Source organism: Macaca nemestrina, chromosome 6 (assembly GCF_043159975.1).
Source record: "Macaca nemestrina isolate mMacNem1 chromosome 6, mMacNem.hap1, whole genome shotgun sequence".
NCBI lineage: Eukaryota > Metazoa > Chordata > Mammalia > Primates > Cercopithecidae > Macaca > Macaca nemestrina.
The window spans coordinates 131,507,281-131,651,459 of record NC_092130.1 but is presented as its reverse complement, the minus strand read 5'-3'; positions in this window follow the sequence as shown (position 1 = coordinate 131,651,459).

The following is a 144,179-nucleotide window of genomic DNA, read 5'->3' as shown; positions in this document are numbered from 1 at the left end:
CTGGAAAGAAGCTTTCTGAGAAACTGCTTAGTGTTCTGTTAATTCATCTCACAGAGTTACCTCTGTATTTCGTGGATCACTTGGCTAGCCTTAGTTCTGTGGAATCTGAGAACAGATATTTCGGATCCCTTTGAAGACTATAGGGCGAAAGGAAATATCCTCCGATAACTAAGAGAAAGAAGCTTTCCGAGAAACTTCTTTGTGTTCTGTGAAATCAGCTCACAGAGTTACAGCTTTCCCTTCAAGAAGCCTTTCGCTAAGACCGTTCTTGTGGAATTGGCAAAGTGATATTTGGAAGCCCATAGAGGGCTATGGTGAAAAAGGAAATATCCTCCGATGAAATCTGGAAAGAAGCTTTCTGAGAAACTGCTTAGTGTTCTGTTATTTCATCTCACAGAGTTACATCTGTATTTCGTGGATCTCTTTGCTAGCCTTATTTCTGTGGAATCTGACAACAGATATTTCGGATCCCTTTGAAGACTATAGGGCCAAAGGAAATATCCTCCGATAACTAAGAGAAAGAAGCTTTCTGAGAAACTTCTTTGTGTTCTGTGAAATCATCTCACAGAGTTACAGCTTTCCCCTCAAGAAGCCTTTCGCTAAGACAGTTCTTGTGGAATTGGCAAAGTGATATTTGGAATCCCATAGAGGACTATGGTGGAAAAGGAAATATCCTCCGATGAAATCTGGAAAGAAGCTTTCTGAGAAACTGCTTAGTGTTCTCTTAATTCATCTCACAGAGTTACATCTGTGTTTCGTGGATCACTTGGCTAGCCTTATTTCTGAGGAATCTGAGAACAGATATTTCGGATCCCTTTGAAGACTATAGGGCCAAAGGAAATATCCTCCGATAACTAAGAGAAAGAAGCTTTCTGAGAAACTTCTTTGTGTTCTGTGAAATCATCTCACAGAGTTACAGCTTTCCCCTCCAGAAGCCTTTCGCTAAGACAGTTCTTGTGGAATTGGCAAAGTGATATTTGGAAGCCCATAGAGGGCTATGGTGAAAAAGGAAATATCCTCCGATGAAATCTGGAAAGAAGCTTTCTGAGAAACTGCTTAGTGTTCTGTTAATTCATCTCACAGAGTTACATCTGTATTTCGTGGATCTCTTTGCTAGCCTTATTTCTGTGGAATCTGAGAACAGATATTTCGGATCCCTTTGAAGACTATAGGGCCAAAGGAAATATCCGCCTATAACAAAGAGAAAGAAGCTTTGTGAGAAATTTCTTTGTGTTCTTTGTATCATCTCACAGAGTTACAGCTTTCCCCTCAAGAAGCCTTTCGCAAAGACAGTTCTTGTGGAATTGGCAAAGTGATATTTGGAAGCCCATAGAGGGCTATGGTGAAAAAGGAATTATCCTCCGATGAAATCTGGAAAGAAGCTTTCTGAGAAACTGCTCAGTGTTCTGTTAATTCATCTCACAGAGTTACATCTGAATTTCGTGGATCTCTTTGCTAGGCTTATTTCTGTGGAATCTGAGATCAGATATTTCGGATCCGTTTGAAGACTATAGGGCCAAAAGAAATATCCTCGGATAACAAAGAAAAAGAAGCTTTCTGAGAAACTTCTTTGTGTTCTGTGAAATCATCTCACAGAGTTACAGCTTTCCCCTCAAGAAGCCTTTCGCTAAGACAGTTCTTGTGGAATTGGCAAAGTGATATTTGGAAGCCCATAGAGGGCTATGGTCAAAAAGGAAATATCCTCCAATGAAATCTGGAAAGAAGCTTTCTGAGAAACTGCTTAGTGTTCTGTTAATTCATCTCACAGAGTTACGTCTATATTTCGTGGATCTCTTTGCAAGCCTTATTTCTGTGGAATCTGACAACAGATATTTCGGATCCCTTTGAAGACTATAGGGCCAAAGGAAATATCCTCCGATAACGAAGAGAAAGAAGCTTTCTGAGAAACTTCTTTGTGTTCTGTGAAATCAGCTCACAGAGTTACAGCTTTCCCCTCAAGAAGCCTTTCGCTAAGACAGTTCTTGTGGAATTGGCAAAGTGATATTTGGAAGCCCGTAGAGGGCTATGGTGAAAAAGGAAATATCCTCAGATGAAATCTGGAAAGAAGCTTTCTGAGAAACTGCTTAGTGTTCTGTTAATTCATCTCACAGAGTTACATCTGTATTTCGTGGATCTCTTTGCTAGCCTTATTTCTGTGGAATCTGACAACAGATATTTCGGATCCCTTTGAAGACTATAGGGCCAAAGGAAATATCCTCCGATAACTAAGAGAAAGAAGCTTTCTGAGAAACTTCTTTGTGTTCTGTGAAATCATCTCACAGAGTTACAGCTTTCCCCCAAAGAAGCCTTTCGCTAAGACAGTTCTTGTGGAATTGGCAATGTGATATTTGGAATCCCATAGAGGGCTACGGTGGAAAAGGAAATAACCTCCGATGAAATCTGGAAAGAAGCTTTCTGAGAAACTGCTTAGTGTTCTCTTAATTCATCTCACAGTGTTACATCTGTGTTTCGTGGATCACTTGGCTAGCCTTATTTCTGAGGAATCTGAGAACAGATATTTCGGATCCCTTTAAAGACTATAGGGCCAAGGAAATATCCTCCGATAACTAACAGAAAGAAGCTTTCCGAGAAACATCTTAGTGTTCTGTGAAATCAGCTCACAGAGTTACAGCTTTCCCTTCAAGAAGCCTTTCGCTAAGACAGTTTTGGTGGAATTGGCAAAGTGATATTTGGAAGCCAATAGAGGGCTATGGTGAAAAAGGAAATATCCTCAGATGAAATCTGGAAAGAAGCTTTCTGAGAAACTGCTTAGTGTTCTGTTAATTCATCTCACAGAGTTACGTCTGTATTTCGTAGATCTCTTTGCTAGCCTTATTTCAGTGGAATCTGACAACAGATATTTCGGATCCCTTTGAAGACTATAGGGCCAAAGGAAATATCCTCCAATAACTAAGAGAAAGAAGCTTTCTGAGAAACTTCTTTGTGTTCTGTGAAATCATCTCACAGAGTTACAGCTTTCCCCTCAAGAAGCCTATCGCTAAGACAGTTCTTGTGGAATTGGCAAAGTGATATTTGGAAGCCCATAGAGGGCTATGGTGAAAAAGGAAATATCCTCCGATGAAATCTGGAAAGAAGCTTTCTGAGAAACTGCTTAGTGTTCTGTTAATTCGTCTCACAGAGTTACATCTGTATTTCGTGGATCTCTTTGCTAGCCTTATTTCTGTGGAATCTGAGAACAGATATTTCGGATCCCTTTGAAGACTATAGGGCCAAAGGAAATATCCTCCGATAACAAAGAGAAAGAAGCTTTGTGAGAAATTTCTTTGTGTTCTTTGTATCATCTCACAGAGTTAGAGCTTTCCCCTCAAGAAGCCTTTCGCTAAGACAGTTCTTGTGGAATTGGCAAAGTGATATTTGGAAGCCCATAGAGGGCTATGGTGAAAAAGGAAATATCCTCCGATGAAATCTGGAAAGAAGCTTTCTGAGAAACTGCTTAGTGTTCTGTTAATTCATCTCACAGAGTTACATCTGTATTTCGTGCATCTCTTTGCTAGCCTTATTTCTGTGGAATCTGACAACAGATATTTCGGATCTCTTTGAAGACTATAGGGCCAAAGGAAATATCCTCCGATAACTAAGAGAAAGAAGCTTTCTGAGAAACTTCTTTGTGTTCTGTGAAATCATCTCACAGAGTTACAGCTTTCCCCTCAAGAAGCCTTTCGCTAAGACAGTTCTTGTGGAATTGGCAAAGTGATATTTGGAAGCCCATAGAGGGCTATGGTCAAAAAGGAAATATCCTCCGAAGAAATCTGGAAAGAAGCTTTCTGAGAAACTGCTTAGGGTTCTGTTAGTTCATCTCACAGAGTTACTTCTAAATTTCGTGGATCTCTTTGCTAGCCTTATTTCTGTGGAATCTGAGAACAGATATTTCGGATCCCTTTGAAGACTATAGGGCCAAAGGAAATATCCTCCGAAAACTAAGAGAAAGAAGCTTGCTGAGAAACTTCTTTGTGTTCTGTGAAATGAGCTCACAGAGTTACAGCTTTCCCCTCAAGAAGCCTTTCGCTAAGACAGTTCTTGTGGAATTGGCAAAGTGATATTTGGAAGGCCATAGAGGGCTATGGTGAAAAAGGAAATATCCTCAGATGAAATCTGGAAGGAAGCTTTCTGAGAAACTGCTTAGTGTTCTGTTAATTCATCTCACAGAGTTACGTCTGTATTTCGTGGATCTCTTTGCTAGGCTTTTTTCTGTGGAATCTGAGAACAGATATTTAGGATCCCTTTGAAGACTATAGGGCCAAAGGAAATATCCTCCGATAACAAAGAGAAAGAAGCTTTGTGAGAAATTTCTTTGTGTTCTATGTAATCATCTCACAGAGTTACAGCTTTCCCCTCAAGAAGCCTTTCGCTAAGACAGTTCTTGTGGAATTGGCAAAGTGATATTTGGAAGCCCATAGAGGGCTATGGTGAAAAAGGAAATATCCTCAGATGAAATCTGGAAAGAAGCTTTCTGAGAAACTGCTTAGTGTTCTGTTAATTCATCTCACAGAGTTACATCTGTATTTCGTGGATCTCTTTGCTAGCCTTATTTCTGTGGAATCTGACAACAGATATTTCGGATCCCTTTGAAGACTATAGGGCCAAAGGAAATATCCTCCGATAACTAAGAGAAAGAAGCTTTCTGAGAAACTTCTTTGTGTTCTGTGAAATCATCTCACAGAGTTACAGCTTTCCCCCAAAGAAGCCTTTCGCTAAGACAGTTCTTGTGGAATTGGCAATGTGATATTTGGAATCCCATAGAGGGCTACGGTGGAAAAGGAAATATCCTCCGATGAAATCTGGAAAGAAGCTTTCTGAGAAACTGCTTAGTGTTCTCTTAATTCATCTCACAGTGTTACATCTGTGTTTCGTGGATCACTTGGCTAGCCTTATTTCTGAGGAATCTGAGAACAGACATTTCGGATCCCTTTGAAGACTATAGGGCCAAGGAAATATCCTCCGATAACTAACAGAAAGAAGCTTTCCGAGAAACATCTTAGTGTTCTGTGAAATCATCTCACAGAGTTACAGCTTTCCCTTCAAGAAGCCTTTCGCTAAGACAGTTTTTGTGGAATTGGCAAAGTGATATTTGGAAGCCAATAGAGGGCTATGGTGAAAAAGGAAATATCCTCAGATGAAATCTGGAAAGAAGCTTTCTGAGAAACTGCTTAGTGTTCTGTTAATTCATCTCACAGAGTTACATCTGTATTTCGTAGATCTCTTTGCTAGCCTTATTTCAGTGGAATCTGACAACAGATATTTCGGATCCCTTTGAAGACTATAGGGCCAAAGGAAATATCCTCCGATAACTAAGAGAAAGAAGCTTTCTGAGAAACTTCTTTGTGTTCTGTGAAATCATCTCACAGAGTTACAGCTTTCCCCTCAAGAAGCCTTTCGCTAAGACAGTTCTTGTGGAATTGGCAAAGTGATATTTGGAAGCCCATAGAGGGCTATGGTGAAAAAGGAAATATCCTCCGATGAAATCTGGAAAGAAGCTTTCTGAGAAACTGCTTAGTGTTCTGTTAATTCGTCTCACAGAGTTACATCTGTATTTCGTGGATCTCTTTGCTAGCCTTATTTCTGTGGAATCTGAGAACAGATATTTCGGATCCCTTTGAAGACTATAGGGCCAAAGGAAATATCCTCCGATATCAAAGAGAAAGAAGCTTTGTGAGAAATTTCTTTGTGTTCTTTGTATCATCTCACAGAGTTAGAGCTTTCCCCTCAAGAAGCCTTTCGCTAAGACAGTTCTTGTGGAATTGGCAAAGTGATATTTGGAAGCCCATAGAGGGCTATGGTGAAAAAGGAAATATCCTCCGATGAAATCTGGAAAGAAGCTTTCTGAGAAACTGCTTAGTGTTCTGTTAATTCATCTCACAGAGTTACATCTGTATTTCGTGCATCTCTTTGCTAGCCTTATTTCTGTGGAATCTGACAACAGATATTTCGGATCTCTTTGAAGACTATAGGGCCAAAGGAAATATCCTCCGATAACTAAGAGAAAGAAGCTTTCTGAGAAACTTCTTTGTGTTCTGTGAAATGAGCTCACAGAGTTACAGCTTTCCCCTCAAGAAGCCTTTCGCTAAGACAGTTCTTGTGGAATTGGCAAAGTGATATTTGGAAGCCCATAGAGGGCTATGGTGAAAAAGGAAATATCCTCAGATGAAATCTGGAAAGAAGCTTTCTGAGAAACTGCTTAGTGTTATGTTAATTCATCTCACAGAGTTACATCTATATTTCGTGGATCTCTTTGCTAGCCTTATTTCTGTGGAATCTGAGAACAGATATTTCGGATCCCTTTGAAGACTATAGGGCCAAAGGAAATATCCTCTGAAAACTAAGAGAAAGAAGCTTTCTGAGAAACTTCTTTGTGTTCTGTGAAATGAGCTCACAGAGTTACAGCTATCCCCTCAAGAAGCCTTTCGCTAAGACAGTTCTTGTGGAATTGGCAAAGTGATATTTGGAAGGCCATAGAGGGCTATGGTGAAAAAGGAAATATCCTCAGATGAAATCTGGAAGGAAGCTTTCTGAGAAACTGCTTAGTGTTCTGTTAATTCATCTCACAGAGTTAGTCTGTATTTCGTGGATCTCTTTGCTAGGCTTTTTTCTGTGGAATCTGAGAACAGATATTTCGGATCCCTTTGAAGACTATAGGGCCAAAGGAAATATCCTCCGATAACAAAGAGAAAGAAGCTTTGTGAGAAATTTCTTTGTGTTCTATGTAATCATCTCACAGAGTTACAGCTTTCCCCTCAAGAAGCCTTTCGCTAAGACAGTTCTTGTGGAATTGGCAAAGTGATATTTGGAAGCCCATAGAGGGCTATGGTGAAAAAGGAAATATCCTCAGATGAAATCTGGAAAGAAGCTTTCTGAGAAACTGCTTAGTGTTCTGTTAATTCATCTCACAGAGTTACATCTGTATTTCGTGGATCTCTTTGCTAGCCTTATTTCTGTGGAATCTGACAACAGATATTTCGGATCCCTTTGAAGACTATAGGGCCAAAGGAAATATCCTCCGATAACTAAGAGAAAGAAGCTTTCTGAGAAACTTCTTTGTGTTCTGTGAAATCATCTCACAGAGTTACAGCTTTCCCCCAAAGAAGCCTTTCGCTAAGACAGTTCTTGTGGAATTGGCAATGTGATATTTGGAATCCCATAGAGGGCTACGGTGGAAAAGGAAATATCCTCCGATGAAATCTGGAAAGAAGCTTTCTGAGAAACTGCTTAGTGTTCTCTTAATTCATCTCACAGTGTTACATCTGTGTTTCGTGGATCACTTGGCTAGCCTTATTTCTGAGGAATCTGAGAACAGACATTTCGGATCCCTTTGAAGACTATAGGGCCAAGGAAATATCCTCCGATAACTAACAGAAAGAAGCTTTCCGAGAAACATCTTAGTGTTCTGTGAAATCAGCTCACAGAGTTACAGCTTTCCCTTCAAGAAGCCTTTCGCTAAGACAGTTTTGGTGGAATTGGCAAAGTGATATTTGGAAGCCAATAGAGGGCTATGGTGAAAAAGGAAATATCCTCAGATGAAATCTGGAAAGAAGCTTTCTGAGAAACTGCTTAGTGTTCTGTTAATTCATCTCACAGAGTTACATCTGTATTTCGTAGATCTCTTTGCTAGCCTTATTTCAGTGGAATCTGACAACAGATTTTTCGGATCCCTTTGAAGACTATAGGGCCAAAGGAAATATCCTCCGATAACTAAGAGAAAGAAGCTTTCTGAGAAACTTCTTTGTGTTCTGTGAAATCATCTCACAGAGTTACAGCTTTCCCCTCAAGAAGCCTTTCGCTAAGACAGTTCTTGTGGAATTGGCAAAGTGATATTTGGAAGCCCATAGAGGGCTATGGTGAAAAAGGAAATATCCTCCGATGAAATCTGGAAAGAAGCTTTCTGAGAAACTGCTTAGTGTTCTGTTAATTCATCTCACAGAGTTACATCTGTATTTCGTGGATCTCTTTGCTAGCCTTATTTCTGTGGAATCTGAGAACAGATATTTCGGATCCCTTTGAAGACTATAGGGCCAAAGGAAATATCCTCCGATAACAAAGAGAAAGAAGCTTTGTGAGAAATTTCTTTGTGTTCTTTGTATCATCTCACAGAGTTAGAGCTTTCCCCTCAAGAAGCCTTTCGCTAAGACAGTTCTTGTGGAATTGGCAAAGTGATATTTGGAAGCCCATAGAGGGCTATGGTGAAAAAGGAAATATCCTCCGATGAAATCTGGAAAGAAGCTTTCTGAGAAACTGCTTAGTGTTCTGTTAATTCATCTCACAGAGTTACATCTGTATTTCGTGCATCTCTTTGCTAGCCTTATTTCTGTGGAATCTGACAACAGATATTTCGGATCCCTTTGAAGACTATAGGGCCAAAGGAAATATCCTCCGATAACTAAGAGAAAGAAGCTTTCTGAGAAACTTCTTTGTGTTCTGTGAAATCATCTCACAGAGTTACAGCTTTCCCCTCAAGAAGCCTTTCGCTAAGACAGTTCTTGTGGAATTGGCAAAGTGATATTTGGAAGCCCATAGAGGGCTATGGTCAAAAAGGAAATATCCTCCGAAGAAATCTGGAAAGAAGCTTTCTGAGAAACTGCTTAGGGTTCTGTTAGTTCATCTCACAGAGTTACTTCTATATTTCGTGGATCTCTTTGCTAGCCTTATTTCTGTGGAATCTGAGAACAGATATTTCGGATCCCTTTGAAGACTATAGGGCCAAAGGAAATATCCTCCGAAAACTAAGAGAAAGAAGCTTGCTGAGAAACTTCTTTGTGTTCTGTGAAATCAGCTCACAGAGTTACAGCTTTCCCCTCAAGAAGCCTTTCGCTAAGACAGTTCTTGTGGAATTGGCAAAGTGATATTTGGAAGCCCATAGAGGGCTATGGTGAAAAAGGAAATATCCTCAGATGAAATCTGGAAAGAAGCTTTCTGAGAAACTGCTTAGTGTTCTGTTAATTCATCTCACAGAGTTACATCTATATTTCGTGGATCTCTTTGCTAGCCTTATTTCTGTGGAATCTGAGAACAGATATTTCGGATCCCTTTGAAGACTATAGGGCCAAAGGAAATATCCTCTGAAAACTAAGAGAAAGAAGCTTTCTGAGAAACTTCTTTGTGTTCTGTGAAATGAGCTCACAGAGTTACAGCTATCCCCTCAAGAAGCCTTTCGCTAAGACAGTTCTTGTGGAATTGGCAAAGTGATATTTGGAAGGCCATAGAGGGCTATGGTGAAAAAGGAAATATCCTCAGATGAAATCTGGAAGGAAGCTTTCTGAGAAACTGCTTAGTGTTCTGTTAATTCATCTCACAGAGTTACGTCTGTATTTCGTGGATCTCTTTGCTAGGCTTTTTTCTGTGGAATCTGAGAACAGATATTTCGGATCCCTTTGAAGACTATAGGGCCAAAGGAAATATCCTCCGATAACAAAGAGAAAGAAGCTTTATGAGAAATTTCTTTGTGTTCTATGTAATCATCTCACAGAGTTACAGCTTTCCCCTCAAGAAGCCTATCGCTAAGACAGTTCTTGTGGAATTGGCAAAGTGATATTTGGAAGCCCATAGAGGGCTATGGTGAAAAAGGAAATATCCTCCGATGAAATCTGGAAAGAAGCTTTCTGAGAAACTGCTTAGTGTTTTGTTAATTCGTCTCACAGAGTTACATCTGTATTTCGTGGATCTCTTTGCTAGCCTTATTTCTGTGGAATCTGAGAACAGATATTTCGGATCCCTTTGAAGACTATAGGGCCAAAGGAAATATCCTCCGATAACAAAGAGAAAGAAGCTTTGTGAGAAATTTCTTTGTGTTCTTTGTATCATCTCACAGAGTTAGAGCTTTCCCCTCAAGAAGCCTTTCGCTAAGACAGTTCTTGTGGAATTGGCAAAGTGATATTTGGAAGCCCATAGAGGGCTATGGTGAAAAAGGAAATATCCTCCGATGAAATCTGGAAAGAAGCTTTCTGAGAAACTGCTTAGTGTTCTGTTAATTCATCTCACAGAGTTACATCTGTATTTCGTGCATCTCTTTGCTAGCCTTATTTCTGTGGAATCTGACAACAGATATTTCGGATCTCTTTGAAGACTATAGGGCCAAAGGAAATATCCTCCGATAACTAAGAGAAAGAAGCTTTCTGAGAAACTTCTTTGTGTTCTGTGAAATGAGCTCACAGAGTTACAGCTTTCCCCTCAAGAAGCCTTTCGCTAAGACAGTTCTTGTGGAATTGGCAAAGTGATATTTGGAAGCCCATAGAGGGCTATGGTGAAAAAGGAAATATCCTCAGATGAAATCTGGAAAGAAGCTTTCTGAGAAACTGCTTAGTGTTATGTTAATTCATCTCACAGAGTTACATCTATATTTCGTGGATCTCTTTGCTAGCCTTATTTCTGTGGAATCTGAGAACAGATATTTCGGATCCCTTTGAAGACTATAGGGCCAAAGGAAATATCCTCTGAAAACTAAGAGAAAGAAGCTTTCTGAGAAACTTCTTTGTGTTCTGTGAAATGAGCTCACAGAGTTACAGCTATCCCCTCAAGAAGCCTTTCGCTAAGACAGTTCTTGTGGAATTGGCAAAGTGATATTTGGAAGGCCATAGAGGGCTATGGTGAAAAAGGAAATATCCTCAGATGAAATCTGGAAGGAAGCTTTCTGAGAAACTGCTTAGTGTTCTGTTAATTCATCTCACAGAGTTAGTCTGTATTTCGTGGATCTCTTTGCTAGGCTTTTTTCTGTGGAATCTGAGAACAGATATTTCGGATCCCTTTGAAGACTATAGGGCCAAAGGAAATATCCTCCGATAACAAAGAGAAAGAAGCTTTGTGAGAAATTTCTTTGTGTTCTATGTAATCATCTCACAGAGTTACAGCTTTCCCCTCAAGAAGCCTTTCGCTAAGACAGTTCTTGTGGAATTGGCAAAGTGATATTTGGAAGCCCATAGAGGGCTATGGTGAAAAAGGAAATATCCTCAGATGAAATCTGGAAAGAAGCTTTCTGAGAAACTGCTTAGTGTTCTGTTAATTCATCTCACAGAGTTACATCTGTATTTCGTGGATCTCTTTGCTAGCCTTATTTCTGTGGAATCTGACAACAGATATTTCGGATCCCTTTGAAGACTATAGGGCCAAAGGAAATATCCTCCGATAACTAAGAGAAAGAAGCTTTCTGAGAAACTTCTTTGTGTTCTGTGAAATCATCTCACAGAGTTACAGCTTTCCCCCAAAGAAGCCTTTCGCTAAGACAGTTCTTGTGGAATTGGCAATGTGATATTTGGAATCCCATAGAGGGCTACGGTGGAAAAGGAAATATCCTCCGATGAAATCTGGAAAGAAGCTTTCTGAGAAACTGCTTAGTGTTCTCTTAATTCATCTCACAGTGTTACATCTGTGTTTCGTGGATCACTTGGCTAGCCTTATTTCTGAGGAATCTGAGAACAGACATTTCGGATCCCTTTGAAGACTATAGGGCCAAGGAAATATCCTCCGATAACTAACAGAAAGAAGCTTTCCGAGAAACATCTTAGTGTTCTGTGAAATCAGCTCACAGAGTTACAGCTTTCCCTTCAAGAAGCCTTTCGCTAAGACAGTTTTGGTGGAATTGGCAAAGTGATATTTGGAAGCCAATAGAGGGCTATGGTGAAAAAGGAAATATCCTCAGATGAAATCTGGAAAGAAGCTTTCTGAGAAACTGCTTAGTGTTCTGTTAATTCATCTCACAGAGTTACATCTGTATTTCGTAGATCTCTTTGCTAGCCTTATTTCAGTGGAATCTGACAACAGATTTTTCGGATCCCTTTGAAGACTATAGGGCCAAAGGAAATATCCTCCGATAACTAAGAGAAAGAAGCTTTCTGAGAAACTTCTTTGTGTTCTGTGAAATCATCTCAGGGAGTTACAGCTTTCCCCTCAAGAAGCCTTTCGCTAAGACAGTTCTTGTGGAATTGGCAAAGTGATATTTGGAAGCCCATAGAGGGCTATGGTGAAAAAGGAAATATCCTCCGATGAAATCTGGAAAGAAGCTTTCTGAGAAACTGCTTAGTGTTCTGTTAATTCATCTCACAGAGTTACATCTGTATTTCGTGGATCTCTTTGCTAGCCTTATTTCTGTGGAATCTGAGAACAGATATTTCGGATCCCTTTGAAGACTATAGGGCCAAAGGAAATATCCTCCGATAACAAAGAGAAAGAAGCTTTGTGAGAAATTTCTTTGTGTTCTTTGTATCATCTCACAGAGTTAGAGCTTTCCCCTCAAGAAGCCTTTCGCTAAGACAGTTCTTGTGGAATTGGCAAAGTGATATTTGGAAGCCCATAGAGGGCTATGGTGAAAAAGGAAATATCCTCCGATGAAATCTGGAAAGAAGCTTTCTGAGAAACTGCTTAGTGTTCTGTTAATTCATCTCACAGAGTTACATCTGTATTTCGTGCATCTCTTTGCTAGCCTTATTTCTGTGGAATCTGACAACAGATATTTCGGATCCCTTTGAAGACTATAGGGCCAAAGGAAATATCCTCCGATAACTAAGAGAAAGAAGCTTTCTGAGAAACTTCTTTGTGTTCTGTGAAATCATCTCACAGAGTTACAGCTTTCCCCTCAAGAAGCCTTTCGCTAAGACAGTTCTTGTGGAATTGGCAAAGTGATATTTGGAAGCCCATAGAGGGCTATGGTCAAAAAGGAAATATCCTCCGAAGAAATCTGGAAAGAAGCTTTCTGAGAAACTGCTTAGGGTTCTGTTAGTTCATCTCACAGAGTTACTTCTATATTTCGTGGATCTCTTTGCTAGCCTTATTTCTGTGGAATCTGAGAACAGATATTTCGGATCCCTTTGAAGACTATAGGGCCAAAGGAAATATCCTCCGAAAACTAAGAGAAAGAAGCTTGCTGAGAAACTTCTTTGTGTTCTGTGAAATCAGCTCACAGAGTTACAGCTTTCCCCTCAAGAAGCCTTTCGCTAAGACAGTTCTTGTGGAATTGGCAAAGTGATATTTGGAAGCCCATAGAGGGCTATGGTGAAAAAGGAAATATCCTCAGATGAAATCTGGAAAGAAGCTTTCTGAGAAACTGCTTAGTGTTCTGTTAATTCATCTCACAGAGTTACATCTATATTTCGTGGATCTCTTTGCTAGCCTTATTTCTGTGGAATCTGAGAACAGATATTTCGGATCCCTTTGAAGACTATAGGGCCAAAGGAAATATCCTCTGAAAACTAAGAGAAAGAAGCTTTCTGAGAAACTTCTTTGTGTTCTGTGAAATGAGCTCACAGAGTTACAGCTATCCCCTCAAGAAGCCTTTCGCTAAGACAGTTCTTGTGGAATTGGCAAAGTGATATTTGGAAGGCCATAGAGGGCTATGGTGAAAAAGGAAATATCCTCAGATGAAATCTGGAAGGAAGCTTTCTGAGAAACTGCTTAGTGTTCTGTTAATTCATCTCACAGAGTTACGTCTGTATTTCGTGGATCTCTTTGCTAGGCTTTTTTCTGTGGAATCTGAGAACAGATATTTCGGATCCCTTTGAAGACTATAGGGCCAAAGGAAATATCCTCCGATAACAAAGAGAAAGAAGCTTTATGAGAAATTTCTTTGTGTTCTTTGTAATCATCTCACAGAGTTACAGCTTTCCCCTCAAGAAGCCTTTCGCTAAGACAGTTTTTGTGGAATTGGCAAAGTGATATTTGGAAGCCCATAGAGGGCTATGGTGAAAAAGGAAATATCCTCAGATGAAATCTGGAAAGAAGCTTTCTGAGAAACTGCTTAGTGTTCTGTTAATTCATCTCACAGAGTTACATCTGTATTTCGTGGATCTCTTTGCTAGCCTTATTTCTGTGGAATCTGACAACAGATATTTCGGATCCCTTTGAAGACTATAGGGCCAAAGGAAATATCCTCCGATAACAAACAGAAAGAAGCTTTGTGAGAAATTTCTTTGTGTTCTATGTAATCATCTCACAGAGTTACAGCTTTCCCCTCAAGAAGCCTTTCGCTAAGACAGTTCTTGTGGAATTGGCAAAGTGATATTTGGAAGCCCTTAGAGGGCTATGGTGAAAAAGGAAATATCCTCAGATGAAATCTGGAAAGAAGCTTTCTGAGAAACTGCTTAGTGTTCTGTTAATTCATCTCACAGAGTTACATCTGTATTTCGTGGATCACTTGGCTAGCCTTATTTCTGTGGAATCTGAGAACAGATATTTCGGATCCCTTTGAAGACTATAGGGCCAAAGGAAATATCCTCCGATAACTAAGAGAAAGAAGCTTTCTGAGAAACTTCTTTGTGTTCTGTGAAATCATCTCACAGAGTTACAGCTTTCCCCTCAAGAAGCCTTTCGCTAAGACAGTTCTTGTGGAATTGGCAAAGTGATATTTGGAAGCCCATAGACGGCTATGGTGAAAAAGGAAATATCCTCAGATGAAATCTGGAAAGAAGCTTTCTGAGAAACTGCTTAATGTTTTGTTAATTCATCTCACAGAGTTACATCTGTATTTCGGGGATCACTTGGCTAGCCTTATTTCTGTGGAATCTGAGAACAGATAGTTCGCATCCCTTTGAAGACTATAGGGCCAAAGGAACTATCCTCCGAAAACTAAGAGAAAGAAGCTTTCTGAGAAACTTCTTTGTGTTCTGTGAAATCATCTCACAGAGTTACAGCTTTCCCCTCAAGAAGCCTTTCGCTAAGACAGTTCTTGTGGAATTGGCAAAGTGATACTTGGAAGCCTTTCGCTATGACAGTTCTTGTGGAATTGGCAAAGTGATATTTGGAAGCCCTTAGAGGGCTATGGTGAAAAAAGAAATATCCTCAGATGAAATCTGGAAAGAAGCTTTCTGAGAAACTGCTTAGTGTTCTGTTAATTCATCTCACAGAGTTACATCTGTATTTCGTGGATCTCTTTGCTAGGCTTATTTCTGTGGAATCTGAGAACAGATATTTCGGATCCGTTTGAAGACTACAGGGCCAAAGGAAATATCCTCCGATAACTAAGAGAAAGAAGCTTTCTGAGAAACTTCTTTGTGTTCTGTGAAATCAGCTCACAGAGTTTCAGCTTTCCCCTCAAGAAGCCTTTCGCTAAGACAGTTCTTGTGGAATTGGCAAAGTGATATTTGGAAGCCCATAGAGGGCTATGGTGAAAAAGGAAATATCCTCAGATGAAATCTGGAAAGAAGCTTTCTGAGAAACTGCTTAGTGTTCTGTTAATTCATCTCACAGAGTTACATCTAATTTCGTGGATCTCTTTGCTAGCCTTATTTCTGTGGAATCTGAGAACAGATATTTCGGATCCCTTTGAAGACTATAGGGCCAAAGGAAATATCCTCCGATAATAATGAGAAAGAAGCTTTGTGAGAAATTTCTTTGTGTTCTATGTAATCATCTCACAGAGTTACAGCTTTCCCCTCAAGAAGCCTTTCGCTAAGACAGTTCTTGTGGAATTGGCAAAGTGATACTTGGAAGCCTTTCGCTAAGACAGTTCTTGTGGAATTGGCAAAGTGATATTTGGAAGCCCTTAGAGGGCTATGGTGAAAAAAGAAATATCCTCAGATGAAATCTGTAAAGAAGCTTTCTGAGAAACTGCTTAGTGTTCTGTTAATTCATCTCACAGAGTTACATCTGTATTTCGTGGATCTCTTTGCTAGGCTTATTTCTGTGGAATCTGAGAACAGATATTTCGGATCCGTTTGAAGACTACAGGGCCAAAGGAAATATCCTCCGATAACTAAGAGAAAGAAGCTTTCTGAGAAACTTCTTTGTGTTCTGTGAAATCAGCTCACAGAGTTTCAGCTTTCCCCTCAAGAAGCCTTTCGCTAAGACAGTTCTTCTGGAATTGGCAAAGTGATATTTGGAAGCCCATAGAGGGCTATGGTGAAAAAGGAAATATCCTCAGATGAAATCTGGAAAGAAGCTTTCTGAGAAACTGCTTAGTGTTCTGTTAATTCATCTCACAGAGTTACATCTGTATTTCGTGGATCTCTTTGCTAGCCTTATTTCTGTGGAATCTGACAACAGATATTTCGGATCCCTTTGAAGACTATAGGGCCAAAGGAAATATCCTCCGATAACTAAGAGAAAGAAGCTTTCTGAGAAACTTCTTTGTGTTCTGTGAAATCATCTCACAGAGTTACAGCTTTCCCCTCAAGAAGCCTTTCGCTAAGACAGTTCTTGTGGAATTGGCAAAGTGATATTTGGAAGCCCATAGAGGGCTATGGTCAAAAAGGAAATATCCTCCGAAGAAATCTGGAAAGAAGCTTTCTGAGAAACTGCTTAGGGTTCTGTTAGTTCATCTCACAGAGTTACTTCTATATTTCGTGGATCTCTTTGCTAGCCTTATTTCTGTGGAATCTGAGAACAGATATTTCGGATCCCTTTGAAGACTATAGGGCCAAAGGAAATATCCTCCGAAAACTAAGAGAAAGAAGCTTGCTGAGAAACTGCTTTGTGTTCTGTGAAATGAGCTCACAGAGTTACAGCTTTCCCCTCAAGAAGCCTTTCGCTAAGACAGTTCTTGTGGAATTGGCAAAGTGATATTTGGAAGCCCATAGAGGGCTATGGTGAAAAAGGAAATATCCTCAGATGAAATCTGGAAAGAAGCTTTCTGAGAAACTGCTTAGTGTTCTGTTAATTCATCTCACAGAGTTACATCTATATTTCGTGGATCTCTTTGCTAGCCTTATTAATGTGAAATCTGAGAACAGATATTTCGGATCCCTTTGAAGACTATAGGGCGAAAGGAAATATCCTCCGAAAACTAAGAGAAAGAAGCTTTCTGAGAAACTTCTTTGTGTTCTGTGAAATGAGCTCACAGAGTTACAGCTTTCCCCTCAAGAAGCCTTTCGCTAAGACAGTTCTTGTGGAATTGGCAAAGTGATATTTGGAAGCCCATAGAGGGCTATGGTGAAAAAGGAAATATCCTCAGATGAAATCTGGAAAGAAGCTTTCTGAGAAACTGCTTAGTGTTCTGTTAATTCATCTCACAGAGTTACATCTGTATTTCGTGGATCACTTGGCTAGCCTTATTTCCGTAAAAACTGAGAACAGATATTTCGGATCCCTTTGAAGACTATAGGGCCAAAGGAAATATCCTCCGATAACAAAGAGAAAGAAGCTTTTGAGAAACTTCTTTGTGTTCTGTGAAATCATCTCACAGAGTTACAGCTTTCCCCTCAAGAAGCCTTTCGCTAAGACAGTTCTTGTGGAATTGGCAAAGTGATATTTGGAAGCCCATAGAGGGCTATGGTGAAAAAGGAAATATCCTCCGATGAAATCTGGAAAGAAGCTTTCTGAGAAACTGCTTAGTGTTCTGTTAATTCATCTCACAGAGTTACATCTAATTTCGTGGATCTCTTTGCTAGCCTTATTTCTGTGGAATCTGAGAACAGATATTTCGGATCCCTTTGAAGACTATAGGGCCAAAGGAAATATCCTCCGAAAACTAAGAGAAAGAAGCTTTCTGAGAAACTTCTTTGTGTTCTGTGAAATGAGCTCACAGATTTACAGCTTTCCCCTCAAGAAGCCTTTCGCTAAGACAGTTCTTGTGGAATTGGCAAAGTGATATTTGGAAGCCCATAGAGGGCTATGGTGAAAAAGGAAATATCCTCAGATGAAATCTGGAAAGAAGCTTTCTGAGAAACTGCTCAGTGTTCTGTTAATTCATCTCACAGAGTTACATCTGTATTTCGTGGATCTCTTTGCTAGGCTTATTTCTGTGGAATCTGAGATCAGATATTTCGGATCCGTTTGAAGACTATAGGGCCAAAGGAAATATCCTCCGATAACTAAGAGAAAGAAGCTTTCTGAGAAACTTCTTTGTGTTCTGAGACATCAGCTCACAGAGTTACAGCTTTCCCCTCAAGAAGCCTTTCGCTAAGACAGTTCTTGTGGAATTGGCAAAGTGATATTTGGAAGCCCATAGAGGGCTATGGTGAAAAAGGAAATATCCTCAGATGAAATCTGGAAAGAAGCTTTCTGAGAAACTGCTTAGTGTTCTGTTAATTCATCTCACAGAGTTACATCTGTATTTCGTGGATCTCTTTGCTAGCCTTATTTCTGTGGAATCTGAGAACAGATATTTCGGATCCCTTTGAAGACTATAGGGCCAAAGGAAATATCCTCCGATAACTAACAGAAAGAAGCTTTCCGAGAAACTTCTTTGTGTTCTGTGAAATCAGCTCACAGATTTACAGCTTTCCCCTCAAGAATCCTTTCGCTAAGACAGTTCTTGTGGAATTGGCAAAGTGATATTGGGAAGCCCATAGAGGGCTATGGTGAAAAAGGAAATATCCTCCTATGAAATCTAGAAAGAAGCTTTCTGAGAAACTGCTTAGTGTTCTGTTAATTCATCTCACAGAGTTACATCTAATTTCGTGGATCTCTTTGCTAGCCTTATTTCTGTGGAATCTGAGAACAGATATTTCGGATCCCTTTGAAGACTATAGGGCCAAAGGAAATATCCTCCGATAATAATGAGAAAGAAGCTTAGTGAGAAATTTCTTTGTGTTCTATGTAATCATCTCACAGAGTTACAGCTTTCCCCTCAAGAAGCCTTTCGCTAAGACAGTTCTTGTGGAATTGGCAAAGTGATACTTGGAAGCCTTTCGCTATGACAGTTCTTGTGGAATTGGCAAAGTGATATTTGGAAGCCCTTAGAGGGCTATGGTGAAAAAAGAAATATCCTCAGATGAAATCTGTAAAGAAGCTTTCTGAGAAACTGCTTAGTGTTCTGTTAATTCATCTCACAGAGTTACATCTGTATTTCGTGGATCTCTTTGCTAGGCTTATTTCTGTGGAATCTGAGAACAGATATTTCGGATCCGTTTGAAGACTACAGGGCCAAAGGAAATATCCTCCGATAACTAAGAGAAAGAAGCTTTCTGAGAAACTTCTTTGTGTTCTGTGAAATCAGCTCACAGAGTTTCAGCTTTCCCCTCAAGAAGCCTTTCGCTAAGACAGTTCTTGTGGAATTGGCAAAGTGATATTTGGAAGCCCATAGAGGGCTATGGTGAAAAAGGAAATATCCTCAGATGAAATCTGGAAAGAAGCTTTCTGAGAAACTGCTTAGTGTTCTGTGAATTCATCTCACAGAGTTACATCTAATTTCGTGGATCTCTTTGCTAGCCTTATTTCTGTGGAATCTGAGAACAGATATTTCGGATCCCTTTGAAGACTATAGGGCCAAAGGAAATATCCTCCGATAATAATGAGAAAGAAGCTTTGTGAGAAATTTCTTTGTGTTCTATGTAATCATCTCACAGAGTTACAGCTTTCCCCTCAAGAAGCCTTTCGCTAAGACAGTTCTTGTGGAATTGGCAAAGTGATATTTGGAAGCCCACAGAGGGCTATGGTGAAAAAGGAAATATAATCAGATGAAATCTGGAAAGAAGCTTTCTGAGAAACTTCTCTGTGTTCTGTTAATTCATCTCACAGAGTTACATCTGTATTTCGTGAATCTCTTTGCTAGGCTTTTTTCTGTGGAATCTGAGAACAGATATTTCGGATCCCTTTGAAGACTATAGGGCCAAAGGAAATATCCTCCGAAAACTAAGAGAAAGAAGCTTTCTTAGAAACTTCTTTGTGTTCTGTGAAATGAGCTCACAGAGTTACAGCTTTCCCCTCAAGAAGCCTTTCGCTAAGACAGTTCTTGTGGAATTGGCAAAGTGATATTTGGAAGCCCACAGAGGGCTATGGTGAAAAAGGAAATATCCTCAGATGAAATCTGGAAAGAAGCTTTCTGAGAAACTGCTCAGTGTTCTGTTAATTCATCTCACAGAGTTACATCTCTATTTCGTGGATCTCTTTGCTAGGCTTATTTCTGTGGAATCTGAGAACAGATATTTCGGATCCCCTTGAAGACTATAGGGCCCAAGGAAATATCCTCGGATAACAAAGAAAAAGAAGCTTTCTGAGAAACTTCTTTGTGTTCTGTGAAATCATCTCACAGAGTTACAGCTTTCCCCTCAAGAAGCCTTTCGCTAAGACAGTTCTTGTGGAATTGGCAAAGTGATATTTGGAAGCCCATAGAGGGCTATGGTGAAAAAGGAAATATCCTCAGATGAAATCTTTAAAGAAGCTTTCTGAGAAACTGCTTAGTGTTCTGTTAATTCATCTCACAGAGTTACATCTGTATTTCGTGGATCTCTTTGCTAGCCTTATTTCTGTGGAATCTGAGAACAGATATTTCGGATCCGTTTGAAGACTACAGGGCCAAAGGAAATATCCTCCGACAACTAAGAGAAAGAAGCTTTCTGAGAAACTTCTTTGTGTTCTGTGAAATCATCTGACAGAGGTACAGCTTTCCCTTCAAGAAGCCTTTGTCTAAGACAGTTCTTGTGGATTTGGCAAACTGATATTTGGAAGCCCATAGAGGGCTATGGTCAAAAAGGAAATATCCTCCGATGAAATCTGGACAGAAGTTTTCTGAGAAACTGCTTAGTGTTCTGTTAATTCATCTCACAGAGTTACATCTGTATTTCGTGGATCTCTTTGCTAGGCTTATTTCTGTGGAATCTGAGAACAGATATTTCGGATCCCTTTGAAGACTATAGGGCCAAAGGAAATATCCTCCGAAAACTAAGAGAAAGAAGCTTTCTGAGAAACTTCTTTGTGTTCTGTTAAATCAGCTCACAGAGTTACAGCTTTCCCCTCAAGAAGCCTTTCGCTAAGACAGTTCTTGTGGAATTGGCAAAGTGATATTTGGAAGCCCATAGAGGGCTATGGTGAAAAAGGAAATATAATCAGATGAAATCTGGAAAGAAACTTTCTGTGAGACTTCTCAGTGTTCTGTTAATTCATCTCACAGAGTTACATCTGTATTTCGTGGATCTCTTTGCTAGACTTATTTCTGTGGAATCTGAGAACAGATATTTCGGATCCCTTTGAAGACTATAGGGCCAAAGGAAATATCCTCCGAAAATTAAGAGAAAGAAGCTTTCTGAGAAACTTCTTTGTGTTCTGTGAAATCATCTCACAGAAGCCCCATCTTCCCCTCAAGAAGCCTTTCGCTAAGACAGTTCTTGTGGAATTGGCAAAGTGATATTTGGAAGCCCTTAGAGGGCTATGGTGAAAAAGGAAATATCCTCAGATGAAATCTGGAAAGAAGCTCTCTGAGAAACTGCTCAGTGTTCTGTTAATTTATCTCACAGAGTTACATCTGTATTTCGTGGATCTCTTTGCTAGGCTTATTTCTGTGGAATCTGAGAACAGATATTTCGGATCCCTTTGAAGAATATAGGGCCAAAGGAAATATCCTCGGATAACAAAGAAAAAGAAGCTTTCTGAGAAACTTCTTTGTGTTCTCTGAAATCATTTCACAGAGTTACAGCTTTCCACTCAAGAAGCCTTTCGCTAAGACAGTTCTTGTGGAATTGGCAAAGTGATATTTGGAAGCCCATAGAGGGCTATGGTGAAAAAGGAAATATCCTCAGATGAAATCTGGAAAGAAGCTTTCTGAGAAACTGCTTAGTGTTCTGTTAATTCATCTCACAGAGTTACATCTGTATTTCGTGGATCTCTTTGCTAGCCTTATTTCTGTGGAATCTGAGAACAGATATTTCGGATCCCTTTGAAGACTATAGGGCCAAAGGAAATATCCTCTGATAACAAAGAGAAAGAAGCTTTGTGAGAAATTTCTTTGTGTTCTATGTAATCATCTCACAGAGTTACAGCTTTCCCCTCAAGAAGCCTTTCGCTAAGACAGTTCTTGTGGAATTGGCAAAGTGATATTTGGAAGCCCACAGAGGGCTATGGTGAAAAAGGAAATATAATCAGATGAAATCTGGAAAGAAGCTTTCTGAGAAACTTCTCTGTGTTCTGTTAATTCATCTCACAGAGTTACATCTGTATTTCGTGAATCTCTTTGCTAGGCTTTTTTCTGTGGAATCTGAGAACAGATATTTCGGATCCCTTTGAAGACTATAGGGCCAAAGGAAATATCCTCCGAAAACTAAGAGAAAGAAGCTTTCTTAGAAACTTCTTTGTGTTCTGTGAAATGAGCTCACAGAGTTACAGCTTTCCCCTCAAGAAGCCTTTCGCTAAGACAGTTCTTGTGGAATTGGCAAAGTGATATTTGGAAGCCCACAGAGGGCTATGGTGAAAAAGGAAATATCCTCAGATGAAATCTGGAAAGAAGCTTTCTGAGAAACTGCTCAGTGTTCTGTTAATTCATCTCACAGAGTTACATCTGTATTTCGTGGATCTCTTTGCTAGGCTTATTTCTGTGGAATCTGAGAACAGATATTTCGGATCCCTTTGAAGACTATAGGGCCCAAGGAAATATCCTCGGATTACAAAGAAAAAGAAGCTTTCTGAGAAACTTCTTTGTGTTCTGTGAAATCATCTCACAGAGTTACAGCTTTCCCCTCAAGAAGCCTTTCGCTAAGACAGTTCTTGTGGAATTGGCAAAGTGATATTTGGAAGCCCATAGAGGGCTATGGTGAAAAAGGAAATATCCTCAGATGAAATCTGGAAAGAAGCTTTCTGAGAAACTGCTTAGTGTTCTGTTAATTCATCTCACAGAGTTACATCTGTATTTCGTGGATCTCTTTGCTAGCCTTATTTCTGTGGAATCTGACAACAGATATTTCGGATCCCTTTGAAGACTATAGGGCCAAAGGAAATATCCTCCGATAACTAAGAGAAAGAAGCTTTCTGAGAAACTTCTTTGTGTTCTGTGAAATCATCTCACAGAGTTACAGCTTTCCCCTCAAGAAGCCTTTCGCTAAGACAGTTCTTGTGGAATTGGCAAAGTGATATTTGGAAGCCCATAGAGGGCTATGGTGAAAAAGGAAATATCCTCAGATGAAATCTGGAAAGAAGCTTTCTGAGAAACTGCTTAGTGTTCTGTTAGTTCATCTCACAGAGTTATATCTATATTTCGTGGATCTCTTTGCTAGCCTTATTTCTGTGGAATCTGAGAACAGATATTTCGGATCCCTTGAAGACAAGAGGCCAAAGGAAATATCCTCCGATAACAAAGAGAAAGAAGCTTTCTGAGAAACTTCTTTGTGTTCTGTGAAATCATCTCACAGAGTTACAGCTTTCCCCTCAAGATGCCTTTCGCTAAGACAGTTCTTGTGGAATTGGCAAAGTGATATTTGGAAGCCCATAGAGGGCTATGGTGAAAAAGGAAATATCCTCAGATGAAATCTGGATAGAAGCTTTCTGAGAAACTGCTTAGTGTTCTGTTAATTCATCTCACAGAGTTACACCTGTATTTCGTGGATCTCTTTGCTAGCCTTATTTCTGTGGAATCTGAGAACAGATATTTCGGATCCCTTTGAAGACTATAGGGCCAAAGGAAATATCCTCCGATAACAAAGAGAAAGAAGCTTTTGAGAAACTTCTTTGTGTTCTGTGAAATCATCTCACAGAGTTACAGATTTCCACTCAAGAAGCCTTTCGCTAAGACAGTTCTTGTGGAATTGGCAAAGTGATATTTGGAAGCCCATAGAGGGCTATGGTGAAAAAGGAAATATCCTCCGATGAAATCTGGAAAGAAGCTTTCTGAGAAACTGCTTAGTGTTCTGATAGTTCATCTCACAGAGTTACATCTATATTTCTGAATCTCTTTGCTAGCCTTATTTCTGTGGAATCTGAGAACAGATATTTCGGATCCCCTTGAAGACTATAGGGCCCAAAGAAATATCCTCCTATAACAAAGAGAAAGAAGCTTTCTGAGAAACTTCTTTGTGTTCTGTGAAATCATCTCACAGAGTTACAGCTTTCCCCTCAAGAAGTCTTTCGCTAAGACAGTTCTTGTGGAATTGGCCAAGTGATATTTGGAAGCCCATAGAGGGCTATGGTGAAAAAGGAAATATCCTCCGATGAAATCTGGAAAGAAGCTTTCTGAGAAACTGCTTAGTGTTCTGTTAATTCATCTCACAGAGTTACATCTGTATTTCGTGGATCTCTTTGCTAGCCTTATTTCTGTGGAATCTGAGAACAGATATTTCGGATCCCTTTGAAGACTACAGGGCCAAAGGAAATATCCTCCGATAACTAAGAGAAAGAAGCTTTCTGAGAAACTTCTTTGTGTTCTGTGAAATCATCTCACAGAGGTACAGCTTTCCCCTCAAGAAGCCTTTGTCTAAGACATTTCTTGTGGAATTGGCAAAGTGATATTTGGAAGCCCATAGAGGGCTATGGTGAAAAAGGAAATATCCTCAGATGAAATCTGGAAAGAAGCTTTCTGAGAAACTGCTTAGTGTTCTGTTAATTCATCTCACAGAGTTACATCTGTATTTCGTGGATCTCTTTGCTAGCCGTATTACTGTGGAATCTGAGAACAGATATTTCGGATCCCTTTGAAGACTATATGGCCAAAGGAAATATCCTCCGATAACAAAGAGAAAGAAGCTTTGTGAGAAATTTCTTTGTGTTCTATGTAATCATCTCACAGAGTTACAGCTTTCCCCTCAAGAAGCCTTTCGCTAAGACAGTTCTTGTGGAATTGGCAAAGTGATATTTGGAAGCCCACAGAGGGCTATGGTGAAAAAGGAAATAACCTCAGATGAAATCTGGAAAGAAGCTTTCTGAGAAACTGCTCAGTGTTCTGTTAATTCATCTCACAGAGTTACATCTGTATTTCGTGGATCTCTTTGCTAGGCTTATTTCTGTGGAATCTGAGAACAGATATTTCGGATCCCTTTGAAGACTATAGGGCCAAAGGAAATATCCTCGGAAAACAAATAAAAAGAAGCTTTCTGAGAAACTTCTTTGTGTTCTGTGAAATCATCTCACAGAGTTACAGCTTTCCCCTCAAGAAGCCTTTCGCTAAGACAGTTCTTGTGGAATTGGCAAAGTGATATTTGGAAGCCCATAGAGGGCTATGGTGAAAAAGGAAATATCCTCAGATGAAATCTGGAAAGAAGCTTTCTGAGAAACTGCTTAGTGTTCTGTTAATTCATCTCACAGAGTTATATCTGAATTTTGAATCTCTTTGCTAGCCTTATTTCTGTGGAATCTGAGAACAGATATTTCGGATCCCTTTGAAGGCTAAAGGGCCAAAGGAAATATCCTCCGATAACTAAGAGAAAGAAGCTTTCTGAGAAACTTCTTTGTGTTCTGTGAAATCATCTCACAGAGGTACAGCTTTCCCTTCAAGAAGCCTTTCGCTAAGACAGTTCTTGTGGAATTGGCAAAGTGATATTTGGAAGCCCATAGAGGGCTATGGTCAAAAAGGAAATATCCTCCGATGAAATCTGCAAAGAAGCTTTCTGAGAAACTGCTTAGTGTTCTGTTAATTCATCTCACAGAGTTACATCTATATTTCGAGGATCTCTTTGCTAGCCTTATTTCTGTGGAATCTGAGAACAGATATTTCGGATCCCTTTTAAGACTATAGGGCCAAAGGAAATATCCTCCGAAAACTAAGAGAAAGAAGCTTTCTGAGAAACTTCTTTGTGTTCTGTGAAATGAGCTCACAGAGTTACAGCTTTCCCCTCAAGAAGCCTTTCGCTAAGACAGTTCTTGTGGAATTGGCAAAGTGATATTTGGAAGCCCATAGAGGGCTATGGTGAAAAAGGAAATATCCTCCGATGAAATCTGGAAAGAAGCTTTCTGAGAAACTGCTTAGGGTTCTGTTAATTCATCTCACAGAGTTATATCTGTATTTCGTGGATCTCTTTGCTAGCCTTATTTCTGTGGAATCTGAGAACAGATATTTCGGATCCCTTTGAAGACTATAGGGCCAAAGGAAATATCTTCCGATACCAAAGAGAAAGAAGATTTGTGAGAAATTTCTTTGTGTTCTATGTAATCATCTCACAGAGTTACAGCTTTCCCCTCAAGAAGCCTTTTTCTAAGACAGTTCTTGTGGAATTGGCAAAGTGATATTTGGAAGCCCACAGAGGGCTATGGTGAAAAAGGAAATATAATCAGATGAAATTTGGAAAGAAGCTTTCTGAGAAACTGCTTAGTGTTCTGTTAATATATCTCACAGAGTTACATCTGTATTTCGTGGATCACTTGGCTAGCCTTATTTCTGTGGAATCTGAGAACAGATATTTCGGATCCCTTTGAAGACTATAGGGACAAAGGAAATATCCTCCGATAACTTAGAGAAAGAAGCTTTCCGAGAAACTTCTTTGTGTTCTGTGAAATCATCTCACAGAGTTACAGCTTTCCCCTCAATAAGCCTTTCGCTATGACAGTTCTAGTGGAATTGGCAAAGTGATATTTGGAAGCCCATAGAGGGCTATGGTGAAAAAGGAAATATCCTCCGATGAAATCTGGAAAGAAGCTTTCTGAGAAACTGCTTAGTGTTCTGATAGTTCATCTCACAGAGTTACATCTATATTTCGTGGATCTCTTTGCTAGCCTTATTTCTGTGGAATCTGAGAACAGATATTTCGGATCCCCTTGAAGACTATAGGGCCAAAGGAAATATCCTCCGATAACAAAGAGAAAGAAGCTTTCTGAGAAACTTCTTTGTGTTCTGTGAAATCATCTCACAGAGTTACAGCTTTTCCCTCAAGAAGCCTTTCGCTAAGACAGTTCTTGTGGAATTGGCAAAGTGATATTTGGAAGCCCATAGAGGGCTATGGTGAAAAAGGAAATATCCTCCGATGAAATCTGGAAAGAAGCTTTCTGAGAAACTGCTTAGTGTTCTGTTAATTCATCTCACAGAGTTACATCTGTATTTCGTGGATCTCTTTGCTAGCCTTATTTCTGTGGAATCTGAGAACAGATATTTCGGATCCCTTTGAAGACTACAGGGCCAAAGGAAATATCCTCCGATAACTAAGAGAAAGAAGCTTTCTGAGAAACTTCTTTGTGTTCTGTGAAATCATCTCACGGAGGTACAGCTTTCCCCTCAAGAAGCCTTTGTCTAAGACATTTCTTGTGGAATTGGCAAAGTGATATTTGGAAGCCCATAGAGGGCTATGGTGAAAAAGGAAATATCCTCAGATGAAATCTGGAAAGAAGCTTTCTGAGAAACTGCTTAGTGTTCTGTTAATTCATCTCACAGAGTTACATCTGTATTTCGTGGATCTCTTTGCTAGCCGTATTACTGTGGAATCTGAGAACAGATATTTCGGATCCCTTTGAAGACTATAGGGCCAAAGGAAATATCCTCCGATAACAAAGAGAAAGAAGCTTTGTGAGAAATTTCTTTGTGTTCTATGTAATCATCTCACAGAGTTACAGCTTTACCCTCAAGAAGCCTTTCGCTAAGACAGTTCTTGTGGAATTGGCAAAGTGATATTTGGAAGCCCATAGAGGGCTATGGTGAAAAAGGAAATAACCTCAGATGAAATCTGGAAAGAAGCTTTCTGAGAAACTGCTCAGTGTTCTGTTAATTCATCTCACAGAGTTACATCTGTATTTCGTGGATCTCTTTGCTAGGCTTATTTCTGTGGAATCTGAGAACAGATATTTCGGATCCCTTTGAAGACTATAGGGCCAAAGGAAATATCCTCGGATAACAAAGAAAAAGAAGCTTTCTGAGAAACTTCTTTGTGTTCTGTGAAATCATCTCACAGAGTTACAGCTTTCCCCTCAAGAAGCCTTTCGCTAAGACAGTTCTTGTGGAATTGGCAAAGTGATATTTGGAAGCCCATAGAGGGCTATGGTGAAAAAGGAAATATCCTCAGATGAAATCTGGAAAGAAGCTTTCTGAGAAACTGCTTAGTGTTCTGTTAATTCATCTCACAGAGTTACATCTGAATTTTGGATCTCTTTGCTAGCCTTATTTCTGTGGAATCTGAGAACAGATATTTCGGATCCCTTTGAAGACTACAGGGCCAAAGGAAATATCCTCCGATAACTAAGAGAAAGAAGCTTTCTGAGAAACTTCTTTGTGTTCTGTGAAATCATCTCACAGAGTTACAGCTTTCCCTTCAAGAAGCCTTTCGCTAAGACAGTTCTTGTGGAATTGGCAAAGTGATATTTGGAAGCCCATAGAGGGCTATGGTCAAAAAGGAAATATCCTCCGATGAAATCTGCAAAGAAGCTTTCTGAGAAACTTCTTAGGGTTCTGTTAATTCATCTCACAGAGTTACATCTATATTTCGAGGATCTCTTTGCTAGCCTTATTTCTGTGGAATCTGAGAACAGATATTTCGGATCCCTTTTAAGACTATAGGGCCAAAGGAAATATCCTCCGAAAACTAAGAGAAAGAAGCTTTCTGAGAAACTTCTTTGTGTTCTGTGAAATGAGCTCACAGAGTTACAGCTTTCCCCTCAAGAAGCCTTTCGCTAAGACAGTTCTTGTGGAATTGGCAAAGTGATATTTGGAAGCCCATAGAGGGCTATGGTGAAAAAGGAAATATCCTCCGATGAAATCTGGAAAGAAGCTTTCTGAGAAACTGCTTAGTGTTCTGTTAATTCATCTCACTGAGTTATATCTGTATTTCGTGGATCTCTTTGCTAGCCTTATTTCTGTGGAATCTGAGAACAGATATTTCGGATCCCTTTGAAGACTATAGGGCCAAAGGAAATATCTTCCGATACCAAAGAGAAAGAAGATTTGTGAGAAATTTCTTTGTGTTCTATGTAATCATCTCACAGAGTTACAGCTTTGCCCTCAAGAAGCCTTTTTCTAAGACAGTTCTTCTGGAATTGGCAAAGTGATATTTGTAAGCCCACAGAGGGCTATGGTGAAAAAGGAAATATAATCAGATGAAATCTGGAAAGAAGCTTTCTGAGAAACTGCTTAGTGTTCTGTTAATACATCTCACAGAGTTACATCTGTATTTCGTGGATCACTTGGCTAGCCTTATTTCTGTGGAATCTGAGAACAGATATTTCGGATCCCTTTGAAGACTATAGGGCCAAAGGAAATATCCTCCGATAACTTAGAGAAAGAAGCTTTCCGAGAAACTTCTTTGTGTTCTGTGAAATCATCTCACAGAGTTACAGCTTTCCCCTCAAGAAGCCTTTCGCTATGACAGTTCTAGTGGAATTGGCAAAGTGATATTTGGAAGCCCATAGAGGGCTATGGTGAAAAAGGAAATATCCTCAGATGAAATCTGGAAAGAAGCTTTCTGAGAAATTTCTCAGTGTTCTGTTAATTCATCTCACAGAGTTACATCTGTATTTCGTGGATCTCTTCGATAGGCTTATTTCTGTGGAATCTGAGAACAGATATTTCGGATCCCTTTGAAGACTATAGGGCCAAAGGAAATATCCTCGGATAACAAAGAGAAAGAAGCTTTCTGGGAAACTTCTTTGTGTTCTGTGCAATCATCTCACAGAGTTACAGCTGTCCCCTCAAGAAGCCTTTCGCTAAGACAGTTCTTGTGGAATTGGCAAAGTGATATTTGGAAGCCCATAGAGGGCTATGGTGAAAAAGGAAATATCCTCAGATGAAATCTGGAAAGAAGCTTTCTGAGAAACTGCTTAGTGTTCTGTTAATTCATCTCACAGAGTTACATCTGTATTTCGTGGATCTCTTTGCTAGCCGTATTACTGTGGAATCTGAGAACAGATATTTCGGATCCCTTTGAAGACTATATGGCCAAAGGAAATATCCTCCGATAACAAAGAGAAAGAAGCTTTGTGAGAAATTTCTTTGTGTTCTATGTAATCATCTCAGAGAGTTACAGCTTTCCCCTCAAGAAGCCTTTCGCTAAGACAGTTCTTGTGGAATTGGCAAAGTGATATTTGGAAGCCCACAGAGGGCTATGGTGAAAAAGGAAATAACCTCAGATGAAATCTGGAAAGAAGCTTTCTGAGAAACTGCTCAGTGTTCTGTTAATTCATCTCACAGAGTTACATCTGTATTTCGTGGATCTCTTTGCTAGGCTTATTTCTGTGGAATCTGAGAACAGATATTTCGGATCCCTTTGAAGACTATAGGGCCAAAGGAAATATCCTCGGATAACAAATAAAAAGAAGCTTTCTGAGAAACTTCTTTGTGTTCTGTGAAATCATCTCACAGAGTTACAGCTTTCCCCTCAAGAAGCCTTTCGCTAAGACAGTTCTTGTGGAATTGGCAAAGTGATATTTGGAAGCCCATAGAGGGCTATGGTGAAAAAGGAAATATCCTCAGATGAAATCTGGAAAGAAGCTTTCTGAGAAACTGCTTAGTGTTCTGTTAATTCATCTCACAGAGTTATATCTGAATTTTGAATCTCTTTGCTAGCCTTATTTCTGTGGAATCTGAGAACAGATATTTCGGATCCCTTTGAAGGCTAAAGGGCCAAAGGAAATATCCTCCGATAAATAAGAGAAAGAAGCTTTCTGAGAAACTTCTTTGTGTTCTGTGAAATCATCTCACAGAGGTACAGCTTTCCCTTCAAGAAGCCTTTCGCTAAGACAGTTCTTGTGGAATTGGCAAAGTGATATTTGGAAGCCCATAGAGGGCTATGGTCAAAAAGGAAATATCCTCCGATGAAATCTGCAAAGAAGCTTTCTGAGAAACTGCTTAGTGTTCTGTTAATTCATCTCACAGAGTTACATCTATATTTCGAGGATCTCTTTGCTAGCCTTATTTCTGTGGAATCTGAGAACAGATATTTCGGATCCCTTTTAAGACTATAGGGCCAAAGGAAATATCCTCCGAAAACTAAGAGAAAGAAGCTTTCTGAGAAACTTCTTTGTGTTCTGTGAAATGAGCTCACAGAGTTACAGCTTTCCCCTCAAGAAGCCTTTCGCTAAGACAGTTCTTGTGGAATTGGCAAAGTGATATTTGGAAGCCCATAGAGGGCTATGGTGAAAAAGGAAATATCCTCCGATGAAATCTGGAAAGAAGCTTTCTGAGAAACTGCTTAGGGTTCTGTTAATTCATCTCACAGAGTTATATCTGTATTTCGTGGATCTCTTTGCTAGCCTTATTTCTGTGGAATCTGAGAACAGATATTTCGGATCCCTTTGAAGACTATAGGGCCAAAGGAAATATCTTCCGATACCAAAGAGAAAGAAGATTTGTGAGAAATTTCTTTGTGTTCTATGTAATCATCTCACAGAGTTACAGCTTTCCCCTCAAGAAGCCTTTTTCTAAGACAGTTCTTGTGGAATTGGCAAAGTGATATTTGGAAGCCCACAGAGGGCTATGGTGAAAAAGGAAATATAATCAGATGAAATTTGGAAAGAAGCTTTCTGAGAAACGGCTCAGTGTTCTGTTAATTCATCTCACAGAGTTACATCTGTATTTCGTGGATCTCTTTGCTAGGCTTATTTCTGTGGAATCTGAGAACAGATATTTCGGATCCCTTTGAAGACTATAGGGCCAAAGGAAATATCCTCGGATAACAAAGAAAAAGAAGCTTTCTGAGAAACTTCTTTGTGTTCTGTGAAATCATCTCACAGAGTTACAGCTTTCCCCTCAAGAAGCCTTTCGCTAAGACAGTTCTTGTGGAATTGGCAAAGTGATATTTGGAAGCCCATAGAGGGCTATGGTGAAAAAGGAAATATCCTCAGATGAAATCTGGAAAGAAGCTTTCTGAGAAACTGCTTAGTGTTCTGTTAATTCATCTCACAGAGTTACATCTGAATTTTGGATCTCTTTGCTAGCCTTATTTCTGTGGAATCTGAGAACAGATATTTCGGATCCCTTTGAAGACTACAGGGCCAAAGGAAATATCCTCCGATAACTAAGAGAAAGAAGCTTTCTGAGAAACTTCTTTGTGTTCTGTGAAATCATCTCACAGAGTTACAGCTTTCCCTTCAAGAAGCCTTTCGCTAAGACAGTTCTTGTGGAATTGGCAAAGTGATATTTGGAAGCCCATAGAGGGCTATGGTCAAAAAGGAAATATCCTCCGATGAAATCTGCAAAGAAGCTTTCTGAGAAACTTCTTAGGGTTCTGTTAATTCATCTCACAGAGTTACATCTATATTTCGAGGATCTCTTTGCTAGCCTTATTTCTGTGGAATCTGAGAACAGATATTTCGGATCCCTTTTAAGACTATAGGGCCAAAGGAAATATCCTCCGAAAACTAAGAGAAAGAAGCTTTCTGAGAAACTTCTTTGTGTTCTGTGAAATGAGCTCACAGAGTTACAGCTTTCCCCTCAAGAAGCCTTTCGCTAAGACAGTTCTTGTGGAATTGGCAAAGTGATATTTGGAAGCCCATAGAGGGCTATGGTGAAAAAGGAAATATCCTCCGATGAAATCTGGAAAGAAGCTTTCTGAGAAACTGCTTAGTGTTCTGTTAATTCATCTCACTGAGTTATATCTGTATTTCGTGGATCTCTTTGCTAGCCTTATTTCTGTGGAATCTGAGAACAGATATTTCGGATCCCTTTGAAGACTATAGGGCCAAAGGAAATATCTTCCGATACCAAAGAGAAAGAAGATTTGTGAGAAATTTCTTTGTGTTCTATGTAATCATCTCACAGAGTTACAGCTTTGCCCTCAAGAAGCCTTTTTCTAAGACAGTTCTTCTGGAATTGGCAAAGTGATATTTGTAAGCCCACAGAGGGCTATGGTGAAAAAGGAAATATAATCAGATGAAATCTGGAAAGAAGCTTTCTGAGAAACTGCTTAGTGTTCTGTTAATACATCTCACAGAGTTACATCTGTATTTCGTGGATCACTTGGCTAGCCTTATTTCTGTGGAATCTGAGAACAGATATTTCGGATCCCTTTGAAGACTATAGGGCCAAAGGAAATATCCTCCGATAACTTAGAGAAAGAAGCTTTCCGAGAAACTTCTTTGTGTTCTGTGAAATGAGCTCACAGAGGTACAGCTTTCCCCTCAAGAAGCCTTTGTCTAAGACATTTCTTGTGGAATTGGCAAAGTGATATTTGGAAGCCCATAGAGGGCTATGGTGAAAAAGGAAATATCCTCAGATGAAATCTGGAAAGAAGCTTTCTGAGAAACTGCTTAGTGTTCTGTTAATTCATCTCACAGAGTTACATCTGTATTTCGTGGATCTCTTTGCTAGCCGTATTACTGTGGAATCTGAGAACAGATATTTCGGATCCCTTTGAAGACTATATGGCCAAAGGAAATATCCTCCGATAACAAAGAGAAAGAAGCTTTGTGAGAAATTTCTTTGTGTTCTATGTAATCATCTCACAGAGTTACAGCTTTCCCCTCAAGAAGCCTTTCGCTAAGACAGTTCTTGTGGAATTGGCAAAGTGATATTTGGAAGCCCACAGAGGGCTATGGTGAAAAAGGAAATAACCTCAGATGAAATCTGGAAAGAAGCTTTCTGAGAAACTGCTCAGTGTTCTGTTAATTCATCTCACAGAGTTACATCTGTATTTCGTGGATCTCTTTGCTAGGCTTATTTCTGTGGAATCTGAGAACAGATATTTCGGATCCCTTTGAAGACTATAGGGCCAAAGGAAATATCCTCGGATAACAAATAAAAAGAAGCTTTCTGAGAAACTTCTTTGTGTTCTGTGAAATCATCTCACAGAGTTACAGCTTTCCCCTCAAGAAGCCTTTCGCTAAGACAGTTCTTGTGGAATTGGCAAAGTGATATTTGGAAGCCCATAGAGGGCTATGGTGAAAAAGGAAATATCCTCAGATGAAATCTGGAAAGAAGCTTTCTGAGAAACTGCTTAGTGTTCTGTTAATTCATCTCACAGAGTTATATCTGAATTTTGAATCTCTTTGCTAGCCTTATTTCTGTGGAATCTGAGAACAGATATTTCGGATCCCTTTGAAGGCTAAAGGGCCAAAGGAAATATCCTCCGATAACTAAGAGAAAGAAGCTTTCTGAGAAACTTCTTTGTGTTCTGTGAAATCATCTCACAGAGGTACAGCTTTCCCTTCAAGAAGCCTTTCGCTAAGACAGTTCTTGTGGAATTGGCAAAGTGATATTTGGAAGCCCATAGAGGGCTATGGTCAAAAAGGAAATATCCTCCGATGAAATCTGCAAAGAAGCTTTCTGAGAAACTGCTTAGTGTTCTGTTAATTCATCTCACAGAGTTACATCTATATTTCGAGGATCTCTTTGCTAGCCTTATTTCTGTGGAATCTGAGAACAGATATTTCGGATCCCTTTTAAGACTATAGGGCCAAAGGAAATATCCTCCGAAAACTAAGAGAAAGAAGCTTTCTGAGAAACTTCTTTGTGTTCTGTGAAATGAACTCACAGAGTTACAGCTTTCCCCTCAAGAAGCCTTTCGCTAAGACAGTTCTTGTGGAATTGGCAAAGTGATATTTGGAAGCCCATAGAGGGCTATGGTGAAAAAGGAAATATCCTCCGATGAAATCTGGAAAGAAGCTTTCTGAGAAACTGCTTAGGGTTCTGTTAATTCATCTCACAGAGTTATATCTGTATTTCGTGGATCTCTTTGCTAGCCTTATTTCTGTGGAATCTGAGAACAGATATTTCGGATCCCTTTGAAGACTATAGGGCCAAAGGAAATATCTTCCGATACCAAAGAGAAAGAAGATTTGTGAGAAATTTCTTTGTGTTCTATGTAATCATCTCACAGAGTTACAGCTTTCCCCTCAAGAAGCCTTTTTCTAAGACAGTTCTTGTGGAATTGGCAAAGTGATATTTGGAAGCCCACAGAGGGCTATGGTGAAAAAGGAAATATAATCAGATGAAATTTGGAAAGAAGCTTTCTGAGAAACTGCTTAGTGTTCTGTTAATATATCTCACAGAGTTACATCTGTATTTCGTGGATCACTTGGCTAGCCTTATTTCTGTGGAATCTGAGAACAGATATTTCGGATCCCTTTGAAGACTATAGGGACAAAGGAAATATCCTCCGATAACTTAGAGAAAGAAGCTTTCCGAGAAACTTCTTTGTGTTCTGTGAAATCATCTCACAGAGTTACAGCTTTCCCCTCAATAAGCCTTTCGCTATGACAGTTCTAGTGGAATTGGCAAAGTGATATTTGGAAGCCCATAGAGGGCTATGGTGAAAAAGGAAATATCCTCCGATGAAATCTGGAAAGAAGCTTTCTGAGAAACTGCTTAGTGTTCTGATAGTTCATCTCACAGAGTTACATCTATATTTCGTGGATCTCTTTGCTAGCCTTATTTCTGTGGAATCTGAGAACAGATATTTCGGATCCCCTTGAAGACTATAGGGCCAAAGGAAATATCCTCCGATAACAAAGAGAAAGAAGCTTTCTGAGAAACTTCTTTGTGTTCTGTGAAATCATCTCACAGAGTTACAGCTTTTCCCTCAAGAAGCCTTTCGCTAAGACAGTTCTTGTGGAATTGGCAAAGTGATATTTGGAAGCCCATAGAGGGCTATGGTGAAAAAGGAAATATCCTCCGATGAAATCTGGAAAGAAGCTTTCTGAGAAACTGCTTAGTGTTCTGTTAATTCATCTCACAGAGTTACATCTGTATTTCGTGGATCTCTTTGCTAGCCTTATTTCTGTGGAATCTGAGAACAGATATTTCGGATCCCTTTGAAGACTACAGGGCCAAAGGAAATATCCTCCGATAACTAAGAGAAAGAAGCTTTCTGAGAAACTTCTTTGTGTTCTGTGAAATCATCTCACGGAGGTACAGCTTTCCCCTCAAGAAGCCTTTGTCTAAGACATTTCTTGTGGAATTGGCAAAGTGATATTTGGAAGCCCATAGAGGGCTATGGTGAAAAAGGAAATATCCTCAGATGAAATCTGGAAAGAAGCTTTCTGAGAAACTGCTTAGTGTTCTGTTAATTCATCTCACAGAGTTACATCTGTATTTCGTGGATCTCTTTGCTAGCCGTATTACTGTGGAATCTGAGAACAGATATTTCGGATCCCTTTGAAGACTATAGGGCCAAAGGAAATATCCTCCGATAACAAAGAGAAAGAAGCTTTGTGAGAAATTTCTTTGTGTTCTATGTAATCATCTCACAGAGTTACAGCTTTCCCCTCAAGAAGCCTTTCGCTAAGACAGTTCTTGTGGAATTGGCAAAGTGATATTTGGAAGCCCATAGAGGGCTATGGTGAAAAAGGAAATAACCTCAGATGAAATCTGGAAAGAAGCTTTCTGAGAAACTGCTCAGTGTTCTGTTAATTCATCTCACAGAGTTACATCTGTATTTCGTGGATCTCTTTGCTAGGCTTATTTCTGTGGAATCTGAGAACAGATATTTCGGATCCCTTTGAAGACTATAGGGCCAAAGGAAATATCCTCGGATAACAAAGAAAAAGAAGCTTTCTGAGAAACTTCTTTGTGTTCTGTGAAATCATCTCACAGAGTTACAGCTTTCCCCTCAAGAAGCCTTTCGCTAAGACAGTTCTTGTGGAATTGGCAAAGTGATATTTGGAAGCCCATAGAGGGCTATGGTGAAAAAGGAAATATCCTCAGATGAAATCTGGAAAGAAGCTTTCTGAGAAACTGCTTAGTGTTCTGTTAATTCATCTCACAGAGTTACATCTGAATTTTGGATCTCTTTGCTAGCCTTATTTCTGTGGAATCTGAGAACAGATATTTCGGATCCCTTTGAAGACTACAGGGCCAAAGGAAATATCCTCCGATAACTAAGAGAAAGAAGCTTTCTGAGAAACTTCTTTGTGTTCTGTGAAATCATCTCACAGAGTTACAGCTTTCCCTTCAAGAAGCCTTTCGCTAAGACAGTTCTTGTGGAATTGGCAAAGTGATATTTGGAAGCCCATAGAGGGCTATGGTCAAAAAGGAAATATCCTCCGATGAAATCTGCAAAGAAGCTTTCTGAGAAACTTCTTAGGGTTCTGTTAATTCATCTCACAGAGTTACATCTATATTTCGAGGATCTCTTTGCTAGCCTTATTTCTGTGGAATCTGAGAACAGATATTTCGGATCCCTTTGAAGACTATAGGGCCAAAGGAAATATCCTCCGAAAACTAAGAGAAAGAAGCTTTCTGAGAAACTTCTTTGTGTTCTGTGAAATGAGCTCACAGAGTTACAGCTTTCCCCTCAAGAAGCCTTTCGCTAAGACAGTTCTTGTGGAATTGGCAAAGTGATATTTGGAAGCCCATAGAGGGCTATGGTGAAAAAGGAAATATCCTCCGATGAAATCTGGAAAGAAGCTTTCTGAGAAACTGCTTAGTGTTCTGTTAATTCATCTCACTGAGTTATATCTGTATTTCGTGGATCTCTTTGCTAGCCTTATTTCTGTGGAATCTGAGAACAGATATTTCGGATCCCTTTGAAGACTATAGGGCCAAAGGAAATATCTTCCGATACCAAAGAGAAAGAAGATTTGTGAGAAATTTCTTTGTGTTCTATGTAATCATCTCACAGAGTTACAGCTTTCCCCTCAAGAAGCCTTTTTCTAAGACAGTTCTTCTGGAATTGGCAAAGTGATATTTGTAAGCCCACAGAGGGCTATGGTGAAAAAGGAAATATAATCAGATGAAATCTGGAAAGAAGCTTTCTGAGAAACTGCTTAGTGTTCTGTTAATACATCTCACAGAGTTACATCTGTATTTCGTGGATCACTTGGCTAGCCTTATTTCTGTGGAATCTGAGAACAGATATTTCGGATCCCTTTGAAGACTATAGGGCCAAAGGAAATATCCTCCGATAACTTAGAGAAAGAAGCTTTCCGAGAAACTTCTTTGTGTTCTGTGAAATCATCTCACAGAGTTACAGCTTTCCCCTCAAGAAGCCTTTCGCTATGACAGTTCTAGTGGAATTGGCAAAGTGATATTTGGAAGCCCATAGAGGGCTATGGTGAAAAAGGAAATATCCTCAGATGAAATCTGGAAAGAAGCTTTCTGAGAAATTTCTCAGTGTTCTGTTAATTCATCTCACAGAGTTACATCTGTATTTCGTGGATCTCTTCGATAGGCTTATTTCTGTGGAATCTGAGAACAGATATTTCGGATCCCTTTGAAGACTATAGGGCCAAAGGAAATATCCTCGGATAACAAAGAGAAAGAAGCTTTCTGGGAAACTTCTTTGTGTTCTGTGCAATCATCTCACAGAGTTACAGCTGTCCCCTCAAGAAGCCTTTCGCTAAGACAGTTCTTGTGGAATTCGCAAAGTGATAGTTGGAAGCCCATAGAGGGCTAGGGTGAAAAAGGAAATATCCTCCGATGAAATCTGGAAAGAAGCTTTCTGAGAAACTGCTTAGTGTTCTGTTAATTCATCTCACAGAGTTACATCTCTATATCGTGGATCTCTTTGCTAGCCTTATTTCTGTGGAATCTGAGAACAGATATTTCGGATCCCTTTGAAGACTATAGGGCCAAAGGAAATATCCTCCGAAAACTAAGAGAAAGAAGCTTTCTGAGAAACTTCTTTGTGTTCTGTGAAATGAGCTCACAGAGTTACAGCTTTCCCCTCAAGAAGCCTTTCGCTAAGACAGTTCTTGTGGAATTGGCAAAGTGATATTTGGAAGCCCACAGAGGGCTATGGTGAAAAAGGAAATATCCTCAGATGAAATCTGGAAAGAAGCTTTCTGAGAAACTGCTTAGTGTTCTGTTAATTCATCTCACAGAGTTACATCTGTATTTCGTGGATCTCTTTGCTAGCCGTATTTCTGTGGAAGATGAGAACAGATATATCGGATCCCTTTGAAGACTATAGGGCCAAAGGAAATATCCTCCGATAACAAAGAGAAAGAAGCTTTGTGAGAAATTTCTTTGTGTTCTATGTAATCATCTCACAGAGTTACAGCTTTCCGCTCAAGAAGCCTTTCGCTAAGACAGTTCTTGTGGAATTGGCAAAGTGATATTTGGAAGCCCACAGAGGGCTATGGTGAAAAAGGAAATATAATCAGATGAAATCTGGAAAGAAGCTTTCTGAGAAACTTCTCAGTGTTCTGTTAATTCATCTCACAGAGTTATATCTTTATTTCGTGGATTTCTTTGCTAGCCTTATTTCTGTGGAATCTGAGAACAGATATTTCGGATCCCTTTGAAGACTATACGGCCAAAGGAAATATCTTCCGATACCAAAGAGAAAGAAGACTCGTGAGAAATTTCTTTGTGTTCTATGTAATCAACTCACAGAGTTACAGCTTTCCCCTCAAGAAGCCTTTTTCTAAGACAGTTCTTGTGGAATTGGCAAAGTGATATTTGGAAGCCCATAGACGGCTATGGTGAAAAAGGAAATATAATCAGATGAAATCTGGAAAGAAGCTTTCTGAGAAACTGCTTAGTGTTCTGTTAATTCATCTCACAGAGTTACATCTGTATTTCGTGGATCACTTGGCTAGCCTTATTTCTGTGGAATCTGAGAACAGATATTTCGGATCCCTTTGAAGACTATAGGGCCAAAGGAAATATCCTCCGATAACAAAGAGAAAGAAGCTTTGTGAGAAATTTCTTTGTGTTCTATGTAATCATCTCACAGAGTTACAGCTTTCCCCTCAAGAAGCCTTTCGCTAAGACAGTTCTTGTGGAATTGGCAAAGTGATATTTGGAAGCCCATAGAGGGCTATGGTGAAAAAGGAAATATCCTCCGATGAAATCTGATAAGAAGCTTTCTGAGAAACTGCTTAGTGTTCTGTTAATTCATCTCACAGAGTTACATCTGTATTTCGTGGATCACTTGGCTAGCCTTATTTCTGTGGAATCTGAGAATAGATATTTCGGATCCCTTTGAAGACTATAGGGCCAAAGGAAATATCCTCCGATAACTAAGAGAAAGAAGCTTTCTGAGAAACTTCTTTGTGTTCTGTGAAATCATCTCACAGAGTTACAGCTTTCCCCTCAAGAAGCCTTTCGCTAAGACAGTTCTTGTGGAATTGGCAAAGTGATATTTGGAAGCCCATAGAGGGCTATGGTGAAAAAGGAATTATCCTCAGATGAAATCTGGAAAGAAGCTTTCTGAGAAACTGCTTAGTGTTCTGTTAATTCATCTCACAGAGTTACATCTGTATTTCGTGGATCTCTTTGCTAGCCTTATTTCTGTGGAATCTGAGAACAGATATTTCGGATCCCTTTGAACACTATAGGGCCAAAGGAAATATCCTCCGATAACAAAGAGAAAGAAGCTTTGTGAGAAATTTCTTTGTGTTCTATGTAATAATCTCACAGAGTTACAGCTTTCCCCTCAAGAAGCCTTTCGCTAAGACAGTTCTTGTGGAATTGGCAAAGTGATATTTGGAAGCCCACAGAGGGCTATGGTGAAAAAGGAAATATCCTCAGATGAAATCTGGAAAGAAGCTTTCTGAGAAACTGCTTAGTGTTCTGTTAATTCATCTCACAGATTTACATCTGTATTGCGTGGATCTCTTTGCTAGCCGTATTTCTGTGGAAGATGAGAACAGATATTTCGGATCCCTTTGAAGACTATAGGGCCAAAGGAAATATCCTCCGATAACAAAGAGAAAGAAGCTTTGTGAGAAATTTCTTTGTGTTCTATGTAATCATCTCACAGAATTACAGCTTTCCCCTCAAGAAGCCTTTCGCTAAGACAGTTCTTGTGGAATTGGCAAAGTGATACTTGGAAGCCTTTCGCTAAGACAGTTCTTGTGGAATTGGCAAAGTGATATTTGGAAGCCCATAGAGGGCTATGGTGAAAAAAGAAATATCCTCAGATGAAATCTGTAAAGAAGCTTTCTGAGAAACTGCTTAGTGTTCTGTTAATTCATCTCACAGAGTTACATCTGTATTTCGTGGATCTCTTTGCTAGGCTTATTTCTGTGGAATCTGAGAACAGATATTTCGGATCCGTTTGAAGACTACAGGGCCAAAGGAAATATCCTCCGATAACTAAGAGAAAGAAGCTTTCTGAGAAACTTCTTTGTGTTCTGTGAAATCAGCTCACAGAGTTTCAGCTTTCCCCTCAAGAAGCCTTTCGCTAAGACAGTTCTTGTGGAATTGGCAAAGTGATATTTGGAAGCCCATAGAGGGCTATGGTGAAAAAGGAAATATCCTCAGATGAAATCTGGAAAGAAGCTTTCTGAGAAACTGCTTAGTGTTCTGTTAATTCATCTCACAGAGTTACATCTGTATTTCGTGGATCTCTTTGCTAGCCTTATTTCTGTGGAATCTGACAACAGATATTTCGGATCCCTTTGAAGACTATAGGGCCAAAGGAAATATCCTCCGATAACTAAGTGAAAGAAGCTTTCTGAGAAACTTCTTTGTGTTCTGTGAAATCATCTCACAGAGTTACAGCTTTCCCCTCAAGAAGCCTTTCGCTAAGACAGTTCTTGTGGAATTGGCAAAGTGATATTTGGAAGCCCATAGAGGGCTATGGTCAAAAAGGAAATATCCTCCGAAGAAATCTGGAAAGAAGCTTTCTGAGAAACTGCTTAGGGTTCTGTTAGTTCATCTCACAGAGTTACTTCTATATTTCGTGGATCTCTTTGCTAGCCTTATTTCTGTGGAATCTGAGAACAGATATTTCGGATCCCTTTGAAGACTATAGGGCCAAAGGAAATATCCTCCGAAAACTAACAGAAAGAAGCTTGCTGAGAAACTTCTTTGTGTTCTGTAAAATGAGCTCACAGAGTTACAGCTTTCCCCTCAAGAAGCCTTTCGCTAAGACAGTTCTTGTGGAATTGGCAAAGTGATATTTGGAAGCCCATAGAGGGCTATGGTGAAAAAGGAAATATCCTCAGATGAAATCTTGAAAGAAGCTTTCTGAGAAACTGCTTAGTGTTCTGTTAATTCATCTCACAGAGTTACATCTATATTTCGTGGATCTCTTTGCTAGCCTTATTAATGTGAAATCTGAGAACAGATATTTCGGATCCCTTTGAAGACTATAGGGCGAAAGGAAATATCCTCCGAAAACTAAGAGAAAGAAGCTTTCTGAGAAACTTCTTTGTGTTCTGTGAAATGAGCTCACAGAGTTACAGCTTTCCCCTCAAGAAGCCTTTCGCTAAGACAGTTCTTGTGGAATTGGCAAAGTGATATTTGGAAGCCCATAGAGGGCTATGGTGAAAAAGGAAATATCCTCCGATGAAATCTGGAAAGAAGCTTTCTGAGAAACTGCTTAGTGTTCTGTTAATTCATCTCACAGAGTTACATCTGTATTTCGTGGATCACTTGGCTAGCCTTATTTCTGTAAAAACTGAGAACAGATATTTCGGATCCCTTTGAAGACTATAGGGCCAAAGGAAATATCCTCCGATAACAAAGAGAAGGAAGCTTTTGAGAAACTTCTTTGTGTTCTGTGAAATCATCTCACAGATTTACAGCTTTCCCCTCAAGAATCCTTTCGCTAAGACAGTTCTTGTGGAATTGGCAAAGTGATATTGGGAAGCCCATAGAGGGCTATGGTGAAAAAGGAAATATCCTCAGATGAAATCTGGAAAGAAGCTTTCTGAGAAACTGCTTAGTGTTCTGTTAATTCATCTCACAGAGTTACATCTGTATTTCGTGGATCTCTTTGCTTGGCTTATTTCTGTGGAATCTGAGAACAGATATTTCGGATCCCTTTGAAATCTATAGGGCCAAAGGAAATATCCTCGGATAACAAAGAAAAATAAGCTTTCTGAGAAACTTCTTTGTGTTCTGTGAAATCATCTCACAGAGTTACAGCTTTCCCCTCAAGAAGCCTTTCGATAAGACAGTTCTTGTGGAATTGGCAAAGTGATATTTGGAAGCCCTTAGAGGGCTATGGTGAAAAAAGAAATATCCTCAGATGAAATCTGTAAAGAAGCTTTCTGAGAAACTGCTTAGTGTTCTGTTAATTCATCTCACAGAGTTACATCTAATTTCGTGGATCTCTTTGCTAGCCTTATTTCTGTGGAATCTGAGAACAGATATTTCGGATCCCTTTGAAGACTATAGGGCCAAAGGAAATATCCTCCGATAACAAAGAGAAATAAGCTTTGAGAGAAATTTCTTTGTGTTCTATGTAATCATCTCACAGAGTTACAGCTTTCCCCTCAAGAAGCCTTTCGCTATGACAGTTCTAGTGGAATTGGCAAAGTGATATTTGGAAGCCCTTAGAGGGCTATGGTGAAAAAGGAAATATCCTCAGATGAAATCTGGAAAGAAGCTTTCTGAGAAATTTCTCAGTGTTCTGTTAATTCATCTCACAGAGTTACATCTGTATTTCGTGGATCTCTTCGCTAGGCTTATTTCTGTGGAATCTGAGAACAGATATTTCGGATCCCTTTGAAGACTATAGGGCCAAAGGAAATATCCTCGGATAACAAAGAGAAAGAAGCTTTCTGGGAAACTTCTTTGTGTTCTGTGCAATCATCTCACAGAGTTACAGCTGTCCCCTCAAGAAGCCTTTCGCTAAGACAGTTCTTGTGGAATTCGCAAAGTGATAGTTGGAAGCCCATAGAGGGCTATGTTGAAAAAGGAAATATCCTCCGATGAAATCTGGAAAGAAGCTTTCTGAGAAACTGCTTAGTGTTCTGTTAATTCATCTCACAGAGTTACATCTCTATATCGTGGATCTCTTTGCTAGCCTTATTTCTGTGGAATCTGAGAACAGATATTTCGGATCCCTTTGAAGACTATAGGGCCAAAGGAAATATCCTCCGAAAACTAACAGAAAGAAGCTTTCTGAGAAACTTCTTTGTGTTCTGTGAAATCATCTCACAGAGTTACAGTTTTCCCCTCAAGAAGCCTTTCGCTAAGACAGTTCTTGTGGAATTGGCAAAGTGATATTTGGAAGCCCATAGAGGGCTATGGTGAAAAAGGAAATATCCTCAGATGAAATCTGGAAAGAAGCTTTCTGAGAAACTGCTTAGTGTTCTGTTAATTCATCTCACAGAGTTACATCTGTATTTCGTGGATCTCTTTGCTAGCCTTATTTCTGTGGAATCTGAGAACAGATATTTCGGATCCCTTTGAACACTATAGGGCCAAAGGAAATATCCTCCGATAACAAAGAGAAAGAAGCTTTGTGAGAAATTTCTTTGTGTTCTATGTAATCATCTCACAGAGTTACAGCTTTCCCCTCAAGAAGCCTTTCGCTAAGACAGTTCTTGTGGAATTGGCAAAGTGATATTTGGAAGCCCACAGAGGGCTATGGTGAAAAAGGAAATATCCTCAGATGAAATCTGGAAAGAAGCTTTCTGAGAAACTGCTTAGTATTCTGTTAATTCATCTCACAGAGTTACATCTGTATTTCGTGGATCTCTTTGCTAGCCGTATTTCTGTGGAAGATGAGAACAGATATTTCGGATCCCTTTGAAGACTATAGGGCCAAAGGAAATATCCTCCGATAACAAAGAGAAAGAAGCTTTGTGAGAAATTTCTTTGTGTTCTATGTAATCATCTCACACAGTTACAGCTTTCCCCTCAAGAAGCCTTTCGCTAAGACAGTTCTTGTGGAATTGGCAAAGTGATATTTGGAAGCCCACAGAGGGCTATGGTGAAAAAGGAAATATAATCAGATGAAATCTGGAAAGAAGCTTTCTGAGAAACTTCTCAGTGTTCTGTTAATTCATCTCACAGAGTTACATCTGTATTTCGTGGATCTCTTTGCTAGGCTTATTTCTGGGGAATCTGAGAACAGATATTTCGGATCCCTTTGAAGACTATAGGGCCAAAGGAAATATCCTCCGAAAACTTAGAGAAAGAAGCTTTCTGAGAAACTTCTTTGTGTTCTGTGAAATCAGCTCACAGAGTTACAGCTTTCCTCTCAAGAAGCTTTTCGCTAAGACAGTTCTTGTGGAATTGGCAAAGTGATATTTGGAAGCCCATAGAGGGCTATGGTCAAAAAGGAAATATCCTCAGATGAAATCTGGAAAGAAGCTTTCTGAGAAACTGCTTAGTGTTCTGTTAATTCATCTCACAGAGTTACATCTATATTTCGAGGATCTCTTTGCTAGCCTTATTTCTGTGGAATCTGAGAACAGATATTTCGGATCCCTTTGAAGACTATAGGGCCAAAGGAAATATCCTCCGAAAACTAAGAGAAAGAAGCTTTCTGAGAAACTTCTTTGTGTTCTGTGAAATGAGCTCACAGAGTTACAGCTTTCCCCTCAAGAACCCTTTCGCTAAGACAGTTCTTGTGGAATTGGCAAAGTGATATTTGGAAGCCCATAGAGGGCTATGGTGAAAAAGGAAATATCCTCCGATGAAATCTGGAAAGAAGCTTTCTGAGAAACTGCTTAGTGTTCTGTTAATTCATCTCACAGAGTTATATCTGTATTTCGTGGATTTCTTTGCTAGCCTTATTTCTGTGGAATCTGAGAACAGATATTTCGGATCCCTTTGAAGACTATACGGCCAAAGGAAATATCTTCCGATACCAATGAGAAAGAAGACTTGTGAGAAATTTCTTTGTGTTCTATGTAATCAACTCACAGAGTTACAGCTTTCCCCTCAAGAAGCCTTTTTCTAAGACAGTTCTTGTGGAATTGGCAAAGTGATATTTGGAAGCCCATAGACGGCTATGGTGAAAAAGGAAATATAATCAGATGAAATCTGGAAAGAAGCTTTCTGAGAAACTGCTTAGTGTTCTGTTAATTCATCTCACAGAGTTACATCTGTATTTCGTGGATCACTTGGCTAGCCTTATTTCTGTGGAATCTGAGAACAGATATTTCGGATCCCTTTGAAGACTATAGGGCCAAAGGAAATATCCTCCGATAATTTAGAGAAAGAAGCTTTCCGAGAAACTTCTTTGTGTTCTGTGAAATCATCTCACAGAGTTACAGCTTTCTCCTCAAGAAGCCTTTCGCTATGACAGTTCTTGTGGAATTGGCAAAGTGATATTTGGAAGCCCATAGAGGGTTATGGTGAAAAAGGAAATATCCTCAGATGAAATCTGGAAAGAAGCTTTCTGAGAAACTGCTTAGTGTTCTGTTAATTCATCTCACAGAGTTACATCTGTATTTCGTGGATCTCTTTGCTAGCCTTATTTCTGTGGAATCTGAGAACAGATATTTCGGATCCCTTTGAAGACTATAGGGCCAAAGGAAATATCCTCCGATAACAAAGAGAAAGAAGCTTTGTGAGAAATTTCTTTGTGTTCTATGTAATCATCTCACAGAGTTACAGCTTTCCCCTCAAGAAGCCTTTCGCTAAGACAGTTCTTGTGGAATTGGCAAAGTGATATTTGGAAGCCAATAGAGGGCTATGGTGAAAAAGGAAATATCCTCCGATGAAATCTGAAAAGAAGCTTTCTGAGAAACTGCTTAGTGTTCTGTTAATTCATCTCACAGAGTTACATCTGTATTTCGTGGATCACTTGGCTAGCCTTATTTCTGTGGAATCTGAGAATAGATATTTCGGATCCCTTTGAAGACTATAGGGCCAAAGGAAATATCCTCCGATAACTAAGAGAAAGAAGCTTTCTGAGAAACTTCTTTGTGTTCTGTGAAATCATCTCACAGAGTTACAGCTTTCCCCTCAAGAAGCCTTTCGCTAAGACAGTTCTTGTGGAATTGGCAAAGTGATATTTGGAAGCCCATAGAGGGCTATGGTGAAAAAGGAAATATCCTCAGATGAAATCTGGAAAGAAGCTTTCTGAGAAACTGCTTAGTGTTCTGTTAATTCATCTCACAGAGTTACATCTGTATTTCGTGGATCTCTTTGCTAGCCTTATTTCTGTGGAATCTGAGAACAGATATTTCGGATCCCTTTGAACACTATAGGGCCAAAGGAAATATCCTCCGATAACAAAGAGAAAGAAGCTTTGTGAGAAATTTCTTTGTGTTCTATGTAATAATCTCACAGAGTTACAGCTTTCCCCTCAAGAAGCCTTTCGCTAAGACAGTTCTTGTGGAATTGGCAAAGTGATATTTGGAAGCCCACAGAGGGCTATGGTGAAAAAGGAAATATCCTCAGATGAAATCTGGAAAGAAGCTTTCTGAGAAACTGCTTAGTGTTCTGTTAATTCATCTCACAGATTTACATCTGTATTTCGTGGATCTCTTTGCTAGCCGTATTTCTGTGGAAGATGAGAACAGATATTTCGGATCCCTTTGAAGACTATAGGGCCAAAGGAAATATCCTCCGATAACAAAGAGAAAGAAGCTTTGTGAGAAATTTCTTTGTGTTCTATGTAATCATCTCACAGAGTTACAGCTTTCCCCTCAAGAAGCCTTTCGCTAAGACAGTTCTTGTGGAATTGGCAAAGTGATATTTGGAAGCCCATAGAGGGCTATGGTGAAAAAGGAAATATCCTCAGATGAAATCTGGAAAGAAGCTTTCTGAGAAACTGCTTAGTGTTCTGTTAATTCATCTCACAGAGTTACATCTGTATTTCGTGGATCTCTTTGCTAGCCTTATTTCTGTGGAATCTGAGAACAGATATTTCGGATCCCTTTGAAGACTATAGGGCCAAAGGAAATATCCTCCGAAAACTAAGAGAAAGAAGCTTCTGAGAAACTTCTTTGTGTTCTGTGAAATGAGCTCACAGAGTTACAGCTTTCCCCTCAAGAAGCCTTTCGCTAAGACAGTTCTTGTGGAATTGGCAAAGTGATATTTGGAAGCCCATAGAGGGCTATGGTGAAAAAGGAAATATCCTCAGATGAAATCTGGAAAGAAGCTTTCTGAGAAACTGCTTAGTGTTCTGTTAATTCATCTCACAGAGTTATATCTGTATTTCGTGGATCTCTTTGCTAGCCTTATTTCTGTGGAATCTGAGAACAGATATTTCGGATCCCTTTTAAGACTATAGGGCCAAAGGAAATATCTTCCGATACCAAAGAGAAAGAAGATTTGTGAGAAATTTCTTTGTGTTCTGTGTAATCATCTCACAGAGTTACAGCTTTCCCCTCAAGAAGCCTTTCGCTAAGACAGTTCTTGTGGAATTGGCAAAGTGATATTTGGAAGCCCATAGAGGGCTATGGTGAAAAAGGAAATATCCTCCGATGAAATCTGAAGAGAAGCTTTCTGAGAAACTGCTTAGTGTTCTGTTAATTCATCTCACAGAGTTACATCTGTATTTCGTGGATCACCTGGCTAGCCTTATTTCTGTGGAATCTGAGAATAGATATTTCGGATCCCTTTGAAGACTATAGGGCCAAAGGAAATATCCTCCGATAACTAAGAGAAAGAAGCTTTCTGAGAAACTTCTTTGTGTTCTGTGAAATCATCTCACAGAGTTACAGCTTTCCCCTCAAGAAGCCTTTCGCTAAGACAGTTCTTGTGGAATTGGCAAAGTGATATTTGGAAGCCCATAGAGGGCTATGGTGAAAAAGGAAATATCCTCAGATGAAATCTGGAAAGAAGCTTTCTGAGAAACTGCTTAGTGTTCTGCTAATTCATCTCACAGAGTTACATCTGTATTTCGTGGATCTCTTTGCTAGCCTTATTTCTGTGGAATCTGAGAACAGATATTTCGGATCCCTTTGAACACTATAGGGCCAAAGGAAATATCCTCCGATAACAAAGAGAAAGAAGCTTTGTGAGAAATTTCTTTGTGTTCTATGTAATCATCTCACAGAGTTACAGCTTTCCCCTCAAGAAGCCTTTCGCTAAGACAGTTCTTGTGGAATTGGCAAAGTGATATTTGGAAGCCCACAGAGGGCTATGGTGAAAAAGGAAATATCCTCAGATGAAATCTGGAAAGAAGCTTTCTGAGAAACTGCTTAGTGTTCTGTTAATTCATCTCACAGATTTACATCTGTATTTCATGGATCTCTTTGCTAGCCGTATTTCTGTGGAAGATGAGAACAGATATTTCGGATCCCTTTGAAGACTATAGGGCCAAAGGAAATATCCTCCGATAACAAAGAGAAAGAAGCTTTGTGAGAAATTTCTTTGTGTTCTATGTAATCATCTCACAGAGTTACAGCTTTCCCCTCAAGAAGCCTTTCGCTAAGACAGTTCTTGTGGAATTGGCAAAGTGATATTTGGAAGCCCACAGAGGGCTATGTTGAAAAAGGAAATATAATCAGATGAAATCTGGAAAGAAGCTTTCTGAGAAACTTCTCAGTGTTCTGTTAATTCATCTCACAGAGTTACATCTGTATTTTGTGGATCTCTTTGCTAGGCTTATTTCTGGGGAATCTGAGAACAGATATTTCGGATCCCTTTGAAGACTATAGGGCCAAAGGAAATATCCTCCGAAAACTAAGAGAAAGAAGCTTTCTGAGAAACTTCTTTGTGTTCTGTGAAATCAGCTCACAGAGTTACAGCTTTCCTCTCAAGAAGCCTTTCGCTAAGACAGTTCTTGTGGAATTGGCAAAGTGATATTTGGAAGCCCATTGAGGGCTACGGTCAAAAAGGAAATATCCTCAGATGAAATCTGGAAAGAAGCTTTCTGAGAAACTGCTTAGTGTTCTGTTAATTCATCTCACAGAGTTACATCTATATTTCGAGGATCTCTTTGCTAGCCTTATTTCTGTGGAATCTGAGAACAGATATTTCGGATCCCTTTGAAGACTATAGGGCCAAAGGAAATATCCTCCGAAAACTAAGAGAAAGAAGCTTTCTGAGAAACTTCTTTGTGTTCTGTGAAATGAGCTCACAGAGTTACAGCTTTCCCCTCAAGAAGCCTTTCGCTAAGACAGTTCTTGTGGAATTGGCAAAGTGATATTTGGAAGCCCATAGAGGGCTATGGTGAAAAAGGAAATATCCTCCGTTGAAATCTGGAAAGAAGCTTTCTGAGAAACTGCTTAGTGTTCTGTTAATTCATCTCACAGAGTTATATCTGTATTTCGTGGATCTCTTTGCTAGCCTTATTTCTGTGGAATCTGAGAACAGATATTTCGGATCCCTTTGAAGACTATAGGGCCAAAGGAAATATTTCCGATACCAAAGAGAAAGAAGATTTGTGAGAAATTTCTTTGTGTTCTATGTAATCATCTCACAGAGTTACAGCTTTCCCCTCAAGAAGCCTTTTTCTAAGACAGTTCTTGTGGAATTGGCAAAGTGATATTTGGAAGCCCATAGAGGGCTATGGTGAAAAAGGAAATATAATCAGATGAAATCTGGAAAGAAGCTTTCTGAGAAACTGCTTAGTGTTCTGTTAATTCATCTCACAGAGTTACATCTGTATTTCGTGGATCACTTGGCTAGCCTTATTTCTGTGGAATCTGGGAACAGATATTTCAGATCCCTTTGAAGACTATAGGGCCAAAGGAAATATCCTCCGATAACTTAGAGAAAGAAGCTTTCCGAGAAACTTCTTTGTGTTCTGTGAAATCATCTCACAGAGTTACAGCTTTCCCCTCAGGAAGCCTTTCGCTATGACAGTTCTTGTGGAATTGGCAAAGTGATATTTGGAAGCCCATAGAGGGCTATGGTGAAAAAGGAAATATCCTCAGATGAAATCTGGAAAGAAGCTTTCTGAGAAATTTCTCATTGTTCTGTTAATTCATCTCACAGAGTTACATCTCTATATCGTGGATCTCTTTGCTAGCCTTATTTCTGTGAAATCTGAGAACAGATATTTCGGATCCCTTTGAAGACTATAGGGCCAAAGGAAATATCCTCCGAAAACTAACAGAAAGAAGCTTTCTGAGAAACTTCTTTGCGTTCTGTGAAATCAGCTCACAGAGTTACAGCTTTCTCCTCAAGAAGCCTTTCGCTAAGACAGTTCTTGTGGAATTGGCAAAGTGATATTTGGAAGCCCATAGAGGGCTATGGTGAAAAAGGAAATATCCTCAGATGAAATCTGGAAAGAAGCTTTCTGAGAAACTGCTTAGTGTTCTGTTAATTCATCTCACAGAGTTACATCTGTATTTCGTGGATCTCTTTGCTAGCCTTATTTCTGTGGAATCTGAGAACAGATATTTCGGATCCCTTTGAAGACTATAGGGCCAAAGGAAATATCCTCCGATAACAAAGAGAAAGAAGCTTTGTGAGAAATTTCTTTGTGTTCTATGTAATCATCTAACAGAGTTACAGCTTTCCCCTCAAGAAGCCTTTTTCTAAGACAGTTCTTGTGGAATTGGCAAAGTGATATTTGGAAGCCCATAGAGGGCTATGGTGAAAAAGGAAATATAATCAGATGAAATCTGGAAAGAAGCTTTCTGAGAAACTGCTTAGTGTTCTGTTAATTCATCTCACAGAGTTACATATGTATTTCGTGGATCACTTGGCTAGCCTTATTTCTGTGGAATCTGAGAACAGATATTTCGGATCCCTTTGAAGACTATAGGGCCAAAGGAAATATCCTCTGAAAACTAAGAGAAAGAAGCTTTCTGAGAAACTTCTTTGTGTTCTGTGAAATCAGCTCACAGAGTTACAGCTTTCCCCTCAAGAAGCCTTTCGCTAAGACAGTTCTTGTGGAATTGGCAAAGTGATATTTGGAAGCCCATAGAGGGCTATGGTGAAAAAGGAAATATCCTCAGATGAAATCTGGAAAGAAGCTTTCTGAGAAACTGCTTAGTGTTCTGTTAATTCATCTCACAGAGTTACATCTATATTTCGAGGATCTCTTTGCTAGCCTTATTTCTGTGGAATCTGAGAACAGATATTTCGGATCCCTTTGAAGACTATAGGGCCAAAGGAAATATCCTCCGAAAACTAAGAGAAAGAAGCTTTCTGAGAAACTTCTTTGTGTTCTGTCAAATGAGCTCACAGAGTTACAGCTTTCCCCTCAAGAAGCCTTTCGCTAAGACAGTTCTTGTGGAATTGGCAAAGTGATATTTGGAAGCCCATAGAGGGCTATGGTGAAAAAGGAAATATCCTCCGATGAAATCTGGAAAGAAGCTTTCTGAGAAACTGCTTAGGGTTCTGTTAATTCATCTCACAGAGTTATATCTGTATTTCGTGGATCTCTTTGCTAGCCTTATTTCTGTGGAATCTGAGAACAGATATTTCGGATCCCTTTGAAGACTATAGGGCCAAAGGAAATATTTCCGATACCAAAGAGAAAGAAGATTTGTGAGAAATTTCTTTGTGTTCTATGTAATCATCTCACAGAGTTACAGCTTTCCCCTCAAGAAGCCTTTTTCTAAGACAGTTCTTGTGGAATTGGCAAAGTGATATTTAGAAGCCCATAGAGGGCTATGGTGAAAAAGGAAATATAATCAGATGAAATCTGGAAAGAAGCTTTCTGAGAAACTGCTTAGTGTTCTGTTAATTCATCTCACAGAGTTACATCTGTATTTCGTGCATCACTTGGCTAGCCTTATTTCTGTGGAATCTGAGAACAGATATTTCGGATCCCTTTGAAGACTATAGGGCCAAAGGAAATATCCTCCGATAACTTAGAGAAAGAAGCTTTCCGAGAAACTTCTTTGTGTTCTGTGAAATCATCTCACAGAGTTACAGCTTTCCCCTCAGGAAGCCTTTCGCTATGACAGTTCTTGTGGAATTGGCAAAGTGATATTTGGAAGCCCATAGAGGGCTATGGTGAAAAAGGAAATATCCTCAGATGAAATCTGGAAAGAAGCTTTCTGAGAAATTTCTCATTGTTCTGTTAATTCATCTCACAGAGTTACATCTCTATATCGTGGATCTCTTTGCTAGCCTTATTTCTGTGGAATCTGAGAACAGATATTTCGGATCCCTTTGAAGACTATAGGGCCAAAGGAAATATCCTCCGAAAACTAACAGAAAGAAGCTTTCTGAGAAACTTCTTTGTGTTCTGTGAAATCAGCTCACAGAGTTACAGCTTTCTCCTCAAGAAGCCTTTCGCTAAGACAGTTCTTGTGGAATTGGCAAAGTGATATTTGGAAGCCCATAGAGGGCTATGGTGAAAAAGGAAATATGCTCAGATGAAATCTGGAAAGAAGCTTTCTGAGAAACTGCTTAGTGTTCTGTTAATTCATCTCACAGAGTTACATCTGTATTTCGTGGATCTCTTTGCTAGCCTTATTTCTGTGGAATCTGAGAACAGATATTTCGGATCCCTTTGAAGACTATAGGGCCAAAGGAAATATCCTCCGATAACAAAGAGAAAGAAGCTTTGTGAGAAATTTCTTTGTGTTCTATGTAATCATCTCACAGAGTTACAGCTTTCCCCTCAAGAAGCCTTTTTCTAAGACAGTTCTTGTGGAATTGGCAAAGTGATATTTGGAAGCCCATAGAGGGCTATGGTGAAAAAGGAAATATAATCAGATGAAATCTGGAAAGAAGCTTTCTGAGAAACTGCTTAGTGTTCTGTTAATTCATCTCACAGAGTTACATCTGTATTTCGTGGATCACTTGGCTAGCCTTATTTCTGTGGAATCTGAGAACAGATATTTCGGATCCCTTTGAAGACTATAGGGCCAAAGGAAATATCCTCCGATAACTTAGAGAAAGAAGCTTTCCGAGGAACTTCTTTGTGTTCTGTGAAATCATCTCACAGAGTTACAGCTTTCCTCTCAGGAAGCCTTTCGCTATGACAGTTCTTGTGGAATTGGCAAAGTGATATTTGGAAGCCCATAGAGGGCTATGGTGAAAAAGGAAATATCCTCAGATGAAATCTGGAAAGAAGCTTTCTGAGAAATTTCTCAGTGTTCTGTTAATTCATCTCACAGAGTTACATCTGTATTTCGTGGATCACTTGGCTATCCTTATTTCTGTGGAATCTGAGAACAGATATTTCGGATCCCTTTGAAGACTATAGGGCCAAAGGAAATATCCTCAGAAAACTAATAGAAAGAAGCTTTCTGAGAAACTTCTTTGTGTTCTGTGAAATCAGCTCACAGAGTTCCAGTTTTCTCCTCAAGAAGCCTTTCGCTAAGACAGTTCTTGTGGAATTGGCAAAGTGATATTTGGAAGCCCATAGAGAGCTAAGGTGAATAAGGAAATATCCTCAGATGAAATCTGGAAAGAAGCTTTCTGAGAAACTGCTTAGTGTTCTGTTAATTCATCTCACAGAGTTACATCTGTATTTCGTGGATCTCTTTGCTAGCCTTATTTCTGTGGAATCTGAGAACAGATATTTCGGATCCCTTTGAAGACTATAGGGCCAAAGGAAATATCCTCCGATAACAAAGAGAAAGAAGCTTTGTGAGAAATTTCTTTGTGTTCTATGTAATCATCTCACAGAGTTACAGCTTTCCCCTCAAGAAGCCTTTCGCTAAGACAGTTCTTGTGGAATTGGCAAAGTGATATTTGGAAGCCCATAGAGGGCTATGGTGAAAAAGGAAATATCCTCAGATGAAATCTGGAAAGAAGCTTTCTGAGAAACTGCTTAGTGTTCTGTTAATTCATCTCACAGAGTTACATCTGTATTTCGTGGATCTCTTTGCTAGCCTTATTTCTGTGGAATCTGAGAACAGATATTTCGGATCCCTTTGAAGACTATAGGGCCAAAGGAAATATCCTCCGAAAACTAAGAGAAAGAAGCTTTCTGAGAAACTTCTTTGTGTTCTGTGAAATGAGCTCACAGAGTTACAGCTTTCCCCTCAAGAAGCCTTTCGCTAAGACAGTTCTTGTGGAATTGGCAAAGTGATATTTGGAAGCCCATAGAGGGCTATGGTGAAAAAGGAAATATCCTCCGATGAAATCTGGAAAGAAGCTTTCTGAGAAACTGCTTAGTGTTCTGTTAATTCATCTCACAGAGTTATATCTGTATTTCGTGGATCTCTTTGCTAGCCTTATTTCTGTGGAATCTGAGAACAGATATTTCGGATCCCTTTGAAGACTATAGGGCCAAAGGAAATATCTTCCGATACCAAAGAGAAAGAAGATTTGTGAGAAATTTCTTTGTGTTCTATGTAATCATCTCACAGAGTTACAGCTTTCCCCTCAAGAAGCCTTTCGCTAAGACAGTTCTTGTGGAATTGGCAAAGTGATATTTGGAAGCCCATAGAGGGCTATGGTGAAAAAGGAAATATCCTCAGATGAAATCTGGAAAGAAGCTTTCTGAGAAACTGCTTAGTGTTCTGTTAATTCATCTCACAGAGTTACATCTGTATTTCGTGGATCTCTTTGCTAGCCTTATTTCTGTGGAATCTGAGAACAGATATTTCGGATCCCTTTGAACACTATAGGACCAAAGGAAATACCTCCGATAACAAAGAGAAAGAAGCTTTGTGAGAAATTTCTTTGTGTTCTATGTAATCATCTCACAGAGTTACAGCTTTCCCCTCAAGAAGCCTTTCGCTAAGACAGTTCTTGTGGAATTGGCAAAGTGATATTTGGAAGCCCACAGAGGGCTATGGTGAAAAAGGAAATATCCTAAGATGAAATCTGGAAAGAAGCTTTCTGAGAAACTGCTTAGTGTTCTGTTAATTCATCTCACAGAGTTACATCTGTATTTCGTGGATCTCTTTGCTAGCCGTATTTCTGTGGAAGATGAGAACAGATATTTCGGATCCCTTTGAAGACTATAGGGCCAAAGGAAATATCCTCCGATATCAAAGAGAAAGAAGCTTTGTGAGAAATTTCTTTGTGTTCTATGTAATCATCTCACAGAGTTACAGTTTTCCCCTCAAGAAGCCTTTCGCTAAGACAGTTCTTGTGGAATTGGCAAAGTGATATTTGGAAGCCCACAGAGGGCTATGGTGAAAAAGGAAATATAATCAGATGAAATCTGGAAAGAAGCTTTCTGAGAAACTTCTCAGTGTTCTGTTAATTCATCTCACAGAGTTACATCTGTATTTCGTGGATCACTTTTCTAGCCTTATTTCTGGGGAATCTGAGAACAGATATTTCGGATCCCTTTGAAGACTATAGGGCCAAAGGAAATATCCTCCGAAAACTAAGAGAAAGAAGCTTTCTGAGAAACTTCTTTGTGTTCTGTGAAATCAGCTCACAGAGTTACAGCTTTCCTCTCAAGAAGCCTTTCGCTAAGACAGTTCTTGTGGAATTGGCAAAGTGATATTTGGAAGCCCATAGAGGGCTATGGTCAAAAAGGAAATATCCTCAGATGAAATCTGGAAAGAAGCTTTCTGAGAAACTGCTTAGTGTTCTGTTAGTTCATCTCACAGAGTTACATCTATATTTCGAGGATCTCTTTGCTAGCCTTATTTCTGTGGAATCTGAGAACAGATATTTCGGATCCCTCTGAAGACTATAGGGCCAAAGGAAATATCCTCCGAAAACTAAGAGAAAGAAGCTTTCTGAGAAACTTCTTTGTGTTCTGTGAAATGAGCTCACAGAGTTACAGCTTTCCCCCCAAGAAACCTTTCGCTAAGACAGTTCTTGTGGAATTGGCAAAGTGATATTTGGAAGCCCATAGAGGGCTATGGTGAAAAAGGAAATATCCTCCGATGAAATCTGCAAAGAAGCTTTCTGAGAAACTGCTTAGTGTTCTGTTAATTCATCTCACAGAGTTATATCTGTATTTCGTGGATCTCTTTGCTAGCCTTATTTCTGTGGAATCTGAGAACAGATATTTCGGATCCCTTTGAAGACTATAGGGCCAAAGGAAATATCTTCCGATACCAAAGAGAAAGAAGATTTGTGAGAAATTTCTTTGTGTTCTATGTAATCATCTCACAGAGTTACAGCTTTCCCCTCAAGAAACCTTTTTCTAAGACAGTTCTTGTGGAATTGGCAAAGTGATATTTGGAAGCCCATAGAGGGCTATGGTGAAAAAGGAAATATAATCAGATGAAATCTGGAAAGAAGCTTTCTGAGAAACTGCTTAGTGTTCTGTTAATTCATCTCACAGAGTTACATCTGTATTTCGTGGATCACTTGGCTAGCCTTATTTCTGTGGAATCTGAGAACAGATATTTCGGATCCCTTTGAAGACTATAGGGCCAAAGGAAATATCCTCCGATAACTTAGAGAAAGAAGCTTTCCGAGAAACTTCTTTGTGTTCTGTGATATCATCTCACAGAGTTACAGCTTTCCTCTCAGGAAGCCTTTCGCTATGACAGTTCTTGTGGAATTGGCAAAGTGATATTTGGAAGCCCATAGAGGGCTATGGTGAAAAAGGAAATATCCTCAGATGAAATCTGGAAAGAACCTTTCTGAGAAATTTCTCAGTGTTCTGTTAATTCATCTCACAGAGTTACATCTGTATTTCGTGGATCACTTGGCTAGCCTTATTTCTGTGGAATCTGAGAACAGATATTTCGGATCCCTTTGAAGACTATAGGGCCAAAGGAAATATCCTCCGAAAACTAACAGAAAGAAGCTTTCTGAGAAACTTCTTTGTGTTCTGTGAAATCAGCTCACAGAGTTCCAGTTTTCTCCTCAAGAAGCCTTTCGCTAAGACAGTTCTTGTGGAATTGGCAAAGTGATATTTGGAAGCCCATAGAGAGCTAAGGTGAATAAGGAAATATCCTCAGATGAAATCTGGAAAGAAGCTTTCTGAGAAACTGCTTAGTGTTCTGTTAATTCATCTCACAGAGTTACATCTGTATTTCGTGGATCTCTTTGCTAGCCTTATTTCTGTGGAATCTGAGAACAGATATTTCGGATCCCTTTGAAGACTATAGGGCCAAAGGAAATATCCTCCGATAACAAAGAGAAAGAAGCTTTGTGAGAAATTTCTTTGTGTTCTATGTAATCATCTCACAGAGTTACAGCTTTCCCCTCAAGAAGCCTTTCGCTAAGACAGTTCTTGTGGAATTGGCAAAGTGATATTTGGAAGCCCATAGAGGGCTATGGTGAAAAAGGAAATATCCTCAGATGAAATCTGGAAAGAAGCTTTCTGAGAAACTGCTTAGTGTTCTGTTAATTCATCTCACAGAGTTACATCTGTATTTCGTGGATCTCTTTGCTAGCCTTATTTCTGTGGAATCTGAGAACAGATATTTCGGATCCCTTTGAAGACTATAGGGCCAAAGGAAATATCCTCCGAAAACTAAGAGAAAGAAGCTTTCTGAGAAACTTCTTTGTGTTCTGTGAAATGAGCTCACAGAGTTACAGCTTTCCCCTCAAGAAGCCTTTCGCTAAGACAGTTCTTGTGGAATTGGCAAAGTGATATTTGGAAGCCCATAGAGGGCTATGGTGAAAAAGGAAATATCCTCCGATGAAATCTGGAAAGAAGCTTTCTGAGAAACTGCTTAGTGTTCTGTTAATTCATCTCACAGAGTTATATCTGTATTTCGTGGATCTCTTTGCTAGCCTTATTTCTGTGGAATCTGAGAACAGATATTTCGGATCCCTTTGAAGACTATAGGGCCAAAGGAAATATCTTCCGATACCAAAGAGAAAGAAGATTTGTGAGAAATTTCTTTGTGTTCTATGTAATCATCTCACAGAGTTACAGCTTTCCCCTCAAGAAGCCTTTCGCTAAGACAGTTCTTGTGGAATTGGCAAAGTGATATTTGGAAGCCCATAGAGGGCTATGGTGAAAAAGGAAATATCCTCAGATGAAATCTGGAAAGAAGCTTTCTGAGAAACTGCTTAGTGTTCTGTTAATTCATCTCACAGAGTTACATCTGTATTTCGTGGATCTCTTTGCTAGCCTTATTTCTGTGGAATCTGAGAACAGATATTTCGGATCCCTTTGAACACTATAGGGCCAAAGGAAATACCTCCGATAACAAAGAGAAAGAAGCTTTGTGAGAAATTTCTTTGTGTTCTATGTAATCATCTCACAGAGTTACAGCTTTCCCCTCAAGAAGCCTTTCGCTAAGACAGTTCTTGTGGAATTGGCAAAGTGATATTTGGAAGCCCACAGAGGGCTATGGTGAAAAAGGAAATATCCTAAGATGAAATCTGGAAAGAAGCTTTCTGAGAAACTGCTTAGTGTTCTGTTAATTCATCTCACAGAGTTACATCTGTATTTCGTGGATCTCTTTGCTAGCCGTATTTCTGTGGAAGATGAGAACAGATATTTCGGATCCCTTTGAAGACTATAGGGCCAAAGGAAATATCCTCCGATAACAAAGAGAAAGAAGCTTTGTGAGAAATTTCTTTGTGTTCTATGTAATCATCTCACAGAGTTACAGTTTTCCCCTCAAGAAGCCTTTCGCTAAGACAGTTCTTGTGGAATTGGCAAAGTGATATTTGGAAGCCCACAGAGGGCTATTGTGAAAAAGGAAATATAATCAGATGAAATCTGGAAAGAAGCTTTCTGAGAAACTTCTCAGTGTTCTGTTAATTCATCTCACAGAGTTACATCTGTATTTCGTGGATCACTTTTCTAGCCTTATTTCTGGGGAATCTGAGAACAGATATTTCGGATCCCTTTGAAGACTATAGGGCCAAAGGAAATATCCTCCGAAAACTAAGAGAAAGAAGCTTTCTGAGAAACTTCTTTGTGTTCTGTGAAATCAGCTCACAGAGTTACAGCTTTCCTCTCAAGAAGCCTTTCGCTAAGACAGTTCTTGTGGAATTGGCAAAGTGATATTTGGAAGCCCATAGAGGGCTATGGTCAAAAAGGAAATATCCTCAGATGAAATCTGGAAAGAAGCTTTCTGAGAAACTGCTTAGTGTTCTGTTAATTCATCTCACAGAGTTACATCTGTATTTCGTGGATCTCTTTGCTAGTCTTATTTCTGTGGAATCTGAGAACAGATATTTCGGATCCCTTTGAACACTATAGGTCCAAAGGAAATATCCTCCGATAACAAAGAGAAAGAAGCTTTGTGAGAAATTTCTTTGTGTTCTATGTAATCATCTCACAGAGTTACAGCTTTCCCCTCAAGAAGCCTTTCGCTAAGACAGTTGTTGTGGAATTGGCAAAGTGATATTTGGAAGCCCACAGAGGGCTATGGTGAAAAAGGAAATATAATCAGATGAAATCTGGAAAGAAGCTTTCTGAGAAACTGCTTAGTGTTCTGTTAATTCACCTCACAGAGTAACATCTGTATTTCGTGGATCTCTTTGCTAGCCGTATTTCTGTGGAAGATGAGAACAGATATTTCGGATCCCTTTGAAGACTATAGGGCCAAAGGAAATATCCTCCGATAACAAAGAGAAAGAAGCTTTGTGAGAAATTTCTTTGTGTTCTATGTAATCATCTCACAGAGTTACAGCTTTCCCCTCAAGAAGCCTTTCGCTATGACAGTTCTTGTGGAATTGGCAAAGTGATATTTGGAAGCCCACAGAGGGCTATGGTGAAAAAGGAAATATAATCAGATGAAATCTGGAAAGAAGCTTTCTGAGAAACTTCTCGGTGTTCTGTTAATTCATCTCACAGAGTTACATCTGTATTTCGTGGATCTCTTTGCTAGGCTAATTTCTGGGGAATCTGAGAACAGATATTTCGGATCCCTTTGAAGACTATAGGGCCAAAGGAAATATCCTCCGAAAACTAAGAGAAAGAAGCTTTCTGAGAAACTTCTTTGTGTTCTGTGAAATCAGCTCACAGAGTTACAGCTTTCCTCTCAAGAAGCCTTTCGCTAAGACAGTTCTTGTGGAATTGGCAAAGTGATATTTGGAAGCCCATAGAGGGCTATGGTCAAAAAGGAAATATCCTCAGATGAAATCTGGAAAGAAGCTTTCTGAGAAACTGCTTAGTGTTCTGTTAATTCATCTCACAGAGTTACATCTATATTTCGTGGATCTCTTTGCTAGCCTTATTTCTGTGGAATCTTAGAACAGATATTTCTTATCCCTTTGAAGACTATAGGGCCAAAGGAAATGTCCTCCGAAAACTAAGAGAAAGAAGCTTTCTGTGAAACTTCTTTGTGTTTTGTGAAATGAGCTCACAGAGTTACAGCTTTCCCCTCAAGAAGCGTTTCGCTAAGACAGTTCTTGTGGAATTGGCAAAGTGATATTTGGAAGCCCATAGAGGGCTATGGTGAAAAAGGAAATATCCTCCGATGAAATCTGGAAAGAAGCTTTCTGAGAAACTGCTTAGTGTTCTGTTAATTCATCTCACAGAGTTATATCTGTATTTCGTGGATCTCTTTGCTAGCCTTATTTCTGTGGAATCTGAGAACAGATATTTCGGATACCTTTGAAGACTATAGGGCCAAAGGAAATATCTTCCGATACCAAAGAGAAAGAAGATTTGTGAGAAATTTCTTTGTGTTCTTTGTAATCATCTCACAGAGTTACAGCTTTCCCCTCAAGAAGCCTTTTTCTAAGACAGTTCTTGTGGAATTGGCAAAGTGATATTTGGAAGCCCATAGAGGGCTATGGTGAAAAAGGAAATATAATCAGATGAAATCTGGAAAGAAGCATTCTGAGAAAATGCTTAGGGTTCTGTTAATTCATCTCACAGAGTTACATCTGTATTTCGTGGATCACTTGGCTAGCCTTATTTCTGTGGAATCTGAGAACAGATATTTCGGATCCCTTTGAAGACTATAGGGCCAAAGGAAATATCCTCGGATAACAAAGAAAAAAAAGCTTTCTGGGAAACTTCTTTGTGTTCTGTGAAATCATCTCACAGAGTTACAGCTTTCCCCTCAAGAAGTCTTTCGCTAAGACAGTTCTTGTGGAATTGGCAAAGTGATAGTTGGAAGCCCATAGAGGGCTATGGTGAAAAAGGAAATATCCTCCGATGAAATCTGGAAAGAAGCTTTCTGAGAAACTGCTTAGTGTTCTGTTAATTCATCTCACAGAGTTACATCTCTATATCGTGGATCTCTTTGCTAGCCTTATTTCTGTGGAATCTGAGAACAGATATTTCGGATCCCTTTGAAGACTATAGGGCCAAAGGAAATATCCTCCGAAAACTAACAGAAAGAAGCTTTCTGAGAAACTTCTTTGTGTTCTGTGAAATCAGCTCACAGAGTTACAGCTTTCTCCTCAAGAAGCCTTTCGCTAAGACAGTTCTTGTGGAATTGGCAAAGTGATATTTGGAAGCCCATAGAGGGCTATGGTGAAAAAGGAAATATCCTCAGATGAAATCTGGAAAGAAGCTTTCTGAGAAACTGCTTAGTGTTCTGTTAATTCATCTCACAGAGTTACATCTGTATTTCGTGGATCTCTTTGCTAGCCTTATTTCTGTGGAATCTGAGAACAGATATTTCGGATCCCTTTGAAGACTATAGGGCCAAAGGAAATATCCTCCGATAACAAAGAGAAAGAAGCTTTGTGAGAAATTTCTTTGTGTTCTATGTAATCATCTCACAGAGTTACAGCTTTCCCCTCAAGAAGCCTTTCGCTAAGACAGTTCTTGTGGAATTGGCAAAGTGATATTTGGAAGCCCATAGAGGGCTATGGTGAAAAAGGAAATATCCTCCGATGAAATCTGAAAAGAAGCTTTCTGAGAAACTGCTTAGTGATCTGTTAATTCATCTCACAGAGTTACATCTGTATTTCGTGGATCACTTGGCTAGCCTTATTTCTGTGGAATCTGAGAATAGATATTTCGGATCCCTTTGAAGACTATAGGGCCAAAGGAAATATCCTCCGATAACTAAGAGAAAGAAGCTTTCTGAGAAACTTCTTTGTGTTCTGTGAAATCAGCTCACAGAGTTACAGCTTTCCCCTCAAGAAGCCTTTCGCTAAGACAGTTCTTGTGGAATTGGCAAAGTGATATTTGGAAGCCCATAGAGGGCTATGGTGAAAAAGGAAATATAATCAGATGAAATCTGGAAAGAAACTTTCTGTGAGACTTCTCAGTGTTCTGTTAATTCATCTCACAGAGTTACATCTGTATTTCGTGGATCTCTTTGCTAGACTTATTTCTGTGGAATCTGAGAACAGATATTTCGGATCCCTTTGAAGACTATAGGGCCAAAGGAAATATCCTCCGAAAATTAAGAGAAAGAAGCTTTCTGAGAACCTTCTTTGTGTTCTGTGAAATCATCTCACAGAGTTACAGCTTTCCCCTCAAGAAGCCTTTCGCTAAGACAGTTCTTGTGGAATTGGCAAAGTGATATTTGGAAGCCCTTAGAGGGCTATGGTGAAAAAGGAAATATCCTCAGATGAAATCTGGAAAGAAGCTCTCTGAGAAACTGCTCAGTGTTCTGTTAATTAATCTCACAGAGTTACATCTGTATTTCGTGGATCTCTTTGCTAGGCTTATTTCTGTGGAATCTGAGAACAGATATTTCGGATCCCTTTGAAGAATATAGGGCCAAAGGAAATATCCTCGGATAACAAAGAAAAAGAAGCTTTCTGAGAAACTTCTTTGTGTTCTGTGAAATCATTTCACAGAGTTACAGCTTTCCACTCAAGAAGCCTTTCGCTAAGACAGTTCTTGTGGAATTGGCAAAGTGATATTTGGAAGCCCATAGAGGGCTATGGTGAAAAAGGAAATATCCTCAGATGAAATCTGGAAAGAAGCTTTCTGAGAAACTGCTTAGTGTTCTGTTAATTCATCTCACAGAGTTACATCTGTATTTCGTGGATCTCTTTGCTAGCCTTATTTCTGTGGAATCTGAGAACAGATATTTCGGATCCCTTTGAAGACTATAGGGCCAAAGGAAATATCCTCTGATAACAAAGAGAAAGAAGCTTTGTGAGAAATTTCTTTGTGTTCTATGTAATCATCTCACAGAGTTACAGCTTTCCCCTCAAGAAGCCTTTCGCTAAGACAGTTCTTGTGGAATTGGCAAAGTGATATTTGGAAGCCCACAGAGGGCTATGGTGAAAAAGGAAATATAATCAGATGAAATCTGGAAAGAAGCTTTCTGAGAAACTTCTCTGTGTTCTGTTAATTCATCTCACAGAGTTACATCTGTATTTCGTGAATCTCTTTGCTAGGCTTTTTTCTGTGGAATCTGAGAACAGATATTTCGGATCCCTTTGAAGACTATAGGGCCAAAGGAAATATCCTCCGAAAACTAAGAGAAAGAAGCTTTCTTAGAAACTTCTTTGTGTTCTGTGAAATGAGCTCACAGAGTTACAGCTTTCCCCTCAAGAAGCCTTTCGCTAAGACAGTTCTTGTGGAATTGGCAAAGTGATATTTGGAAGCCCACAGAGGGCTATGGTGAAAAAGGAAATATCCTCAGATGAAATCTGGAAAGAAGCTTTCTGAGAAACTGCTCAGTGTTCTGTTAATTCATCTCACAGAGTTACATCTGTATTTCGTGGATCTCTTTGCTAGGCTTATTTCTGTGGAATCTGAGAACAGATATTTCGGATCCCTTTGAAGACTATAGGGCCCAAGGAAATATCCTCGGATAACAAAGAAAAAGAAGCTTTCTGAGAAACTTCTTTGTGTTCTGTGAAATCATCTCACAGAGTTACAGCTTTCCCCTCAAGAAGCCTTTCGCTAAGACAGTTCTTGTGGAATTGGCAAAGTGATATTTGGAAGCCCATAGAGGGCTATGGTGAAAAAGGAAATATCCTCAGATGAAATCTGGAAAGAAGCTTTCTGAGAAACTGCTTAGTGTTCTGTTAATTCATCTCACAGAGTTACATCTGTATTTCGTGGATCTCTTTGCTAGCCTTATTTCTGTGGAAATTGACAACAGATATTTCGGATCCCTTTGAAGACTATAGGGCCAAAGGAAATATCCTCCGATAACTAAGAGAAAGAAGCTTTCTGAGAAACTTCTTTGTGTTCTCTGAAATCATCTCACAGAGTTACAGCTTTCCCCTCAAGAAGCCTTTCGCTAAGACAGTTCTTGTGGAATTGGCAAAGTGATATTTGGAAGCCCATAGAGGGCTATGGTGAAAAAGGAAATATCCTCACATGAAATCTGGAAAGAAGCTTTCTGAGAAACTGCTTAGTGTTCTGTTAGTTCATCTCACAGAGTTACATCTATATTTCGTGGATCTCTTTGCTAGCCTTATTTCTGTGGAATCTGAGAACAGATATTTCGGATCCCTTGAAGACAATAGGGCCAAAGGAAATATCCTCCGATAACAAAGAGAAAGAAGCTTTCTGAGAAACTTCTTTGTGTTCTGTGAAATCATCTCACAGAGTTACAGCTTTCCCCTCAAGAAGCCTTTCGCTAAGACAGTTCTTGTGGAATTGGCAAAGTGATATTTGGAAGCCCATAGAGGGCTATGGTGAGAAAGGAAATATCCTCAGATGAAATCTGGATAGAAGCTTTCTGAGAAACTGCTTAGTGTTCTGTTAATTCATCTCAGAGAGTTACATCTGTATTTCGTGGATCTCTTTGCTAGCCTTATTTCTGTGGAATCTGAGAACAGATATTTCGGATCCCTTTGAAGACTATAGGGCCAAAGGAAATATCCTCCGATAACTAAGAGAAAGAAGCTTTCTGAGAAACTTCTTTGTGTTCTGTGAAATCATCTCACAGAGTTACAGCTTTCCACTCAAGAAGCCTTTCGCTAAGACAGTTCTTGTGGAATTGGCAAAGTGATATTTGGAAGCCCATAGAGGGCTATGGTGAAAAAGGAAATATCCTCCGATGAAATCTGGAAAGAAGCTTTCTGAGAAACTGCTTAGTGTTCTGATAGTTCATCTCACAGAGTTACATCTATATTTCGTGAATCTCTTTGCTAGCCTTATTTCTGTGGAATCTGAGAACAGATATTTCGGATCCCCTTGAAGACTATAGGGCCCAAGGAAATATCCTCCGATAACAAAGAGAAAGAAGCTTTCTGAGAAACTTCTTTGTGTTCTGTGAAATCATCTCACTGAGTTACAGCTTTCCCCTCAAGAAGTCTTTCGCTAAGACAGTTCTTGTGGAATTGGCCAAGTGATATTTGGAAGCCCATAGAGGGCTATGGTGAAAAAGGAAATATCCTCCGATGAAATCTGGAAAGAAGCTTTCTGAGAAACTGCTTAGTGTTCTGTTAATTCATCTCACAGAGTTACATCTGTATTTCGTGGATCTCTTTGCTAGCCTTATTTCTGTGGAATCTGAGAACAGATATTTCGGATCCCTTTGAAGACTACAGGGCCAAAGGAAATATCCTCCGAAAACTAAGAGAAAGAAGCTTTCTGAGAAACTTCTTTGTGTTCTGTGAAATCATCTCACAGAGGTACAGCTTTCCCCTCAAGAAGCCTTTGTCTAAGACATTTCTTGTGGAATTGGCAAAGTGATATTTGGAAGCCCATAGAGGGCTATGGTGAAAAAGGAAATATCCTCAGATGAAATCTGTAAAGAAGCTTTCTGAGAAACTGCTTAGTGTTCTGTTAATTCATCTCACAGAGTTACATCTGTATTTCGTAGATCTCTTTGCTAGCCGTATTACTGTGGAATCTGAGAACAGATATTTCGGATCCCTTTGAAGACTATAGGGCCAAAGGAAATATCCTCCGATAACAAAGAGAAAGAAGCTTTGTGAGAAATTTCTTTGTGTTCTATGTAATCATCTCACAGAGTTACAGCTTTCCCCTCAAGAAGCCTTTCGCTAAGACAGTTCTTGTGGAATTGGCAAAGTGATATTTGGAAGCCCACAGAGGGCTATGGTGAAAAAGGAAATAACCTCAGATGAAATCTGGAAAGAAGCTTTCTGAGAAACTGCTCAGTGTTCTGTTAATTCATCTCACAGAGTTACATCTGTATTTCGTGGATCTCTTTGCTAGGCTTATTTCTGTGGAATCTGAGAACAGATATTTCGGATCCCTTTGAAGACTATAGGGCCAAAGGAAATATCCTCGGATAACAAAGAAAAAGAAGCTTTCTGAGAAACTTCTTTGTGTTCTGTGAAATCATCTCACAGAGTTACAGCTTTCCCCTCAAGAAGCCTTTCGCTAAGACAGTTCTTGTGGAATTGGCAAAGTGATATTTGGAAGCCCATAGAGGGCTATGGTGAAAAAGGAAATATCCTCAGATGAAATCTGGAAAGAACCTTTCTGAGAAACTGCTTAGTGTTCTGTTAATTCATCTCACAGAGTTATATCTGAATTTTGGATCTCTTTGCTAGCCTTATTTCTGTGGAATCTGAGAACAGATATTTCGGATCCCTTTGAAGACTAAAGGGCCAAAGGAAATATCCTCCGATAACTAAGAGAAAGAAGCTTTCTGAGAAACTTCTTTGTGTTCTGTGAAATCATCTCACAGAGGTACAGCTTTCCCTTCAAGAAGCCTTTCGCTAAGACAGTTCTTGTGGAATTGGCAAAGTGATATTTGGAAGCCCATAGAGGGCTATGGTCAAAAAGGAAATATCCTCCGATGAAATCTGCAAAGAAGCTTTCTGAGAAACTGCTTAGTGTTCTGTTAATTCATCTCACAGAGTTACATCTATATTTCGAGGATCTCTTTGCTAGCCTTATTTCTGTGGAATCTGAGAACAGATATTTCGGATCCCTTTTAAGACTATAGGGCCAAAGGAAATATCCTCCGAAAACTAAGAGAAAGAAGCTTTCTGAGAAACTTCTTTGTGTTCTGTGAAATGAGCTCACAGAGTTACAGCTTTCCCCTCAAGAAGCCTTTCGCTAAGACAGTTCTTGTGGAATTGGCAAAGTGATATTTGGAAGCCCATAGAGGGCTATGGTGAAAAAGGAAATATCCTCCGATGAAATCTGGAAAGAAGCTTTCTGAGAAACTGCTTAGTGTTCTGTTAATTCATCTCACAGAGTTACATCTGTATTTCGTAGATCTCTTTGCTAGCCGTATTACTGTGGAATCTGAGAACAGATATTTCGGATCCCTTTGAAGACTATAGGGCCAAAGGAAATATCCTCCGATAACAAAGAGAAAGAAGCTTTGTGAGAAATTTCTTTGTGTTCTATGTAATCATCTCACAGAGTTACAGCTTTCCCCTCAAGAAGCCTTTCGCTAAGACAGTTCTTGTGGAATTGGCAAAGTGATATTTGGAAGCCCACAGAGGGCTATGGTGAAAAAGGAAATAACCTCAGATGAAATCTGGAAAGAAGCTTTCTGAGAAACTGCTCAGTGTTCTGTTAATTCATCTCACAGAGTTACATCTGTATTTCGTGGATCTCTTTGCTAGGCTTATTTCTGTGGAATCTGAGAACAGATATTTCGGATCCCTTTGAAGACTATAGGGCCAAAGGAAATATCCTCGGATAACAAAGAAAAAGAAGCTTTCTGAGAAACTTCTTTGTGTTCTGTGAAATCATCTCACAGAGTTACAGCTTTCCCCTCAAGAAGCCTTTCGCTAAGACAGTTCTTGTGGAATTGGCAAAGTGATATTTGGAAGCCCATAGAGGGCTATGGTGAAAAAGGAAATATCCTCAGATGAAATCTGGAAAGAACCTTTCTGAGAAACTGCTTAGTGTTCTGTTAATTCATCTCACAGAGTTATATCTGAATTTTGGATCTCTTTGCTAGCCTTATTTCTGTGGAATCTGAGAACAGATATTTCGGATCCCTTTGAAGACTAAAGGGCCAAAGGAAATATCCTCCGATAACTAAGAGAAAGAAGCTTTCTGAGAAACTTCTTTGTGTTCTGTGAAATCATCTCACAGAGGTACAGCTTTCCCTTCAAGAAGCCTTTCGCTAAGACAGTTCTTGTGGAATTGGCAAAGTGATATTTGGAAGCCCATAGAGGGCTATGGTCAAAAAGGAAATATCCTCCGATGAAATCTGCAAAGAAGCTTTCTGAGAAACTGCTTAGTGTTCTGTTAATTCATCTCACAGAGTTACATCTATATTTCGAGGATCTCTTTGCTAGCCTTATTTCTGTGGAATCTGAGAACAGATATTTCGGATCCCTTTTAAGACTATAGGGCCAAAGGAAATATCCTCCGAAAACTAAGAGAAAGAAGCTTTCTGAGAAACTTCTTTGTGTTCTGTGAAATGAGCTCACAGAGTTACAGCTTTCCCCTCAAGAAGCCTTTCGCTAAGACAGTTCTTGTGGAATTGGCAAAGTGATATTTGGAAGCCCATAGAGGGCTATGGTGAAAAAGGAAATATCCTCCGATGAAATCTGGAAAGAAGCTTTCTGAGAAACTGCTTAGTGTTCTGTTAATTCATCTCACAGAGTTATATCTGTATTTCGTGGATCTCTTTGCTAGCCTTATTTCTGTGGAATCTGAGAACAGATATTTCGGATCCCTTTGAAGACTATAGGGCCAAAGGAAATATCTTCCGATACCAAAGAGAAAGAAGATTTGTGAGAAATTTCTTTGTGTTCTATGTAATCATCTCACAGAGTTACAGCTTTCCCCTCAAGAAGCCTTTTTCTAAGACAGTTCTTGTGGAATTGGCAAAGTGATATTTGGAAGCCCACAGAGGGCTATGGTGAAAAAGGAAATATAATCAGATGAAATCTGGAAAGAAGCTTTCTGAGAAACTGCTTAGTGTTCTGTTAATATATCTCACAGAGTTACATCTGTATTTCGTGGATCACTTGGCTAGCCTTATTTCTGTGGAATCTGAGAACAGATATTTCGGATCCCTTTGAAGACTATAGGGACAAAGGAAATATCCTCCGATAACGTAGAGAAAGAAGCTTTCCGAGAAACTTCTTTGTGTTCTGTGAAATCATCTCACAGAGTTACAGCTTTCCCCTCAAGAAGCCTTTCGCTATGACAGTTCTAGTGGAATTGGCAAAGTGATATTTGAAAGCCCATAGAGGGCTATGGTGAAAAAGGAAATATCCTCCGATGAAATCTGGAAAGAAGCTTTCTGAGAAACTGCTTAGTGTTCTGATAGTTCATCTCACAGAGTTACATCTATATTTCGTGGATCTCTTTGCTAGCCTTATTTCTGTGGAATCTGAGAACAGATATTTCGGATCCCTTTGAAGACTAAAGGGCCAAAGGAAATATCCTCCGATAACTAAGAGAAAGAAGCTTTCTGAGAAACTTCTTTGTGTTCTGTGAAATCATCTCACAGAGGTACAGCTTTCCCTTCAAGAAGCCTTTCGCTAAGACAGGTCTTGTGGAATTGGCAAAGTGATATTTGGAAGCCCATAGAGGGCTATGGTCAAAAAGGAAATATCCTCCGATGAAATCTGCAAAGAAGCTTTCTGAGAAACTGCTTAGTGTTCTGTTAATTCATCTCACAGAGTTACATCTATATTTCGAGGATCTCTTTGCTAGCCTTATTTCTGTGGAATCTGAGAACAGATATTTCGGATCCCTTTTAAGACTATAGGGCCAAAGGAAATATCCTCCGAAAACTAAGAGAAAGAAGCTTTCTGAGAAACTTCTTTGTGTTCTGTGAAATGAGCTCACAGAGTTACAGCTTTCCCCTCAAGAAGCCTTTCGCTAAGACAGTTCTTGTGGAATTGGCAAAGTGATATTTGGAAGCCCATAGAGGGCTATGGTGAAAAAGGAAATATCCTCCGATGAAATCTGGAAAGAAGCTTTCTGAGAAACTGCTTAGTGTTCTGTTAATTCATCTCACAGAGTTATATCTGTATTTCGTGGATCTCTTTGCTAGCCTTATTTCTGTGGAATCTGAGAACAGATATTTCGGATCCCTTTGAAGACTATAGGGCCAAAGGAAATATCTTCCGATACCAAAGAGAAAGAAGATTTGTGAGAAATTTCTTTGTGTTCTATGTAATCATCTCACAGAGTTACAGCTTTCCCCTCAAGAAGCCTTTTTCTAAGACAGTTCTTGTGGAATTGGCAAAGTGATATTTGGAAGCCCACAGAGGGCTATGGTGAAAAAGGAAATATAATCAGATGAAATCTGGAAAGAAGCTTTCTGAGAAACTGCTTAGTGTTCTGTTAATATATCTCACAGAGTTACATCTGTATTTCGTGGATCACTTGGCTAGCCTTATTTCTGTGGAATCTGAGAACAGATATTTCGGATCCCTTTGAAGACTATAGGGACAAAGGAAATATCCTCCGATAACGTAGAGAAAGAAGCTTTCCGAGAAACTTCTTTGTGTTCTGTGAAATCATCTCACAGAGTTACAGCTTTCCCCTCAAGAAGCCTTTCGCTATGACAGTTCTAGTGGAATTGGCAAAGTGATATTTGAAAGCCCATAGAGGGCTATGGTGAAAAAGGAAATATCCTCCGATGAAATCTGGAAAGAAGCTTTCTGAGAAACTGCTTAGTGTTCTGATAGTTCATCTCACAGAGTTACATCTATATTTCGTGGATCTCTTTGCTAGCCTTATTTCTGTGGAATCTGAGAACAAATATTTCGGATCCCCTTGAAGACTATAGGGCCAAAGGAAATATCCTCCGATAACAAAGAGAAAGAAGCTTTCTGAGAAACTTCTTTGTGTTCTGTGAAATCATCTCACAGAGTTACAGCTTTTCCCTCAAGAAGCCTTTCGCTAAGACAGTTCTTGTGGAATTGGCAAAGTGATATTTGGAAGCCCATAGAGGGCTATGGTGAAAAAGGAAATATCCTCAGATGAAATCTGGAAAGAAGCTTTCTGAGAAACTGCTTAGTGTTCTGTTAATTCATCTCACAGAGTTACATCTGTATTTCGTGGATCTCTTTGCTAGCCTTATTTCTGTGGAATCTGAGAACAGATATTTCGGATCCCTTTGAAGACTACAGGGCCAAAGGAAATAATCTCCGATAACTAAGAGAAAGAAGCTTTCTGAGAAACTTCTTTGTGTTCTGTGAAATCATCTCACGGAGGTACAGCTTTCCCCTCAAGAAGCCTTTGTCTAAGACATTTCTTGTGGAATTGGCAAAGTGATATTTGGAAGCCCATAGAGGGCTATGGTGAAAAAGGAAATATCCTCAGATGAAATCTGGAAAGAAGCTTTCTGAGAAACTGCTTAGTGTTCTGTTAATTCATCTCACAGAGTTACATCTGTATTTCGTGGATCTCTTTGCTAGCCATATTACTGTGGGATCTGAGAACAGATATTTCGGATCCCTTTGAAGACTATAGGGCCAAAGGAAATATCCTCCGATAACAAAGAGAAAGAAGCTTTGTGAGAAATTTCTTTGTGTTCTATGTAATCATCTCACAGAGTTACAGCTTTCCCCTCAAGAAGCCTTTCGCTAAGACAGTTCTTGTGGAATTGGCAAAGTGATATTTGGAAGCCCATAGAGGGCTATGGTGAAAAAGGAAATAACCTCAGATGAAATCTGGAAAGAAGCTTTCTGAGAAACTGCTCAGTGTTCTGTTAATTCATCTCACAGAGTTACATCTGTATTTCGTGGATCTCTTTGCTAGGCTTATTTCTGTGGAATCTGAGAACAGATATTTCGGATCCCTTTGAAGACTATAGGGCCAAAGGAAATATCCTCGGATAACAAAGAAAAAGAAGCTTTCTGAGAAACTTCTTTGTGTTCTGTGAAATCATCTCACAGAGTTACAGCTTTCCCCTCAAGAAGCCTTTCGCTAAGACAGTTCTTGTGGAATTGGCAAAGTGATATTTGGAAGCCCATAGAGGGCTATGGTGAAAAAGGAAATATCCTCAGATGAAATCTGGAAAGAAGCTTTCTGAGAAACTGCTTAGTGTTCTGTTAATTCATCTCACAGAGTTACATCTGAATTTTGGATCTCTTTGCTAGCCTTATTTCTGTGGAATCTGAGAACAGATATTTCGGATCCCTTTGAAGACTACAGGGCCAAAGGAAATATCCTCCGATAACTAAGAGAAAGAAGCTTTCTGAGAAACTTCTTTGTGTTCTGTGAAATCATCTCACAGAGGTACAGCTTTCCCTTCAAGAAGCCTTTCGCTAAGACAGTTCTTGTGGAATTGGCAAAGTGATATTTGGAAGCCCATAGAGGGCTATGGTCAAAAAGGAAATATCCTCCGATGAAATCTGCAAAGAAGATTTCTGAGAAACTTCTTAGGGTTCTGTTAATTCATCTCACAGAGTTACATCTATATTTCGAGGATCTCTTTGCTAGCCTTATTTCTGTGGAATCTGAGAACAGATATTTCGGATCCCTTTTAAGACTATAGGGCCAAAGGAAATATCCTCCGAAAACTAAGAGAAAGAAGCTTTCTGAGAAACTTCTTTGTGTTCTGTGAAATGAGCTCACAGAGTTACAGCTTTCCCCTCAAGAAGCCTTTCGCTAAGACAGTTCTTGTGGAATTGGCAAAGTGATATTTGGAAGCCCATAGAGGGCTATGGTGAAAAAGGAAATATCCTCCGATGAAATCTGGAAAGAAGCTTTCTGAGAAACTGCTTAGTGTTCTGTTAATACATCTCACAGAGTTACATCTGTATTTCGTGGATCACTTGGCTAGCCTTATTTCTGTGGAATCTGAGAACAGATATTTCGGATCCCTTTGAAGACTATAGGGCCAAAGGAAATATCCTCCGATAACTTAGAGAAAGAAGCTTTCCGAGAAACTTCTTTCTGTTCTGTGAAATCATCTCACAGAGTTACAGCTTTCCCCTCAAGAAGCCTTTCGCTATGACAGTTCTAGTGGAATTGGCAAAGTGATATTTGGAAGCCCATAGAGGGCTATGGTGAAAAAGGAAATATCCTCAGATGAAATCTGGAAAGAAGCTTTCTGAGAAATTTCTCAGTGTTCTGTTAATTCATCTCACAGAGTTACATGTGTATTTCGTGGATCTCTTCGCTAGGCTTATTTCTGTGGAATCTGAGAACAGATATTTCGGATCCCTTTGAAGACTATAGGGCCAAAGGAAATATCCTCGGATAACAAAGAGAAAGAAGCTTTCTGGGAAACTTCTTTGTGTTCTGTGCAATCATCTCACAGAGTTACAGCTGTCCCCTCAAGAAGCCTTTCGCTAAGACAGTTCTTGTGGAATTCGCAAAGTGATAGTTGGAAGCCCATAGAGGGCTAGGGTGAAAAAGGAAATATCCTCCGATGAAATCTGGAAAGAAGCTTTCTGAGAAACTGCTTAGTGTTCTGTTAATTCATCTCACAGAGTTACATCTCTATATCGTGGATCTCTTTGCTAGCCTTATTTCTGTGGAATCAGAGAACAGATATTTCGGATCCCTTTGAAGACTATAGGGCCAAAGGAAATATCCTCCGAAAACTAACAGAAAGAAGCTTTCTGAGAAACTTCTTTGTGTTCTGTGAAATCATCTCACAGAGTTACAGCTTTCCCCTCAAGAAGCCTTTCGCTAAGACAGTTCTTGTGGAATTGGCAAAGTGATATTTGGAAGCCCATAGAGGGCTATGGTGAAAAAGGAAATATCCTCAGATGAAATCTGGAAAGAAGCTTTCTGAGAAACTGCTTAGTGTTCTGTTAATTCATCTCACAGAGTTACATCTGTATTTCGTGGATCTCTTTGCTAGCCTTATTTCTGTGGAGTCTGAGAACAGATATTTCGGATCCCTTTGAACACTATAGGGCCAAAGGAAATATCCTCCGATAACAAAGAGAAAGAAGCTTTGTGAGAAATTTCTTTGTGTTCTATGTAATCATCTCACAGAGTTACAGCTTTCCCCTCAAGAAGCCTTTCGCTAAGACAGTTCTTGTGGAATTGGCAAAGTGATATTTGGAAGCCCACAGAGGGCTATGGTGAAAAAGGAAATATCCTCAGATGAAATCTGGAAAGAAGCTTTCTGAGAAACTGCTTAGTGTTCTGTTAATTCATCTCACAGAGTTACATCTGTATTTCGTGGATCTCTTTGCTAGCCGTATTTCTGTGGAAGATGAGAACAGATATTTCGGATCCCTTTGAAGACTATAGGGCCAAAGGAAATATCCTCCGATAACAAAGAGAAAGAAGCTTTGTGAGAAATTTCTTTGTGTTCTATGTAATCATCTCACAGAGTTACAGCTTTCCCCTCAAGAAGCCTTTCGCTAAGACAGTTCTTGTGGAATTGGCAAAGTGATATTTGGAAGCCCACAGAGGGCTATGGTGAAAAAGGAAATATAATCAGATGAAATCTGGAAAGAAGCTTTCTGAGAAACTTCTCAGTGTTCTGTTAATTCATCTCACAGAGTTATATCTGTATTTCGTGGATTTCTTTGCTAGCCTTATTTCTGTGGAATCTAAGAACAGATATTTCGGATCCCTTTGAAGACTATACGGCCAAAGGAAATATCTTCCGATACCAAAGAGAAAGAAGACTTGTGAGAAATTTCTTTGTGTTCTATGTAATCAACTCACAGAGTTACAGCTTTCCCCTCAAGAAGCCTTTCGCTAAGACAGTTCTTGTGGAATTGGCAAAGTGATATTTGGAAGCCCATAGAGGGCTATGGTGAAAAAGGAAATATCCTCCGATGAAATCTGAAAAGAAGCTTTCTGAGAAACTGCTTAGTGTTCTGTTAATTCATCTCACAGAGTTACATCTGTATTTCGTGGATCACTTGGCTAGCCTTAATTCTGTGGAATCTGAGAATAGATATTTCGGATCCCTTTGAAGACTATAGGGCCAAAGGAAATATCCTCCGATAACTAAGAGAAAGAAGCTTTCTGAGAAACTTCTTTGTGTTCTGTGAAATCATCTCACAGAGTTACAGCTTTCCCCTCAAGAAGCCTTTCGCTAAGACAGTTCTTGTGGAATTGGCAAAGTGATATTTGGAAGCCCATAGAGGGCTATGGTGAAAAAGGAATTATCCTCAGATGAAATCTGGAAAGAAGCTTTCTGAGAAACTGCTTAGTGTTCTGTTAATTCATCTCACAGAGTTACATCTGTATTTCGTGGATCTCTTTGCTAGCCTTATTTCTGTGGAATCTGAGAACAGATATTTCGGATCCCTTTGAACACTATAGGGCCAAAGGAAATATCCTCCGATAACAAAGAGAAAGAAGCTTTGTGAGAAATTTCTTTGTGTTCTATGTAATAATCTCACAGAGTTACAGCTTTCCCCTCAAGAAGCCTTTCGCTAAGACAGTTCTTGTGGAATTGGCAAAGTGATATTTGGAAGCCCTCAGAGGGCTATGGTGAAAAAGGAAATATCCTCAGATGAAATCTGGAAAGAAGCTTTCTGAGAAACTGCTTAGTGTTCTGTTAATTCATCTCACAGATTTACATCTGTATTTCGTGGATCTCTTTGCTAGCCGTTTTTCTGTGGAAGATGAGAACAGATATTTCGGATCCCTTTGAAGACTATAGGGCCAAAGGAAATACCCTCCGATAACAAAGAGAAAGAAGCTTTGTGAGAAATTTCTTTGTGTTCTATGTAATCATCTCACAGAGTTACAGCTTTCCCCTCAAGAAGCCTTTCGCTAAGACAGTTCTTGTGGAATTGGCAAAGTGATACTTGGAAGCCTTTCGCTAAGATAGTTCTTGTGGAATTGGCAAAGTGATATTTGGAAGCCCTTAGAGGGCTATGGTGAAAAAAGAAATATCCTCAGATGAAATCTGTAAAGAAGCTTTCTGAGAAACTGCTTAGTGTTCTGTTAATTCATCTCACAGAGTTACATCTGTATTTCGTGGATCTCTTTGCTAGGCTTATTTCTGTGGAATCTGAGAACAGATATTTCGGATCCGTTTGAAGACTACAGGGCCAAAGGAAATATCCTCCGATAACTAAGAGAAAGAAGCTTTCTGAGAAACTTCTTTGTGTTCTGTGAAATCAGCTCACAGAGTTTCAGCTTTCCCCTCAAGAAGCCTTTCGCTAAGACAGTTCTTGTGGAATTGGCAAAGTGATATTTGGAAGCCCATAGAGGGCTATGGTGAAAAAGGAAATATCCTCAGATGAAATCTGGAAAGAAGCTTTCTGAGAAACTGCTTAGTGTTCTGTTAATTCATCTCACAGAGTTACATCTGTATTTCGTGGATCTCTTTGCTAGCCTTATTTCTGTGGAATCTGAGAACAGATATTTCGGATCCCTTTGAACACTATAGGGCCAAAGGAAATATCCTCCGATAACAAAGAGAAAGAAGCTTTGTGAGAAATTTCTTTGTGTTCTATGTAATAATCTCACAGAGTTACAGCTTTCCCCTCAAGAAGCCTTTCGCTAAGACAGTTCTTGTGGAATTGGCAAAGTGATATTTGGAAGCCCTCAGAGGGCTATGGTGAAAAAGGAAATATCCTCAGATGAAATCTGGAAAGAAGCTTTCTGAGAAACTGCTTAGTGTTCTGTTAATTCATCTCACAGATTTACATCTGTATTTCGTGGATCTCTTTGCTAGCCGTTTTTCTGTGGAAGATGAGAACAGATATTTCGGATCCCTTTGAAGACTATAGGGCCAAAGGAAATACCCTCCGATAACAAAGAGAAAGAAGCTTTGTGAGAAATTTCTTTGTGTTCTATGTAATCATCTCACAGAGTTACAGCTTTCCCCTCAAGAAGCCTTTCGCTAAGACAGTTCTTGTGGAATTGGCAAAGTGATACTTGGAAGCCTTTCGCTAAGATAGTTCTTGTGGAATTGGCAAAGTGATATTTGGAAGCCCTTAGAGGGCTATGGTGAAAAAAGAAATATCCTCAGATGAAATCTGTAAAGAAGCTTTCTGAGAAACTGCTTAGTGTTCTGTTAATTCATCTCACAGAGTTACATCTGTATTTCGTGGATCTCTTTGCTAGGCTTATTTCTGTGGAATCTGAGAACAGATATTTCGGATCCGTTTGAAGACTACAGGGCCAAAGGAAATATCCTCCGATAACTAAGAGAAAGAAGCTTTCTGAGAAACTTCTTTGTGTTCTGTGAAATCAGCTCACAGAGTTTCAGCTTTCCCCTCAAGAAGCCTTTCGCTAAGACAGTTCTTGTGGAATTGGCAAAGTGATATTTGGAAGCCCATAGAGGGCTATGGTGAAAAAGGAAATATCCTCAGATGAAATCTGGAAAGAAGCTTTCTGAGAAACTGCTTAGTGTTCTGTTAATTCATCTCACAGAGTTACATCTGTATTTCGTGGATCTCTTTGCTAGCCTTATTTCTGTGGAATCTGACAACAGATATTTCGGATCCCTTTGAAGACTATAGGGCCAAAGGAAATATCCTCCGATAACTAAGAGAAAGAAGCTTTCTGAGAAACTTCTTTATGTTCTGTGAAATCATCTCACAGAGTTACAGCTTTCCCCTCAAGAAGCCTTTCGCTAAGACAGTTCTTGTGGAATTGGCAAAGTGATATTTGGAAGCCCGTAGAGGGCTATGGTCAAAAAGGAAATATCCTCCGAAGAAATCTGGAAAGAAGCTTTCTGAGAAACTGCTTAGGGTTCTGTTAGTTCATCTCACAGAGTTACTTCTATATTTCGTGGATCTCTTTGCTAGCCTTATTTCTGTGGAATCTGAGAACAGATATTTCGGATCCCTTTGAAGACTATAGGGCCAAAGGAAATATCCTCCGAAAACTAAGAGAAAGAAGCTTGCTGAGAAACTTCTTTGTGTTCTGTGAAATGAGCTCACAGAGTTACAGCTTTCCCCTCAAGAAGCCTTTCGCTAAGACAGTTCTTGTGGAATTGGCAAAGTGATATTTGGAAGCCCATAGAGGGCTATGGTGAAAAAGGAAATATCCTCAGATGAAATCTGGAAAGAAGCTTTCTGAGAAACTGCTTAGTGTTCTGTTAATTCATCTCACAGAGTTACATCTATATTTCGTGGATCTCTTTGCTAGCCTTGTTAATGTGAAATCTGAGAACAGATATTTCGGATCCCTTTGAAGACTATAGGGCGAAAGGAAATATCCTCCGAAAACTAAGAGAAAGAAGCTTTCTGAGAAACTTCTTTGTGTTCTGTGAAATGAGCTCACAGAGTTACAGCTTTCCCCTCAAGAAGCCTTTCGCTAAGACAGTTCTTGTGGAATTGGCAAAGTGATATTTGGAAGCCCATAGAGGGCTATGGTGAAAAAGGAAATATCCTCAGAAGAAATCTGGAAAGAAGCTTTCTGAGAAACTGCTTAGTGTTCTGTTAATTCATCTCACAGAGTTACATCTGTATTTCGTGGATCACTTGGCTAGCCTTATTTCTGTAAAAACTGAGAACAGATATTTCGGATCCCTTTGAAGACTATAGGGCCAAAGGAAATATCCTCCGATAACTTAGAGAAAGAAGCTTTTGAGAAACTTCTTTGTGTTCTGTGAAATCATCTCACAGATTTACAGCTTTCCCCTCAAGAATCCTTTCGCTAAGACAGTTCTTGTGGAATTGGCAAAGTGATATTGGGAAGCCCATAGAGGGCTATGGTGAAAAAGGAAATATCCTCAGATGAAATCTGGAAAGAAGCTTTCTGAGAAACTGCTTAGTGTTCTGTTAATTCATCTCACAGAGTTACATCTGTATTTCGTGGATCTCTTTGCTTGGCTTATTTCTGTGGAATCTGAGAACAGATATTTCGGATCCCTTTGAAATCTATAGGGCCAAAGGAAATATCCTCGGATAACAAAGAAAAATAAGCTTTCTGAGAAACTTCTTTGTGTTCTGTGAAATCATCTCACAGAGTTACAGCTTTCCCCTCAAGAAGCCTTTCGCTAAGACAGTTCTTGTGGAATTGGCAAAGTGATATTTGGAAGCCCATAGAGGGCTATGGTGAAAAAGGAAATATCCTCCGATGAAATCTGGAAAGAAGCTTTCTGAGAAACTGCTTAGTGTTCTGTTAATTCATCTCACAGAGTTACATCTAATTTCGTGGATCTCTTTGCTAGCCTTATTTCTGTGGAATCTGAGAACAGATATTTCGGATCCCTTTGAAGACTATTGGGCCAAAGGAAATATCCTCCGAAAACTAAGAGAAAGAAGCTTTCTGAGAAACTTCTTTGTGTTCTGTGAAATGAGCTCACAGAGTTACAGCTTTCCCCTCAAGAAGCCTTTCGCTAAGACAGTTCTTGTGGAATTGGCAAAGTGATATTTGGAAGCCCATAGAGGGCTATGGTGAAAAAGGAAATATCCTCAGATGAAATCTGGAAAGAAGCTTTCTGAGAAACTGCTCAGTGTTCTGTTAATTCATCTCACAGAGTTACATCTGTATTTCGTGGATCTCTTTGCTAGACTTATTTCTGTGGAATCTGAGATCAGATATTTCGGATCCGTTTGAAGACTATAGGGCCAAAGGAAATATCCTCCGATAACTAAGAGAAAGAAGCTTTCTGAGAAACTTCTTTGTGTTCTGAGACATCAGCTCACAGAGTTACAGCTTTCCCCTCAAGAATCCTTTCGCTAAGACAGTTCTTGTGGAATTGGCAAAGTGATATTTGGAAGCCCATAGAGGGCTATGGTGAAAAAGGAAATATCCTCAGATGAAATCTGGAAAGAAGCTTTCTGAGAAACTGCTTAGTGTTCTGTTAATTCATCTCACAGAGTTACATCTGTATTTCGTGGATCTCTTTGCTAGCCTTATTTCTGTGGAATCTGAGAACAGATATTTCGGATCCCTTTGAAGACTATAGGGCCAAAGGAAATATCCTCCGATAATAATGAGAAAGAAGCTTTGTGAGAAATTTCTTTGTGTTCTATGTAATCATCTCACAGAGTTACAGCTTTCCCCTCAAGAAGCCTTTCGATAAGACAGTTCTTGTGGAATTGGCAAAGTGATATTTGGAAGCCCTTAGAGGGCTATGGTGAAAAAAGAAATATCCTCAGATGAAATCTGTAAAGAAGCTTTCTGAGAAACTGCTTAGTGTTCTGTTAATTCATCTCACAGAGTTACATCTAATTTCGTGGATCTCTTTGCTAGCCTTATTTCTGTGGAATCTGAGAACAGATATTTCGGATCCCTTTGAAGACTATAGGGAAAAGGAAATATCCTCCGATAACAAAGAGAAAGAAGCTTTGTGAGAAATTTCTTTGTGTTCTATGTAATCATCTCACAGAGTTACAGCTTTCCCCTCAAGAAGCGTTTCGCTATGACAGTTCTAGTGGAATTGGCAAAGTGATATTTGGAAGCCCTTAGAGGGCTATGGTGAAAAAGGAAATATCCTCAGATGAAATCTGGAAAGAAGCTTTCTGAGAAATTTCTCAGTGTTCTGTTAATTCATCTCACAGAGTTACATCTGTATTTCGTGGATCTCTTCGCTAGGCTTATTTCTGTGGAATCTGAGAGCAGATATTTCGGATCCCTTTGAAGACTATAGGGCCAAAGGAAATATCCTCGGATAACAAAGAGAAAGAAGCTTTCTGGGAAACTTCTTTGTGTTCTGTGCAATCATCTCACAGAGTTACAGCTGTCCCCTCAAGAAGCCTTTCGCTAAGACAGTTCTTGTGGAATTCGCAAAGTGATAGTTGGAAGCCCATAGAGGGCTAGGGTGAAAAAGGAAATATCCTCCGATGAAATCTGGAAAGAAGCTTTCTGAGAAACTGCTTAGTGTTCTGTTAATTCATCTCACAGAGTTACATCTCTATATCGTGGATCTCTTTGCTAGCCTTATTTCTGTGGAATCTGAGAACAGATATTTCGGATCCCTTTGAAGACTATAGGGCCAAAGGAAATATCCTCCGAAAACTAACAGAAAGAAGCTTTCTGAGAAACTTCTTTGTGTTCTGTGAAATCATCTCACAGAGTTACAGCTTTCCCCTCAAGAAGCCTTTCGCTAAGACAGTTCTTGTGGAATTGGCAAAGTGATATTTGGAAGCCCATAGAGGGCTATGGTGAAAAAGGAAATATCCTCAGATGAAATGTGGAAAGAAGCTTTCTGAGAAACTGCTTAGTGTTCTGTTAATTCATCTCACAGAGTTACATCTGTATTTCGTGGATCTCTTTGCTAGCCTTATTTCTGTGGAATCTGAGAGCAGATATTTCGGATCCCTTTGAACACTATAGGGCCAAAGGAAATATCCTCCGATAACAAAGAGAAAGAAGCTTTGTGAGAAATTTCTTTGTGTTCTATGTAATCATCTCACAGAGTTACAGCTTTCCCCTCAAGAAGCCTTTCGCTAAGACAGTTCTTGTGGAATTGGCAAAGTGATATTTGGAAGCCCACAGAGGGCTATGGTGAAAAAGGAAATATCCTCAGATGAAATCTGGAAAGAAGCTTTCTGAGAAACTGCTTAGTGTTCTGTTAATTCATCTCACAGAGTTACATCTGTATTTCGTGGATCTCTTTGCTAGCCGTATTTCTGTGGAAGATGAGAACAGATATTTCGGATCCCTTTGAAGACTATAGGGCCAAAGGAAATATCCTCCGATAACAAAGAGAAAGAAGCTTTGTGAGAAATTTCTTTGTGTTCTATGTAATCATCTCACACAGTTACAGCTTTCCCCTCAAGAAGCCTTTCGCTAAGACAGTTCTTGTGGAATTGGCAAAGTGATATTTGGAAGCCCACAGAGGGCTATGGTGAAAAAGGAAATATAATCAGATGAAATCTGGAAAGAAGTTTTCTGAGAAACTTCTCAGTGTTCTGTTAATTCATCTCACAGAGTTACATCTGTATTTCGTGGATCTCTTTGCTAGGCTTATTTCTGGGGAATCTGAGAACAGATATTTCGGATCCCTTTGAGGACTATAGGGCCAAAGGAAATATCCTCCGAAAACTAAGAGAAAGAAGCTTTCTGAGAAACTTCTTTGTGTTCTGTGAAATCAGCTCACAGAGTTACAGCTTTCCTCTCAAGAAGCCTTTCGCTAAGACAGTTCTTGTGGAATTGGCAAAGTGATATTTGGAAGCCCATAGAGGGCTATGGTCAAAAAGGAAATATCCTCAGATGAAATCTGGAAAGAAGCTTTCTGAGAAACTGCTTTGTGTTCTGTTAATTCATCTCACAGAGTTACATCTATATTTCGAGGATCTCTTTGCTAGCCTTATTTCTGTGGAATCTGAGAACAGATATTTCGGATCCCTTTGAAGACTATAGGGCCAAAGGAAATATCCTCCGATAACAAAGAGAAAGAAGCTTTGTGAGAAATTTCTTTGTGTTCTATGTAATAATCTCACAGAGTTACAGCTTTCCCCTCAAGAAGCCTTTTTCTAAGACAGTTCTTGTGGAATTGGCAAAGTGATATTTGGAAGCCCATAGAGGGCTATGGTGAAAAAGGATATATAATCAGATGAAATCTGGAAAGAAGCTTTCTGAGAAACTGCTTAGTGTTCTGTTAATTCATCTCACAGAGTTACATCTGTATTTCGTGGATCACTTGGCTAGCCTTATTTCTGTGGAATCTGAGAACAGATATTTCGGATCCCTTTGAAGACTATAGGGCCAAAGGAAATATCCTCCGATAACTTAGAGAAAGAAGCTTTCCGAGAAACTTCTTTGTGTTCTGTGAAATCATCTCACAGAGTTACAGCTTTCCTCTCAGGAAGCCTTTCGCTATGACAGTTCTTGTGGAATTGGCAAAGTGATATTTGGAAGCCCATAGAGGGCTATGGTGAAAAAGGAAATATCCTCAGATGAAATCTGGAAAGAAGCTTTCTGAGAAATTTCTCAGTGTTCTGTTAATTCATCTCACAGAGTTACATCTCTATATCGTGGATCTCTTTGCTAGCCTTATTTCTGTGGAATCTGAGAACAGATATTTCGGATCCCTTTGAAGACTATAGGGCCAAAGGAAATATCCTCCGAAAACTAACAGAAAGAAGCTTTCTGAGAAACTTCTTTATGTTCTGTGAAATCAGCTCACAGAGTTCCAGTTTTCTCCTCAAGAAGCCTTTCGCTAAGACAGTTCTTGTGGAATTGGCAAAGTGATATTTGGAAGCCCATAGAGAGCTAAGGTGAATAAGGAAATATCCTCAGATGAAATCTGGAAAGAAGCTTTCTGAGAAACTGCTTAGTGTTCTGTTAATTCATCTCACAGAGTTACATCTGTATTTCGTGGATCTCTTTGCTAGCCTTATTTCTGTGGAATCTGAGAACAGATATTTCGGATCCCTTTGAAGACTATAGGGCCAAAGGAAATATCCTCCGATAACAAAGAGAAAGAAGCTTTGTGAGAAATTTCTTTGTGTTCTATGTAATCATCTCACAGAGTTACAGCTTTCCCCTCAAGAAGCCTTTCGCTAAGACAGTTCTTGTGGAATTGGCAAAGTGATATTTGGAAGCCCATAGAGGGCTATGGTGAAAAAGGAAATATCCTCAGATGAAATCTGGAAAGAAGCTTTCTGAGAAACTGCTTAGTGTTCTGTTAATTCATCTCACAGAGTTACATCTGTATTTCGTGGATCTCTTTGCTAGCCTTATTTCTGTGGAATCTGAGAACAGATATTTCGGATCCCTTTGAAGACTATAGGGCCAAAGGAAATATCCTCCGAAAACTTAGAGAAAGAAGCTTTCTGAGAAACTTCTTTGTGTTCTGTGAAATGAGCTCACAGAGTTACAGCTTTCCCCTCAAGAAGCCTTTCGCTAAGACAGTTCTTGTGGAATTGGCAAAGTGATATTTGGAAGCCCATAGAGGGCTATGGTGAAAAAGGAAATATCCTCCGATGAAATCTGGAAAGAAGCTTTCTGAGAAACTGCTTAGTGTTCTGTTAATTCATCTCACAGAGTTATATCTGTATTTCGTGGATCTCTTTGCTAGCCTTATTTCTGTGGAATCTGAGAACAGATATTTCGGATCCCTTTGAAGACTATAGGGCCAAAGGAAATATCTTCCGATACCAAAGAGAAAGAAGATTTGTGAGAAATTTCTTTGTGTTCTATGTAATCATCTCACAGAGTTACAGCTTTCCCCTCAAGAAGCCTTTCGCTAAGACAGTTCTTGTGGAATTGGCAAAGTGATATTTGGAAGCCCATAGAGGGCTATGGTGAAAAAGGAAATATCCTCCGATGAAATCTGAAAAGAAGCTTTCTGAGAAACTGCTTAGTGTTCTGTTAGTTCATCTCACAGAGTTACATCTATATTTCGAGGATCTCTTTGCTAGCCTTATTTCTGTGGAATCTGAGAACAGATATTTCGGATCCCTCTGAAGACTATAGGGCCAAAGGAAATATCCTCCGAAAACTAAGAGAAAGAAGCTTTCTGAGAAACTTCTTTGTGTTCTGTGAAATGAGCTCACAGAGTTACAGCTTTCCCCTCAAGAAGCCTTTCGCTAAGACAGTTCTTGTGGAATTGGCAAAGTGATATTTGGAAGCCCATAGAGGGCTATGGTGAAAAAGGAAATATCCTCCGATGAAATCTGGAAAGAAGCTTTCTGAGAAACTGCTTAGTGTTCTGTTAATTCATCTCACAGAGTTATATCTGTATTTCGTGGATCTCTTTGCTAGCCTTATTTCTGTGGAATCTGAGAACAGATATTTCGGATCCCTTTGAAGACTATAGGGCCAAAGGAAATATCTTCCGATACCAAAGAGAAAGAAGATTTGTGAGAAATTTCTTTGTGTTCTATGTAATCATCTCACAGAGTTACAGCTTTCCCCTCAAGAAACCTTTTTCTAAGACAGTTCTTGTGGAATTGGCAAAGTGATATTTGGAAGCCCATAGAGGGCTATGGTGAAAAAGGAAATATAATCAGATGAAATCTGGAAAGAAGCTTTCTGAGAAACTGCTTAGTGTTCTGTTAATTCATCTCACAGAGTTACATCTGTATTTCGTGGATCACTTGGCTAGCCTTATTTCTGTGGAATCTGAGAACAGATATTTCGGATCCCTTTGAAGACTATAGGGCCAAAGGAAATATCCTCCGATAACTTAGAGAAAGAAGCTTTCCGAGAAACTTCTTTGTGTTCTGTGAAATCATCTCACAGAGTTACAGCTTTCCCCTCAGGAAGCCTTTCGCTATGACAGTTCTTGTGGAATTGGCAAAGTGATATTTGGAAGCCCATAGAGGGCTATGGTGAAAAAGGAAATATCCTCAGATGAAATCTGGAAAGAAGCTTTCTGAGAAATTTCTCAGTGTTCTGTTAATTCATCTCACAGAGTTACATCTGTATTTCGTGGATCTCTTCGCTAGGCTTATTTCTGTGGAATCTGAGAACAGATATTTCGGATCCCTTTGAAGACTATAGGGCCAAAGGAAATATCCTCGGATAACAAAGAAAAAGAAGCTTTCTGGGAAACTTCTCTGTGTTCTGTGAAATCATCTCACAGAGTTACAGCTTTCCCCTCAAGAAGCCTTTCGCTAAGACAGTTCTTGTGGAATTGGCAAAGTGATAGTTGGAAGCCCATAGAGGGCTATGGTGAAAAAGGAAATATCCTCCGATGAAATCTGGAAAGAAGCTTTCTGAGAAACTGCTTAGTGTTCAGTTAATTCATCTCACAGAGTTACATCTCTATATCGTGGATCTCTTTGCTAGCCTTATTTCTGTGAAATCTGAGAACAGATATTTCGGATCCCTTTGAAAACTATAGGGCCAAAGGAAATATCTTCCGATACCAAAGAGAAAGAAGATTTGTGAGAAATTTCTTTGTGTTCTATGTAATCATCTCACAGAGTTACAGCTTTCCCCTCAAGAAGCCTTTCGCTAAGACAGTTGTTGTGGAATTGGCAAAGTGATATTTGGAAGCCCACAGAGGGCTATGGTGAAAAAGGAAATATAATCAGATGAAATCTGGAAAGAAGCTTTCTGAGAAACTGCTTCGTGTTCTGTTAATTCACCTCACAGAGTAACATCTGTATTTCGTGGATCTCTTTGCTAGCCGTATTTCTGGGGAATCTGAGAACAGATATTTCGGATCCCTTTGAAGACTATAGGGCCAAAGGAAATATCCTCCGATAACTTAGAGAAAGAAGCTTTCCGAGAAACTTCTTTGTGTTCTGTGAAATCATCTCACAGAGTTACAGCTTTCCCCTCAGGAAGCCTTTCGCTATGACAGTTCTTGTGGAATTGGCAAAGTGATATTTGGAAGCCCATAGAGGGCTATGGTGAAAAAGGAAATATCCTCAGATGAAATCTGGAAAGAAGCTTTCTGAGAAATTTCTCAGTGTTCTGTTAATTCATCTCACAGAGTTACATCTGTATTTCGTGGATCTCTTCGCTAGGCTTATTTCTGTGGAATCTGAGAACAGATATTTCGGATCCCTTTGAAGACTATAGGGCCAAAGGAAATATCCTCGGATAACAAAGAAAAAGAAGCTTTCTGGGAAACTTCTCTGTGTTCTGTGAAATCATCTCACAGAGTTACAGCTTTCCCCTCAAGAAGCCTTTCGCTAAGACAGTTCTTGTGGAATTGGCAAAGTGATAGTTGGAAGCCCATAGAGGGCTATGGTGAAAAAGGAAATATCCTCCGATGAAATCTGGAAAGAAGCTTTCTGAGAAACTGCTTAGTGTTCTGTTAATTCATCTCACAGAGTTACATCTCTATATCGTGGATCTCTTTGCTAGCCTTATTTCTGTGAAATCTGAGAACAGATATTTCGGATCCCTTTGAAAACTATAGGGCCAAAGGAAATATCTTCCGATACCAAAGAGAAAGAAGATTTGTGAGAAATTTCTTTGTGTTCTATGTAATCATCTCACAGAGTTACAGCTTTCCCCTCAAGAAGCCTTTCGCTAAGACAGTTGTTGTGGAATTGGCAAAGTGATATTTGGAAGCCCACAGAGGGCTATGGTGAAAAAGGAAATATAATCAGATGAAATCTGGAAAGAAGCTTTCTGAGAAACTGCTTAGTGTTCTGTTAATTCACCTCACAGAGTAACATCTGTATTTCGTGGATCTCTTTGCTAGCCGTATTTCTCTGGAAGATGAGAACAGATATTTCGGATCCCTTTGAAGACTATAGGGCCAAAGGAAATATCCTCCGATAACAAAGAGAAAGAAGCTTTGTGAGAAATTTCTTTGTGTTCTATGTAATCATCTCACAGAGTTACAGCTTTCCCCTCAAGAAGCCTTTCGCTATGACAGTTCTTGTGGAATTGGCAAAGTGATATTTGGAAGCCCACAGAGGGCTATGGTGAAAAAGGAAATATAATCAGATGAAATCTGGAAAGAAGCTTTCTGAGAAACTGCTTAGTGTTCTGTTAATTCATCTCAGAGAGTTACATCTATATTTCGAGGATCTCTTTGCTAGCCTTATTTCTGTGGAATCTTAGAACAGATATTTCGGATCCCTTTGAAGACTATAGGGCCAAAGGAAATGTCCTCCGAAAACTAAGAGAAAGAAGCTTTCTGAGAAACTTCTTTGTGTTCTGTGAAATGAGCTCACAGAGTTACAGCTTTCCCCTCAAGAAGCCTTTCGCTAAGACAGTTCTTGTGGAATTGGCCAAGTGATATTTGGAAGCCCATAGAGGGCTATGGTGAAAAAGGAAATATCCTCCGATGAAATCTGGAAAGAAGCTTTCTGAGAAACTGCTTAGTGTTCTGTTAATTCATCTCACAGAGTTATATCTGTATTTCGTGGATCTCTTTGCTAGCCTTATTTCTGTGGAATCTGAGAACAGATATTTCGGATACCTTTGAAGACTATAGGGCCAAAGGAAATATCTTCCGATACCAAAGAGAAAGAAGATCTGTGAGAAATTTCTTTGTGTTCTATGTAATCATCTCACAGAGTTACAGCTTTCCCCTCAAGAAGCCTTTTTCTAAGACAGTTCTTGTGGAATTGGCAAAGTGATATTTGGAAGCCCATAGAGGGCTATGGTGAAAAAGGAAATATAATCAGATGAAATCTGGAAAGAAGCATTCTGAGAAAATGCTTAGTGTTCTGTTAATTCATCTCACAGAGTTACATCTGTATTTCGTGGATCACTTGGCTAGCCTTATTTCTGTGGAATCTGAGAATAGATATTTCGGATCCCTTTGAAGACTATAGGGCCAAAGGAAATATCCTCCGATAACTAAGAGAAAGAAGCTTTCTGAGAAACTTCTTTGTGTTCTGTGAAATCATCTCACAGAGTTACAGCTTTCCCCTCAAGAAGCCTTTCGCTAAGACAGTTCTTGTGGAATTGGCAAAGTGATATTTGGAAGCCCATAGACGGCTATGGTGAAAAAGGAAATATCCTCAGATGAAATCTGGAAAGAAGCTTTCTGAGAAACTGCTTAGTGTTCTGTTAATTCATCTCACAGATTTACATCTGTATTTCGTGGATCTCTTTGCTAGCCGTATTTCTGTGGAAGATGAGAACAGATATTTCGGATCCCTTTGAAGACTATAGGGCCAAAGGAAATATCCTCCGATAACAAAGAGAGAGAAGCTTTGTGAGAAATTTCTTTGTGTTCTATGTAATCATCTCACAGAGTTACAGCTTTCCCCTCAAGAAGCCTTTCGCTAAGACAGTTCTTGTGGAATTGGCAAAGTGATATTTGGAAGCCCACAGAGGGCTATGGTGAAAAAGGAAATATCCTCCGATGAAATCTGGAAAGAAGCTTTCTGAGAAACTTCTCAGTGTTCTGTTAATTCATCTCACAGAGTTACATCTGTATTTCGTGGATCTCTTTGCTAGGCTTATTTCTGGGGAATCTGAGAACAGATATTTCGGATCCCTTCGAAGACTATAGGGCCAAAGGAAATATCCTCCGAAAACTAAGAGAAAGAAGCTTTCTGAGAAACTTCTTTGTGTTCTGTGAAATCAGCTCACAGAGTTACAGCTTTCCCCTCAAGAAGCCTTTCGCTAAGACAGTTCTTGTGGAATTGGCAAAGTGATATTTGGAAGCCCATAGAGGGCTATGGTCAAAAAGGAAATATCCTCCGATGAAATCTGGAAAGAAGCTTTCTGAGAAACTGCTTAGTGTTCTGTTAATTCATCTCACAGAGTTACATCTATATTTCGAGGATCTCTTTGCTAGCCTTATTTCTGTGGAATCTGAGAACAGATATTTCGGATCCCTTTGAAGACTATAGGGCCAAAGGAAATATCCTCCGAAAACTAAGAGAAAGAAGCTTTCTGAGAAACTTCTTTGTGTTCTGTGAAATGAGCTCACAGAGTTACAGCTTTCCCCTCAAGAAGCCTTTCGCTAAGACAGTTCTTGTGGAATTGGCAAAGTGATATTTGGAAGCCCATAGAGGGCTATGGTGAAAAAGGAAATATCCTCCGATGAAATCTGGAAAGAAGCTTTCTGAGAAACTGCTTAGTGTTCTGTTAATTCATCTCACAGAGTTATATCTGTATTTCGTGGATCTCTTTGCTAGCCTTATTTCTGTGGAATCTGAGAACAATTATTTCGGATCCCTTTGAAGACTATAGGGCCAAAGGAAATATCTTCCGATACCAAAGAGAAAGAAGATTTGTGAGAAATTTCTTTGTGTTCTATGTAATCATCTCACAGAGTTACAGCTTTCCCCTCAAGAAGCCTTTTTCTAAGACAGTTCTTGTGGAATTGGCAAAGTGATATTTGGAAGCCCATAGAGGGCTACGGTGAAAAAGGAAATATAATCAGATGAAATCTGGAAAGAAGCTTTCTGAGAAACTGCTTAGAGTTCTGTTAATTCATCTCACAGAGTTACATCTGTATTTCGTGGATCACTTGGCTAGCCTTATTTCTGTGGAATCTGAGAACAGATATTTCGGATCCCTTTGAAGACTATAGGGCCAAAGGAAATATCCTCCGATAACTTAGAGAAAGAAGATTTCCGAGAAACTTCTTTGTGTTCTGTGAAATCATCTCACAGAGTTACAGCTTTCCCCTCAGGAAGCCTTTCGCTATGACAGTTCTTGTGGAATTGGCAAAGTGATATTTGGAAGCCCATAGAGGGCTATGGTGAAAAAGGAAATATCCTCAGATGAAATCTGGAAAGAAGCTTTCTGAGAAATTTCTCAGTGTTCTGTTAATTCATCTCACAGAGTTACATCTCTATATCGTGGATCTCTTTGCTAGCCTTATTTCTGTGGAATCTGAGAACAGATATTTCGGATCCCTTTGAAGACTATAGGGCCAAAGGAAATATCCTCCGAAAACTAACAGAAAGAAGCTTTCTGAGAAACTTCTTTGTGTTCTGTGAAATCAGCTCACAGAGTTACAGCTTTCTCCTCAAGAAGCCTTTCGCTAAGACAGTTGTTGTGGAATTGGCAAAGTGATATTTGGAAGCCCTTAGAGGGCTATGGTGAAAAAGGAAATATCCTCAGATGAAATCTGGAAAGAAGCTTTCTGAGAAACTGCTTAGTGTTCTGTTAATTCATCTCACAGATTTACATCTGTATTTCGTGGATCTCTTTGCTAGCCTTATTTCTGTGGAATCTGAGAGCAGATATTTCGGATCCCTTTGAAGACTATAGGGCCAAAGGAAATATCCTCCGATAACAAAGAGAAAGAAGCTTTGTGAGAAATTTCTTTGTGTTCTATGTAATCATCTCACAGAGTTACAGCTTTCCCCTCAAGAAGCCTTTTTCTAAGACAGTTCTTGTGGAATTGGCAAAGTGATATTTGGAAGCCCATAGAGGGCTATGGTGAAAAAGGAAATATAATCAGATGAAATCTGGAAAGAAGCTTTCTGAGAAACTGCTTAATGTTCTGTTAATTCATCTCACAGAGTTACATCTGTATTTCGTGGATCACTTGGCTAGCCTTATTTCTGTGGAATCTGAGAACAGATATTTCCGATCCCTTTGAAGACTATAGGGCCAAAGGAAATATCCTCCGATAACTTAGAGAAAGAAGCTTTCCGAGAAACTTCTTTGTGTTCTGTGAAATCATCTCACAGAGTTACAGCTTTCCTCTCAGGAAGCCTTTCGCTATGACAGTTCTTGTGGAATTGGCAAAGTGATATTTGGAAGCCCATAGAGGGCTATGGTGAAAAAGGAAATATCCTCAGATGAAATCTGGAAAGAAGCTTTCTGAGAAATTTCTCAGTGTTCTGTTAATTCATCTCACAGAGTTACATCTCTATATCGTGGATCTCTTAGCTAGCCTTATTTCTGTGGAATCTGAGAACAGATATTTCGGATCCCTTTGAAGACTATAGGGCCAAAGGAAATATCCTCCGAAAACTAACAGAAAGAAGCTTTCTGAGAAACTTCTTTGTGTTCTGTGAAATCAGCTCACAGAGTTCCAGCTTTCTCCTCAAGAAGCCTTTCGCTAAGACAGTTCTTGTGGAATTGGCAAAGTGATATTTGGAAGCCCATAGAGGGCTAAGGTGAATAAGGAATATCCTCAGATGAAATCTGGAAAGAAGCTTTCTGAGAAACTGCTTAGTGTTCTGTTCATTCATCTCACAGAGTTACATCTGTATTTCGTGGATCTCTTTGCTAGCCTTATTTCTGTGGAATCTGAGAACAGATATTTCGGATCCCTTTGAAGACTATAGGGCCAAAGGAAATATCCTCCGATAACAAAGAGAAAGAAGCTTTGTGAAAAATTTCTTTGTGTTCTATGTAATCATCTCACAGAGTTACAGCTTTCCCCTCAAGAAGCCTTTCGCTAAGACAGTTCTTGTGGAATTGGCAAAGTGATATTTGGAAGCCCATAGAGGGCTATGGTGAAAAAGGAAATATCCTCCGATGAAATCTGGAAAGAAGCTTTCTGAGAAACTGCTTAGTGTTCTGTTAATTCATCTCACAGAGTTACATCTGTGTTTCGTGGATCTCTTTGCTAGCCTTATTTCTGTGGAATCTGAGAACAGATATTTCGGATCCCTTTGAAGACTATAGGGCCAAAGGAAATATCCTCCGAAAACTAAGAGAAAGAAGCTTTCTGAGAAACTTCTTTGTGTTCTGTGAAATGAGCTCACAGAGTTACAGCTTTCCCCTCAAGAAGCCTTTCGCTAAGACAGTTCTTGTGGAATTGGCAAAGTGATATTTGGAAGCCCATAGAGGGCTATGGTGAAAAAGGAAATATCCTCCGATGAAATCTGGAAAGAAGCTTTCTGAGAAACTGCTTAGTGTTCTGTTAATTCATCTCACAGAGTTATATCTGTATTTCGTGGATCTCTTTGCTAGCCTTATTTCTGTGGAATCTGAGAACAGATATTTCGGATCCCTTTGAAGACTATAGGGCCAAAGGAAATATCTTCCGATACCAAAGAGAAAGAAGATTTGTGAGAAATTTCTTTGTGTTCTATGTAATCATCTCACAGAGTTACAGCTTTCCCCTCAAGAAGCCTTTCGCTAAGACAGTTCTTGTGGAATTGGCAAAGTGATATTTGGAAGCCCATAGAGGGCTATGGTGAAAAAGGAAATATCCTCCGATGAAATCTGAAAAGAAGCTTTCTGAGAAACTGCTTAGTGTTCTGTTAATTCATCTCACAGAGTTACATCTGTATTTCGTGGATCACTTGGCTAGCCTTATTTCTGTTGAATCTGAGAATAGATATTTCGGATCCCTTTGAAGACTATAGGGCCAAAGGAAATATCCTCCGATAACTTAGAGAAAGAAGCTTTCCGAGAAACTTCTTTGTGTTCTGTGAAATCATCTCACAGAGTTACAGCTTTCCCCTCAAGAAGCCTTTCGCTATGACAGTTCTTGTGGAATTGGCAAAGTGATATTTGGAAGCCCATAGAGGGCTATGGTGAAAAAGGAAATATCCTCAGATGAAATCTGGAAAGAAGCTTTCTGAGAAACTGCTTAGTGTTCTGTTAATTCATCTCACAGAGTTACATCTATATTTCGAGGATCTCTTTGCTAGCCTTATTTCTGTGGAATCTGAGAACAGATATTTCGGATCCCTTTGAAGACTATAGGGCCAAAGGAAATATCCTCCGAAAACTAAGAGAAAGAAGTTTTCTGAGAAACTTCTTTGTGTTCTGTGAAATGAGCTCACAGAGTTACAGCTTTCCCCTCAAGAAGCCTTTCGCTAAGACAGTTCTTGTGGAATTGGCAAAGTGATATTTGTAAGCCCATAGAGGGCTATGGTGAAAAAGGAAATATCCTCAGATGAAATCTGGAAAGAAGCTTTCTGAGAAACTGCTTAGTGTTCTGTTAATTCATCTCACAGTGTTATATTTGTATTTCGTGGATCTCTTTGCTAGCCTTATTTCTGTGGAATCTGAGAACAGATATTTCTGATCCCTTTGAAGACTATAGGTCCAAAGGAAATATCTTCCGATACCAAAGAGAAAGAAGATTTGTGAGAAATTTCTTTGTGTTCTATGTAATCATCTCACAGAGTTACAGCTTTCCCCTCAAGAAGCCTTTTTCTAAGACAGTTCTTGTGGAATTGGCAAAGTGATATTTGGAAGCCCATAGAGGGCTATGGTGAAAAAGGAAATATCCTCAGATGAAATCTGGAAAGAAGCTTTCTGAGAAATTACTCAGTGTTCTGTTAATTCATCTCACAGAGTTACATCTGTATTTCGTGGATCTCTTCGCTAGGCTTATTTCTGTGGAATCTGAGAACAGATATTTCGGATCCCTTTGAAGACTATAGGGCCAAAGGAAATATCCTCGGATAACAAAGAAAAAGAAGCTTTCTGGGAAACTTCTTTGTGTTCTGTGAAATCATCTCACAGAGTTACAGCTTTCCCCTCAAGAAGCCTTTCGCTAAGACAGTTCTTGTGGAATTGGCAAAGTGATAGTTGGAAGTCCATAGAGGGCTATGGTGAAAAAGGAAATATCCTCCGATGAAATCTGGAAAGAAGCTTTCTGAGAAACTGCTTAGTGTTCTGTTAATTCATCTCACAGAGTTACATCTCTATATCGTGGATCTCTTTGCTAGCCTTATTTCTGTGAAATCTGAGAACAGATATTTCGGATCCCTTTGAAAACTATAGGGCCAAAGGAAATATCTTCCGATACCAAAGAGAAAGAAGATTTGTGAGAAATTTCTTTGTGTTCTATGTAATCATCTCACAGAGTTACAGCTTTCCCCTCAAGAAGCCTTTCGCTAAGACAGTTCTTGTGGAATTGGCAAAGTGATATTTGGAAGCCCATAGAGGGCTATGGTGAAAAAGGAAATATCCTCCGATGAAATCTGAAAAGAAGCTTTCTGAGAAACTGCTTAGTGTTCTGTTAATTCATCTCACAGAGTTACATCTGTATTTCGTGGATCACTTGGCTAGCCTTATTTCTGTGGAATCTGAGAATAGATATTTCGGATCCCTTTGAAGACTATAGGGCCAAAGGAAATATCCTCCGATAACTAAGAGAAAGAAGCTTTCTGAGAAACTTCTTTGTTTTCTGTGAAATCATCTCACAGAGTTACAGCTTTCCCCTCAAGAAGCCTTTCGCTAAGACAGTTCTTGTGGAATTGGCAAAGTGATATTTGGAAGCCCATAGAGGGCTATGGTGAAAAAGGAAATATCCTCAGATGAAATCTGGAAAGAAGCTTTCTGAGAAACTGCTTAGTGTTCTGTTAATTCATCTCACAGAGTTACATCTGTATTTCGTGGATCTCTTTGCTAGCCTTATTTCTGTGGAATCTGAGAACAGATATTTCGGATCCCTTTGAAGACTATAGGGCCAAAGGAAATATCCTCCGATAACAAAGAAAAAGAAGCTTTGTGAGAAATTTCTTTGTGTTCTATGTAATCATCTCACAGAGTTACAGCTTTCCCCTCAAGAAGCCTTTCGCTAAGACAGTTCTTGTGGAATTGGCAAAGTGATATTTGGAAGCCCACAGAGGGCTATGGTGAAAAAGGAAATATAATCAGATGAAATCTGGAAAGAAGCTTTCTGAGAAACTTCTCGGTGTTCTGTTAATTCATCTCACAGAGTTACATCTGTATTTCGTGGATCTCTTTGCTAGGCTTATTTCTGGGGAATCTGAGAACAGATATTTCGGATCCCTTTGAAAACTATAGGGCCAAAGGAAATATCCTCCGAAAACTAAGAGAAAGAAGCTTTCTGAGAAACTTCTTTGTGTTCTGTGAAATCAGCTCACAGAGTTACAGCTTTCCTCTCAAGAAGCCTTTCGCTAAGACAGTTCTTGTGGAATTGGCAAAGTGATATTTGGAAGCCCATAGAGGGCTATGGTCAAAAAGGAAATATCCTCAGATGAAATCTGGAAAGAAGCTTTCTGAGAAACTGCTTAGTGTTCTGTTAATTCATCTCACAGAGTTACATCTATATTTCGAGGATCTCTTTGCTAGCCTTATTTCTGTGGAATCTGAGAACAGATATTTCGGATCCCTTTGAAGACTATAGGGCCAAAGGAAATATCCTCGGATAACAAAGAAAAAGAAGCTTTCTGGGAAACTTCTTTGTGTTCTGTGAAATCATCTCACAGAGTTACAGCTTTCCCCTCAAGAAGCCTTTCGCTAAGACAGTTCTTGTGGAATTGGCAAAGTGATAGTTGGAAGTCCATAGAGGGCTATGGTGAAAAAGGAAATATCCTCCGATGAAATCTGGAAAGAAGCTTTCTGAGAAACTGCTTAGTGTTCTGTTAATTCATCTCACAGAGTTACATCTCTATATCGTGGATCTCTTTGCTAGCCTTATTTCTGTGAAATCTGAGAACAGATATTTCGGATCCCTTTGAAAACTATAGGGCCAAAGGAAATATCTTCCGATACCAAAGAGAAAGAAGATTTGTGAGAAATTTCTTTGTGTTCTATGTAATCATCTCACAGAGTTACAGCTTTCCCCTCAAGAAGCCTTTCGCTAAGACAGTTCTTGTGGAATTGGCAAAGTGATATTTGGAAGCCCATAGAGGGCTATGGTGAAAAAGGAAATATCCTCCGATGAAATCTGAAAAGAAGCTTTCTGAGAAACTGCTTAGTGTTCTGTTAATTCATCTCACAGAGTTACATCTGTATTTCGTGGATCACTTGGCTAGCCTTATTTCTGTGGAATCTGAGAATAGATATTTCGGATCCCTTTGAAGACTATAGGGCCAAAGGAAATATCCTCCGATAACTAAGAGAAAGAAGCTTTCTGAGAAACTTCTTTGTGTTCTGTGAAATCATCTCACAGAGTTACAGCTTTCCCCTCAAGAAGCCTTTCGCTAAGACAGTTCTTGTGGAATTGGCAAAGTGATATTTGGAAGCCCATAGAGGGCTATGGTGAAAAAGGAAATATCCTCAGATGAAATCTGGAAAGAAGCTTTCTGAGAAACTGCTTAGTGTTCTGTTAATTCATCTCACAGAGTTACATCTGTATTTCGTGGATCTCTTTGCTAGCCTTATTTCTGTGGAATCTGAGAACAGATATTTCGGATCCCTTTGAAGACTATAGGGCCAAAGGAAATATCCTCCGATAACAAAGAAAAAGAAGCTTTGTGAGAAATTTCTTTGTGTTCTATGTAATCATCTCACAGAGTTACAGCTTTCCCCTCAAGAAGCCTTTCGCTAAGACAGTTCTTGTGGAATTGGCAAAGTGATATTTGGAAGCCCACAGAGGGCTATGGTGAAAAAGGAAATATAATCAGATGAAATCTGGAAAGAAGCTTTCTGAGAAACTTCTCGGTGTTCTGTTAATTCATCTCACAGAGTTACATCTGTATTTCGTGGATCTCTTTGCTAGGCTTATTTCTGGGGAATCTGAGAACAGATATTTCGGATCCCTTTGAAAACTATAGGGCCAAAGGAAATATCCTCCGAAAACTAAGAGAAAGAAGCTTTCTGAGAAACTTCTTTGTGTTCTGTGAAATCAGCTCACAGAGTTACAGCTTTCCTCTCAAGAAGCCTTTCGCTAAGACAGTTCTTGTGGAATTGGCAAAGTGATATTTGGAAGCCCATAGAGGGCTATGGTCAAAAAGGAAATATCCTCAGATGAAATCTGGAAAGAAGCTTTCTGAGAAACTGCTTAGTGTTCTGTTAATTCATCTCACAGAGTTACATCTATATTTCGAGGATCTCTTTGCTAGCCTTATTTCTGTGGAATCTGAGAACAGATATTTCGGATCCCTTTGAAGACTATAGGGCCAAAGGAAATATCCTCGGATAACAAAGAAAAAGAAGTTTTCTGGGAAACTTCTTTGTGTTCTGTGAAATCATCTCACAGAGTTACAGCTTTCCCCTCAAGAAGCCTTTCGCTAAGACAGTTCTTGTGGAATTGGCAAAGTGATAGTTGGAAGTCCATAGAGGGCTATGGTGAAAAAGGAAATATCCTCCGATGAAATCTGGAAAGAAGCTTTCTGAGAAACTGCTTAGTGTTCTGTTAATTCATCTCACAGAGTTACATCTCTATATCGTGGATCTCTTTGCTAGCCTTATTTCTGTGAAATCTGAGAACAGATATTTCGGATCCCTTTGAAAACTATAGGGCCAAAGGAAATATCTTCCGATACCAAAGAGAAAGAAGATTTGTGAGAAATTTCTTTGTGTTCTATGTAATCATCTCACAGAGTTACAGCTTTCCCCTCAAGAAGCCTTTCGCTAAGACAGTTCTTGTGGAATTGGCAAAGTGATATTTGGAAGCCCATAGAGGGCTATGGTGAAAAAGGAAATATCCTCCGATGAAATCTGAAAAGAAGCTTTCTGAGAAACTGCTTAGTGTTCTGTTAATTCATCTCACAGAGTTACATCTGTATTTCGTGGATCACTTGGCTAGCCTTATTTCTGTGGAATCTGAGAATAGATATTTCGGATCCCTTTGAAGACTATAGGGCCAAAGGAAATATCCTCCGATAACTAAGAGAAAGAAGCTTTCTGAGAAACTTCTTTGTGTTCTGTGAAATCATCTCACAGAGTTACAGCTTTCCCCTCAAGAAGCCTTTCGCTAAGACAGTTCTTGTGGAATTGGCAAAGTGATATTTGGAAGCCCATAGAGGGCTATGGTGAAAAAGGAAATATCCTCAGATGAAATCTGGAAAGAAGCTTTCTGAGAAACTGCTTAGTGTTCTGTTAATTCATCTCACAGAGTTACATCTGTATTTCGTGGATCTCTTTGCTAGCCTTATTTCTGTGGAATCTGAGAACAGATATTTCGGATCCCTTTGAAGACTATAGGGCCAAAGGAAATATCCTCCGATAACAAAGAAAAAGAAGCTTTGTGAGAAATTTCTTTGTGTTCTATGTAATCATCTCACAGAGTTACAGCTTTCCCCTCAAGAAGCCTTTCGCTAAGACAGTTCTTGTGGAATTGGCAAAGTGATATTTGGAAGCCCACAGAGGGCTATGGTGAAAAAGGAAATATAATCAGATGAAATCTGGAAAGAAGCTTTCTGAGAAACTTCTCGGTGTTCTGTTAATTCATCTCACAGAGTTACATCTGTATTTCGTGGATCTCTTTGCTAGGCTTATTTCTGGGGAATCTGAGAACAGATATTTCGGATCCCTTTGAAAACTATAGGGCCAAAGGAAATATCCTCCGAAAACTAAGAGAAAGAAGCTTTCTGAAAAACTTCTTTGTGTTCTGTGAAATCAGCTCACAGAGTTACAGCTTTCCTCTCAAGAAGCCTTTCGCTAAGACAGTTCTTGTGGAATTGGCAAAGTGATATTTGGAAGCCCATAGAGGGCTATGGTCAAAAAGGAAATATCCTCAGATGAAATCTGGAAAGAAGCTTTCTGAGAAACTGCTTAGTGTTCTGTTAATTCATCTCACAGAGTTACATCTATATTTCGAGGATCTCTTTGCTAGCCTTATTTCTGTGGAATCTGAGGACAGATATTTCGGATCCCTTTGAAGACTATAGGGCCAAAGGAAATATCCTCCGAAAACTAAGAGAAAGAAGCTTTCTGAGAAACTTCTTTGTGTTCTGTGAAATGAGCTCACAGAGTTTCAGCTTTCCCCTCAAGAAGCCTTTCGCTAAGACAGTTCTTGTGGAATTGGCAAAGTGATATTTGGAAGCCCATAGAGGGCTATGGTGAAAAGGGAAATATCCTCCGATGAAATCTGGAAAGAAGCTTTCTGAGAAACTGCTTAGTGTTCTGTTAATTCATCTCACAGAGTTATATCTGTATTTCGTGGATCTCTTTGCTAGCCTTATTTCTGTGGAATCTGAGAACAGATATTTCGGATCCCTTTGAAGACTATAGGGCCAAAGGAAATATCTTCCGATACCAAAGAGAAAGAAGATTTGTGAGAAATTTCTTTGTGTTCTATGTAATCATCTCACAGAGTTACAGCTTTCCCCTCAAGAAGCCTTTTTCTAAGACAGTTCTTGTGGAATTGGCAAAGTGATATTTGGAAGCCCACAGAGGGCTATGGTGAAAAAGGAAATATAATCAAATGAAATCTGGAAAGAAGCTTTCTGAGAAACTGCTTAGTGTTCTGTTAATTCATCTCACAGAGTTACATCTGTATTTCGTGGATCACTTGGCTAGCCTTATTTCTGTGGAATCTGAGAACAGATATTTCGTATCCCTTTGAAGACTATAGGGCCAAAGGAAATATCCTCCGATAACTTAGAGAAAGAAGCTTTCCGAGAAACTTCTTTGTGTTCTGTGAAATCATCTCACAGAGTTACAGCTTTCCCCTCAAGAAGCCTTTCGCTATGACAGTTCTTGTGGAATTGGCAAAGTGATATTTGGAAGCCCATAGAGGGCTATGGTGAAAAAGGAAATATCCTCAGATGAAATCTGGAAAGAAGCTTTCTGAGAAACTGCTTAGTGTTCTGTTAATTCATCTCACAGAGTTACATCTATATTTCGAGGATCTCTTTGCTAGCCTTATTTCTGTGGAATCTGAGAACAGATATTTCGGATCCCTTTGAAGACTATACGGCCAAAGGAAATATCCTCCGAAAACTAAGAGAAAGAAGCTTTCTGAGAAACTTCTTTGTGTTCTGTGAAATGAGCTCACAGAGTTACAGCTTTCCCCTCAAGAAGCCTTTCGCTAAGACAGTTCTTGTGGAATTGGCAAAGTGATATTTGTAAGCCCATAGAGGGCTATGGTGAAAAAGGAAATATCCTCAGATGAAATCTGGAAAGAAGCTTTCTGAGAAACTGCTTAGTGTTCTGTTAATTCATCTCACAGTGTTATATCTGTATTTCGTGGATCTCTTTGCTAGCCTTATTTCTGTGGAATCTGAGAACAGATATTTCTGATCCCTTTGAAGACTATAGGTCCAAAGGAAATATCTTCCGATACCAAAGAGAAAGAAGATTTGTGAGAAATTTCTTTGTGTTCTATGTAATCATCTCACAGAGTTACAGCTTTCCCCTCAAGAAGCCTTTTTCTAAGACAGTTCTTGTGGAATTGGCAAAGTGATATTTGGAAGCCCACAGAGGGCTATGGTGAAAAAGGAAATATAATCAGATGAAATCTGGAAAGAAGCTTTCTGAGAAACTGCTTAGTGTTCTGTTAATTCACCTCACAGAGTAACATCTGTATTTCGTGGATCTCTTTGCTAGCCGTATTTCTGTGGAAGATGAGAACAGATATTTCGGATCCCTTTGAAGACTATAGGGCCAAAGGAAATATCCTCCGATAACAAAGAGAAAGAAGCTTTGTGAGAAATTTCTTTGTGTTCTATGTAATCATCTCACAGAGTTACAGCTTTCCCCTCAAGAAGCCTTTCGCTATGACAGTTCTTGTGGAATTGGCAAAGTGATATTTGGAAGCCCATAGAGGGCTATGGTGAAAAAGGAAATATAATCAGATGAAATCTGGAAAGAAGCTTTCTGAGAAACTGCTTAGTGTTCTGTTAATTCATCTCACAGAGTTACATCTGTATTTCGTGGATCTCTTTGCTAGGCTTATTTCTGGGGAATCTGAGAACAGATATTTCGGATCCCTTTGAAGACTATAGGGCCAAAGGAAATATCCTCCGAAAACTAAGAGAAAGAAGCTTTCTGAGAAACTTCTTTGTGTTCTGTGAAATCAGCTCACAGAGTTACAGCTTTCCTCTCCAGAAGCCTTTCGCTAAGACAGTTCTTGTGGAATTGGCAAAGTGATATTTGGAAGCCCATAGAGGGCTATGGTCAAAAAGGAAATATCCTCAGATGAAATCTGGAAAGAAGCTTTCTGAGAAACTGCTTAGTGTTCTGTTAATTCATCTCAGAGAGTTACATCTATATTTCGAGGATCTCTTTGCTAGCCTTATTTCTGTGGAATCTTAGAACAGATATTTCGGATCCCTTTGAAGACTATAGGGCCAAAGGAAATGTCCTCCGAAAACTAAGAGAAAGAAGCTTTCTGAGAAACTTCTTTGTGTTCTGTGAAATGAGCTCACAGAGTTACAGCTTTCCTCTCAAGAAGCCTTTCGCTAAGACAGTTCTTGTGGAATTGGCCAAGTGATATTTGGAAGCCCATAGAGGGCTATGGTGAAAAAGGAAATATCCTCCGATGAAATCTGGAAAGAAGCTTTCTGAGAAACTGCTTAGTGTTCTGTTAATTCATCTCACAGAGTTATATCTGTATTTCGTGGATCTCTTTGCTAGCCTTATTTCTGTGGAATCTGAGAACAGATATTTCGGATACCTTTGAAGACTATAGGGCCAAAGGAAATATCTTCCGATACCAAAGAGAAAGAAGATTTGTGAGAAATTTCTTTGTGTTCTATGTAATCATCTCACAGAGTTACATCTTTCCACTCAAGAAGCCTTTTTCTAAGACAGTTCTTGTGGAATTGGCAAAGTGATATTTGGAAGCCCATAGAGGGCTATGGTGAAAAAGGAAATATAATCAGATGAAATCTGGAAAGAAGCATTCTTAGAAAATGCTTAGTGTTCTGTTAATTCATCTCACAGAGTTACATCTGTATTTCGTGGATCACTTGGCTAGCCTTATTTCTGTGGAATCTGAGAACAGATATTTCGGATCCCTTTGAAGACTATAGGGCCAAAGGAAATATCCTCCGATAACTTAGAGAAAGAAGCTTTCCGAGAAACTTCTTTGTGTTCTGTGAAATCATCTCACAGAGTTACAGCTTTCCCCTCAAGAAGCCTTTCGCTATGACAGTTCTTGTGGAATTGGCAAAGTGATATTTGGAAGCCCATAGAGGGCTATGGTGAAAAAGGAAATATCCTCAGATGAAATCTGGAAAGAAGCTTTCTGAGAAATTTCTCAGTGTTCTGTTAATTCATCTCACAGAGTTACATCTGTATTTCGTGGATCTCTTCGCTAGGCTTATTTCTGTGGAATCTGAGAACAGATATTTCGGATCCCTTTGAAGACTATAGGGCCAAAGGAAATATCCTCGGATAACAAAGAAAACGAAGCTTTCTGGGAAACTTCTTTGTGTTCTGTGAAATCATCTCACAGAGTTACAGCTTTCCCCTCAAGAAGTCTTTCGCTAAGACAGTTCTTGTGGAATTGGCAAAGTGATAGTTGGAAGCCCATAGAGGGCTATGGTGAAAAAGGAAATATCCTCCGATGAAATCTGGAAAGAAGCTTTCTGAGAAACTGCTTAGTGTTCTGTTAATTCATCTCACAGAGTTATATCTCTATATCGTGGATCTCTTTGCTAGCCTTATTTCTGTGGAATCTGAGAACAGATATTTCGGATCCCTTTGAAGACTATAGGGCCAAAGGAAATATCCCCCGAAAACTAACAGAAAGAAGCTTTCTGAGAAACTTCTTTGTGTTCTGTGAAATCAGCTCACAGAGTTACAGCTTTCTCCTCAAGAAGCCTTTCGCTAAGACAGTTCTTGTGGAATTGGCAAAGTGATATTTGGAAGCCCAAAGAGGGCTATGGTGAAAAAGGAAATATCCTCAGATGAAATCTGGAAAGAAGCTTTCTGAGAAACTGCTTAGTGTTCTGTTAATTCATCTCACAGAGTTACATCTGTATTTCGTGTATCTCTTTGCTAGCCTTATTTCTGTGGAATCTGAGAACAGATATTTCGGATCCCTTTGAAGACTATAGGGCCAAAGGAAATATCCTCCGATAACAAAGAAAAAGAAGCTTTGTGAGAAATTTCTTTGTGTTCTATGTAATCATCTCACAGAGTTACAGCTTTCCCCTCAAGAAGCCTTTCGCTAAGACAGTTCTTGTGGAATTGGCAAAGTGATATTTGGAAGCCCACAGAGGGCTATGGTGAAAAAGGAAATATAATCAGATGAAATCTGGAAAGAAGCTTTCTGAGAAACTTCTCGGTGTTCTGTTAATTCATCTCACAGAGTTACATCTGTATTTCGTGGATCTCTTTGCTAGGCTTATTTCTGGGGAATCTGAGAACAGATATTTCGGATCCCTTTGAAAACTATAGGGCCAAAGGAAATATCCTCCGAAAACTAAGAGAAAGAAGCTTTCTGAAAAACTTCTTTGTGTTCTGTGAAATCAGCTCACAGAGTTACAGCTTTCCTCTCAAGAAGCCTTTCGCTAAGACAGTTCTTGTGGAATTGGCAAAGTGATATTTGGAAGCCCATAGAGGGCTATGGTCAAAAAGGAAATATCCTCAGATGAAATCTGGAAAGAAGCTTTCTGAGAAACTGCTTAGTGTTCTGTTAATTCATCTCACAGAGTTACATCTATATTTCGAGGATCTCTTTGCTAGCCTTATTTCTGTGGAATCTGAGGACAGATATTTCGGATCCCTTTGAAGACTATAGGGCCAAAGGAAATATCCTCCGAAAACTAAGAGAAAGAAGCTTTCTGAGAAACTTCTTTGTGTTCTGTGAAATGAGCTCACAGAGTTTCAGCTTTCCCCTCAAGAAGCCTTTCGCTAAGACAGTTCTTGTGGAATTGGCAAAGTGATATTTGGAAGCCCATAGAGGGCTATGGTGAAAAGGGAAATATCCTCCGATGAAATCTGGAAAGAAGCTTTCTGAGAAACTGCTTAGTGTTCTGTTAATTCATCTCACAGAGTTATATCTGTATTTCGTGGATCTCTTTGCTAGCCTTATTTCTGTGGAATCTGAGAACAGATATTTCGGATCCCTTTGAAGACTATAGGGCCAAAGGAAATATCTTCCGATACCAAAGAGAAAGAAGATTTGTGAGAAATTTCTTTGTGTTCTATGTAATCATCTCACAGAGTTACAGCTTTCCCCTCAAGAAGCCTTTTTCTAAGACAGTTCTTGTGGAATTGGCAAAGTGATATTTGGAAGCCCACAGAGGGCTATGGTGAAAAAGGAAATATAATCAGATGAAATCTGGAAAGAAGCTTTCTGAGAAACTGCTTAGTGTTCTGTTAATTCATCTCACAGAGTTACATCTGTATTTCGTGGATCACTTGGCTAGCCTTATTTCTGTGGAATCTGAGAACAGATATTTCGTATCCCTTTGAAGACTATAGGGCCAAAGGAAATATCCTCCGATAACTTAGAGAAAGAAGCTTTCCGAGAAACTTCTTTGTGTTCTGTGAAATCATCTCACAGAGTTACAGCTTTCCCCTCAAGAAGCCTTTCGCTATGACAGTTCTTGTGGAATTGGCAAAGTGATATTTGGAAGCCCATAGAGGGCTATGGTGAAAAAGGAAATATCCTCAGATGAAATCTGGAAAGAAGCTTTCTGAGAAACTGCTTAGTGTTCTGTTAATTCATCTCACAGAGTTACATCTATATTTCGAGGATCTCTTTGCTAGCCTTATTTCTGTGGAATCTGAGAACAGATATTTCGGATCCCTTTGAAGACTATACGGCCAAAGGAAATATCCTCCGAAAACTAAGAGAAAGAAGCTTTCTGAGAAACTTCTTTGTGTTCTGTGAAATGAGCTCACAGAGTTACAGCTTTCCCCTCAAGAAGCCTTTCGCTAAGACAGTTCTTGTGGAATTGGCAAAGTGATATTTGTAAGCCCATAGAGGGCTATGGTGAAAAAGGAAATATCCTCAGATGAAATCTGGAAAGAAGCTTTCTGAGAAACTGCTTAGTGTTCTGTTAATTCATCTCACAGTGTTATATCTGTATTTCGTGGATCTCTTTGCTAGCCTTATTTCTGTGGAATCTGAGAACAGATATTTCTGATCCCTTTGAAGACTATAGGTCCAAAGGAAATATCTTCCGATACCAAAGAGAAAGAAGATTTGTGAGAAATTTCTTTGTGTTCTATGTAATCATCTCACAGAGTTACAGCTTTCCCCTCAAGAAGCCTTTTTCTAAGACAGTTCTTGTGGAATTGGCAAAGTGATATTTGGAAGCCCACAGAGGGCTATGGTGAAAAAGGAAATATAATCAGATGAAATCTGGAAAGAAGCTTTCTGAGAAACTGCTTAGTGTTCTGTTAATTCACCTCACAGAGTAACATCTGTATTTCGTGGATCTCTTTGCTAGCCGTATTTCTGTGGAAGATGAGAACAGATATTTCGGATCCCTTTGAAGACTATAGGGCCAAAGGAAATATCCTCCGATAACAAAGAGAAAGAAGCTTTGTGAGAAATTTCTTTGTGTTCTATGTAATCATCTCACAGAGTTACAGCTTTCCCCTCAAGAAGCCTTTCGCTATGACAGTTCTTGTGGAATTGGCAAAGTGATATTTGGAAGCCCATAGAGGGCTATGGTGAAAAAGGAAATATAATCAGATGAAATCTGGAAAGAAGCTTTCTGAGAAACTGCTTAGTGTTCTGTTAATTCATCTCACAGAGTTACATCTGTATTTCGTGGATCTCTTTGCTAGGCTTATTTCTGTGGAATCTGAGAACAGATATTTCGGATCCCTTTGAAGACTATAGGGCCAAAGGAAATATCCTCCGAAAACTAAGAGAAAGAAGCTTTCTGAGAAACTTCTTTGTGTTCTGTGAAATCAGCTCACAGAGTTACAGCTTTCCTCTCCAGAAGCCTTTCGCTAAGACAGTTCTTGTGGAATTGGCAAAGTGATATTTGGAAGCCCATAGAGGGCTATGGTCAAAAAGGAAATATCCTCAGATGAAATCTGGAAAGAAGCTTTCTGAGAAACTGCTTAGTGTTCTGTTAATTCATCTCAGAGAGTTACATCTATATTTCGAGGATCTCTTTGCTAGCCTTATTTCTGTGGAATCTTAGAACAGATATTTCGGATCCCTTTGAAGACTATAGGGCCAAAGGAAATGTCCTCCGAAAACTAAGAGAAAGAAGCTTTCTGAGAAACTTCTTTGTGTTCTGTGAAATGAGCTCACAGAGTTACAGCTTTCCTCTCAAGAAGCCTTTCGCTAAGACAGTTCTTGTGGAATTGGCCAAGTGATATTTGGAAGCCCATAGAGGGCTATGGTGAAAAAGGAAATATCCTCCGATGAAATCTGGAAAGAAGCTTTCTGAGAAACTGCTTAGTGTTCTGTTAATTCATCTCACAGAGTTATATCTGTATTTCGTGGATCTCTTTGCTAGCCTTATTTCTGTGGAATCTGAGAACAGATATTTCGGATACCTTTGAAGACTATAGGGCCAAAGGAAATATCTTCCGATACCAAAGAGAAAGAAGATTTGTGAGAAATTTCTTTGTGTTCTATGTAATCATCTCACAGAGTTACATCTTTCCACTCAAGAAGCCTTTTTCTAAGACAGTTCTTGTGGAATTGGCAAAGTGATATTTGGAAGCCCATAGAGGGCTATGGTGAAAAAGGAAATATAATCAGATGAAATCTGGAAAGAAGCATTCTTAGAAAATGCTTAGTGTTCTGTTAATTCATCTCACAGAGTTACATCTGTATTTCGTGGATCACTTGGCTAGCCTTATTTCTGTGGAATCTGAGAACAGATATTTCGGATCCCTTTGAAGACTATAGGGCCAAAGGAAATATCCTCCGATAACTTAGAGAAAGAAGCTTTCCGAGAAACTTCTTTGTGTTCTGTGAAATCATCTCACAGAGTTACAGCTTTCCCCTCAAGAAGCCTTTCGCTATGACAGTTCTTGTGGAATTGGCAAAGTGATATTTGGAAGCCCATAGAGGGCTATGGTGAAAAAGGAAATATCCTCAGATGAAATCTGGAAAGAAGCTTTCTGAGAAATTTCTCAGTGTTCTGTTAATTCATCTCACAGAGTTACATCTGTATTTCGTGGATCTCTTCGCTAGGCTTATTTCTGTGGAATCTGAGAACAGATATTTCGGATCCCTTTGAAGACTATAGGGCCAAAGGAAATATCCTCGGATAACAAAGAAAACGAAGCTTTCTGGGAAACTTCTTTGTGTTCTGTGAAATCATCTCACAGAGTTACAGCTTTCCCCTCAAGAAGTCTTTCGCTAAGACAGTTCTTGTGGAATTGGCAAAGTGATAGTTGGAAGCCCATAGAGGGCTATGGTGAAAAAGGAAATATCCTCCGATGAAATCTGGAAAGAAGCTTTCTGAGAAACTGCTTAGTGTTCTGTTAATTCATCTCACAGAGTTATATCTCTATATCGTGGATCTCTTTGCTAGCCTTATTTCTGTGGAATCTGAGAACAGATATTTCGGATCCCTTTGAAGACTATAGGGCCAAAGGAAATATCCCCCGAAAACTAACAGAAAGAAGCTTTCTGAGAAACTTCTTTGTGTTCTGTGAAATCAGCTCACAGAGTTACAGCTTTCTCCTCAAGAAGCCTTTCGCTAAGACAGTTCTTGTGGAATTGGCAAAGTGATATTTGGAAGCCCAAAGAGGGCTATGGTGAAAAAGGAAATATCCTCAGATGAAATCTGGAAAGAAGCTTTCTGAGAAACTGCTTAGTGTTCTGTTAATTCATCTCACAGAGTTACATCTGTATTTCGTGTATCTCTTTGCTAGCCTTATTTCTGTGGAATCTGAGAACAGATATTTCGGATCCCTTTGAAGACTATAGGGCCAAAGGAAATATCCTCCGATAACAAAGAAAAAGAAGCTTTGTGAGAAATTTCTTTGTGTTCTATGTAATCATCTCACAGAGTTACAGCTTTCCCCTCAAGAAGCCTTTCGCTAAGACAGTTCTTGTGGAATTGGCAAAGTGATATTTGGAAGCCCACAGAGGGCTATGGTGAAAAAGGAAATATAATCAGATGAAATCTGGAAAGAAGCTTTCTGAGAAACTTCTCGGTGTTCTGTTAATTCATCTCACAGAGTTACATCTGTATTTCGTGGATCTCTTTGCTAGGCTTATTTCTGGGGAATCTGAGAACAGATATTTCGGATCCCTTTGAAAACTATAGGGCCAAAGGAAATATCCTCCGAAAACTAAGAGAAAGAAGCTTTCTGAAAAACTTCTTTGTGTTCTGTGAAATCAGCTCACAGAGTTACAGCTTTCCTCTCAAGAAGCCTTTCGCTAAGACAGTTCTTGTGGAATTGGCAAAGTGATATTTGGAAGCCCATAGAGGGCTATGGTCAAAAAGGAAATATCCTCAGATGAAATCTGGAAAGAAGCTTTCTGAGAAACTGCTTAGTGTTCTGTTAATTCATCTCACAGAGTTACATCTATATTTCGAGGATCTCTTTGCTAGCCTTATTTCTGTGGAATCTGAGGACAGATATTTCGGATCCCTTTGAAGACTATAGGGCCAAAGGAAATATCCTCCGAAAACTAAGAGAAAGAAGCTTTCTGAGAAACTTCTTTGTGTTCTGTGAAATGAGCTCACAGAGTTTCAGCTTTCCCCTCAAGAAGCCTTTCGCTAAGACAGTTCTTGTGGAATTGGCAAAGTGATATTTGGAAGCCCATAGAGGGCTATGGTGAAAAGGGAAATATCCTCCGATGAAATCTGGAAAGAAGCTTTCTGAGAAACTGCTTAGTGTTCTGTTAATTCATCTCACAGAGTTATATCTGTATTTCGTGGATCTCTTTGCTAGCCTTATTTCTGTGGAATCTGAGAACAGATATTTCGGATCCCTTTGAAGACTATAGGGCCAAAGGAAATATCTTCCGATACCAAAGAGAAAGAAGATTTGTGAGAAATTTCTTTGTGTTCTATGTAATCATCTCACAGAGTTACAGCTTTCCCCTCAAGAAGCCTTTTTCTAAGACAGTTCTTGTGGAATTGGCAAAGTGATATTTGGAAGCCCACAGAGGGCTATGGTGAAAAAGGAAATATAATCAGATGAAATCTGGAAAGAAGCTTTCTGAGAAACTGCTTAGTGTTCTGTTAATTCATCTCACAGAGTTACATCTGTATTTCGTGGATCACTTGGCTAGCCTTATTTCTGTGGAATCTGAGAACAGATATTTCGTATCCCTTTGAAGACTATAGGGCCAAAGGAAATATCCTCCGATAACTTAGAGAAAGAAGCTTTCCGAGAAACTTCTTTGTGTTCTGTGAAATCATCTCACAGAGTTACAGCTTTCCCCTCAAGAAGCCTTTCGCTATGACAGTTCTTGTGGAATTGGCAAAGTGATATTTGGAAGCCCATAGAGGGCTATGGTGAAAAAGGAAATATCCTCAGATGAAATCTGGAAAGAAGCTTTCTGAGAAACTGCTTAGTGTTCTGTTAATTCATCTCACAGAGTTACATCTATATTTCGAGGATCTCTTTGCTAGCCTTATTTCTGTGGAATCTGAGAACAGATATTTCGGATCCCTTTGAAGACTATACGGCCAAAGGAAATATCCTCCGAAAACTAAGAGAAAGAAGCTTTCTGAGAAACTTCTTTGTGTTCTGTGAAATGAGCTCACAGAGTTACAGCTTTCCCCTCAAGAAGCCTTTCGCTAAGACAGTTCTTGTGGAATTGGCAAAGTGATATTTGTAAGCCCATAGAGGGCTATGGTGAAAAAGGAAATATCCTCAGATGAAATCTGGAAAGAAGCTTTCTGAGAAACTGCTTAGTGTTCTGTTAATTCATCTCACAGTGTTATATCTGTATTTCGTGGATCTCTTTGCTAGCCTTATTTCTGTGGAATCTGAGAACAGATATTTCTGATCCCTTTGAAGACTATAGGTCCAAAGGAAATATCTTCCGATACCAAAGAGAAAGAAGATTTGTGAGAAATTTCTTTGTGTTCTATGTAATCATCTCACAGAGTTACAGCTTTCCCCTCAAGAAGCCTTTTTCTAAGACAGTTCTTGTGGAATTGGCAAAGTGATATTTGGAAGCCCACAGAGGGCTATGGTGAAAAAGGAAATATAATCAGATGAAATCTGGAAAGAAGCTTTCTGAGAAACTGCTTAGTGTTCTGTTAATTCACCTCACAGAGTAACATCTGTATTTCGTGGATCTCTTTGCTAGCCGTATTTCTGTGGAAGATGAGAACAGATATTTCGGATCCCTTTGAAGACTATAGGGCCAAAGGAAATATCCTCCGATAACAAAGAGAAAGAAGCTTTGTGAGAAATTTCTTTGTGTTCTATGTAATCATCTCACAGAGTTACAGCTTTCCCCTCAAGAAGCCTTTCGCTATGACAGTTCTTGTGGAATTGGCAAAGTGATATTTGGAAGCCCATAGAGGGCTATGGTGAAAAAGGAAATATAATCAGATGAAATCTGGAAAGAAGCTTTCTGAGAAACTGCTTAGTGTTCTGTTAATTCATCTCACAGAGTTACATCTGTATTTCGTGGATCTCTTTGCTAGGCTTATTTCTGGGGAATCTGAGAACAGATATTTCGGATCCCTTTGAAGACTATAGGGCCAAAGGAAATATCCTCCGAAAACTAAGAGAAAGAAGCTTTCTGAGAAACTTCTTTGTGTTCTGTGAAATCAGCTCACAGAGTTACAGCTTTCCTCTCCAGAAGCCTTTCGCTAAGACAGTTCTTGTGGAATTGGCAAAGTGATATTTGGAAGCCCATAGAGGGCTATGGTCAAAAAGGAAATATCCTCAGATGAAATCTGGAAAGAAGCTTTCTGAGAAACTGCTTAGTGTTCTGTTAATTCATCTCAGAGAGTTACATCTATATTTCGAGGATCTCTTTGCTAGCCTTATTTCTGTGGAATCTTAGAACAGATATTTCGGATCCCTTTGAAGACTATAGGGCCAAAGGAAATGTCCTCCGAAAACTAAGAGAAAGAAGCTTTCTGAGAAACTTCTTTGTGTTCTGTGAAATGAGCTCACAGAGTTACAGCTTTCCTCTCAAGAAGCCTTTCGCTAAGACAGTTCTTGTGGAATTGGCCAAGTGATATTTGGAAGCCCATAGAGGGCTATGGTGAAAAAGGAAATATCCTCCGATGAAATCTGGAAAGAAGCTTTCTGAGAAACTGCTTAGTGTTCTGTTAATTCATCTCACAGAGTTATATCTGTATTTCGTGGATCTCTTTGCTAGCCTTATTTCTGTGGAATCTGAGAACAGATATTTCGGATACCTTTGAAGACTATAGGGCCAAAGGAAATATCTTCCGATACCAAAGAGAAAGAAGATTTGTGAGAAATTTCTTTGTGTTCTATGTAATCATCTCACAGAGTTACATCTTTCCACTCAAGAAGCCTTTTTCTAAGACAGTTCTTGTGGAATTGGCAAAGTGATATTTGGAAGCCCATAGAGGGCTATGGTGAAAAAGGAAATATAATCAGATGAAATCTGGAAAGAAGCATTCTTAGAAAATGCTTAGTGTTCTGTTAATTCATCTCACAGAGTTACATCTGTATTTCGTGGATCACTTGGCTAGCCTTATTTCTGTGGAATCTGAGAACAGATATTTCGGATCCCTTTGAAGACTATAGGGCCAAAGGAAATATCCTCCGATAACTTAGAGAAAGAAGCTTTCCGAGAAACTTCTTTGTGTTCTGTGAAATCATCTCACAGAGTTACAGCTTTCCCCTCAAGAAGCCTTTCGCTATGACAGTTCTTGTGGAATTGGCAAAGTGATATTTGGAAGCCCATAGAGGGCTATGGTGAAAAAGGAAATATCCTCAGATGAAATCTGGAAAGAAGCTTTCTGAGAAATTTCTCAGTGTTCTGTTAATTCATCTCACAGAGTTACATCTGTATTTCGTGGATCTCTTCGCTAGGCTTATTTCTGTGGAATCTGAGAACAGATATTTCGGATCCCTTTGAAGACTATAGGGCCAAAGGAAATATCCTCGGATAACAAAGAAAACGAAGCTTTCTGGGAAACTTCTTTGTGTTCTGTGAAATCATCTCACAGAGTTACAGCTTTCCCCTCAAGAAGTCTTTCGCTAAGACAGTTCTTGTGGAATTGGCAAAGTGATAGTTGGAAGCCCATAGAGGGCTATGGTGAAAAAGGAAATATCCTCCGATGAAATCTGGAAAGAAGCTTTCTGAGAAACTGCTTAGTGTTCTGTTAATTCATCTCACAGAGTTATATCTCTATATCGTGGATCTCTTTGCTAGCCTTATTTCTGTGGAATCTGAGAACAGATATTTCGGATCCCTTTGAAGACTATAGGGCCAAAGGAAATATCCCCCGAAAACTAACAGAAAGAAGCTTTCTGAGAAACTTCTTTGTGTTCTGTGAAATCAGCTCACAGAGTTACAGCTTTCTCCTCAAGAAGCCTTTCGCTAAGACAGTTCTTGTGGAATTGGCAAAGTGATATTTGGAAGCCCAAAGAGGGCTATGGTGAAAAAGGAAATATCCTCAGATGAAATCTGGAAAGAAGCTTTCTGAGAAACTGCTTAGTGTTCTGTTAATTCATCTCACAGAGTTACATCTGTATTTCGTGTATCTCTTTGCTAGCCTTATTTCTGTGGAATCTGAGAACAGATATTTCGGATCCCTTTGAAGACTATAGGGCCAAAGGAAATATCCTCCGATAACAAAGAAAAAGAAGCTTTGTGAGAAATTTCTTTGTGTTCTATGTAATCATCTCACAGAGTTACAGCTTTCCCCTCAAGAAGCCTTTCGCTAAGACAGTTCTTGTGGAATTGGCAAAGTGATATTTGGAAGCCCACAGAGGGCTATGGTGAAAAAGGAAATATAATCAGATGAAATCTGGAAAGAAGCTTTCTGAGAAACTTCTCGGTGTTCTGTTAATTCATCTCACAGAGTTACATCTGTATTTCGTGGATCTCTTTGCTAGGCTTATTTCTGGGGAATCTGAGAACAGATATTTCGGATCCCTTTGAAAACTATAGGGCCAAAGGAAATATCCTCCGAAAACTAAGAGAAAGAAGCTTTCTGAAAAACTTCTTTGTGTTCTGTGAAATCAGCTCACAGAGTTACAGCTTTCCTCTCAAGAAGCCTTTCGCTAAGACAGTTCTTGTGGAATTGGCAAAGTGATATTTGGAAGCCCATAGAGGGCTATGGTCAAAAAGGAAATATCCTCAGATGAAATCTGGAAAGAAGCTTTCTGAGAAACTGCTTAGTGTTCTGTTAATTCATCTCACAGAGTTACATCTATATTTCGAGGATCTCTTTGCTAGCCTTATTTCTGTGGAATCTGAGGACAGATATTTCGGATCCCTTTGAAGACTATAGGGCCAAAGGAAATATCCTCCGAAAACTAAGAGAAAGAAGCTTTCTGAGAAACTTCTTTGTGTTCTGTGAAATGAGCTCACAGAGTTTCAGCTTTCCCCTCAAGAAGCCTTTCGCTAAGACAGTTCTTGTGGAATTGGCAAAGTGATATTTGGAAGCCCATAGAGGGCTATGGTGAAAAGGGAAATATCCTCCGATGAAATCTGGAAAGAAGCTTTCTGAGAAACTGCTTAGTGTTCTGTTAATTCATCTCACAGAGTTATATCTGTATTTCGTGGATCTCTTTGCTAGCCTTATTTCTGTGGAATCTGAGAACAGATATTTCGGATCCCTTTGAAGACTATAGGGCCAAAGGAAATATCTTCCGATACCAAAGAGAAAGAAGATTTGTGAGAAATTTCTTTGTGTTCTATGTAATCATCTCACAGAGTTACAGCTTTCCCCTCAAGAAGCCTTTTTCTAAGACAGTTCTTGTGGAATTGGCAAAGTGATATTTGGAAGCCCACAGAGGGCTATGGTGAAAAAGGAAATATAATCAGATGAAATCTGGAAAGAAGCTTTCTGAGAAACTGCTTAGTGTTCTGTTAATTCATCTCACAGAGTTACATCTGTATTTCGTGGATCACTTGGCTAGCCTTATTTCTGTGGAATCTGAGAACAGATATTTCGTATCCCTTTGAAGACTATAGGGCCAAAGGAAATATCCTCCGATAACTTAGAGAAAGAAGCTTTCCGAGAAACTTCTTTGTGTTCTGTGAAATCATCTCACAGAGTTACAGCTTTCCCCTCAAGAAGCCTTTCGCTATGACAGTTCTTGTGGAATTGGCAAAGTGATATTTGGAAGCCCATAGAGGGCTATGGTGAAAAAGGAAATATCCTCAGATGAAATCTGGAAAGAAGCTTTCTGAGAAACTGCTTAGTGTTCTGTTAATTCATCTCACAGAGTTACATCTATATTTCGAGGATCTCTTTGCTAGCCTTATTTCTGTGGAATCTGAGAACAGATATTTCGGATCCCTTTGAAGACTATACGGCCAAAGGAAATATCCTCCGAAAACTAAGAGAAAGAAGCTTTCTGAGAAACTTCTTTGTGTTCTGTGAAATGAGCTCACAGAGTTACAGCTTTCCCCTCAAGAAGCCTTTCGCTAAGACAGTTCTTGTGGAATTGGCAAAGTGATATTTGTAAGCCCATAGAGGGCTATGGTGAAAAAGGAAATATCCTCAGATGAAATCTGGAAAGAAGCTTTCTGAGAAACTGCTTAGTGTTCTGTTAATTCATCTCACAGTGTTATATCTGTATTTCGTGGATCTCTTTGCTAGCCTTATTTCTGTGGAATCTGAGAACAGATATTTCTGATCCCTTTGAAGACTATAGGTCCAAAGGAAATATCTTCCGATACCAAAGAGAAAGAAGATTTGTGAGAAATTTCTTTGTGTTCTATGTAATCATCTCACAGAGTTACAGCTTTCCCCTCAAGAAGCCTTTTTCTAAGACAGTTCTTGTGGAATTGGCAAAGTGATATTTGGAAGCCCACAGAGGGCTATGGTGAAAAAGGAAATATAATCAGATGAAATCTGGAAAGAAGCTTTCTGAGAAACTGCTTAGTGTTCTGTTAATTCACCTCACAGAGTAACATCTGTATTTCGTGGATCTCTTTGCTAGCCGTATTTCTGTGGAAGATGAGAACAGATATTTCGGATCCCTTTGAAGACTATAGGGCCAAAGGAAATATCCTCCGATAACAAAGAGAAAGAAGCTTTGTGAGAAATTTCTTTGTGTTCTATGTAATCATCTCACAGAGTTACAGCTTTCCCCTCAAGAAGCCTTTCGCTATGACAGTTCTTGTGGAATTGGCAAAGTGATATTTGGAAGCCCATAGAGGGCTATGGTGAAAAAGGAAATATAATCAGATGAAATCTGGAAAGAAGCTTTCTGAGAAACTGCTTAGTGTTCTGTTAATTCATCTCACAGAGTTACATCTGTATTTCGTGGATCTCTTTGCTAGGCTTATTTCTGGGGAATCTGAGAACAGATATTTCGGATCCCTTTGAAGACTATAGGGCCAAAGGAAATATCCTCCGAAAACTAAGAGAAAGAAGCTTTCTGAGAAACTTCTTTGTGTTCTGTGAAATCAGCTCACAGAGTTACAGCTTTCCTCTCCAGAAGCCTTTCGCTAAGACAGTTCTTGTGGAATTGGCAAAGTGATATTTGGAAGCCCATAGAGGGCTATGGTCAAAAAGGAAATATCCTCAGATGAAATCTGGAAAGAAGCTTTCTGAGAAACTGCTTAGTGTTCTGTTAATTCATCTCAGAGAGTTACATCTATATTTCGAGGATCTCTTTGCTAGCCTTATTTCTGTGGAATCTTAGAACAGATATTTCGGATCCCTTTGAAGACTATAGGGCCAAAGGAAATGTCCTCCGAAAACTAAGAGAAAGAAGCTTTCTGAGAAACTTCTTTGTGTTCTGTGAAATGAGCTCACAGAGTTACAGCTTTCCTCTCAAGAAGCCTTTCGCTAAGACAGTTCTTGTGGAATTGGCCAAGTGATATTTGGAAGCCCATAGAGGGCTATGGTGAAAAAGGAAATATCCTCCGATGAAATCTGGAAAGAAGCTTTCTGAGAAACTGCTTAGTGTTCTGTTAATTCATCTCACAGAGTTATATCTGTATTTCGTGGATCTCTTTGCTAGCCTTATTTCTGTGGAATCTGAGAACAGATATTTCGGATACCTTTGAAGACTATAGGGCCAAAGGAAATATCTTCCGATACCAAAGAGAAAGAAGATTTGTGAGAAATTTCTTTGTGTTCTATGTAATCATCTCACAGAGTTACATCTTTCCACTCAAGAAGCCTTTTTCTAAGACAGTTCTTGTGGAATTGGCAAAGTGATATTTGGAAGCCCATAGAGGGCTATGGTGAAAAAGGAAATATAATCAGATGAAATCTGGAAAGAAGCATTCTTAGAAAATGCTTAGTGTTCTGTTAATTCATCTCACAGAGTTACATCTGTATTTCGTGGATCACTTGGCTAGCCTTATTTCTGTGGAATCTGAGAACAGATATTTCGGATCCCTTTGAAGACTATAGGGCCAAAGGAAATATCCTCCGATAACTTAGAGAAAGAAGCTTTCCGAGAAACTTCTTTGTGTTCTGTGAAATCATCTCACAGAGTTACAGCTTTCCCCTCAAGAAGCCTTTCGCTATGACAGTTCTTGTGGAATTGGCAAAGTGATATTTGGAAGCCCATAGAGGGCTATGGTGAAAAAGGAAATATCCTCAGATGAAATCTGGAAAGAAGCTTTCTGAGAAATTTCTCAGTGTTCTGTTAATTCATCTCACAGAGTTACATCTGTATTTCGTGGATCTCTTCGCTAGGCTTATTTCTGTGGAATCTGAGAACAGATATTTCGGATCCCTTTGAAGACTATAGGGCCAAAGGAAATATCCTCGGATAACAAAGAAAACGAAGCTTTCTGGGAAACTTCTTTGTGTTCTGTGAAATCATCTCACAGAGTTACAGCTTTCCCCTCAAGAAGTCTTTCGCTAAGACAGTTCTTGTGGAATTGGCAAAGTGATAGTTGGAAGCCCATAGAGGGCTATGGTGAAAAAGGAAATATCCTCCGATGAAATCTGGAAAGAAGCTTTCTGAGAAACTGCTTAGTGTTCTGTTAATTCATCTCACAGAGTTATATCTCTATATCGTGGATCTCTTTGCTAGCCTTATTTCTGTGGAATCTGAGAACAGATATTTCGGATCCCTTTGAAGACTATAGGGCCAAAGGAAATATCCCCCGAAAACTAACAGAAAGAAGCTTTCTGAGAAACTTCTTTGTGTTCTGTGAAATCAGCTCACAGAGTTACAGCTTTCTCCTCAAGAAGCCTTTCGCTAAGACAGTTCTTGTGGAATTGGCAAAGTGATATTTGGAAGCCCAAAGAGGGCTATGGTGAAAAAGGAAATATCCTCAGATGAAATCTGGAAAGAAGCTTTCTGAGAAACTGCTTAGTGTTCTGTTAATTCATCTCACAGAGTTACATCTGTATTTCGTGTATCTCTTTGCTAGCCTTATTTCTGTGGAATCTGAGAACAGATATTTCGGATCCCTTTGAAGACTATAGGGCCAAAGGAAATATCCTCCGATAACAAAGAAAAAGAAGCTTTGTGAGAAATTTCTTTGTGTTCTATGTAATCATCTCACAGAGTTACAGCTTTCCCCTCAAGAAGCCTTTCGCTAAGACAGTTCTTGTGGAATTGGCAAAGTGATATTTGGAAGCCCACAGAGGGCTATGGTGAAAAAGGAAATATAATCAGATGAAATCTGGAAAGAAGCTTTCTGAGAAACTTCTCGGTGTTCTGTTAATTCATCTCACAGAGTTACATCTGTATTTCGTGGATCTCTTTGCTAGGCTTATTTCTGGGGAATCTGAGAACAGATATTTCGGATCCCTTTGAAAACTATAGGGCCAAAGGAAATATCCTCCGAAAACTAAGAGAAAGAAGCTTTCTGAAAAACTTCTTTGTGTTCTGTGAAATCAGCTCACAGAGTTACAGCTTTCCTCTCAAGAAGCCTTTCGCTAAGACAGTTCTTGTGGAATTGGCAAAGTGATATTTGGAAGCCCATAGAGGGCTATGGTCAAAAAGGAAATATCCTCAGATGAAATCTGGAAAGAAGCTTTCTGAGAAACTGCTTAGTGTTCTGTTAATTCATCTCACAGAGTTACATCTATATTTCGAGGATCTCTTTGCTAGCCTTATTTCTGTGGAATCTGAGGACAGATATTTCGGATCCCTTTGAAGACTATAGAGCCAAAGGAAATATCCTCCGAAAACTAAGAGAAAGAAGCTTTCTGAGAAACTTCTTTGTGTTCTGTGAAATGAGCTCACAGAGTTTCAGCTTTCCCCTCAAGAAGCCTTTCGCTAAGACAGTTCTTGTGGAATTGGCAAAGTGATATTTGGAAGCCCATAGAGGGCTATGGTGAAAAGGGAAATATCCTCCGATGAAATCTGGAAAGAAGCTTTCTGAGAAACTGCTTAGTGTTCTGTTAATTCATCTCACAGAGTTATATCTGTATTTCGTGGATCTCTTTGCTAGCCTTATTTCTGTGGAATCTGAGAACAGATATTTCGGATCCCTTTGAAGACTATAGGGCCAAAGGAAATATCTTCCGATACCAAAGAGAAAGAAGATTTGTGAGAAATTTCTTTGTGTTCTATGTAATCATCTCACAGAGTTACAGCTTTCCCCTCAAGAAGCCTTTTTCTAAGACAGTTCTTGTGGAATTGGCAAAGTGATATTTGGAAGCCCACAGAGGGCTATGGTGAAAAAGGAAATATAATCAGATGAAATCTGGAAAGAAGCTTTCTGAGAAACTGCTTAGTGTTCTGTTAATTCATCTCACAGAGTTACATCTGTATTTCGTGGATCACTTGGCTAGCCTTATTTCTGTGGAATCTGAGAACAGATATTTCGTATCCCTTTGAAGACTATAGGGCCAAAGGAAATATCCTCCGATAACTTAGAGAAAGAAGCTTTCCGAGAAACTTCTTTGTGTTCTGTGAAATCATCTCACAGAGTTACAGCTTTCCCCTCAAGAAGCCTTTCGCTATGACAGTTCTTGTGGAATTGGCAAAGTGATATTTGGAAGCCCATAGAGGGCTATGGTGAAAAAGGAAATATCCTCAGATGAAATCTGGAAAGAAGCTTTCTGAGAAACTGCTTAGTGTTCTGTTAATTCATCTCACAGAGTTACATCTATATTTCGAGGATCTCTTTGCTAGCCTTATTTCTGTGGAATCTGAGAACAGATATTTCGGATCCCTTTGAAGACTATACGGCCAAAGGAAATATCCTCCGAAAACTAAGAGAAAGAAGCTTTCTGAGAAACTTCTTTGTGTTCTGTGAAATGAGCTCACAGAGTTACAGCTTTCCCCTCAAGAAGCCTTTCGCTAAGACAGTTCTTGTGGAATTGGCAAAGTGATATTTGTAAGCCCATAGAGGGCTATGGTGAAAAAGGAAATATCCTCAGATGAAATCTGGAAAGAAGCTTTCTGAGAAACTGCTTAGTGTTCTGTTAATTCATCTCACAGTGTTATATCTGTATTTCGTGGATCTCTTTGCTAGCCTTATTTCTGTGGAATCTGAGAACAGATATTTCTGATCCCTTTGAAGACTATAGGTCCAAAGGAAATATCTTCCGATACCAAAGAGAAAGAAGATTTGTGAGAAATTTCTTTGTGTTCTATGTAATCATCTCACAGAGTTACAGCTTTCCCCTCAAGAAGCCTTTTTCTAAGACAGTTCTTGTGGAATTGGCAAAGTGATATTTGGAAGCCCACAGAGGGCTATGGTGAAAAAGGAAATATAATCAGATGAAATCTGGAAAGAAGCTTTCTGAGAAACTGCTTAGTGTTCTGTTAATTCACCTCACAGAGTAACATCTGTATTTCGTGGATCTCTTTGCTAGCCGTATTTCTGTGGAAGATGAGAACAGATATTTCGGATCCCTTTGAAGACTATAGGGCCAAAGGAAATATCCTCCGATAACAAAGAGAAAGAAGCTTTGTGAGAAATTTCTTTGTGTTCTATGTAATCATCTCACAGAGTTACAGCTTTCCCCTCAAGAAGCCTTTCGCTATGACAGTTCTTGTGGAATTGGCAAAGTGATATTTGGAAGCCCATAGAGGGCTATGGTGAAAAAGGAAATATAATCAGATGAAATCTGGAAAGAAGCTTTCTGAGAAACTGCTTAGTGTTCTGTTAATTCATCTCACAGAGTTACATCTGTATTTCGTGGATCTCTTTGCTAGGCTTATTTCTGGGGAATCTGAGAACAGATATTTCGGATCCCTTTGAAGACTATAGGGCCAAAGGAAATATCCTCCGAAAACTAAGAGAAAGAAGCTTTCTGAGAAACTTCTTTGTGTTCTGTGAAATCAGCTCACAGAGTTACAGCTTTCCTCTCCAGAAGCCTTTCGCTAAGACAGTTCTTGTGGAATTGGCAAAGTGATATTTGGAAGCCCATAGAGGGCTATGGTCAAAAAGGAAATATCCTCAGATGAAATCTGGAAAGAAGCTTTCTGAGAAACTGCTTAGTGTTCTGTTAATTCATCTCAGAGAGTTACATCTATATTTCGAGGATCTCTTTGCTAGCCTTATTTCTGTGGAATCTTAGAACAGATATTTCGGATCCCTTTGAAGACTATAGGGCCAAAGGAAATGTCCTCCGAAAACTAAGAGAAAGAAGCTTTCTGAGAAACTTCTTTGTGTTCTGTGAAATGAGCTCACAGAGTTACAGCTTTCCTCTCAAGAAGCCTTTCGCTAAGACAGTTCTTGTGGAATTGGCCAAGTGATATTTGGAAGCCCATAGAGGGCTATGGTGAAAAAGGAAATATCCTCCGATGAAATCTGGAAAGAAGCTTTCTGAGAAACTGCTTAGTGTTCTGTTAATTCATCTCACAGAGTTATATCTGTATTTCGTGGATCTCTTTGCTAGCCTTATTTCTGTGGAATCTGAGAACAGATATTTCGGATACCTTTGAAGACTATAGGGCCAAAGGAAATATCTTCCGATACCAAAGAGAAAGAAGATTTGTGAGAAATTTCTTTGTGTTCTATGTAATCATCTCACAGAGTTACATCTTTCCACTCAAGAAGCCTTTTTCTAAGACAGTTCTTGTGGAATTGGCAAAGTGATATTTGGAAGCCCATAGAGGGCTATGGTGAAAAAGGAAATATAATCAGATGAAATCTGGAAAGAAGCATTCTTAGAAAATGCTTAGTGTTCTGTTAATTCATCTCACAGAGTTACATCTGTATTTCGTGGATCACTTGGCTAGCCTTATTTCTGTGGAATCTGAGAACAGATATTTCGGATCCCTTTGAAGACTATAGGGCCAAAGGAAATATCCTCCGATAACTTAGAGAAAGAAGCTTTCCGAGAAACTTCTTTGTGTTCTGTGAAATCATCTCACAGAGTTACAGCTTTCCCCTCAAGAAGCCTTTCGCTATGACAGTTCTTGTGGAATTGGCAAAGTGATATTTGGAAGCCCATAGAGGGCTATGGTGAAAAAGGAAATATCCTCAGATGAAATCTGGAAAGAAGCTTTCTGAGAAATTTCTCAGTGTTCTGTTAATTCATCTCACAGAGTTACATCTGTATTTCGTGGATCTCTTCGCTAGGCTTATTTCTGTGGAATCTGAGAACAGATATTTCGGATCCCTTTGAAGACTATAGGGCCAAAGGAAATATCCTCGGATAACAAAGAAAACGAAGCTTTCTGGGAAACTTCTTTGTGTTCTGTGAAATCATCTCACAGAGTTACAGCTTTCCCCTCAAGAAGTCTTTCGCTAAGACAGTTCTTGTGGAATTGGCAAAGTGATAGTTGGAAGCCCATAGAGGGCTATGGTGAAAAAGGAAATATCCTCCGATGAAATCTGGAAAGAAGCTTTCTGAGAAACTGCTTAGTGTTCTGTTAATTCATCTCACAGAGTTATATCTCTATATCGTGGATCTCTTTGCTAGCCTTATTTCTGTGGAATCTGAGAACAGATATTTCGGATCCCTTTGAAGACTATAGGGCCAAAGGAAATATCCCCCGAAAACTAACAGAAAGAAGCTTTCTGAGAAACTTCTTTGTGTTCTGTGAAATCAGCTCACAGAGTTACAGCTTTCTCCTCAAGAAGCCTTTCGCTAAGACAGTTCTTGTGGAATTGGCAAAGTGATATTTGGAAGCCCAAAGAGGGCTATGGTGAAAAAGGAAATATCCTCAGATGAAATCTGGAAAGAAGCTTTCTGAGAAACTGCTTAGTGTTCTGTTAATTCATCTCACAGAGTTACATCTGTATTTCGTGTATCTCTTTGCTAGCCTTATTTCTGTGGAATCTGAGAACAGATATTTCGGATCCCTTTGAAGACTATAGGGCCAAAGGAAATATCCTCCGATAACAAAGAAAAAGAAGCTTTGTGAGAAATTTCTTTGTGTTCTATGTAATCATCTCACAGAGTTACAGCTTTCCCCTCAAGAAGCCTTTCGCTAAGACAGTTCTTGTGGAATTGGCAAAGTGATATTTGGAAGCCCACAGAGGGCTATGGTGAAAAAGGAAATATAATCAGATGAAATCTGGAAAGAAGCTTTCTGAGAAACTTCTCGGTGTTCTGTTAATTCATCTCACAGAGTTACATCTGTATTTCGTGGATCTCTTTGCTAGGCTTATTTCTGGGGAATCTGAGAACAGATATTTCGGATCCCTTTGAAAACTATAGGGCCAAAGGAAATATCCTCCGAAAACTAAGAGAAAGAAGCTTTCTGAAAAACTTCTTTGTGTTCTGTGAAATCAGCTCACAGAGTTACAGCTTTCCTCTCAAGAAGCCTTTCGCTAAGACAGTTCTTGTGGAATTGGCAAAGTGATATTTGGAAGCCCATAGAGGGCTATGGTCAAAAAGGAAATATCCTCAGATGAAATCTGGAAAGAAGCTTTCTGAGAAACTGCTTAGTGTTCTGTTAATTCATCTCACAGAGTTACATCTATATTTCGAGGATCTCTTTGCTAGCCTTATTTCTGTGGAATCTGAGAACAGATATTTCGGATCCCTTTGAAGACTATAGGGCCAAAGGAAATATCCTCCGATAACAAAGAGACAGAAGCTTTGTGAGAAATTTCTTTGTGTTCTGTGAAATCATCTCACAGAGTTACAGCTTTCCCCTCAAGAAGCCTTTCGCTAAGACAGTTCTTGTGGAATTGGCAAAGTGATATTTGGAAGCCCATAGAGGGCTATGGTGAAAAAGGAAATATCCTCCGATGAAATCCGGAAAGAAGCTTTCTGAGAAACTGCTTAGTGTTCTGTTAATTCATCTCACAGAGTTATATCTGTATTTCGTGGATCTCTTTGCTAGCCTTATTTCTGTGGAATCTGAGAACAGATATTTCGGATCCCTTTGAAGACTATAGGGCCAAAGGAAATATCTTCCGATACCAAAGAGAAAGAAGATTTGTGAGAAATTTCTTTGTGTTCTATGTAATCATCTCACAGAGTTACAGCTTTCCCCTCAAGAAGCCTTTCGCTAAGACAGTTCTTGTGGAATTGGCAAAGTGATATTTGGAAGCCCATAGAGGGCTATGGTGAAAAAGGAAATATCCTCCGATGAAATCTGAAAAGAAGCTTTCTGAGAAACTGCTTAGTGTTCTGTTAATTCATCTCACAGAGTTACATCTGTATTTCGTGGATCACTTGGCTAGCCTTATTTCTGTTGAATCTGAGAATAGATATTTCGGATCCCTTTGAAGACTATAGGGCCAAAGGAAATATCCTCCGATAACTAAGAGAAAGAAGCTTTCTGAGAAACTTCTTTGTGTTCTGTGAAATCATCTCACAGAGTTACAGCTTTCCCCTCAAGAAGCCTTTCGCTAAGACAGTTCTTGTGGAATTGGCAAAGTGATATTTGGAAGCCCATAGAGGGCTATGGTGAAAAAGGAAATATCCTCAGATGAAATCTGGAAAGAAGCTTTCTGAGAAACTGCTTAGTGTTCTGTTAGTTCATCTCACAGAGTTACATCTATATTTCGAGGATCTCTTTGCTAGCCTTATTTCTGTGGAATCTGAGAACAGTTATTTCGGATCCCTCTGAAGACTATAGGGCCAAAGGAAATATCCTCCGAAAATTAATAGAAAGAATCTTTCTGAGAAACTTCTTTGTGTTCTGTGAAATCAGCTCACAGAGTTACAGCTTTCCCCTCAAGAAGCCTTTCGCTAAGACAGTTCTTGTGGAATTGGCAAAGTGATATTTGGAAGCCCATAGAGAGCTATGGTGAAAAAGGAAATATCCTCCGATGAAATCTGGAAAGAAGCTTTCTGAGAAACTGCTTAGTGTTCTGTTAATTCATCTCACAGAGTTATATCTGTATTTCGTGGATCTCTTTGCTAGCCTTATTTCTGTGGAATCTGAGAACAGATATTTCGGATCCCTTTGAAGACTATAGGGCCAAAGGAAATATCTTCCGATACCAAAGAGAAAGAAGATTTGTGAGAAATTTCTTTGTGTTCTATGTAATCATCTCACAGAGTTACAGCTTTCCCCTCAAGAAGCCTTTCGCTAAGACAGTTCTTGTGGAATTGGCAAAGTGATATTTGGAAGCCCATAGAGGGCTATGGTGAAAAAGGAAATATCCTCCGATGAAATCTGAAAAGAAGCTTTCTGAGAAACTGCTTAGTGTTCTGTTAATTCATCTCACAGAGTTACATCTGTATTTCGTGGATTACTTGGCTAGCCTTATTTCTGTGGAATCTGAGAATAGATATTTCGGATCCCTTTGAAGACTATAGGGCCAAAGGAAATATCCTCCGATAACTAAGAGAAAGAAGCTTTCTGAGAAACTTCTTTGTGTTCTGTGAAATCATCTCACAGAGTTACAGCTTTCCCCTCAAGAAGCCTTTCGCTAAGACAGTTCTTGTGGAATTGGCAAAGTGATATTTGGAAGCCCATAGAGGGCTATGGTGAAAAAGGAAATATCCTCAGATGAAATCTGGAAAGAAGCTTTCTGAGAAACTGCTTAGTGTTCTGTTAATTCATCTCACAGAGTTACATCTGTATTTCGTGGATCTCTTTGCTAGCCTTATTTCTGTGGAATCTGAGAACAGATATTTCGGATCCCTTTGAACACTATAGGGCCAAAGGAAATATCCTCCGATAACAAAGAGAAAGAAGCTTTGTGAGAAATTTCTTTGTGTTCTATGTAATCATCTCACAGAGTTACAGCTTTCCCCTCAAGAAGCCTTTCGCTAAGACAGTTCTTGTGGAATTGGCAAAGTGATATTTGGAAGACCACAGAGGGCTATGGTGAAAAAGGAAATATCCTCAGATGAAATCTGGAAAGAAGCTTTCTGAGAAACTGCTTAGTGTTCTGTTAATTCATCTCACAGATTTACATCTGTATTTCGTGGATCTCTTTGCTAGCCGTATTTCTGTGGAAGATGAGAACAGATATTTCGGATCCCTTTGAAGACTATAGGGCCAAAGGAAATATCCTCCGATAACAAAGAGAAAGAAGCTTTGTGAGAAATTTCTTTGTGTTCTATGTAATCATCTCACAGAGTTACAGCTTTCCCCTCAAGAAGCCTTTCGCTAAGACAGTTCTTGTGGAATTGGCAAAGTGATATTTGGAAGCCCTCAGAGGGCTATGGTGAAAAAGGAAATATCCTCCGATGAAATCTGGAAAGAAGCTTTCTGAGAAACTTCTCAGTGTTCTGTTAATTCATCTCACAGAGTTACATCTGTATTTCGTGGATCTCTTTGCTAGGCTTATTTCTGGGGAATCTGAGAACAGATATTTCGGATCCCTTTGAAGACTATAGGGCCAAAGGAAATATCCTCCGAAAACTAAGAGAAAGAAGCTTTCTGAGAAACTTCTTTGTGTTCTGTGAAATCAGCTCACAGAGTTACAGCTTTCCTCTCAAGAAGCCTTTCGCTAAGACAGTTCTTGTGGAATTGGCAAAGTGATATTTGGAAGCCCATAGAGGGCTATGGTCAAAAAGGAAATATCCTCCGATGAAATCTGGAAAGAAGCTTTCTGAGAAACTGCTTAGTGTTCTGTTAATTCATCTCATAGAGTTACATCTATATTTCGAGGATCTCTTTGCTAGCCTTATTTCTGTGGAATCTGAGAACAGATATTTCGGATCCCTTTGAAGACTATAGGGCCAAAGGAAATATCCTCCGAAAACTAAGAGAAAGAAGCTTTCTGAGAAACTTCTTTGTGTTCTGTGAAATGAGCTCACAGAGTTACAGCTTTCCCCTCAAGAAGCCTTTCGCTAAGACAGTTCTTGTGGAATTGGCAAAGTGATATTTGTAAGCCCATAGAGGGCTATGGTGAAAAAGGAAATATCCTCAGATGAAATCTGCAAAGAAGCTTTCTGAGAAACTGCTTAGTGTTCTGTTAATTCATCTCACAGTGTTATATCTGTATTTCGTGGATCTCTTTGCTAGCCTTATTTCTGTGGAATCTGAGAACAGATATTTCTGATCCCTTTGAAGACTATAGGTCCAAAGGAAATATCTTCCGATACCAAAGAGAAAGAAGGTTTGTGAGAAATTTCTTTGTGTTCTATGTAATCATCTCACAGAGTTACAGCTTTCCCCTCAAGAAGCCTTTTTCTAAGACAGTTCTTGTGGAATTGGCAAAGTGATATTTGGAAGCCCACAGAGGGCTATGGTGAAAAAGGAAATATAATCAGATGAAATCTGGAAAGAAGCTTTCTGAGAAACTGCTTAGTGTTCTGTTAATTCACCTCACAGAGTAACATGTGTATTTCGTGGATCTCTTTGCTAGCCGTATTTCTGTGGAAGATGAGAACAGATATTTCGGATCCCTTTGAAGACTATAGGGCCAAAGGAAATATCCTCCGATAACAAAGAGAAAGAAGCTTTGTGAGAAATTTCTTTGTGTTCTATGTAATCATCTCACAGAGTTACAGCTTTCCCCTCAAGAAGCCTTTCGCTATGACAGTTCTTGTGGAATTGGCAAAGTGATATTTGGAAGCCCACAGAGGGCTATGGTGAAAAAGGAAATATAATCAGATGAAATCTGGAAAGAAGCTTTCTGAGAAACTTCTCGGTGTTCTGTTAATTCATCTCACAGAGTTACATCTGTATTTCGTGGATCTCTTTGCTAGGCTTATTTCTGGGGAATCTGAGAACAGATATTTCGGATCCCTTTGAAGACTATAGGGCCAAAGGAAATATCCTCCGAAAACTAAGAGAAAGAAGCTTTCTGAGAAACTTCTTTGTGTTCTGTGAAATCAGCTCACAGAGTTACAGCTTTCCTCTCAAGAAGCCTTTCGCTAAGACAGTTCTTGTTGAATTGGCAAAGTGATATTTGGAAGCCCATAGAGGGCTATGGTCAAAAAGGAAATATCCTCAGATGAAATCTGGAAAGAAGCTTTCTGAGAAACTGCTTAGTGTTCTGTTAATTCATCTCAGAGAGTTACATCTATATTTCGAGGATCTCTTTGCTAGCCTTATTTCTGTGGAATCTGAGAACAGATATTTCAGATACCTTTGAAGACTATAGGGCCAAAGGAAATATCTTCCGATACCAAAGAGAAAGAAGATTTGTGAGAAATTTCTTTGTGTTCTATGTAATCATCTCACAGAGTTACAGCTTTCCCCTCAAGAAGCCTTTTTCTAAGACAGTTCTTGTGGAATTGGCAAAGTGATATTTGGAAGCCCATAGAGGGCTATGGTGAAAAAGGAAATATAATCAGATGAAATCTGGAAAGAAGCATTCTGAGAAAATGCTTAAGGTTCTGTTAATTCATCTCACAGAGTTACATCTGTATTTCGTGGATCACTTGGCTAGCCTTATTTCTGTGGAATCTGAGAACAGATATTTCGGATCCCTTTGAAGACTATAGGGCCAAAGGAAATATCCTCCGATAACTTAGAGAAAGAAGCTTTCCGAGAAACTTCTTTGTGTTCTGTGAAATCATCTCACAGAGTTACAGCTTTCCCCTCAAGAAGCCTTTCGCTATGACAGTTCTTGTGGAATTGGCAAAGTGATATTTGGAAGCCCATAGAGGGCTATGGTGAAAAAGGAAATATCCTCAGATGAAATCTGGAAAGAAGCTTTCTGAGAAATTTCTCAGTGTTCTGTTAATTCATCTCACAGAGTTACATCTGTATTTCGTGGATCTCTTCGCTAGGCTTATTTCTGTGGAATCTGAGAACAGATATTTCGGATCCCTTTGAAGACTATAGGGCCAAAGGAAATATCCTCGGATAACAAAGAAAACGAAGCTTTCTGGGAAACTTCTTTGTGTTCTGTGAAATCATCTCACAGAGTTACAGCTTTCCCCTCAAGAAGTCTTTCGCTAAGACAGTTCTTGTGGAATTGGCAAAGTGATAGTTGGAAGCCCATAGAGGGCTATGGTGAAAAAGGAAATATCCTCCAATGAAATCTGGAAAGAAGCTTTCTGAGAAACTGCTTAGTGTTCTGTTAATTCATCTCACAGAGTTACATCTGTATTTCGTGGATCTCTTTGCTAGCCTTATTTCTGTGGAATCTGAGAACAGATATTTCGGATCCCTTTGAAGACTATACGGCCAAAGGAAATATCCTCCGAAAACTAACAGAAAGAAGCTTTCTGAGAAACTTCTTTGTGTTCTGTGAAATCAGCTCACAGAGTTACAGCTTTCTCCTCAAGAAGCCTTTCGCTAAGACAGTTCTTGTGGAATTGGCAAAGTGATATTTGGAAGCCCATAGAGGGCTATGGTGAAAAAGGAAATATCCTCAGATGAAATCTGGAAAGAAGCTTTCTGAGAAACTGCTTAGTGTTCTGTTAATTCATCTCACAGAGTTACATCTGTATTTCGTGTATCTCTTTGCTAGCCTTATTTCTGTGAATCTGAGAACAGATATTTCGGATCCCTTTGAAGACTATAGGGCCAAAGGAAATATCCTCCGATAACAAAGAGAAAGAAGCTTTGTGAGAAATTTCTTTGTGTTCTATGTAATCATCTCACAGAGTTACAGCTTTCCCCTCAAGAAGCCTTTCGCTAAGACAGTTCTTGTGGAATTGGCAAAGTGATATTTGGAAGCCCATAGAGGGCTATGGTGAAAAAGGAAATATAATCAGATGAAATCTGGAAAGAAGCTTTCTGAGAAACTGCTTAATGTTCTGTTAATTCATCTCACAGAGTTACATCTGTATTTCGTGGATCACTTGGCTAGCCTTATTTCTGTGGAATCTGAGAACAGATATTTCGGATCCCTTTGAAGACTATAGGGCCAAAGGAAATATCCTCCGATAACTTAGAGAAAGAAGCTTTCCGAGAAACTTCTTTGTGTTCTGTGAAATCATCTCACAGAGTTACAGCTTTCCTCTCAGGAAGCCTTTCGCTATGACAGTTCTTGTGGAATTGGCAAAGTGATATTTGGAAGCCCATAGAGGGCTATGGTGAAAAAGGAAATATCCTCAGATGAAATCTGGAAAGAAGCTTTCTGAGAAATTTCTCAGTGTTCTGTTAATTCATCTCACAGAGTTACATCTCTATATCGTGGATCTCTTTGCTAGCCTTATTTCTGTGGAATCTGAGAACAGATATTTCGGATCCCTTTGAAGACTATAGGGCCAAAGGAAATATCCTCCGAAAACTAACAGAAAGAAGCTTTCTGAGAAACTTCTTTGTGTTCTGTGAAATCAGCTCACAGAGTTCCAGCTTTCTCCTCAAGAAGCCTTTCGCTAAGACAGTTCTTGTGGAATTGGCAAAGTGATATTTGGAAGCCCATAGAGGGCTAAGGTGAATAAGGAAATATCCTCAGATGAAATCTGGAAAGAAGCTTTCTGAGAAACTGCTTAGTGTTCTGTTAATTCATCTCACAGAGTTACATCTGTATTTCGTGGATCTCTTTGCTAGCCTTATTTCTGTGGAATCTGAGAACAGATATTTCGGATCCCTTTGAAGACTATAGGGCCAAAGGAAATATCCTCCGATAACAAAGAGACAGAAGCTTTGTGAGAAATTTCTTTGTGTTCTGTGAAATCATCTCACAGAGTTACAGCTTTCCCCTCAAGAAGCCTTTCGCTAAGACAGTTCTTGTGGAATTGGCAAAGTGATATTTGGAAGCCCATAGAGGGCTATGGTGAAAAAGGAAATATCCTCCGATGAAATCCGGAAAGAAGCTTTCTGAGAAACTGCTTAGTGTTCTGTTAATTCATCTCACAGAGTTATATCTGTATTTCGTGGATCTCTTTGCTAGCCTTATTTCTGTGGAATCTGAGAACAGATATTTCGGATCCCTTTGAAGACTATAGGGCCAAAGGAAATATCTTCCGATACCAAAGAGAAAGAAGATTTGTGAGAAATTTCTTTGTGTTCTATGTAATCATCTCACAGAGTTACAGCTTTCCCCTCAAGAAGCCTTTCGCTAAGACAGTTCTTGTGGAATTGGCAAAGTGATATTTGGAAGCCCATAGAGGGCTATGGTGAAAAAGGAAATATCCTCCGATGAAATCTGAAAAGAAGCTTTCTGAGAAACTGCTTAGTGTTCTGTTAATTCATCTCACAGAGTTACATCTGTATTTCGTGGATCACTTGGCTAGCCTTATTTCTGTTGAATCTGAGAATAGATATTTCGGATCCCTTTGAAGACTATAGGGCCAAAGGAAATATCCTCCGATAACTAAGAGAAAGAAGCTTTCTGAGAAACTTCTTTGTGTTCTGTGAAATCATCTCACAGAGTTACAGCTTTCCCCTCAAGAAGCCTTTCGCTAAGACAGTTCTTGTGGAATTGGCAAAGTGATATTTGGAAGCCCATAGAGGGCTATGGTGAAAAAGGAAATATCCTCAGATGAAATCTGGAAAGAAGCTTTCTGAGAAACTGCTTAGTGTTCTGTTAGTTCATCTCACAGAGTTACATCTATATTTCGAGGATCTCTTTGCTAGCCTTATTTCTGTGGAATCTGAGAACAGTTATTTCGGATCCCTCTGAAGACTATAGGGCCAAAGGAAATATCCTCCGAAAATTAATAGAAAGAATCTTTCTGAGAAACTTCTTTGTGTTCTGTGAAATCAGCTCACAGAGTTACAGCTTTCCCCTCAAGAAGCCTTTCGCTAAGACAGTTCTTGTGGAATTGGCAAAGTGATATTTGGAAGCCCATAGAGAGCTATGGTGAAAAAGGAAATATCCTCCGATGAAATCTGGAAAGAAGCTTTCTGAGAAACTGCTTAGTGTTCTGTTAATTCATCTCACAGAGTTATATCTGTATTTCGTGGATCTCTTTGCTAGCCTTATTTCTGTGGAATCTGAGAACAGATATTTCGGATCCCTTTGAAGACTATAGGGCCAAAGGAAATATCTTCCGATACCAAAGAGAAAGAAGATTTGTGAGAAATTTCTTTGTGTTCTATGTAATCATCTCACAGAGTTACAGCTTTCCCCTCAAGAAACCTTTTTCTAAGACAGTTCTTGTGGAATTGGCAAAGTGATATTTGGAAGCCCATAGAGGGCTATGGTGAAAAAGGAAATATAATCAGATGAAATCTGGAAAGAAGCTTTCTGAGAAACTGCTTAGTGTTCTGTTAATTCATCTCACAGAGTTACATCTGTATTTCGTGGATCACTTGGCTAGCCTTATTTCTGTGGAATCTGAGAACAGATATTTCGGATCCCTTTGAAGACTATAGGGCCAAAGGAAATATCCTCCGATAACTTAGAGAAAGAAGCTTTCCGAGAAACTTCTTTGTGTTCTGTGAAATCATCTCACAGAGTTACAGCTTTCCCCTCAGGAAGCCTTTCGCTATGACAGTTCTTGTGGAATTGGCAAAGTGATATTTGGAAGCCCATAGAGGGCTATGGTGAAAAAGGAAATATCCTCAGATGAAATCTGGAAAGAAGCTTTCTGAGAAATTTCTCAGTGTTCTGTTAATTCATCTCACAGAGTTACATCTGTATTTCGTGGATCTCTTCGCTAGGCTTATTTCTGTGGAATCTGAGAACAGATATTTCGGATCCCTTTGAAGACTATAGGGCCAAAGGAAATATCCTCGGATAACAAAGAAAAAGAAGCTTTCTGGGAAACTTCTTTGTGTTCTGTGAAATCATCTCACAGAGTTACAGCTTTCCCCTCAAGAAGCCTTTCGCTAAGACAGTTCTTGTGGAATTGGCAAAGTGATAGTTGGAAGCCCATAGAGGGCTATGGTGAAAAAGGAAATATCCTCCGATTAAATCTGGAAAGAAGCTTTCTGAGAAACTGCTTAGTGTTCTGTTAATTCATCTCACAGAGTTACATCTCTATATCGTGGATCTCTTTGCTAGCCTTATTTCTGTGAAATCTGAGAACAGATATTTCGGATCCCTTTGAAAACTATAGGGCCAAAGGAAATATCTTCCGATACCAAAGAGAAAGAAGATTTGTGAGAAATTTCTTGGTGTTCTATGTAATCATCTCACAGAGTTACAGCTTTCCCCTCAAGAAGCCTTTCGCTAAGACAGTTCTTGTGGAATTGGCAAAGTGATATTTGGAAGCCCATAGAGGGCTATGGTGAAAAAGGAAATATCCTCCGATGAAATCTGAAAAGAAGCTTTCTGAGAAACTGCTTAGTGTTCTGTTAATTCATCTCACAGAGTTACATCTGTATTTCGTGGATCACTTGGCTAGCCTTATTTCTGTGGAATCTGAGAATAGATATTTCGGATCCCTTTGAAGACTACAGGGCCAAAGGAAATATCCTCCGATAACTAAGAGAAAGAAGCTTTCTGAGAAACTTCTTTGTGTTCTGTGAAATCATCTCACAGAGTTACAGCTTTCCCCTCAAGAAGCCTTTCGCTAAGACAGTTCTTGTGGAATTGGCAAAGTGATATTTGGAAGCCCATAGAGGGCTATGGTGAAAAAGGAAATATCCTCAGATGAAATCTGGAAAGAAGCTTTCTGAGAAACTGCTTAGTGTTCTGTTAATTCATCTCACAGAGTTACATCTATATTTCGAGGATCTCTTTGCTAGCCTTATTTCTGTGGAATCTGAGAACAGATATTTCGTATCCCTTTGAAGACTATAGGGCCAAAGGAAATATCCTCCGATAACTTAGAGAAAGAAGCTTTCCGAGAAACTTCTTTGTGTTCTGTGAAATCATCTCACAGAGTTACAGCTTTCCCCTCAAGAAGCCTTTCGCTATGACAGTTCTTGTGGAATTGGCAAAGTGATATTTGGAAGCCCATAGAGGGCTATGGTGAAAAAGGAAATATCCTCAGATGAAATCTGGAAAGAAGCTTTCTGAGAAACTGCTTAGTGTTCTGTTAATTCATCTCACAGAGTTACTTCTATATTTCGAGGATCTCTTTGCTAGCCTTATTTCTGTGGAATCTGAGAACAGATATTTCGGATCCCTTTGAAGACTATAGGGCCAAAGGAAATATCCTCCGAAAACTAACAGAAAGAAGCTTTCTGAGAAACTTCTTTGTGTTCTGTGAAATGAGCTCACAGAGTTACAGCTTTCCCCTCAAGAAGCCTTTCGCTAAGACAGTTCTTGTGGAATTGGCAAAGTGATATTTGGAAGCCCATAGAGGGCTATGGTGAAAAAGGAAATATCCTCAGATGAAATCTGGAAAGAAGCTTTCTGAGAAACTGCTTAGTGTTCTGTTAATTCATCTCACAGTGTTATATCTGTATTTCGTGGATCTCTTTGCTAGCCTTATTTCTGTGGAATCTGAGAACAGATATTTCTGATCCCTTTGAAGACTATAGGTCCAAAGGAAATATCTTCCGATACCAAAGAGAAAGAAGATTTGTGAGAAATTTCTTTGTGTTCTATGTAATCATCTCACAGAGTTACAGCTTTCCCCTCAAGAAGCCTTTTTCTAAGACAGTTCTTGTGGAATTGGCAAAGTGATATTTGGAAGCCCACAGAGGGCTATGGTGAAAAAGGAAATATAATCAGATGAAATCTGGAAAGACGCTTTCTGAGAAACTGCTTAGTGTTCTGTTAATTCATCTCACAGAGTTACATTTGTATTTCGTGGATCACTTGGCTAGCCTTATTTCTGTGGAATCTGAGAACAGATATTTCGGATCCCTTTGAAGACTATAGGGCCAAAGGAAATATCCTCCGATAACTTAGAGAAAGAAGCTTTCTGAGAAACTTCTTTGTGTTCTGTGAAATCATCTCACAGAGTTACAGCTTTCCCCTCAGGAAGCCTTTCGCTATGACAGTTCTTGTGGAATTGGCAAAGTGATATTTGGAAGCCCATAGAGGGCTATGGTGAAAAAGGAAATATCCTCAGATGAAATCTGGAAAGAAGCTTTCTGAGAAATTTCTCAGTGTTCTGTTAATTCATCTCACAGAGTTACATCTCTATATCGTGGATCTCTTTGCTAGCCTTATTTCTGTGGAATCTGAGAACAGATATTTCGGATCCCTTTGAAGACTATAGGGCCAAAGGAACTATCCTCCGAAAACTAAGAGAAAGAAGCTTTCTGAGAAACTTCTTTGTGTTCAGTGAAATCAGCTCACAGAGTTACAGCTTTCTCCTCAAGAAGCCTTTCGCTAAGACAGTTCTTGTGGAATTGGCAAAGTGATATTTGGAAGCCCATAGAGGGCTATGGTGAAAAAGGAAATATCCTCAGATGAAATCTGGAAAGAAGCTTTCTGAGAAACTGCTTAGTGTTCTGTTAATTCATCTCACAGATTTACATCTGTATTTCGTGGATCTCTTTGCTAGCCTTATTTCTGTGGAATCTGAGAACAGATATTTCGGATCCCTTTGAAGACTATAGGGCCAAAGGAAATATCCTCCGATAACAAAGAGAAAGAAGCTTTGTGAGAAATTTCTTTGTGTTCTATGTAATCATCTCACAGAGTTACAGCTTTCCCCTCAAGAAGCCTTTTTCTAAGACAGTTCTTGTGGAATTGGCAAAGTGATATTTGGAAGCCCATAGAGGGCTATGGTGAAAAAGAAAATATAATCAGATGAAATCTGGAAAGAAGCTTTCTGAGAAACTGCTTAATGTTCTGTTAATTCATCTCACAGAGTTACATCTGTATTTCGTGGATCACTTGGCTAGCCTTATTTCTGTGGAATCTGAGAACAGATATTTCGGATCCCTTTGAAGACTATAGGGCCAAAGGAAATATCCTCCGATAACTTAGAGAAAGAAGCTTTCCGAGAAACTTCTTTGTGTTCTGTGAAATCATCTCACAGAGTTACAGCTTTCCTCTCAGGAAGCCTTTCGCTATGACAGTTCTTGTGGAATTGGCAAAGTGATATTTGGAAGCCCATAGAGGGCTATGGTGAAAAAGGAAATATCCTCAGATGAAATCTGGAAAGAAGCTTTCTGAGAAATTTCTCAGTGTTCTGTTAATTCATCTCACAGAGTTACATCTCTATATCGTGGATCTCTTTGCTAGCCTTATTTCTGTGGAATCTGAGAACAGATATTTCGGATCCCTTTGAAGACTATAGGGCCAAAGGAAATATCCTCCGAAAACTAACAGAAAGAAGCTTTCTGAGAAACTTCTTTGTGTTCTGTGAAATCAGCTCACAGAGTTCCAGCTTTCTCCTCAAGAAGGCTTTCGCTAAGACAGTTCTTGTGGAATTGGCAAAGTGATATTTGGAAGCCCATAGAGGGCTAAGGTGAATAAGGAAATATCCTCAGATGAAATCTGGAAAGAAGCTTTCTGAGAAACTGCTTAGTGTTCTGTTAATTCATCTCATAGAGTTACATCTGTATTTCGTGGATCTCTTTGCTAGCCTTATTTCTGTGGAATCTGAGAACAGATATTTCGGATCCCTTTGAAGACTATAGGGCCAAAGGAAATATCCTCCGATAACAAAGAGACAGAAGCTTTGTGAGAAATTTCTTTGTGTTCTGTGAAATCATCTCACAGAGTTACAGCTTTCCCCTCAAGAAGCCTTTCGCTAAGACAGTTCTTGTGGAATTGGCAAAGTGATATTTGGAAGCCCATAGAGGGCTATGGTGAAAAAGGAAATATCCTCCGATGAAATCTGGAAAGAAGCTTTCTGAGAAACTGCTTAGTGTTCTGTTAATTCATCTCACAGAGTTATATCTGTATTTCGTGGATCTCTTTGCTAGCCTTATTTCTGTGGAATCTGAGAACAGATATTTCGGATCCCTTTGAAGACTATAGGGCCAAAGGAAATATCTTCCGATACCAAAGAGAAAGAAGATTTGTGAGAAATTTCTTTGTGTTCTATGTAATCATCTCACAGAGTTACAGCTTTCCCCTCAAGAAGCCTTTCGCTAAGACAGTTCTTGTGGAATTGGCAAAGTGATATTTGGAAGCCCATAGAGGGCTATGGTGAAAAAGGAAATATCCTCCGATGAAATCTGAAAAGAAGCTTTCTGAGAAACTGCTTAGTGTTCTGTTAATTCATCTCACAGAGTTACATCTGTATTTCGTGGATCACTTGTCTAGCCTTATTTCTGTTGAATCTGAGAATAGATATTTCGGATCCCTTTGAAGACTATAGGGCCAAAGGAAATATCCTCCGATAACTAAGAGAAAGAAGCTTTCTGAGAAACTTCTTTGTGTTCTGTGAAATCATCTCACAGAGTTACAGCTTTCCCCTCAAGAAGCCTTTCGCTAAGACAGTTCTTGTGGAATTGGCAAAGTGATATTTGGAAGCCCATAGAGGGCTATGGTGAAAAAGGAAATATCCTCAGATGAAATCTGGAAAGAAGCTTTCTGAGAAACTGCTTAGTGTTCTGTTAGTTCATCTCACAGAGTTACATCTATATTTCGAGGATCTCTTTGCTAGCCTTATTTCTGTGGAATCTGAGAACAGTTATTTCGGATCCCTCTGAAGACTATAGGGCCAAAGGAAATATCCTCCGAAAATTAAGAGAAAGAAGCTTTCTGAGAAACTTCTTTGTGTTCTGTGAAATGAGCTCACAGAGTTACAGCTTTCCCCTCAAGAAGCCTTTCGCTAAGACAGTTCTTGTGGAATTGGCAAAGTGATATTTGGAAGCCCATAGAGAGCTATGGTGAAAAAGGAAATATCCTCCGATGAAATCTGGAAAGAAGCTTTCTGAGAAACTGCTTAGTGTTCTGTTAATTCATCTCACAGAGTTATATCTGTATTTCGTGGATCTCTTTGCTAGCCTTATTTCTGTGGAATCTGAGAACAGATATTTCGGATCCCTTTGAAGACTATAGGGCCAAAGGAAATATCTTCCGATACCAAAGAGAAAGAAGATTTGTGAGAAATTTCTTTGTGTTCTATGTAATCATCTCACAGAGTTACAGCTTTCCCCTCAGGAAGCCTTTTTCTAAGACAGTTCTTGTGGAATTGGCAAAGTGATATTTGGAAGCCCACAGAGGGCTATGGTGAAAAAGGAAATATAATCAGATGAAATCTGGAAAGAAGCTTTCTGAGAAACTGCTTAGTGTTCTGTTAATTCATCTCACAGAGTTACATCTGTATTTCGTGGATCACTTGGCTAGCCTTATTTCTGTGGAATCTGAGAACAGATATTTCGTATCCCTTTGAAGACTATAGGGCCAAAGGAAATATCCTCCGATAACTTAGAGAAAGAAGCTTTCCGAGAAACTTCTTTGTGTTCTGTGAAATCATCTCACAGAGTTACAGCTTTCCCCTCAAGAAGCCTTTCGCTATGACAGTTCTTGTGGAATTGGCAAAGTGATATTTGGAAGCCCATAGAGGGCTATGGTGAAAAAGGAAATATCCTCAGATGAAATCTGGAAAGAAGCTTTCTGAGAAACTGCTTAGTGTTCTGTTAATTCATCTCACAGAGTTACATCTATATTTCGAGGATCTCTTTGCTAGCCTTATTTCTGTGGAATCTGAGAACAGATATTTCGGATCCCTTTGAAGACTATAGGGCCAAAGGAAATATCCTCCGAAAACTAAGAGAAAGAAGCTTTCTGAGAAACTTCTTTGTGTTCTGTGAAATGAGCTCACAGAGTTACAGCTTTCCCCTCAAGAAGCCTTTCGCTAAGACAGTTCTTGTGGAATTGGCAAAGTGATATTTGGAAGCCCATAGAGGGCTATGGTGAAAAAGGAAATATCCTCAGATGAAATCTGGAAAGAAGCTTTCTGAGAAACTGCTTAGTGTTCTGTTAATTCATCTCACAGTGTTATATCTGTATTTCGTGGATCTCTTTGCTAGCCTTATTTCTGTGGAATCTGAGAACAGATATTTCTGATCCCTTTGAAGACTATAGGTCCAAAGGAAATATCTTCCGATACCAAAGAGAAAGAAGATTTGTGAGAAATTTCTTTGTGTTCTATGTAATCATCTCACAGAGTTACAGCTTTCCCCTCAAGAAGCCTTTTTCTAAGACAGTTCTTGTGGAATTGGCAAAGTGATATTTGGAAGCCCACAGAGGGCTATGGTGAAAAAGGAAATATAATCAGATGAAATCTGGAAAGAAGCTTTCTGAGAAACTGCTTAGTGTTCTGTTAATTCATCTCACAGAGTTACATCTGTATTTCGTGGATCACTTGGCTAGCCTTATTTCTGTGGAATCTGAGAACAGATATTTCGGATCCCTTTGAAGACTATAGGGCCAAAGGAAATATCCTCCGATAACTTAGAGAAAGAAGCTTTCCGAGAAACTTCTTTGTGTTCTGTGAAATCATCTCACAGAGTTACAGCTTTCCCCTCAGGAAGCCTTTCGCTATGACAGTTCTTGTGGAATTGGCAAAGTGATATTTGGAAGCCCATAGAGGGCTATGGTGAAAAAGGAAATATCCTCAGATGAAATCTGGAAAGAAGCTTTCTGAGAAATTTCTCAGTGTTCTGTTAATTCATCTCACAGAGTTACATCTCTATATCGTGGATCTCTTTGCTAGCCTTATTTCTGTGGAATCTGAGAACAGATATTTCGGATCCCTTTGAAGACTATAGGGCCAAAGGAACTATCCTCCGAAAACTAAGAGAAAGAAGCTTTCTGAGAAACTTCTTTGTGTTCAGTGAAATCAGCTCACAGAGTTACAGCTTTCTCCTCAAGAAGCCTTTCGCTAAGACAGTTCTTGTGGAATTGGCAAAGTGATATTTGGAAGCCCATAGAGGGCTATGGTGAAAAAGGAAATATCCTCAGATGAAATCTGGAAAGAAGCTTTCTGAGCAACTGCTTAGTGTTCTGTTAATTCATCTCACAGATTTACATCTGTATTTCGTGGATCTCTTTGCTAGCCTTATTTCTGTGGAATCTGAGAACAGATATTTCGGATCCCTTTGAAGACTATAGGGCCAAAGGAAATATCCTCCGATAACAAAGAGAAAGAAGCTTTGTGAGAAATTTCTTTGTGTTCTATGTAATCATCTCACAGAGTTACAGCTTTCCCCTCAAGAAGCCTTTTTCTAAGACAGTTCTTGTGGAATTGGCAAAGTGATATTTGGAAGCCCATAGAGGGCTATGGTGAAAAAGGAAATATAATCAGATGAAATCTGGAAAGAAGCTTTCTGAGAAACTGCTTAATGTTCTGTTAATTCATCTCACAGAGTTACATCTGTATTTCGTGGATCACTTGGCTAGCCTTATTTCTGTGGAATCTGAGAACAGATATTTCGGATCCCTTTGAAGACTATAGGGCCAAAGGAAATATCCTCCGATAACTTAGAGAAAGAAGCTTTCCGAGAAACTTCTTTGTGTTCTGTGAAATCATCTCACAGAGTTACAGCTTTCCTCTCAGGAAGCCTTTCGCTATGACAGTTCTTGTGGAATTGGCAAAGTGATATTTGGAAGCCCATAGAGGGCTATGGTGAAAAAGGAAATATCCTCAGATGAAATCTGGAAAGAAGCTTTCTGAGAAATTTCTCAGTGTTCTGATAATTCATCTCACAGAGTTACATCTCTATATCGTGGATCTCTTTGCTAGCCTTATTTCTGTGGAATCTGAGAACAGATATTTCGGATCCCTTTGAAGACTATAGGGCCAAAGGAAATATCCTCCGAAAACTAACAGAAAGAAGCTTTCTGAGAAACTTCTTTGTGTTCTGTGAAATCAGCTCACAGAGTTCCAGCTTTCTCCTCAAGAAGCCTTTCGCTAAGACAGTTCTTGTGGAATTGGCAAAGTGATATTTGGAAGCCCATAGAGGGCTAAGGTGAATAAGGAAATATCCTCAGATGAAATCTGGAAAGAAGCTTTCTGAGAAACTGCTTAGTGTTCTGTTAATTCATCTCACAGAGTTACATCTGTATTTCGTGGATCTCTTTGCTAGCCTTATTTCTGTGGAATCTGAGAACAGATATTTCGGATCCCTTTGAAGACTATAGGGCCAAAGGAAATATCCTCCGATAACAAAGAGACAGAAGCTTTGTGAGAAATTTCTTTGTGTTCTGTGAAATCATCTCACAGAGTTACAGCTTTCCCCTCAAGAAGCCTTTCGCTAAGACAGTTCTTGTGGAATTGACAAAGTGATATTTGGAAGCCCATAGAGGGCTATGGTGAAAAAGGAAATATCCTCCGATGAAATCTGGAAAGAAGCTTTCTGAGAAACTGCTTAGTGTTCTGTTAATTCATCTCACAGAGTTATATCTGTATTTCGTGGATCTCTTTGCTAGCCTTATTTCTGTGGAATCTGAGAACAGATATTTCGGATCCCTTTGAAGACTATAGGGCCAAAGGAAATATCTTCCGATACCAAAGAGAAAGAAGATTTGTGAGAAATTTCTTTGTGTTCTATGTAATCATCTCACAGAGTTACAGCTTTCCCCTCAAGAAGCCTTTCGCTAAGACAGTTCTTGTGGAATTGGCAAAGTGATATTTGGAAGCCCATAGAGGGCTATGGTGAAAAAGGAAATATCCTCCGATGAAATCTGAAAAGAATCTTTCTGAGAAACTGCTTAGTGTTCTGTTAATTCATCTCACAGAGTTACATCTGTATTTCGTGGATCACTTGGCTAGCCTTATTTCTGTTGAATCTCAGAATAGATATTTCGGATCCCTTTGAAGACTATAGGGCCAAAGGAAATATCCTCCGATAACTAAGAGAAAGAAGCTTTCTGAGAAACTTCTTTGTGTTCTGTGAAATCATCTCACAGAGTTACAGCTTTCCCCTCAAGAAGCCTTTCGCTAAGACAGTTCTTGTGGAATTGGCAAAGTGATATTTGGAAGCCCATAGAGGGCTATGGTGAAAAAGGAAATATCCTCAGATGAAATCTGGAAAGAAGCTTTCTGAGAAACTGCTTAGTGTTCTGTTAGTTCATCTCACAGAGTTACATCTATATTTCGAGGATCTCTTTTCTAGCCTTATTTCTGTGGAATCTGAGAACAGTTATTTCGGATCCCTCTGAAGACTATAGGGCCAAAGGAAATATCCTCCGAAAATTAAGAGAAAGAAGCTTTCTGAGAAACTTCTTTGTGTTCTGTGAAATGAGCTCACAGAGTTACAGCTTTCCCCTCAAGAAGCCTTTCGCTAAGACAGTTCTTGTGGAATTGGCAAAGTGATATTTGGAAGCCCATAGAGAGCTATGGTGAAAAAGGAAATATCCTCCGATGAAATCTGGAAAGAAGCTTTCTGAGAAACTGCTTAGTGTTCTGTTAATTCATCTCACAGAGTTATATCTGTATTTCGTGGATCTCTTTGCTAGCCTTATTTCTGTGGAATCTGAGAACAGATATTTCGGATCCCTTTGAAGACTATAGGGCCAAAGGAAATATCTTCCGATACCAAAGAGAAAGAAGATTTGTGAGAAATTTCTTTGTGTTCTATGTAATCATCTCACAGAGTTACAGCTTTCCCCTCAAGAAACCTTTTTCTAAGACAGTTCTTGTGGAATTGGCAAAGTGATATTTGGAAGCCCATAGAGGGCTATGGTGAAAAAGGAAATATAATCAGATGAAATCTGGAAAGAAGCTTTCTGAGAAACTGCTTAGTGTTCTGTTAATTCATCTCACAGAGTTACATCTGTATTTCGTGGATCACTTGGCTAGCCTTATTTCTGTGGAATCTGAGAACAGATATTTCGGATCCCTTTGAAGACTATAGGGCCAAAGGAAATATCCTCCGATAACTTAGAGAAAGAAGCTTTCCGAGAAACTTCTTTGTGTTCTGTGAAATCATCTCACAGAGTTACAGCTTTCCCCTCAGGAAGCCTTTCGCTATGACAGTTCTTGTGGAATTGGCAAAGTGATATTTGGAAGCCCATAGAGGGCTATGGTGAAAAAGGAAATATCCTCAGATGAAATCTGGAAAGAAGCTTTCTGAGAAATTTCTCAGTGTTCTGTTAATTCATCTCACAGAGTTACATCTGTATTTCGTGGATCTCTTCGCTAGGCTTATTTCTGTGGAATCTGAGAACAGATATTTCGGATCCCTTTGAAGACTATAGGGCCAAAGGAAATATCCTCGGATAACAAAGAAAAAGAAGCTTTCTGGGAAACTTCTTTGTGTTCTGTGAAATCATCTCACAGAGTTACAGCTTTCCCCTCAAGAAGCCTTTCGCTAAGACAGTTCTTGTGGAATTGGCAAAGTGATAGTTGGAAGCCCATAGAGGGCTATGGTGAAAAAGGAAATATCCTCCGATTAAATCTGGAAAGAAGCTTTCTGAGAAACTGCTTAGTGTTCTGTTAATTCATCTCACAGAGTTACATCTCTATATCGTGGATCTCTTTGCTAGCCTTATTTCTGTGAAATCTGAGAACAGATATTTCGGATCCCTTTGAAAACTATAGGGCCAAAGGAAATATCTTCCGATACCAAAGAGAAAGAAGATTTGTGAGAAATTTCTTTGTGTTCTATGTAATCATCTCACAGAGTTACAGCTTTCCCCTCAAGAAGCCTTTCGCTAAGACAGTTCTTGTGGAATTGGCAAAGTGATATTTGGAAGCCCATAGAGGGCTATGGTGAAAAAGGAAATATCCTCCGATGAAATCTGAAGAGAAGCTTTCTGAGAAACTGCTTAGTGTTCTGTTAATTCATCTCACAGAGTTACATCTGTATTTCGTGGATCACTTGGCTAGCCTTATTTCTGTGGAATCTGAGAATAGATATTTCGGATCCCTTTGAAGACTATAGGTCCAAAGGAAATATCCTCCGATAACTAAGAGAAAGAAGCTTTCTGAGAAACTTCTTTGTGTTCTGTGAAATCATCTCACAGAGTTACAGCTTTCCCCTCAAGAAGCCTTTCGCTAAGACAGTTCTTGTGGAATTGGCAAAGTGATATTTGGAAGCCCATAGAGGGCTATGGTGAAAAAGGAAATATCCTCAGATGAAATCTGGAAAGAAGCTTTCTGAGAAACTGCTTAGTGTTCTGTTAATTCATCTCACAGAGTTACATCTGTATTTCGTGGATCTCTTTGCTAGCCTTATTTCTGTGGAATCTGAGAACAGATACTTCGGATCCCTTTGAAGACTATAGGGCCAAAGGAAATATCCTCCGAAAACTAAGAGAAAGAAGCTTTCTGAGAAACTTCTTTGTGTTCTGTGAAATGAGCTCACAGAGTTTCAGCTTTCCCCTCAAGAAGCCTTTCGCTAAGACAGTTCTTGTGGAATTGGCAAAGTGATATTTGGAAGCCCATAGAGGGCTATGGTGAAAAGGGAAATATCCTCCGATGAAATCTGGAAAGAAGCTTTCTGAGAAACTGCTTAGTGTTCTGTTAATTCATCTCACAGAGTTATATCTGTATTTCGTGGATCTCTTTGCTAGCCTTATTTCTGTGGAATCTGAGAACAGATATTTCGGATCCCTTTGAAGACTATAGGGCCAAAGGAAATATCTTCCGATACCAAAGAGAAAGAAGATTTGTGAGAAATTTCTTTGTGTTCTATGTAATCATCTCACAGAGTTACAGCTTTCCCCTCAAGAAGCCTTTTTCTAAGACAGTTCTTGTGGAATTGGCAAAGTGATATTTGGAAGCCCACAGAGGGCTATGGTGAAAAAGGAAATATAATCAGATGAAATCTGGAAAGAAGCTTTCTGAGAAACTGCTTAGTGTTCTGTTAATTCATCTCACAGAGTTACATCTGTATTTCGTGGATCACTTGGCTAGCCTTATTTCTGTGGAATCTGAGAACAGATATTTCGTATCCCTTTGAAGACTATAGGGCCAAAGGAAATATCCTCCGATAACTTAGAGAAAGAAGCTTTCCGAGAAACTTCTTTGTGTTCTGTGAAATCATCTCACAGAGTTACAGCTTTCCCCTCAAGAAGCCTTTCGCTATGACAGTTCTTGTGGAATTGGCAAAGTGATATTTGGAAGCCCATAGAGGGCTATGGTGAAAAAGGAAATATCCTCAGATGAAATCTGGAAAGAAGCTTTCTGAGAAACTGCTTAGTGTTCTGTTAATTCATCTCACAGAGTTACATCTATATTTCGAGGATCTCTTTGCTAGCCTTATTTCTGTGGAATCTGAGAACAGATATTTCGGATCCCTTTGAAGACTATAGGGCCAAAGGAAATATCCTCCGAAAACTAAGAGAAAGAAGCTTTCTGAGAAACTTCTTTGTGTTCTGTGAAATGAGCTCACAGAGTTACAGCTTTCCCCTCAAGAAGCCTTTCGCTAAGACAGTTCTTGTGGAATTGGCAAAGTGATATTTGGAAGCCCATAGAGGGCTATGGTGAAAAAGGAAATATCCTCAGATGAAATCTGGAAAGAAGCTTTCTGAGAAACTGCTTAGTGTTCTGTTAATTCATCTCACAGAGTTATATCTGTATTTCGTGGATCTCTTTGCTAGCCTTATTTCTGTGGAATCTGAGAACAGATATTTCTGATCCCTTTGAAGACTATAGGTCCAAAGGAAATATCTTCCGATACCAAAGAGAAAGAAGATTTGTGAGAAATTTCTTTGTGTTCTATGTAATCATCTCACAGAGTTACAGCTTTCCCCTCAAGAAGCCTTTTTCTAAGACAGTTCTTGTGGAATTGGCAAAGTGATATTTGGAAGCCCACAGAGGGCTATGGTGAAAAAGGAAATATAATCAGATGAAATCTGGAAAGAAGCTTTCTGAGAAACTGCTTAGTGTTCTGTTAATTCATCTCACAGAGTTACATCTGTATTTCGTGGATCACTTGGCTAGCCTTATTTCTGTGGAATCTGAGAACAGATATTTCGGATCCCTTTGAAGACTATAGGGCCAAAGGAAATATCCTCCGATAACTTAGAGAAAGAAGCTTTCCGAGAAACTTCTTTGTGTTCTGTGAAATCATCTC